Source organism: Nyctereutes procyonoides, unplaced genomic scaffold (assembly GCF_905146905.1).
Source record: "Nyctereutes procyonoides isolate TBG_1078 unplaced genomic scaffold, NYPRO_anot_genome, whole genome shotgun sequence".
NCBI lineage: Eukaryota > Metazoa > Chordata > Mammalia > Carnivora > Canidae > Nyctereutes > Nyctereutes procyonoides.
The window spans coordinates 71,656,633-71,778,655 of record NW_026575126.1 but is presented as its reverse complement, the minus strand read 5'-3'; the positions used below and the strand labels follow the sequence as shown (position 1 = coordinate 71,778,655).

At 50.8% G+C, this 122,023-nt stretch overlaps 6 protein-coding genes, 1 long non-coding RNA gene and 1 other non-coding gene across 10 annotated transcripts; 4 read left to right on the top strand and 4 right to left on the bottom strand.

The window, feature by feature from the left end:
• Window positions 1–27,211: 27,211 nt before the first annotated feature.
• On the top strand, window positions 27,212–28,513 carry CLDN3 (claudin 3). The gene has a single exon (XM_055340594.1). The coding sequence runs from the start codon at window positions 27,468–27,470 to the stop codon at window positions 28,122–28,124; it is 657 nt and encodes a 218-aa protein (XP_055196569.1). The 5' UTR covers window positions 27,212–27,467; the 3' UTR covers window positions 28,125–28,513.
• Window positions 28,514–44,261: 15,748 nt separating this feature from the next.
• ABHD11 (abhydrolase domain containing 11) lies at window positions 44,262–46,689 on the top strand. The gene is made up of 6 exons (XM_055341380.1): window positions 44,262–44,443; window positions 44,617–44,752; window positions 45,410–45,583; window positions 45,756–45,926; window positions 46,050–46,231; window positions 46,415–46,689. The coding sequence occupies exons 1-6, from the start codon at window positions 44,325–44,327 to the stop codon at window positions 46,545–46,547; spliced, it is 915 nt and encodes a 304-aa protein (XP_055197355.1). The 5' UTR covers window positions 44,262–44,324; the 3' UTR covers window positions 46,548–46,689.
• On the bottom strand, window positions 46,646–47,823 carry LOC129520283 (uncharacterized). Its single transcript, XR_008666547.1, has 4 exons — window positions 47,736–47,823; window positions 47,305–47,399; window positions 46,939–47,059; window positions 46,646–46,855 (listed from the first exon to the last, which is right to left on the bottom strand). It is a non-coding gene; the product is annotated as an uncharacterized LOC129520283 (long non-coding RNA).
• A 12,011-nt stretch (window positions 47,824–59,834) lies between these two features.
• Window positions 59,835–76,946, top strand: STX1A (syntaxin 1A). Of its 3 annotated transcripts, none has more exons than XR_008666513.1 (10): window positions 59,835–59,926; window positions 68,357–68,434; window positions 68,592–68,691; window positions 71,365–71,439; window positions 72,141–72,214; window positions 72,315–72,423; window positions 72,521–72,594; window positions 73,270–73,407; window positions 74,818–74,993; window positions 75,279–75,316. XR_008666513.1 is itself a non-coding variant. In XM_055341259.1 (10 exons), the coding sequence occupies exons 1-10, from the start codon at window positions 59,897–59,899 to the stop codon at window positions 75,354–75,356; spliced, it is 867 nt and encodes a 288-aa protein (XP_055197234.1). In that variant the 5' UTR covers window positions 59,835–59,896; the 3' UTR covers window positions 75,357–76,944. The 3 variants fall into 3 exon arrangements, 2 of the variants coding, with proteins under 2 accessions (XP_055197234.1, XP_055197235.1); XM_055341259.1 differs by having other exon boundaries at window positions 74,883–74,993; window positions 75,279–76,944; XM_055341260.1 differs by lacking the exons at window positions 59,835–59,926; window positions 68,357–68,434; window positions 68,592–68,691 and adding an exon at window positions 68,856–69,984 and having other exon boundaries at window positions 74,883–74,993; window positions 75,279–76,946.
• Window positions 76,947–77,396: 450 nt separating this feature from the next.
• BUD23 (BUD23 rRNA methyltransferase and ribosome maturation factor) lies at window positions 77,397–88,618 on the bottom strand. Its single transcript, XM_055340317.1, has 12 exons — window positions 88,513–88,618; window positions 88,376–88,413; window positions 86,925–87,020; window positions 86,751–86,833; window positions 86,563–86,659; window positions 84,112–84,208; window positions 83,006–83,056; window positions 82,194–82,279; window positions 81,934–81,979; window positions 81,704–81,771; window positions 77,728–77,817; window positions 77,397–77,639 (listed from the first exon to the last, which is right to left on the bottom strand). Exons 1-12 carry the CDS (start codon window positions 88,558–88,560, stop codon window positions 77,585–77,587), a joined length of 855 nt encoding a protein of 284 aa, XP_055196292.1. The 5' UTR covers window positions 88,561–88,618; the 3' UTR covers window positions 77,397–77,584.
• LOC129520357 (small Cajal body-specific RNA 20) lies at window positions 78,310–78,442 on the bottom strand. The gene has a single exon (XR_008666589.1). It is a non-coding gene; the product is annotated as a small Cajal body-specific RNA 20 (non-coding RNA).
• Window positions 88,619–88,756: 138 nt separating the features above from the next.
• DNAJC30 (DnaJ heat shock protein family (Hsp40) member C30) lies at window positions 88,757–91,436 on the top strand. Its single transcript, XM_055340316.1, has one exon. The coding sequence runs from the start codon at window positions 88,770–88,772 to the stop codon at window positions 89,448–89,450; it is 681 nt and encodes a 226-aa protein (XP_055196291.1). The 5' UTR covers window positions 88,757–88,769; the 3' UTR covers window positions 89,451–91,436.
• A 4,941-nt stretch (window positions 91,437–96,377) lies between these two features.
• Window positions 96,378–100,237, bottom strand: VPS37D (VPS37D subunit of ESCRT-I). The gene is made up of 4 exons (XM_055340315.1): window positions 100,053–100,237; window positions 98,566–98,737; window positions 98,017–98,099; window positions 96,378–97,450 (listed from the first exon to the last, which is right to left on the bottom strand). The coding sequence occupies exons 1-4, from the start codon at window positions 100,188–100,190 to the stop codon at window positions 97,088–97,090; spliced, it is 756 nt and encodes a 251-aa protein (XP_055196290.1). The 5' UTR covers window positions 100,191–100,237; the 3' UTR covers window positions 96,378–97,087.
• Window positions 100,238–122,023: the final 21,786 nt, after the last annotated feature.

The window sequence follows — 122,023 nt, the reverse complement described above, 5'->3', positions numbered from 1 at the left end:
TAGATTCCTTGGATGAGAAACACACACCCTCTCACACAAGCACAAACCCACACAGACACAGACACACACACCCCAAAGTAAACACTCACCACCCACAGATACTCACCTGGGTGCACATACAGGCGATCCCAGGTTCCCACCCAGAAGCCCACCATCACTAGCTCACAGCCCTCAGTGAGTGACTGGAAAGCCCGGCTCAGAGACACAATGAGACCTGGGAAGGGGGGGGGCACCCCGGCTGGCCCCAAAACCAGTTCTCAGCTGGCCAAAGAGGCTCCTTAGGGAAAGACAGGGAAGGAGATAAGGCAGCAGAGGCGGAGGGGATGCAAATCAGGGTGGTCACAGCTGAGGAAAGAAGACACACATTGGGTTTTAGACAAGCCAGGGCCAGGCATCTTTTGAACACGAGAAACTGAGGTGCCCTGCCTTCACTGCCTTCACTGACCACCCCCCAAAGTCTCCCTCCCTTGGGCTTAGGTCTCCTATCATAAATTCTTATATCCCAGCTCACATGTCCACAACAAAAGCCGGCTGCAAAATCACCCTCCAAGAATCCCTGGAATCGACGGCACCTGACCACACTGGCTATTTCTGTCAGCGCAGCCCAGTGTTGGCCTACAGGCCCAGGCCTCCCAGCTTGTGGTATCTGTTGATTTCTTTGGCAGCTTCTAGTGCCTATGATTCCTTCATATTTTCCCACTTCAAACAGGCTTCCCAGGGCTGGGCCTGTGTCCCCTCAGAAAATTCTCCCCAAATATAAAAAATAGTGAAAGGGAATAAAGGGGAAAGGAGAGAAAATGAGTGGGAAATATCAGAGAGGGAGACAGAACATGAGAGACTCCTAACTCTGGGAAACAAACAAGGGGTGGTGGAAAGGGAGGTGGGCGAGGATGGGGGTGACTGGGTGACAGGCACTGAGGGGGGCACTTGATGGGATGAATACTGGGTGTTATGCTATATGTTGGCAAATTGAACTCCAATAAAAAAATTAAAAATTAAAAAAAAATTCTTCCCAAAGACATAGCCACATCTCTCTAATTGGACCAGGGCCCCCACCCACACCCCCATGCTGAAGATAGCAGGTATGCTAGATATGATTATTTTGATTGACATGATTATTCTTTTTATTGAAAGCAACAAAAACTGACCATGTTTAACCTAAGTCAAACAAATAGTGAGGGATGCCTGGGTGGCTCGGTGATTGAGCATCTGCCTTCAGCTCAGGGAGTGATCCTAGGGTCCTGGGATCGAGTCCTGTATTGGGCTCCCCACAGGGAGCCTGCTTCTCCCTCAGCCTATGTCTCTGCCTCTCTCTGTGTGTCTCTCATGAATAAGTAAAATCTTAAAAAAAATAGTGAGAGAACTGGGGAAAATGGTGATAGCATGCATACTGAGGTTTCTCATGGGCAGTGAAATGCACACAAAATAATGAGATGCCACTTGACACAGGATGACTAAATAAATAAAAAATAAAATAAAAATTCTGACTCTATGAAGTATCGCAGGGATACTCTCCAATGTGCTGGAGGAAGCACCAATTAGCACAACCATTTTTTTTTTTTTAGCACAACCATTTTAGAGAATTATTTGGCAATATCTGGTAAGGTCGAAGGTGCATATACCCTGTGATCCAGCAATTCACTTCCAAAGAAACTCTCACGCATATGCACCAATAGGCATTTATAAAGACATGTGTCTTTGTGATAGCAAAACAGTTGGAAACCATCCAAATACTCATGGAGAGAAGAGATAAACTGTGGTATACTCACATGATGGAATGCAATACAGCAGTTATAATGAATAAACTAGAGCTTCTTCCATAAACGTGGATCAATTTTGAAAACATAAAGTCAATGAAAAAAAAACAAGTGGAGAATGATATGTATCATTTAAGACCAGAGACGTAAAATTTTTAAAAGCACAAAATAGAGATAGAGCTAAGCATTATAAGTGGATGTATAATTAAGTAGCAAAAATATAAAAACATAAAGAGGAAGATGACATGTCAACTTTAGGACAGTGTTCCCTGGAGGAAGAGAAGGGAAAGGGATAGTGAAGGAACACACAAAAGGGCTTTAGCAGAAGATTTGCAAGGGATGCCTGGGTGACTCAGTGGTTGAGCATCTGCCTTTGGCTCAGGCTGTGATCCCAGGGTCCCAGGCCTGAGTCCCACATTGGGCTCCCTGCAGGGAGCCTGCTTTTCCCTCTGCCTAAGTCTCTGCCTCTCTCTGTGTGTCTCTCATGAGTAAATAAATAAATTTAAAAAAAAAAAAAAGATTTACTAAGTCTGAGTGGTGGAGTCCCATGGGTGTTTCTTACATTATTCTTTGTACTTTCTGGTGTGTTTGAAATATCTCATAACTTCAAAAATATGTTTGAAGGTCAAGAGAGCAATTTTACAGCATAGTGGCAAGATAATGGGTGGGCTGAAAACTTGGTTTCTGCAGCAGATGCCAGGCTGGGCCTTCCCTCCTTCCCTCCACAGCTCCGCTTTGGAGGCTGAGCCAGCACTCTTCTCCCATGGAGATGGCTTGGCCTTCGTTCCTGGGCCTCCTAGCCTCTGGTGGTCTTGGAAGTGGGCTTCTTTGAACATTTATCAGTGCTGATGGCAAAATGTAGATGCTCAGGGGAGTCCCTGAGCTATTACTGCTCCAATGCCCCTCTGGTAACTGTGACTTGATATACGTTCCATGGTCAGAGTCAATTACCTAATCCATCATAAAGATTCCCTTTGGCCTGTTCTTATAGGGGCACAAGGAATCCCAAATGGCCAGGAGTCCCCCCTCCCTTCCAGTGTAGTGGGCCTGTGATCATGCAGTCCCCCAAGAGAGCATTCCTCCTTTGGCAGAGTTCAGAAAACAAAACTGTTAAGAGTGGACTATTGAGTGATGCTCCCTCGTGTTTGCCCCTCAGTTCCTGGGCCCACATACAACACCAAAATCCTGGACACCTAATTCAGGCCTGGTTTGATGTCCCATTCACAAAGTATGACCTAGAAGTATGTAGGAACTCCCTACCCCATCTCTGCCTTTTGAAACATGTCAAAAGTATGGAGATATGCGGTCTACTGCAACAGAAGAGAACCTCCTTTCCTCTCCTCTCTTCCTCCCTCACACCTCAAACTGATCCTAAGCAGATCAAGAAGCTTCCCACAGAACCTCTTTTCCACCCCCAGTCTAAAGAGCTCTGTCCCTGTCCTGCTCATCTCAACATTTTATTATGTATATCCACATAATCTTTCCCCCAGCAAGCAATTCTTCCTCCTTCCAATTGATGAGATGGAGGAGCAAATCCCATTTCAGTTATTGAATCCTCTTTAGCAGACCAGGAGGAAGGAAGTCGATGAACACACTTGTGTTCTACCTACAGGAGAGAAACAGCACAAGGTGTAAAAGCATCTACCAGGTGGCAGTCCAAGCTCCCAGGCTGTTGTGTCCTGGGTAGAGCCACTGCTGTCTTCTGAAGGCCATTTCATCATCCTGCAGGGCCAGATGCTTCTAGATGATGGTGTTTTGATAAAAGCAGGACTCTTAGGACATTACCCATGCTTCTTTTGCTTAAAGCAGCTTCTAGGGATCCCTGGGTGGCGCAGCGGTTTGGCGCCTGCCTTTGGCCCGGGGCGCGATCCTGGAGACCCGGGATCGAATCCCACGTCGGGCTCCTGGTGCATGGAGCCTGCTTCTCCCTCTGCCTGTGTCTCTGCCTCTCTCTCTGTGTGTGTGACTATCATAAATTAAAAAAAAAAAATTTAAAGCAGCTTCTAGATCAGAAGCCATATTGCAGGATGCACCAGAACAGTGTATGAGGCATTAATAAGTTCACAAATGGTGCTACTGGCAGAAGCATGACATACAAGTAAAGCAAATACAAATAAGCATCGACTGTGTTATGGACAAATTGCTGACATCGCCCCAACAGGAGTCTGGAGTGATGAGTTTGTGTTAGGCTAGCTGGTCCCTAAGGAAGGAGAGGGCCACACTGGATTCAGGATCGGTGCTATTTTGCTGCCAGTGGGCACTGGGGTAAGCCTTGGTGAGAGGAAGCCCCTCCCTCCCCGCCATAGTGGCCTTTGCAGGCACAAGCCCATCAAGCCAGCACTAGGCTGGCTGGGGGAGAAGGCTACCTTTGGCAGCAGGACTGTCCTTTGTGCTGGAGCTCAGAGTCAGGGCACCAGTGCCCCAGGACTATGCTGACTAGGGAGCGTGGCCTCTGTCAGTGATAAGGCAAGAAACACTAAGGGTTGAGTAACCTCTGATAGAGCCCTATCTTAAATCAACTTCTCCCTCCTTGGGCCTCAAAAGTTGCTTTGTTTAACTTTGTGCTACTTGGATAAAGATATGATAAGGTCCCCAAGGTTTATATAAACTTAGAAGGCAACAGAGTCTATTACCCTCCATCCCCGAAGAGGGAGGCTTCACGAGGTGAGGACACAAGATCCTGCAGAAGCTGAAGATAGAGAGCACGTCCCTCTCTCTACTGCAGCACCCTCAGCCTCAGCCTATCCCCACTGAGTTTCCCTTGGGTTTCTTTCTTTTCCTTTCCGTTTTTCTCATTGTGGTTGCCAGTAAGGGATCCAAGGCCAAAACACAGAACTATAAAAGCTACGTCAGGATCTCAAACTAAAGTGGTTACAGAGGATGGGTAGGTAAAGAAAATGCATAGTCAGAGCCAGGTGTAAGATGACAGGTGAGGGACTTCCACTTCTTAGGAGACGGAGAAAATGTATATTTCCCTATTCCTTCCGCCAAGTACAACTAAAACCCCTGGACTTTATAGGTAAAACAAACGTGAGAAGATTTAAAGGTAGAGAGAAGGCAAATCAGCTAGGGACCTATAGACCCATGGACATATTATGCCCTCATTGTCACCATCCTGCTAGCCACCTCCAGGCTCCTTGGGACACATGGTGAGTCTTCTGGGTTTTCTTTTTCTTTCCTGTATCCCAGACATGGAAATGAGGAAGCAGGCAACTGGGAGATGCCAATGGACATAGACAAAGAAAGCCCCAAAGAAAATTCTAGTCAAAGGACCATGAAAGGGACAGCCAAGACAGAGAAATTTTAGACAACAACCACCATACTCACATCATTTCTACCCTCAAAAGGCTGTTCCAAAACAAGCAACACCCCCACCAAGGTGGTGTCACAGCCCCCACTCCTTCAGTGTCAGTGGAGACCACATGGGGAATTTAGTCGTCTACACTCACCAAGGAGTAAAAAGACACCACATGTGTTCCCTCACCGGGTTGTATCAAAGGAGGTCATTCCCACCATGCCGTTGGTGGAAACTACTGGAAGACCCAGAACTTTCATCCCTGTCCAGAAATAAAGACAAGCCACCTTCCTCTCTGCTCCAAATGCCAATCAAAGTCAAATGGGGAACTTGAAACTTCTACTTCTATGAGAAAGCCCCTTGCCCTTCTCCTGTAGTGTCACAATAAAATACCTAAAACAGAAGGTTTAAATAAGACCCAGACTCTCAGAACATAGTACAAAAATGCCCAGGACTAAACTGAAAATCATTCATCATACAAAGAAACAGGAAGATTTCAAACTGAATGAAAAAGGCAATCAAAAGATGTCAACACCATGGTGACAGAGATGTCAACATTTCCTGACAAAAATCATCCTAAAGCAGCCATGGTAAAAAATAATTACGTGAGCAATTATGAATGCACTTAAATAAAAAAGAAATCTTCAGCAAAAAAATATAAGATATAAAGAAGAAACAAATGGAAACCTTAGAATGGAAAAATATGATAACTGAAATTTAAAAACTGAGTGTATGGGGATGCCTGGGTGGCTCAGCAGTTGAGCGTCTGCCTTTGGCTCAGGGCATGATCTCAGAGTCCAGGGATCGAGTTCCACATCAGGCTCTCTGCATGGAGCCTGCTTCTCCTCCCTCTTCCTGTGTTTCTCTCTCTCTCTGTGTGTCTCTCATGAATAAATAAATAAAATCTTTAAAAAATAAAAATAAAAAAATAAAAAAAACTCAGTGGATGGGGTCCAGGGCAGAAGGGAAAGGACAGAAGAAAGAATCCGTGAGCTGGAAGATAGAACAGAAATTACCCAATCTGAACAACAAGAAAAAACAGACTGGAATAAAAATGAACAGAGCCTGAGGTATCTGTGGTATTATAACAAAAGATCTAACATTTGTATCATCAGAGTCCTGGAAGGATAAGAAAAAGAAGGCAGAGCTGTAAAAGTAATTGAAGAAAATTTCCCAAATTGGGCAAGAGAGATACACTTACAGATTCAAGGAAAGCAAATCTCAAACAAGATAAACCATCCCAAAAATATACACAAAGAAATGTACTTCAAAAAACAAAAGACTGAGGGCAAAATTCTTTTTTTTTTTTTTAATTTTTATTTATTTATTTATGATAGTCACAGAGAGAGAGAGAGAGAGGCAGAGACACAGGCAGAGGGAGAAGCAGGCTCCATGCACTGGGAGCCTGATGTGGGATTCGATCCCGGGTCTCCAGGATCGCGCCCTGGGCCAAAGGCAGGCGCCAAACCGCTGCGCCACCCAGGGATCCCTGAGGGCAAAATTCTTAAAAGCAGCTGGAGAAAAACAAAACCTCATCTTTGAGGGAAAACAATTAGAATAACAGCAAAGTTGTCATCAGAAACCATGGGAGCCAAAAAAAAAGCGGCACAATAGTTTTCAAATATTGAAAGAAAAGAACCTAGAATCCTGTATTTGGTGAAAATACCATTCAGGGAAGAAGGAAAAATCAAGACATTCTCCTATGAAGGGAAAATTAGTGGTGGAGCATACAGATAAGTATACAGATAAGATCCCTACAGTCATTAAGTTTACATTCCATTGATTCCCATCTTTGAACAGAAATTACTAGAATAGGGTCTTGGGACTTATACAACCAGATGTCAATAATGGTATCTCTAAGTGGATGGGATTATAATTTTTCTAATGTTCTTTTCCACTTTGATTTCCCTGTATATAGAGGTATTGCTTTTATATTTAAATAAATAGCCAAATTCAGCTAATTAAAAATACACACATAAGAAATATAGATAATATTCACAATAGATTTACTTCTTTGCTTGAGTTTTCTAACTTATGTTTGGCAGTTGAAGCAAAAATTATAAGGCTATCTGATGTGATTTTAAATGTATAGAGAGGGATCCCTGTGTGGCTCAGTGGTTTAGCACCGCCTTGGGCCCAGGGCGTGATCCTGGGGTCCCAGGATTGAGTCCTGCATTAGGCTCCCTGCACGGAGCCTGCTTCTCCCTCTGCCTGTGTCTTTTCCTCTTTCTCTGTGTGTCTCTCATGAACGCATAAATAAAATCTTTTTTAAAATAAAATAATAAATGTATAGAGAAAATATTTAAGATAAGTGGGAGAGGGTGACAAGGCATAAAGGGAGTTATGGTTTCTTTCTTTACTTCACCCAAACTGGTAAAATGATAACACCAACAGACTGTGATAAGCTATATACACATAATGTAATATCCAGAACAACCACTAAAAATGCTATACAAAGTGATACACTCAAAAACCATATAGATAAACAAAAATGAAAAAAAAAGAAAAAAAAAGATAAACAAAAATGGAATTCTAAAAACCATTTAAGTAACTCACTAGAAGTCAGGAAAAAAAGAAAACAGGAAAACACAAAATAAAACAAGCAGAAACAAAAATAAATAAGACTAAGCCTTAACGTATCTATAATTTATACTTTATGTAAATAGTCTAAATATACCAATTAAAAGAAATTAGCAGAGTGGATTTAAAAACATAACCCATGGGCGTCTGGGTGCTCAGTCAGTTAAGCATCTGCCTTCAGCTCAGGTCATGATTCCAGAGTCCTGGGATCAAGTCCCACATTGGCCTCCCTGCTCAGTGAGGAGTCTGCTTCTCTCCTGCCCTCTGCCCTCTGCTTATGCTCTCTCTCTTTCCTCTCTCTCTCTCAACTAAATAAATAAAATCTTTAAAAAATAAATAAATAAAAATAAAAACACAACCCAATGATATGCTGTCTATGAGAAACTCACTTCAAATATAATGGCATAGGCAGATCAAATGGAAAAATATAACATAAAAACATTAATCAAAGGAAAGTGAGACTGGCTAAATTAATGAGATAAAGTCAGACACCACAGCAAAGAAAATTACCAGAGACAGAGAAGGACATTATATAATGATAATATAATCTACCAAGAAGACACGGCAAACCTAAATATGGCTGCATCACCAAACAACAGAGCTGCAAATATGTGAAGCAAAAATTGACATAACCAAAAAGACAAACAGACAAACACAATTATATTGGAGGCTTCAAAGTCCTTCTTTTCAACAACCGACAGAACATAGCAAAGGAATAGAATTCAATGTCACCATCAACCAACAGGATCTAATCACCATTTATAGAACACTCCGCTCAACAACAAAATATAGTTTCTTTTCAAGAGCCCGTAGAACATACACAAAGATAAACCATATTCTGGGCCAAAACCAAACCTCAAAAAATTTAAAATAATTGGAATTACACAGTGTGCTCTCTGAACATAATGGAATCAGACTAGAAATCAATAAAAGAATAATGGGAAAATCTCCAAACACTTGGAAACTAAACAAAACACTTCTAAATAATCCACAGCTTAAAAGGAAGCCATAAGTCAAGGGAAATTTTTTTAATACACTAAGTGAAAATGAAAATAAAACATATCAAAATTGTAGGACTCAAAAAGCAGTACTGAGACGGAAATTGATAGCATTAAAGGCATTTATTAGAAAGGAAGGAAAGTCCCAAATCAATAATCAAAGCTCCCATCAAGATTTTAGAAAAAGAAAAAAAAAGATTTTAGAAAAAGAGAAGCAAAATAAACCCAGTGTACATGAAGGACAAAGATAATAAAGCTTAAAACAAATCAATGATCTTGAAAACAGAAATCAATGAAATAAAGAGCTGGTTCTTCAAAAGAAAATGATAAAAATGACAAACCTTTAGTAAGGCTGACAAAGGAAAAAAAGAGAGAGAAAACACAATTTACCAATAGGAATACAACAGGAGTTATCATACAGACCCTATGGATATCAAAAGGATAATAAGCAAATATTATGAACAACTCTGCACATATAAATTCAACAATTTAGATGAAGTGGGCCAATTTCTCAAAAAAAAAGTACAAACTACAACTCACCCAAGATGAGATAGATAATTTGAATAGCCGTGTAAGTATTAAAGAAGTTAAATTTGTAATTTTAAAACTCCTGGGGTGCCTGGGTGGCTCAGGCAGTTAAGCATCTGACTCTTGATTTCAGCTCAGGTCTTGATCTCAAGATAATGCGGTCAAGTCTCACATCCGGTACTGTACTCAGCACCGAGTCTGCTTGGGATTCTCTCTCCCTCTACCCTTCCCCTGCTAATGCTCTCTCTAAATAAATAAATCAATAAAATCTTTTAAAAATAAAACTCCTAAAAAAGAATTTCCAGGCCCAGTTTTCACCAGAGAATTCCTACATTCATCAGGATTATCCAGAGAAAGGAGAGGGAGGGTAAGAAAAGAAAGAGAGAGAGAGGAAGATTATAGGAATGGCTCACCCAGTTATGGAGACCAAGAAGTCCCATAGTCAGCCATCTGCAAGCTGGATAACTGGAAAAGCAAGTGGTATAATCCAGTCCAATTCCAAAGGCCTGAGAACAAGGATCTCTGTTCTATGAAAAAGAGATATATGTAAAACAACCTCCGAAGGCCAAAGGAAATGTAAGATTGAAGAAAAAAGCCAACAAGTACAGCTTGACCAGAAAGGGTTTATTAAAAGGACTAACAGGAAAAAAAATAATAATAAAAAAAATAAAAAATAAAAAAAAAATGAAAGGACTAACAGAAGGATGTCTTGGACTCCTGAAAGATGAGTAGATCTCCACGCCACAACCACTCCACAATCCCAATCCCATTAAGACCTGCTTTTATAGCCCTAGAGGCTGGGACTACATGCTAGGGGACCAGCCAAGAAGAGAATGTTTAAGAAGCATTTGTGTCGGGGATCCCTGGGTGGCTCAGCAGTTTGATGCCTGCCTTCTGCCCAGGGCGCAATCCTGGAGTCCCGGGGTCGAGTCCCGCGTTGGGCTCCTGGCATGGAGCCTGCTTCTCCCTCTGCCTGTGTCTCTGCCTCTCTCTCTCTATGTCTATCATGAATAAATAAATAAAACCTTAAAAAAAGAAAATCTAAAAAAAAAAGCATGTGTGTCATAGTCATATCTCCAGTTCAGATCAAGCACATTATGGCCCAAGGGTGTACTTAAGGGTATGCTTAAACAAAAGGAAAGAATGGGCAGTGGGGGGTGTTGTACTCAAGAAGGTTTCAGGTCATAGAATGGTCATCATGGCAGATTTGTTAATTTTTTTTTTATTTTAAAGATTGTATTTATTTATTTAACAGAGAGATAGAGCCAGAGAGAACAAGCCAGGGGGAACAGCAGAGGGAGAAGGAGAAGCAGGCTCTCCGGTAAACAGGGAGCCTGTGGAGGGACTTAATCCCAGGACCCTGGGATCATGACATAAGCCAAAGACAGACACGTAACTGACTGAGCCACCCAGGCACCCCATCATGGAGTTTAAACTTTCGTTTCATATTACCCTGATACCAAAACCAGACAAGTTCAATGCAAAAAATCGAAAACTTCAGACCACTACTGCACATAAATACAGATTCAGAAACCTTCAACAAAGTATTAGTTAATAGAATTCAGGGTACATAAAAGGAATTATACACCATGACAAGTGGAGTTTATTCCAGACATGCAAGACTGGCTCATTATTCAAAAATCAATCAATGTAAACCACCACATGAACAAGCAAAAGAAAAAAACACACATAATAATTTCAACCCATGCAGAAAAAGCATTTGACAAAATTCAACACTCATTGATGATTTAAAAAAAAAAGAAAGAAAGAAAGAAAAAACTATCTTGGGATTGCCTGCAAGAGAGTTGTAGAACGTCTTGTGGTTGAACATCTGCATTTGGCTCAGGTTGTGATTCCGGGGTCCTGGGATTGAGTCCCACATCAGGCTCCCCAGAGGGAGCCTGCTTCTCCCCCTGCCTATGTCCCTACCTCTCTCTGTGTGTCTCTCATGAATACATAAATAGAATTTAAAAAAAACTCTCTGAAAAATAAGAATAGAGGGGAACTTCCTCAACTTGATTAAGAGCATCTTCAAAAAAACCTACAGCTAACATTCTACTCAATAGTGAAGGACTGGATGCTTCCACCCTAAATCAAGGACAAAGCAAGAATGACTGCTCTCACCACCCTCATTCAGCTACTGACCAGAGTTATAGCCAAAGCAGTAAGACAAAAAAGAAAATGCAAGGCGTACAGATCAGAAAGGAAAGAATAAATCTCTCCCTACTTGCAGACCACATGATTGCCTATGTAGAAAATCCCAAGAAATCTACAAAAACACTCCCAGAATAAGTGGAGTTTAACAAGGTCTCAGGATACAAGATAAATGTATAAAAATAAAGCTTTTGCTCTTTGGAAGACCCTGTAAAGAGGACAAAAGGACAAGCTAGAGTAGGAGCAACAACTGCGTTAAAATTAATAAAGAGCAACCTCACTAAAATGGAGCCAGGAGGCCACCAGCAGGGGGAGTTCTCTCATGTCTACCACACAGGGTCAATTGCAAATAGAGCAGGAAGAGACTTACTTGCAAACTAATTCTGCTTCACTAAACCTGCAGGAGCAGGAAAGGCTTTCCTCCTCCCCGGCAACAGTCCAGCCAATGAGAGACTGTTACTGCTCAGCCAATGAGAAGCACTACACTCTAAGCTCCCAATGTCCTCCGATGGACTTGTTTATTACATCATTCTCAAATTTTCCCTCTTCTATAAAAAAGCGTTCCTCTCCTTTGTTCCATGGACTCCCTTATGGTTTTTGCATAGCTTGTCATAGGTTGCAATTCTCCATTATTCTCGAATAAAGCCATTTTTGCTAGTAAAATAAATGGTCGTTTTGGGGCGCCTGGCTGGCTCAGTCAGGAGAGCCTGCAAATCTTCATCTCTGGGTGTTGAGTTAAAGCCTAACATCAGGCAAGGAGCCTAATTAAAACATAATTATAATTAACTGGTAGTTTTATTTTTTTAAGGTTAACTGTTGTAAAGCACACACTCAATAAAGGATTACTATGTAGGATATATAAAGAACTCTTAAAACTCCATAGTTAGGGACGCCTGAGTGGCTCAGCGGTTGAGCATCTGCCTTCGGCTCAGGCCCTGATTCCAGGATCCAGGATCTGCCTCCGAGGAGTCTGCTTCTCCCTCTGCCTATCTCTGCCTCTCCCCCCCCCACCCCCATCTCTCATAAATAAATAAATAAATAAATAAATAAATAAATAAATAAATAAATATTTTTTAAAAACCTCAAGAGCTAAAAAGCAAGCAAATTACAACATGAGCAAAACTATGAACAGAAATTTCAATAAAGAAGTCACACAGATGGCAAATAAGCACATGCAGAGATATCTAACATCATTAAGTCATTAATGTCATTAAGTCATTAAGGAAATGCAAATTAAAACCATAGCAAAAAATAAATAAGTAAATAAAACCATAGCAAAATACCATTACGCAACTAACAGAATGACTTCAGTAAAATACAGGGACAGTACCAAATGCTGCTGAGGATGCAGAGAAACTGGCTAGCTCACACATTGCTAATGAAAATTAAAAATGGTACAGCCACTTAGGAAAGCAGCTTGGCAATTTCTTAAAAGTTGAACATAGAAGTACCATATAACCCCAAAATTGCATCCATAGGCATTTTTCCCATAGAAATGAAGACATGTTTGCACAAAAACCTATACATAAGTGTTTTTCAGCAGCTTTATTCGTAATAGCCTCAAACTGGAAACAATCCAGACATCCTTCAAGCACTAGATGGTTATACAAAAGATTTATATCAATACCAGGTGATATCATTCAGGAAAAACAAGGGACAAACTATTGATACACCCAACAGAAGAATCACACTGGGTGACCAAAAGTCACAGAACATTCTATGTGATTCTATTTCTAGAACATTCCTTTTAAAAAGTTTTTCTAACTTACATAATCTCTACACCCAACTAAGGGCTCGAACTCATGACCTGAGATCAAGAGTCATGAGCTCCTCAGACTGAGCCAGTCAGGGGCCCCATTCTTGAAATGACAACAGGTGAGTGATTGCCAGGGGCAAGGAGAACGCGTGGCTATTAAAGAGCAGATGAGGGAGCCTTGGGGTTTGGAAATGCTCTGTATCCTACCAATATCAACACCCTGGTTACAATATTGTACTTTAATTTTGCAAAATGTCATCATTGGAGTAAACCCGATAGAGGGCATGGGGCCTCTGCATTGCTTTCTACAACTGTATGTGAAAATCTATGTATTGTTTTTTACAACTGCTTGTGAATCTACAATAGTCTCAAAATAAAAAGGTTAATGAAACAAAGATGATAGGTACTGGCAGCAACTGTAAGATGCCCCACTTAGAAGTATTCTAATTCAGGCTTCAGAAAAACTTTGTGCTGGTCAAACACAACTCTGCAGGCTGAATTCTGCCCCTGGGCTGTGCTTTGCAACCCTTGGCCATGCACTGGGCACATATATCAGCACTGTGACCGAGTGAAATTGATAATAAAGTTTAAAACACACATTTAGTGATAGGCATAATCATTACTGTTTATTTCTCATCCTCACACATCTGGACACATCACACACAAATACTGCACACCCACACCCCCACACACACCCTCCACCACACATTGACACCTAGATACTGCAGCCAGTTAAAGAGTGACACTTCCTGTAAGGACTCAGCAACCACAGTGACACAGACGGGCCCCCTGTGTACCCTTGCCCCTGGGCTCCACATGGTTTGCCCCCAACCAAGGGCATCTGGGCTCCCAAAGTCCTCAAGCCTTAGGCTCTCCCCTCCCCCACACACCTCTGCACACAGCTCTCACGGCATCCCAGGCTGGAGAATGCAAGAATGTGGCGCCAGTGGAGACTGAATACCGAGGAGGCGCCGGTGGGTAGAGGAAGGGCCAGAGCCTGCCACCGAGGCCGCCGTAGGGCGAACCTGGTCTGGGGCTTTGATGGGGGTTTGGACACTGGGCAGGAGATAAGGACAGGCTGATCTAGCTGCAGGCACTCTTCTCTACCTTCCTCTTTTCCTAGGGCTTTGCTCCTTGGAATCTCTCTCTCTCTCTCTCTCTCTCTCTCTCTCTCTCTCTCACACACACACACACACACACACACACACACACCATTCTACCCAATCTCACCTAGTGTTTTCAGCAGCCAAATCCTCCACCAACTCCTCCCCAACCTTCTATGGGATGCTTTCCTGGATCAACACAGCCTCAGGACTCCCCTCCTAACATCCATCACTCAGAACTACAGGGTTCCATCCCTGGAATATCAGTCCCACCTTGGGTCTTGCTGCCACTTGGGGACTGAGGCTCAGGAGTGGATGCATTGTGCCTGGAGCCTCAGCCTCCTCCCACCCCCCGCCCCCACCCCCACCACAGCCTTCTCCCTTCAAAGAGGGTGTCATCCCAAGTCCTTTTCCACCCTCTGGGGCACATACACCACAAAGACATGCTGCAGGCCCTGAGCACAACCGTGCCTTTTGTTCTAATAGCTTTATTGAGACACAACTTACATGCCCTACAGCTCACAATTTAAATTGTAGTATTCAGTGGTTATTAAGTATATGCACAGAGTCAGGCAACCATCACCACCACCACCTGTAGAACATTTTCATCACCCCCAAAAGAATCCCCGTACCCATTAGCAGTCACTCCTCATTTCCTCCCAATACCCTCACCCCAGCCCCTGACAACCACCAATCTTATTTATCTATATATAGATTTTATTACTCTGGATATTTTTTCAAAATGGAATTGTACAGGGCACCTGGGTGGCTCAGTGGTTGAGGATCTGCCTTCGGGTCAGGGCGTGATCCCGAGGTCCTGAGATCAAGTCCCACATCGGACTCCCCACAGGGAGCCTGTTTCTCCCTCTGCCTACATCTCCGACTCTCTCTCTCTCTGTGTCTCTCATGAATAAATAAATAAAATATTTTACAAAAAATGGAATCATATAACGTGTCATGCTTTGTGACCAGCATCTTTAACTTATCATAAAGTTCTCAAAGCATATCCATGTATCAGCGCATTATCCCTTTTTGTGGCCAAATAATATTCCATTAATAGATATACCACATTTGGCTAACCATTCACCAGCTGATACTTGGGATGTCCCACTTTTTGGCTATTATGAGTAATGCTGCTATGCACAGAACATTTGTGTTCAAGCTTTCACATGACTATATTGCTCATTTCCCTTAAGTAAATACCTAGCAGTGTAATCACTGGGGGCAAATAGTAACTCGACCTTTTGAAGAACTTCCAGACTGTTTTCAAAAGCAGCCATGATATTTTACATTCCCAACAGTGTATGGGGGTTCAGTTTCTTCAGCTCCTTGGCACCACCTTCCCAAGTCTGTCTATTTTTTTTTTTTTTTTAAGATTTTATATACTTACTCATGAGAGACACAGAGGGAGAGAGGCAGAGACACAGGCAGAGGGAGAAGCAGGCTCCATGCAAGGAGCCTGACACAGGACTTGATCCCGGGCCTCCAGGATCACGCCTTGGGCCGAAGGCAGCACTAAACCGTTGAGCCACCAGGACTGCCCCAAGTCTGTCTTTATGATTCCAGCCATCCTTGTTGCAATGAAGTGATATCTCTTTGTGACTATTGGGTTTTGTTTTGTTAGGATTTTATTTTTTATTTTATTTTTTAATATTTTATTTATTTATTCCTGAGAGGCGCAGAGAGAGAGAGAGAGAGAGAGGCAGAGACACAGGCAGAGGGAGAAGCAGGCTCCATGTACCGGGAGCCCGATGTGGGACTCGATCCCAGGACTCAGGACCACGCCCTGGGCCGAAGGCAGTCGCTAAACCACTGAGCCACTCAGGGATCCCAAGATTTTATTTTTAAATAACCTCTACACCCAACGTGGGGCTCGAACTTACAACCCTGAGATCAAAAGTCTCAAGCTCCATGCTCTGAGACAGCCAGGCGCCCCATGTCTTTGTGGTTTTGATTTGCATTTGTCTAATGGCTTTGAACATTTCTTGAAGTGCTTCTCAGCCATTTGTATGTCTCCTTTGTCTATTTTGAATGTCTATTCAGATCCTTTGGTCATTTTTAAATTGGGTTGTTTGTCTTTTTATTATTGACTTGTAAGAACCTGGTAGATATTAAGTACAAAGCTGATTGGAGCTATTTGCCCAGAGCCAAAGTCTTATTTGCAGAGTCCCTGAAGTTTGGCCCCTGGGCACGAAGCTTCCTGTCCTGCTGCCTCATAGGCTCACAGCCCTGCCCAGCATGCCCCCTGCCCTCAGTCAGGAGAGAGGCACCTCTCCTTGCTCACCCCTCTGAACCCAAGCAATTCAGAACAAGCCCCTCCTCACAGGTGAGGAACATGAGGCTCTGGAAGGTAAAGCCCTTGCTCAAGGTCACACGGTTGGGGAGGGGCAGCTGGGCTCACACTGAGGTCCATCCAACTACACCCCACACTTCCTCCACAAATTTACTGCACATTTACGTGTCCTGCCTGGGTCATTTCTCCTTTACACTCATGTTGCATCCATTCTCAACCCAGCCACTCGAGGTAGGTCATGCAGACAGTTTTCCTCATTATACAGAAGAAGCAGCTCAGGTAAGAGAGGTAAGGTGACTTTCCTGAGCCTCACAGCCAGCAAGAGACAGAGCACACAGCACCATACCCAGGCACCAGCAGCTGGGGACCAGTCTCTGACCAAAAGCATCTGACGTCAATCCCCCTAAACCCAGCCATGCTGCCTGGGGGCTCTGTTTCTCTTCTGGATCAGAGCCACCCCCACAAACCAGGAAATTGTAGCAGCCAGCAGTCCACTGAAATGGACCCAGGCTACCCAAGGTTCCTCCAGGGCAGCCCCCACCCAGCACCAGCTGGGTCCTCTGGCAGGGCACTCCCAGCCCTGCCCAGCCCAGCCCCATCAGACCCAGCCCCAGAACTTTGCCCCAGCAAGAAGCAGGACCCTAGTTTTCATGGGCCTCTGGCCCTGGTTACCTCATTCTTCTATCACCCCAGGACCTGGGCACTTGGGGAAGAGGACACAGGCTGCATGCATGTGGTTTGCAAGATGTGTACCAATCAGAAAACCCTTAGGTCCAGCTCCATGAAGTGTCTCATCCCACCTGAGGTTGCCCTTGGCTCCTACTAGATTACAAAGCTCCCGTTGGGCAATTAAAATTAGGACATTCTAGATGCCGCACTGGAGCTGACAGACTAGACAAGACAGAGAATGAAAAATAAGAAAAATCAAGTATGGGGTGCCTGGGTGGCTCAGTCTGTTATGCGTGTGACTCTTAATTTTAGCTTCAGGGCATGATCTCAGGGTCGTGAGATTGAGCCCTGTGTCAGGCTCTGTACTGGGCATGGAATCTGCTTGGGATTCCCTTCTCTCTCCCTCTCCCTCTGCCCCTCTCCTCCCCCTAAAAAAAAAAAAAAAAAAAAAAAAAAGAAAGAAAGAAAGAAGAAAAATTGAGTATGACAGTGTTAAAACCTGAGAGAAGTCTGTAAAGGAGACAGGACCTTGTGGGGTGAGTGGCCACAATTTTAAACAGTGTGGTCAGGGAAGGCCTGGCTGGGAGCAAACACTTAGAGAAGAAGATATGCAGTCAGGACAGCTACAATCAAACAGCACTAACATCGTGTTTTGCAGCTTAGACAGGACCGTAGTAGCATTCTGCTTTGCAGCCTTTGCAGAAATGACTTTGGCAAAATGTCCTAAAGTAAGATGGTTAACCGCAAAGCATTTGTCCATATCATAGGCAATGGGCAGTTAAGACCTAAGCCCCCAGTTGTCAGCAAAAGACCACCTGCACATTGACCTTAACCTAGTAGGTAGACAGAGACGTAACCAAAGCCCCAATCTCAGCACAACTTTTAGCACACTCTGGTTGCTTTAAGAGTTGCTTTGGTTGCTTTGGTTCTGCAAAGGGGATCCCTGGGAGGCTTAGTGGTTTAGTGCCTGCCTTCAGCCCAGGGCATGATCCTGGAGTCCCGGGATTGAGTCCTGGGATGGAGTCCTGGGATCAAGTCCCACATCGGGCTCCTTGCACGGAGCCTGCCTCTCCCTCTGCCTCTCTCTCTCTCTCTCTCTCTCATGAATAAATAAAATCTCTGCAAAAAAGCTCATAAAACCCCTAAATTTAGAGACTCCAAGGGAAATCCATGCGGGCCCCCCCTCCCTCTCTGGGAGCTTTATACTCTTACCCAATAAACCTTGCTTTGCTGCCCACCACTCTTCGTCATGTTCGAAGTGGCATGACCAAGAACAGCAGGCACTGAGAGGACAAAAATCCTGTAATACCACCAATGCCAATGCCAAAAGGCTCCAAGCAGGGTCAGGGAGAGCTCAAGAATGGGAGTGTTACAATTAATAAAGGGAACCCTCACTGAAGTAGACCAGGCATGTAGGAGGGGAGGCTGGTGAGGGAGCCTATCACTTCGTGTCAATTACAGGAAGAATCCTCAATTACAGACCTCAACAAGGAAAGATGTACATGACATATTTCATCTCCTGTAAGAAATCTACGACTCCTGGGACACCGGAGTGGCTCAATGGTTGAGTGTCTGCCTTTGACCCAGGTCATGATCCTGGGGAGCTGGGATGGAGTTCCACATAGGGTTCCCTGCAGGGAGCCTGTTCTCCCATTGTCTATGTCTCTGCCTCTCTCTTTATGTCTCTCATGAGTAAGTAAATGAAATCTTAAAAAAAAAAGAAAGAAAAAAAAAAGAAATCCACGACCCCTGAAACTCCACAGATGAGATACCATCATTGTCCTGAGCTCCTGCTTGTCTCCTATCTCCAATGAACTTTTGTTCAAAACAAGCTTTCCCAATTTCCTCCTTCTTCTCCACAAAATAATGTTCTCCTCCTTTGTTGGACCTGTCTATTGTTGGTTTTGCTGTAGGTAGCTTGTTTTGGATTACAATTCTCTATATTCCCAAAGAAATGCATTTTTGCTGGTAAACTATTTGGCAGTAAGGTCAGCACTACTTGGTGAGGAGAGGTAGGATCCAGAGAAGACCCCCAACAGCTCTGGGGCTGGTGAGCAGACAGGCACCCGTACCCATAGGGCCCAACTAGCAGCGTTCTCACTGACCATGGAGGTTGAGGGCACATTTTCTCCTGGATTTCAAGCTCTGTGCTTTGTGTTCAAAATCTCTAGGCTTGGGATCCCTGGGTGGCGCAGCGGTTTGGCGCCTGCCTTTGGCCCAGGGCGCAATCCTGGAGACCCGGGATCGAATCCCACGTTGGGCTCCTGGTGCATGGAGCCTGCTTCTCCCTCTGCCTATGTCTCTGCCTCTGTGTGTGTGTGTGTGTGTGTGTGACTATCATAAATAAATAAAAATTAAAAAAAAAAACAAAAAAAAAACAAAAAAAAATCTCTAGGCTTTACTGGGCTTTATGTTATTCTGTTTTAAGGCTTTAGTCTTTGTTGATTTTTTTTTTTTTTTAATCTCTGAGGGCATTCATTCATTGGCCCCCAGAGCTCCTGGAATGGAGTACCCATCGGGCTCCCTGCAAGGAGCCTGCTTCTCCCTCTGCCTGTGTCTCTCTGTGTCTCTCATGAATAAATAAATAAAAATCTTTTAAAAGTAAAAAATAAACATAAATAAATATTTAAATAAATAAATAAACCTCCAGTTTCCTGCATTCCCTGGACTAAGGCTGGATTACGAGCTTCAGGTAAAAGAGTTTCCTAAAGTGACTGAAGACCCTGGTAGCTTGCTGAAGAATCTAACATAGTTATTCAAATCTACCAACCTGGTTTCTCAAAGTTATATCAATCGGTCTACATGCCTGTAGGTGAGGACCAGGCCAATCACTGGATAAAACAAACTGGAAAGTAACATCCTGAAGGGGATTTCGAGACAGAAACCCCCAACTTTTGGCAAGATGCCAGAACATTCTGCTGGAAATCCCCACCAAGCAATTATAGTGGCCACCTGCAGACTGAAACAAGATTCAGGCTTGCACACAAAAATCTGTTCATAACTATTACAGTCAACTCCAAATTGTCCTTTAAGGATATTCTGGGGGGACCTGGGTGGCTGAGTCCATGAAGCATCTGACTTTTGATTTCAGCTCAAGTCTTGATCTCAGAGTAGTGAGTTCAAGCCCCACATTGGGCTTTAAAAAACAAAACAAAAAACGAGTATTCTGGTCTCCCTTTAGATGTTAAGTCCACCTGGGGAAATTTTAACTCTACGTTTATTAACAAGCTGAACCAGGATCTTTCTGTTTCAGTTAGAAGAAGGACCAAGGTGAAATGGAAAACTGACCATTCCAGATTTAGACTGGCTCACTCACATCCTAGATGTGAGTCACTAAAAGGAAGGTCACTAAAAATTCTCAATTTTCAACTCTGGCAAATGAAGTCCCTCAAACCTTCTAGTTCTTATTATTATTGCAAAGAACCAGGGCATTAAAAGACAATTTTTTAAACATTGTTACAAATATAAGCACTCCAGTAGACTTTAGCCCTCTGGTGGGTCTTTCCAGTGTCCTTCCAATTGCCAAGGGCAGGGGCTCTTCCCAATCCTCACTCTTAATCAGTTTGGAGAAGATACTCTCCAGACTGGGAATGAGTCTGTCTCTGTCTTTATTGACACCAAGTATATTCTCAGGATCCAACTTCTCTGCTATAAAGCAACCCCTGTCTCAAAGTACTAGAATAATAGGGGTTCAAATAATAGGGATTCCTAGTAAACCTCAACAGTTTCCTGCCTCTGAACCTACTCCCTCTTGTCCAGGCCCTTTGACAGATAAGCACCCTTTTCTCCTTACTTCCCCTGCTCCCTCCTTTCCCTGAGCCAATATTTCTTAGAAAAGTACCATGCCAGAATTTCTTTCTCTGATAAGGGAGGAATAATTCCAGAAGTTGACAGTGGTCACTAAAATAGCCAACCAGGAGAAATAAAGAATCCTTTGACATGTGGTTTCTGTACTTTGTCTCTGATGGTACTATAAGTCAATCTGGGGACACTAATCATTTATTCCTATCGGATCAGTAACCATCTTCTCTATGGGCAAAATCTTCAACTGCTACTGGGAGAATTCACAGTGCATCTGCCATCAAAACTCAAAGAGATCCCTCAAAACCTCTTCCCATAATTAATCAATGCCCTCTAAGAGGACCTTCAAGGCATCCAGCCCATAACAGATAAATGACAAGGCTCAGGGCTTCATTATGTCCTGCATGAGTCCCTGTAACACCCCCATTTTACCAGGGAGAAAACCCAACAGTCAAGCATGGAGATTTTCCCAGGACTTCAGGGCAAGAACTAACAGTTATCTCTCAGCATGCTGGTGTTCCTAACCCCGATGGGCTACTACCAACATCCATTCCCAGTGAAAGCAGATTTTTCACTGTAATTGATCTGTGCAGTCATTTTTCGTATTCCGCTCATAAGGATAGCCAATATCTTTTTTTAAAGATTTATTTATTTATTCATGAGAGACACAGAGAGAGGGGCAGAAACATAGGCAGAGAACCAGGTTCCCTGTGGAGAACCCAATAAGGACTCGACCCCAGGACCCCAGGATCACAACCTGAGCCAAAGGCAGATGCTCAACCACTGAGCCACCCAGGTTCCTCTAGTCACTATCTTTTTGCCTTCACTTGGAAGAATGGAAATATACCTGGACAGTAATATCCCAGGATTTCACAAAGTGCTTCTTATGTTAAAAGCTGATTTGGATAATAGAAAGTTTTCTGTAGGGGCACCTGGCTGGCTCAGTAAGCAGAGACTGAGGTCGTGAGTTTGAGCCCCATGTTGTCTTAGAGATTACTTAAGGAAATAAAAATACATTAAAAATTTTTAAAAGAAAAAAAAATTTTTAAAAGAAAGTTTTCTCCAGGATCTACTTTGTTGAAATACACAGATGGTTTTCTTCTCTGTTCCCCTCCTCAAACCTCTTCATGGGAATGAATACAGCACCCATTTCTTAAGACTTTTGGTCTTGGAGGGACATAAAGTCTCCAAAGAAAAACCATAGCTTGCCCAAGTTTAGGGTAGATACTTAGGGCATCTGATCTTGGAATAAGGTCTAAATACGGACCCAGATGAAACCCCTCATAATTGCTTACCATTGATAGACGAACTTTTTTTTTTTAAGATTTTATTTATTTATTCATTAGAGACAGAGAGAGGCAGAGACATAGGCAGAGGGAGAAACAGGCTCCCTGTGGGGAGCCCGATGCAGGACTCAATCCCAGGACCCCGGAATCACGACTGGAGCTGAAGGCAGGCGCCCAACCACTGAGCTACCCAGGCTCAAAAATAAATAAAAAAAATAATAAAATAAAATAAAATAAAATAAGATTATCACTCCCTGGGAACCCCTCTCAAACATTACAGTGATCAGGGAACCTATTTTACTGGTCAGACGCTTTAACAAGTCTGCTGTTTGGCCAGTTCTATGCTTTCAATCTTCAGGATTAGTGGCATGTAATAAAGGGCCTATTAAGACTTGATTGGTGGGGCAGCCCAGGTGGCTCAGTGGTTTAGCGCCGCCTTCAGCCCAGGGTGATCCTAGAGTCCCAGGATTGAGTCCCACATGGGGCTCCCTGCATGGAGCCTGCTTCTCCCTCTGCCTGTGTCTCTGTCTCTCTCTCTCTGTCTCTCATGAATAAATAAGTAAAATCTTAAAAAAAAAAAAATGTAGAAACCCTCCAAACACCTTGACCTAAAGCTGTTGATCTTCTAAATCTCAAATCCACCCCCTTGGGAACTCAGACTCTCACCCTTTAAGATAACATCCAAAATACTCAGCCTCTTCCTCCTTTGACCCACAGTTGATAAAAGGAGATATACTTTAATAATATAAAGGCCTAATTGCTTCTATTAAAAATGACCAGGCTTTGATAGGGCAATCTTTTCACAGTGCACTCTCAGGAGACGATCGATGCCCTTATGTATCACACCTTGCACCCTGGAGACTTCGTCCTTCCAGAAAGACCCATCATCTTTGCTGGAAAGGCCCATATCAGAAACTGCAAACCAACCCCGGGACTGCCAAATTCAAGGGAATAGGCTCTTGGATTCACATGATGCATCTAAATAAAGCATCAAAACCCTGGGGTGCCTGGGTGGCTCAGTTGGTTGAGGGTCTGACTTGATTTTGGCTCAGGTCATGTCCTCAAGTGTCATGGGATTGAGCCCTGTGTTAAGCTTCACACTTAGCATGGAGCCTGCTTGTTCCTCTCCTTCCCCCTGCTTTCTCTCTCTCTCTCTCTCCGTCTGTCTCAAATACATGGATAAAATCTTTTTAAAAAATGCCTAAATTAAAGGCACCAAACCCTGATGGGACCTGTACATTATCTGGTGACCTGGAAGCAAAGATTTCCCAGAATTGAAGCAGAGGGCATCTGACAAGACAATTTTTCCAGGATGTCCGGACCAGGCCTGTATGCCTTTTTCTCTTTTACATGGAATGGAAATGCTTTTCCCTGCATTTCTCAATCCTTTGGAAAGGGGAGAACCTCTTCTTTTGATTATGGGCCTTCAGGAAGAGCCTCAAGATCCCAGGACAAACTAATTTTTCACTTGCCTTTTCTGAAGGCTTAGAAGGTTCAGAATTCATAAAAATCCTTCTTTCAAACTATTAACTGCAAAAAATTTAAAAATTTAAAGGATTAACTATTTAAAATAATAATAATTTGGGCATCCCAGGTGGCTCAGCAGTTTAGTGCCACCTTCGGCCCAGGGTGTGATTCTGGAGACCTGGGATCAAGTCCCACGTCAGGCTCCCTGCATGGAGCTTGCTTCTCCCTCTGCCTGTGTCTCTGCCTCTCTCTCTCTCTCTCTCTCTCTCTCTCTCTCTCTCTGTGTGTGTCTCTCATGAATAAATAAAATCTTTTTAAAAATAATAAATAAAAATAAAATAAAATATTTTTTAAAAATAAAAACCAACTGTTAACTGATGATGGATTCTTATTCAAATCCATGGTTTCTGAATTTACAACTTTACAGACTATTATTTAATAACATTTGTTTTCAACCCAATTTTTTGAAATAATATTTTTATTTATTATTTTTTATTTCTCTCTTTTTTATTTTTTTTTTAATTTTTATTTATTTATGATAGTCACACAGAGAGAGAGAGAGGCAGAGACACAGGCAGAGGGAGAAGCAGGCTCCATGCACCGGGAGCCCGACGCGGGATTCGATCCCGGGTCTCCAGGATCGCGCCCCGGGCCAAAGGCAGGCGCCAAACCACTGCGCCACCCAGGGATCCCTCTTTTTTATTTTTTAAAGATTTATTTATTTATTTCAGAAGGGAGGGGCAGAGAGAGACAGGGAGAGACTCTCCAGCAGATTCCCCATGGAGCAGGGAGCCTCACATGGGCCTCGATCTCATGACCCCAAGATCACTGCCCAAGCCCAGGTCAAGAGTTGGAGGCTTAACCCACTGAGCCACCCAGGTGCCCCCCTTTTTTAATATTTTATTTTTAGGGGCACATGGGTAGTCAGTGGATTAGACATCTGTCTTCGACTCAGGTCATGATCCCAAGGGTCCTGGAACTGAGCCCTGCATCAGGCTCCCTGCTCAGTGGGGAGTCTACTTCTCCCTCTCCTGCTCCCCTTGCTTGTGCTCTCTCTCTAATAAATAAAATCTTTAAAAATATATTTTCTTTTTAATCACTGAACTCTACCTCTGTAACTAATAATACACTATGTGTTAGCTAATTGAATTTAAATAAAATTTTTTAAAGATTTGATTTTTAAGGAATCTCTACATGCAACATGGGGCTCAAATTCAAAACCCTGAGATTACAAATTGCATGCTTTTCTAACTGAGCTAGCCAGGGGTGCAGAGATAATAATAATAATAATAATATATAATATATAATATATATATATATATATATATATATATATATATACTTTTAAGTCCCTGATGTGTTGCTGCTCTGCAAAGACATTAGATATTGCTTCATGTTGATACCTGCACTGTATCTTCCCAATGCACTTGATTGGTTCTTTCCAATATAATGCTTTTATAGTATTTACTATTCTGCTTTCATGGCTGCTTTAAGCAGTGACTTCCCAGAGGCATCCATGGTCCAGGTTTGCCTTCATAGGGAGAAACTTTTCTTCCCTAAATTGGAATGAGTGCCAACAAACATGTTAAGTTGGCTGCCTTCAGATCTAGGGTCCCAATTTAGAACCAACATATAGTTTGAAATAGTCGTGTTACTTTTGATTTTGTACTTGTTGCCTATCAATCTTTCATAAAAACAATGTATCCGACAGGGTGATGCTGGCTCACCCCTTCAAGATGACCTCCAATGCTCATAACCTTGAGAAGATATAGACTTCAGATGGGAAGTACCTGAGAGCTCTCCCTCCTTACTCTCCTTGTTACTCATATGTGGCCCTAAGTGGTTTCCAACTGCTATGCATCTTCCTTCCAATGTGGAACATGACAACCAGAAAAGGTTCTTCCAGGCATGGAGGGACAAAACCACTTTGTACAAAACACCTGACTCTTGATCACTGATGCTTTCAAAGAAAGATCTTGATCTAAAAGAAGGAAATGTGAAAGTTAATGAAGAGAAACCGCACTGGATTGGACCTGGGATGCTGGAAAGGGAGGCTGGTAGGGGAGCCTACTGCTCCATATCAATTACAGGAAGAATTGTCAATTACAGACCCCAACAGAAGAATCCCAACAAGACGGAATCATCAGTTATAGGTCCCCAAAAGGTAAGATGTACATATTACATCTTCTATAAAAAAAATCGACCGCCCCTGTCACTCAGCCAATGAGAAATCATCATTACCCTGAACACTTGCTTCTCTTTAACGGACTTTTAAAATATATATTTTATTTATTTGAGAGAGAGAGAGAGAGAGAGCGCGTGCTCGAGAGAGCACGGGCGGGGGGGGGGGGCGGGGGGGGGAGAGGGAAAAGCAGGCTGAGCAGGGAGCTTGGGGGGGTATCTAAATCCCAGGACCCTGGAACCATGACCTGAGCCCAAGACAGACACTTAACCAACTGAACCACCCAAGCACCCCTTTAATGGACTTTTGTTCAAAACAAGCCCTCTCTACTTCCTCCTTCTCCATAAAATAATGTTCCTCTCCTTTGTTTGTTGGACTTGACTGCGGTTTTGCTGCAAGTTTGCTCATCTTGGGTTGCGATTCTCTTTTCTTGAATAAACTCATTTTTGCTGGTAAAATAACTGGCAGTTTTACTTTTAAAGTTAATAGGAGCAAGGGCACTGCAAGTAATATCTCGGATTTTCCACTTTTGTCTAGATCAAACCTTTCACCACCCCTTCATTAAGGTGGATCACAGCACTCACTCTGGCCCAGAGGGAGGGAGGACAAAGCTCTACAGGAGGGGAATCAGCGAGGAGGAGGGACTTCTGGGAGGGGAATGCAGCTCTGCTCAAGTTACCCAGGATCTTTGGAAGGAGTAAGACCTAAGGGAGCTGCAGGAGGGCTGGAAGTGAATTTGAGTTGAGCACTGCTTTGGGGCATCTTCTCGGTGCCTTTGTGGGGGAGAGGCGGGCCCCTGGCTTCTGGGCGCAGACCTCCAGGGCCTGCAGCAAGTCCGAACTGGGCGCCGGCTAGTGCTGCTGCCCTCGCCGCCCAGGCCGGAGGGACCGAGGAGCAGGTGCGCAGCCCCGGGGGCGGCCGCCCACTCCGGAAACAGCCCCGGCCACGCCCACACTGGGCCCTTCCAGGCCCCCAGGATCCCAGCCGGCTGGCAGAGACCCCCTTCCCGCACCGCCTGTGCCAAGGGCGCCGAACATGTCGGCAGGTCGGGGAGCGTCAAGCAGACTGTGACTTGCACCCAGCCCCTGAATCCCCGGGGAATTAGCTAGTGACCTGTCGGGGACGAGGAGCGAGGGGCGGGGTGGCAGGCCCCGGCCCCGCCCCCCTCGGCGGCACCCCCCCCCCCGCGCGCGCCGGGCGCCACTCCCCGCCCAGCCCTTGCTCCCTGGGCTCCCGGGCTCTCGGCAAAGGTGGGAAGAGGGGCCACGTCACTGTCCCCAGGCCGGGGAAACGCGGCTCCGCCCCTCCCGCCCCCGCCGGAGCGCTGGGCTCGGATCTAAGAAACTCCGGCCCCAGCCCAGGGCCAGCCCAGTCGCCGCCGCCCGCCCACAAGGCTCAGGCAGGTGCAGGCGCTGCCCAGGCGCCAGCGGGCAGAACGGAGCCGTTAGCGCGCGCCGTCGGTGCCTCCGTCCCTCCGTCCGTCCGTCGAGGCATCGGTCCGCCGGCGCGCGGCAGCTCCCGCCCAGGCCCAGCGGCCACGGCCCCTCGTCGCCCCGCACCCTGAGCCGCCGGGCGGAGCCGGCTTTGGCGCGGCAGCCATGTCCATGGGCCTGGAGATCGCGGGCACGTCGCTGGCCGTGCTGGGCTGGCTGAGCACCATCGTGTGCTGCGCGCTGCCCATGTGGCGCGTGACGGCCTTCATCGGCAGCAGCATCATCACGGCGCAGATCACCTGGGAGGGCCTGTGGATGAACTGCGTGGTGCAGAGCACCGGCCAGATGCAGTGCAAGGTGTACGACTCGCTGCTGGCGCTGCCGCAGGACCTGCAGGCGGCCCGCGCCCTCATCGTCGTGTCCATCCTGCTGGCCGCCTTCGGGCTCCTCGTGGCACTCGTGGGCGCCCAGTGCACCAACTGCGTGCAGGACGACACGGCCAAGGCCAAGATCACCATCGTGGCGGGAGTGCTCTTCCTGCTGGCCGCCTTGCTCACCCTGGTGCCGGTGTCCTGGTCGGCCAACACCATCATCCGGGACTTCTACAACCCGCTGGTGCCGGACGCGCAGAAGCGGGAGATGGGCACGGGCCTGTACGTGGGCTGGGCGGCCGCGGCTCTGCAGCTGCTGGGCGGCGCGCTGCTCTGCTGCTCCTGCCCGCCGCGCGACAAGAAGTACGCGCCCACCAAGATCGTCTACTCCGCGCCGCGCTCCGCCGGCCCCGGCACCAGCACAGCCTACGACCGCAAGGACTACGTGTGAGGGGCAGCCGCGGGGAGCCCCCAGCACCCGTCGAGCTACAGCGCCCCTGCCCGGCGTGCAGCCTCTCCTCGGAGACCAACCCACTCCAGACGCCCGGAGCTCTCCCACTGGACTGGGAGGGGCCAGCCCGGCGGCCCCTTCCCCAGCGGCAAGCAACCTCCCCCCCCCACCCCCGGCCCGGGGCCAGGAGTGGGACCAGGGCGCGGGGGGTGGGAGGACCAGCCCGCACGGACAGTGAAACCTTGCTCCTCTGGAGCGCGAGGCTGGGGTGGCCGCCGCTGCTCGCCAACCCCGTCGGTGGTCGCGGCCCCAAAGCCCGCGTTGGGCAGGGACCGGCAGTCTTGAAAAGGGCCAGTTGATATTTTTCAATAAAAGCCTTTCGTTTTGCATTTGCGGGCGCCTCCTTGTCCTGAGGGCCGACAGGGCCTCCAACCTCCCTGCAGAACACCCCCCACACACAACCCCCCCACCCCCACCCAGGGTTGGCCTTGGCTGGGTTCTGCTCTCCCGTTGCCCAGAATGAAGCTTAGAGAGGACAGAGGTCGGGTAACCGAGAAAGTGGGGTTGGAAAGGGCTCGGTGCGCCCTAGGTGGCCGTCTGGCCTTCTCACTGAGGATTCAGATGTTGAAGGCCCGATCTGGAGAGCTGGGCATGGCTAACAGCGTGCTCGTGCTCGGCGGACCAAGGCGTGGGGGAGGTGGGAATAGTGTGTCCGGGGCCCTTGTCTCTAGCCTGTGCCACCTGGGTTTGTCCTCGGAGTCCTCCCCGGTGCGGAGGAACAGCGAATCTTCCCTGTGCTTGTTAAAGAGCGCATTCAGTGCGATGATTTCATATTTGGAAGAGAACAAAACGTCCTATTGTGTTCGTAAAACACAGCATCGAGAGTAAAGCTGGGCAGGATCTTCTCACCTAGAGGTGAGAAAGGGCCCTCATTCCCTTCCCTGGACCAGGAGAGAGAGAGAGAGAGAGGAGAGAGGAGAGAGGAGAGAGGATTCGGGACCCTCTGGCGGCACTCTAGGGCTTGAGTTTAATGAGGCTTGGAAGCACTTGTGTCTGGGAGAGAGCAGGAGGTTTAAGCAGAAGGAAAGGGGGCCTGTACCCCAGTCCAGGGAAGAGTGATCTCGTGATCTCTTAAGGCTGGACAGACAGCAAGGTGTGAGAGAGGGTGGGATAAGGCCCAGGGGCCCAGAGGAAGCCAAGTCATGGAGTCTCATGTGCAGAATTACAAACTTTGGACTTTATTCCAGTGTTTTGGGAGTCATGGAAGGAGATACCTGGTCAGATTTATGCTCTAAAATATTGTCTCCAGCACCCTCCAGAGGAAGTGGGATTCAAGGAGGGAGATGAAGGTGGGGATACCATCTAAGAGGCTCCGCAGCCATCTCTATTGAGATGGTGCAGCCAGAAACACAGCAGGGGCAGTGGGGCCAGGCATGCAGTTTGACGGGGCCTGCGAGGAAGCAAGGGAGCAGGGCTTGAGAAGTATTTGGATATATGGGGTGAGGGAGAGGGAAAAAATTAGGGTAACTCCAATTTTCTGCCCTAGGTCACTGATTGAATGGTAGTGCCGTTTACCAAAACAGGAGACCAGGTTATTGGGGCAAGATGACGTGTTAGGTTTTGGGTTTTTTTGTTTTGTTTTGTTTTTTGTTTTTGTTTTTGTTTTTGTTTTTTTTTACGTGTTAGGTTTTGAATGCACAGAGTTTGGCATGCCTGGGGGACCTCCAGGCAGAGACTTCCAGGAAGTGGCAGGACATATAGAGAGAGCTGGGACTCAGGAGTCGTAAACATGACTGTTATTAGCACACAGGTGGCAACCGAAACCAGGAGAGTAGATGAGGTCAGTCTAGAAACAAAAGAGGAAAAAAAAGGGTTTCAAGAGATGGGCGTTGGTAAGGGTGTCCAAGGTTGTGGAAGTGGTCAGGCCGGACAAGGCCTAAGGAGTAGCCCTGGGATTCAAAGCAGCAAGGTGATCCCTGGTGGCCTGGGCAAGAGGTATGTGGCAAGCAGAAAAGTGAGTGGAGATCAAAAGTAATATCAGAGCATGTAGACACCATGTGTCCAAGAGCTTTGCTTAAAAAGGGAATTTAGGGATGCCTGGGTGGCTCAGAGGTTGAGCGTCTGCCTTTGGCTCAGGGCATGATCCTGGAGTCCAGGGATGGAGTCCCGCATCGGGCTCCCTGCATGGAGCCTGCTTCTCCCTGTGCTTGTGTCTCTGCCTTCTGTGTGTGTGTGTCTCTCATGAATAAGTAAATAAAAACTTTAAAAAGGGGGGTAGGGGAATCTAGGCCAAGTTAGCAAATTGACAGAGAGCGAGAAGGGACAGGTATTTGGGATTGGAGAGATTTGGGATTATTTCGAAATAGTTATTGTATCTCAAACTTCTTTGCCTGCAGCAAAGCTAAAGCAAAAGGTCCCAGGGGTTGCCAGACTTTTCAGTAGAATGCTCCTCCACTCAGCTCCCCTCCCCCAAATTCCTTAGTTAAGAAATACTGACACACAAAAAAAAAAAAAGAAAAGAAAAGAAATACTGATGCGTTTTCACCCTTTATGGCCCAAAGAAGAGAAAGGAAATTACTATGAATAGTAAGAATATCCCAGCTTTAGGTCATTCTCTGTAAGATTCCAGGAAAGGACGAGGGGTTGGGGTTGGGGTTTTGATTAGCTTTGGGGGAACCACTCTTCTAGCCTGGGGGCAGGGGGAGGAAAAGGGGAGAGTGACCTTGAATCTAAAGAGGAGGAAATGATGAAGCCGATCCTAGGGAGAGCTGGAGAAAGGGGATGCGGGCTCTGGAAAGGGGGAGGACTCAGAAGGGGTCTCAGTGAGGGGAGGGGGCCCAGTGAGAGGGAGGGGCTCAATGGGGGGCTCAATGGGAAAAGGGTCAGAGAGGGAGCAGATTTGGCAATAGGAAGTGAGAGAAGTTTCTCTGGGCTCATCTGGGATGGAACTGGGCAGGGGAGTACCGAAGAGCTAAAGGGGTTTCATCTGCCCTAAACCTCCACAGTCTCTGGCCAGGGGAATGCCAGGGGAGTGTCCGGTTGGGCCAAGTCAGAAGTGAGGGGCACTGAGTGACTTCTCTGTCCCAGAGAGCCCTGCAGGTAGGAGCAAGATTATTCATTTACCACCAGCTTCCAGAAGGCAGCCTGAGCATAATGTCTCCTGGCCACACTAGGGCAGAGCTGCAGCTGGGGCCTGCGGTCAGCCTGCCCACTGCAGCCCACCTCCAGGACCACCCCAGCCAGGGGATTTTAGAGGAAAAGGGAGACAGACCCTTGGGTGGGGAGCCCTCAGCCCCTCCCCTGGCTCTCTGGTGTCTCCCCAAATCTGGGCTCCCCTGGGGCCTCCTGGGTATACTGAGGTATCCTACCCCATCCAACGCTCCCCCAACCACATGTACACACACCGTTGCCTGGCTTCTGGGTCTGTCCTAACTCAACCTGTTTTTATACTTTTTGGAGTTTAGGATCCAAAGAGGGTGGTGGCACTTGAAGCAAACAGACCACCAGCTGAGGAGAGTCTCACAGGAGGGATCCAGGAAGACTTCAGCAGGGGCTGGAGGAGAGACAGGCATTTGGTGTGAAGGAACAGCCCGAACTGGGAGTCTGGTTTCTAGATCCGTCCCTTTTCCTATGAGCACTTGTCTTCCCCTTCCTGGTGTCAGTTTCTCCACCATTGCAATGGGGGGGGGGGGTTTGAACCAGATGATCCATCAGGGCCCCCTAACTTGTCTTCTCCATCCCCATGTTTATCCTTATCACCCCCTGCTGAAGAAAATTAGAACCAAACTGACTGGGTGAGCAGGGCAGTTCACTCCTCTGAGCCTCTGAGCCTCTGAGCCTGGGCTTCTTCATCTACAAAATGGGTGTGGTAATAGCATGAGGCCATGTTGAGGTTTAGCTGAGCCATCATCTGAGTTCCTGTGCAGCCTATTCCCACCCTATCACAGCACTATGTGGTTTTGTTTCTCGTCAGACTTCTCCACCAGGAGGTCATCCCTCAAGGTCAGGGGCACTGTCCTGAGCTTCTGTCTTGAGCTCCCGGCACAGGCCAGCACCCCTGTGTGGAAAGAAGGCAGGCCTGTGTGCTTTCGTGCCTGGCCCCATGCTAGGCACACAACAGGACCTGGCACACACTAGAACCTCAACTAATGTGAGGTGGTACTGTGAATGTTTTGGTTTCTTCAGCCAGGCAGGAGCCTGGGAACATGAGGGCAATGGCTGGCTGGGTTGTGAGAACATTCTGGGTTTCTTCGAAATCCACAGCCCGACACCCCTGCCAGGGCCTGGGGCTCTGTCCCACTCCCCCTCCTACTGTTGTGCCTCAGGCTGCCCTGCTCTTGCCACACCTGTTCTAGCTCTTCCTCCTGCTCAGACCAAAAGCCAAGTGCTTTATCAAACAAACACAGCATTTATTGTGGCTCCCTCAAGGTCTGTGGCAGGCCTGGAAGAACAGACAGTACGTTCCTTCTCCCTCCCTACCAGGGCTCCATTAAAGGTCATTTGTGCCAAGACCAGTATGCTCTGCAGAGCAGGTAAAAGAGAGCAAGAGTACTGCTCAGTGCTCACTGAGCGCCCTTGGGCAAGTCACCAGCCACATCGCACTCTCATCTGTTAAAAGAGGTGATACTGTCGCTGCTCTACTTGATCCCCAAGAGAACCCTGCAAGGTGGGCACTGCAAAATGAGACCACCAAGGCTCACAAGTTGATGGGAGTAGGCTGCAGGCCCTGCCATGTCCTGCCAATTACCAGCTCCTCATCTGTCAGCCTGGTCATTTTCAAGAAGTACCCACCTGTCTTCTTCCCCACTTGCTGCCATGACTCCAACCAGGCCACCATGGTTCAGGAACAGCCTCCAGAGGCTCTCCTGCCTCCAGGCTCCCTCTCCACACCCCAACCTGGCTATGTCCCTCTCCAAGCCACTCACCTCAGCATAGCCAAATGACTACTTGTGTGACAAAATCCTGAATCTGACAACATCGGAAAATCCTTCCAGTTCCCTACCCCCGTATGGCTCTTAGGATCCCATCCAGACCCCATGGCATGCCTCAAGAGCTCCTCCAGAGGTAGAGCCGTGGTCACCTCCATATTGTCTCCTCTCCTCCCCAGCCCAACTACCTAGGACCAACTCCTCCAGACACCCTTCAATTCTGGATGAACCCTGCCCTCTCTGGGACCTGGGCCTCACTACAAGCTCTGTCTCTGTTCTTGGCAATTTTCCCACCCTTACCTCACCCCTCTTGGCAAGCTTAGAGGTCATTTTGTGTCTTTGCTGAGGGAAGCTTCCCTGTCAGCCAGCCTGTTCCTACAGAGTGCTGTCCCTCCAGGACTCCATCATGGCATTTGTCTGGACCAGAATCACTTCCCCCTTTTAAACAATCCCACAGCATTTCTTGTCATCTGGTAATAACATAAGCATAATCAGAACAATATGACCAGGGGGGCCTGGGTGACTCCGTTGGTTAAGCATCCAACTCTTGATCTCAGCTCAGGTCTTGATCTCAGGATCGTGAGTTTAAGCCTGTGTGGCATGGATCATACTTCAAACAAACAAATAAACAAACCACCAATATGAATAAATGTTTCAGAACTACACTCCCAACAAAGTACACCTAAAAACAAAAACAAACAAAAAAAACCCTGCATTATCTTCTTGACAATTTCTCACTTCATTGACCATTTCAACTGAAAGACACTTTGGAGCAGAGTAATATGCTCTTCCTTTAGCATGATTCAACCCACTTGTTTTCTTGACTTTGTTTTAGAATGAATCTCTTCTGCATCAGCTAAAATGAGGTGCAGAGACTCATCAAAACCAATGATACAGCCCTCTACACACATGTTCACTTGCTCATAAAGCCACAGCTAAATCTGAAGGATCTAAAGATGAGTTACACCATCGCCTTCTGTATTTTGGCAGTGGCCACAACATACCATGGTGGAAGTTCACGAAGACCACACTAATCTGCATGCTGCCTCCCAGAATTACTTCTTCACTTTGTCTTTCCCCTGCCTCTAAAACATTAGCTCTGCTGGGAAGGCACCCTAAGCACATGTTCACCTTTGAATGCCCCAAGCTTAACCTAATGCCAGCATGGCACTGATGCTCAGTAAATGAGAGACAAGGTTCATATCCAGGGTGCCAAAAGAACAAAGTTGAAGGACCCACACATGTAGATTTGAAACCATATCACAAGGCTATAGTAATCGAAACAGTATGGTACTGGCATAAAGACAAACAGAACAATGAAACAGAATCAGAGAACCCAGAAATAAACGGTCACATATGTGGTCAAATGATTTCCACAAAGGTGCCAAGAACACTTAATAGAGAAAGAACACTCTTTTCCATAAATGGTGCTAAGAAAACTGGATATCTTCATGCAGAAGATGAAGGTAGACCTTTATATAATACTACACAGAAATTAACTCAAAATAGTTCAAAGGCCTGCACATAAGAACTAAGCCTACTTGGGGCTCCTGGGTGACTTAGTCAGTTAAGCACCTGCATTCAGCTCAGGTCATGATCCTAAGATCCTGGGATGCAGGCACACATCAGGCTCCCTGCTTAGTAGGGAGTCTCCTCCCTCTCCCTCTGCCTCTCCCCCCACCCTGCTTGCGTGCTCTCTCTCTCTCTCTCTCTCTCAAATAAATAAAATCTTTAAAAAACAAAAAACAAAAACACAAGACTCGGGATGCCTGGGTGGCTCAGCGGTTGAGCGTCTGCCTTTGGCTCAGGGCCTGATCCCTGATTCCCATGATCGAGTCCCTCATTGGGCTCCTTGCATGGAGCCTACTTCTCCTCCCTCAGCCTATGTCTCTGCCTCTCTTTCTGTGTCTCTCATGAATAAATAAATAAAATCTTAAAAAAAAAAAAAAGCTAAGCCTATAAAACTCTTGAAGAAAACGCACTGCAAAAGCTTTACAACATTGGACTTGGCACCAATATCTTGGCAGTAACACCAAAGGCACAGGAACAAAAGAAAAAAAAATAGCAAATTAGACCAGATGAAAATTTAAAACTTTGTGCATCAAAGGATACTATCAACAGAGTGAGAAAATAACACAGAGGATGGAAGAAAATATTTGCAAATCATATAGCTGCTAAGGGATAAATATCCAAAGTATATAGAGAACTCCTAAAACTCAACACCTACAAAAAGAATCAATTCAAAAACAGGCAAAAGATGTGGATAGACATTTCTCCAAAGAAGATCTATGAATGGCCAATAAGCATATATGAAAAGATGCTCAACAGTACTAATAATTAGGGAAATGAATATCAAAACCACAATGAGATACCATTCCACTCCCATTAAGATGGCTAATATAGGGGCACCTGGGTGGCACAGTAGGTTAAGCATCTGACTCTTGATCTCAGCTCAGATCTTGATCTCAGGGTCATGAATGAGTTCAAGCGCTGTTGGACTCCACACTGGGTATAGAGCTTACTTAAAAAAAAAAAAAAATGGCTACTATGGAAAGAAAGGAAGGAAGAAAAAAAATGTTGAAGATGTGGAGAAATTAGAACCCTTGTGCACTGTTGGAAAGGTAAATTGGTAGAGCTGCTGTGGAAAGCAATATTGTGGCTCCTCAAAAAAATAAAAGCTAAGGAAATAATAACATAAATTAAAATTTTAAATTAAAAATAGAACTACCATGTGATCAAACAATTCTACTTCTGGGTATTTACTGAAAAGAATTAAAAGCGGGGCCTCAAAGACATGTTTGCATACCCTTGTTCATAGCACTATTCACAATAGCCAAGGAGTAGAAGCAATGCAAATGTCCATGTAGGGGTAAATGGATAGCAAAACGTGGCCTATCCATGTGATGGAATGTGATTCAGTCTTAAAAAGGAAAGAAATTCTGACACCTACTGCAACATGGATGAACCTTGAGGACATTATGCTCAGTCAAATAAACCAGTCACAAAAAGGCAAGATGTAGCTTTTCCTATTGCTTAAGTCAATTTGACTTGGGGTTTCCAGCCAAAGATGTCCTAACCAGTACAACTGGGCTGCCATTTAAAAAAAAAAAAAAATCAAGTACAATGTCTCTTTTTTTTTTTAATTTTTTTTTTTACTTATTTATGATAGTCACAGAGAGAGAGAGAGAGGCAGAGACACAGGCAGAGGGAGAAGCAGGCTCCATGCACCAGGAGCCCGATGTGGGATTCGATCCCGGGTCTCCAGGATCGCGCCCTGGGCCAAAGGCAGGCGCCAAACCGCTGCGCCACCCAGGGATCCCAAGTACAATGTCTCTTGTGAAGTAATCTTGCAGAAAAATAAACAAATAAATAAAATATGAATCTCATCAACCTTCTATATCCACTATCAATTTACAGGGCTTGCTAAAGAGGAGCACAGTACCACAGAGGTCAGCAAAACAGCAACTGGGCTCTTCAATGACAAAAAAGGCTTTATTTCAAGGAAAAAATTGAGATGGAGGGGAATCTATATATCAAAAGTGACTTAAAGAAAAAGAAAAAAGAAAAAAAAAGTGACTTAAAGATATATCAGGCAATCACAATTGTGGCCCTTCATCGATTTCTGATTCAAACTCTTAAAGTTGATGGCATGTATGAGAAATTCAACATTGGAACACTGAGTAGATAATTGATAATCTTAAGGAATTATGACTTCTTAAAGTATGTAAATGATATGGTGGTTTATGTTTAAAAACAAATGAAAAAAGCCCTTAGCTTCCAGAGAAACATACTGAAATATTCACAGATTTAATGGTATGAGCGTGAGATTTAGTTCGAAATCATGTGCACGGGGACGCCTGGGTGGCTCAGCAGTTGAGCATCTGCCTTTGGCCCAGGGCGTGATCCGGGAATCCGAGATGGAGTGCCACATCGGGCTCCTTGCGAGTAGCCTGTTTCTCCCCTCAGCCTGTGTCTCTGCTTTTCTCTCCCTGTGTCTCTCATGAATAAATAAATAAAAGCTTTTAATAAAAAAGTAAAAAGAAAAAAAAAAGTAGATCTGCATTGACAAAGAAAAATATCCCTCAGAAATACCTTCTTTCTCTTGAAAAAAAAAAAAAAAACAAGTTTTCTTGACTTCACATCTCTAAACAAAGGCCACCTCATTTCTCTGCTAACTCCTGATTTTGCTTCCTCCCCTCCCACATGCCAATCAGCCTCTCCTGTCTGCTCCTGCCCCCACTCTGTCACCACTCCAAGCGGCTCCTGGCAAGGTCCCCAGTGGACTCCAGGTTGCCATGGCCAACGGTCACTTTTCTCTCTGGAGCTTACTCTCAGCAACTTTTGACATAGGTGATTGCTCCCTCCTCCTCAGAAAACCTCAGTCCCCTGCCCTTTGTGACACCTCCCTCCCCAAGCCTTTCTCCTCCCACTGCTCTTTCTTCCTGGGCCCCCTTCTCTTCTGTGATGCGCTTTCCACCCTTTGACAGTCTCACCCATTCCCAGGGCTTTACCACCCTCCCGCTGCCCGACCTGTCCTCCACGCTCCCCACCCCCACGCAGGCATCCTGCTGCCTTCTCAGTGGAGGTGGTCAGGCGCGGTGGTTTAACAACAGTGTGGCCCCCAGAGCCCACCACTTGGAATTGGATCCTGGCCCGATCCTGGCCTCGCAGCATCCAAGCTTTGTGATGCTGGGCAGTTAATTAGCCTCTCTGTGGCTCAATGCTCTTAGCTCTAAAGAGGATCAATAAATAATACAGCGCTTATGAGGATGAAATCAGTCAATAGACATAAAGCACTTAGTGTTTGGCACATGTTAAGCACTCAATAAACGTTGACTATTATGATATCTCATGGGCCTCTCGAATTTAACACACATCAGGTACAACTCTAGATTGTCCCTCCCTAGTAGTGCCTTTTGGGGAGGGGGGTGGATTTCCTCAACAGCCTTGCCCAGCTCAGTAAATTGCACAATTACCCATGTGGTGTGTCCAGAAACCTGGGACTTGCCTTCAACTCCTTCCTTTCTCTCACCATCTTCCTTTCTACCCATCATCCAATTCTTCATCAAATCCTGCTGATTGTAACTCCAAAACATATCTCATAACTACCTTTCTCTACCTGCAGACAGTCCTATAAAAATGTGTGTCTCTCCCTCCTTAAACCCTTCCCTAGCTCTCATTTTGCTTAGAATAAAGACCAAAACAAAACTGATCTTGAGTTGATCATTGTTGAAGTTGAGTGATAGGTACAGAGGGGTCCCATTTTATCCCCCTGCCTGGACTAACACCAGCCTACCTCTTGCCTTTCTCCCCTTGCTTCCTCTGTGCACCTCAGGGCCTTTGCATAAACTATTACCTCTGCCTAGAACACTTTCCCCCCGGGTGTTTATATGACTGCCCCCTTCTTATCCTTCAGATGTCACCTTACCTGAAGCCTTTCCTACCACCCTACTTAATATCTCCCAACCTAATGACTAGCAAACACAGCATTCTTCTCACAGAACTTACATATTTATTTGTTTATTTGTTTACAGACTGTCTCCCCCACTGGAGAATAGAAAAGCAGAGGACTTGGGGTTTGGGTTTTTTGTGTTGCTTGAGGAACAGGGCCACATAATTGCCCTATCCCTAGCTTTAAAGTTCATACTTGGCAAAAATAAAAATAAAATAAAATAAAATAAAATAAAATAAAATAAAATAAAATAAAATAAAATAAAATAAAATTCATACTTGGCATTAAAAACAAAATTCAGGGAGCCTGGATGGCTCAGTAGGTTAAGCATCTGACTCTTGATTTTGGCTCAGGTCATGATCTTGGGGTCGTGGGACCGAGCCCCACGTTGGGCTCTGTGCTCACACCTGCTCACATTCTCTCTCTCTCTAAATAAATAAGCAAAATCCTTTAAAAAAATCATACTTGGCATTAGCACATGCTCGGTAAATATTTGTTGAATGAATTATTGGACTATTGATTTATTTTTATTTTTTTTAATTTTTATTTATTTATGATAGTCAGAGAGAGAGAGAGAGAGAGAGAGAGAGAGAGAGGCAGAGACACAGGCAGAGGGAGAAGCAGGCTCCATGCACCGGGAGCCCGATGTGGGACTCGATCCCAGGTCTCCAGGATCGCGCCCTGGGCCAAAGGCAGGCGCTAAACCGCTGCGCCACCCAGGGATCCCCTGGACTATTGATTTAAGAAGAGTCGGTTGTGGACAGATGTGCAGGGCATTATCACAATTATGAAAGTCAGTCTATGAACTTAGACACACAATGCCATGATTTCTGTGATGCTCTGTTCTGCCCGGTCAGTTGGAGACAAGTTGAACTTCAGTCCTCCTGAGTTCAGGCCACAATTCTAGGATATTCAGCACAGCCAAATTTCCTGGGGATGGGGGGTGGTAGTGGCTGAAAGAGGGACAGGTTGGACAGTATCCAGCCCTCAGGCAACAGCGATCACTGCTAAGACACTGTCATCTTGGTTCAATAGCGCCTTCAGTCCTATGCCTCATACTGTGTCTGCTTTGAGCTTGGAACCAGGGGAAATGCTGCAAGCTGCCTGCCTCCCGTCCTGCCTGCCTTTAGATCCATGAGCTGTCTCTTCTCTGGAGAGCCTGCCCAGAAGCAGATGGCAGACTTCCCCCTCTCCCATTCCGGGCCAAGCTCCTGTCTCGGCAGAGGAATTCCCTTCCCCTAAGGGCTTCAGCTTTTGAAACACACAAACCAGCTTTTCTACTCTTGGGTCAGCCATTATGCATCCCCAGAGGCAATGAGCACAGAAAAGTAGGAAAATGTAGGAAGGAATCAACTAGATTAACATAGAAATACATTATATGCTTGGGAAAGATCAGGGTGACCACCATGTGGAGAGGTGACTAGAAAGGCCAAAATGGACAAGTCCACTGAAGAGTCGGCTACCCTGAAGAGGGATGGGGTTGTGAATTTGGATGGGAGAGGATGGATATCAGAGTTATTTGGAAGATAAAAATCCATAAGAACTAGGTGAGGGATTGGGTAGGGGAGAGGGAGGTAAGGAAGACACATCTAGAACAACTCCTAGGATTCTGCCTTGGGAGAGGGGATGGCTCTGCCATTGCGCGTGGTGTTCCCACTTCTGAAACACCTTTCCTCCTCTGCTGTAAGCCCTTTGCCGCCCCGCTCCTCCTCATCCTCTCAGCCTCCATTCAAGCATCACTTCTGTGCAGCTGCCCTATCCGATCCCAGGGCCAGCTGGATTCCTCCTTTTTATGTCCACCTTCCTTTGCATATTTACTGGGTGTGCGATTACACGTCCATTAGTATTCTCCCCACCAGACTGTCAGGTCTGTGAGCAGATCTGGGCTCATCCTTGCATCCCTATTGCCTAGCATATAGTAGGTACTCAATAAATAAAGGCTGCAAAATGCAGTCAGGGTAGGGAACTGGAATATGCCCTGCAGGCTGGTGTTTTTTTCAGGAGAATGGAGGTTGCTGGGTTTCAAAATACATAGACTCCCTCCGCAGCCTCGACCCCTCACCGGACTCTTCTAAGAATCTGTGCTTGTGAGGAGGCTTTAACCAGGGGTACAGTGTACATATGGTTCTGGAGGCAGGAAAAAAGTTGACACGGTTGCAGCTAGCAGGACCTGTGGGCCTTTCTGGAGCAGAGAGTGAGTGGAGGGAAGCAGGGCATGAAGGTGTGTGGCCAGGGAAGCTTAGAGGGGAGGGGTTATGAGGAAGCTGGAGGTGGCAGAGAGGGGCCCCACAGGTGCTCTGGACACCGGAGCTACAGGATGACCCCGTGCACTCCCTGCCTTCTATCCATGACCCCGGGAGCCTCCCCACATGCTCTGCAGAAAAAAGAAAAAAAAAATACTCCACACAGTCCACTACTGGAAGTGCTCGGTGAGTCTGGGGGAGACACGGGGATTACCATGCCCCCGTGGGAAAGGCTGCAGTAGGGATTAGACAAAGATAATGTACGTGGAATTCACCGCAGCTTCAAAGACGCAGGATCGAAATCTGAGAAGACAGAGCGGCCAGCGCAGGACGAGGCTGGGCAGGGAACCACCCAGGGGGCCCCCCTCGGGACACGAGTTGAGGTCTCCTGGGAGCCCCGCCCCCGCACGACTGACACCTCGGCCCCGCCCGGCCAGCAGGCAGGAATTTGCCCTGCTGACCTCCCCTGGCACACTCCTGTCACCATGGCGACCAACCTGGAAACAAGCGGCCCGATTGTCCCTGCTCAGCGGGGCAGGTGAAACCCTGGCCACGTGACCGATACTGGGCCAGGTGCGGTGACGGGACGCTCGCCGCCTCCCTGCCTTAACCCCTAACGCGCCGCCGCCCCCGGGGCACAGTGTCCCTGTCGCCGCAGGCCACACCCCTTCGGGTCCCGGGTTCCCAGCCAGATGGGCGGTGGCTACCGGGAGCACTGCGCTAGGAGTCACATTCCCGGGAAGGAATTCGGGTTGGGCCGCGCACGTGTTGAGTGATTGGAGCTGGGTTATTCCCCTCTCGCGTCTCCATTTTCTCAGCAGTAAAATGAGGATGACAACACCCTCCCACTTCACAGGGACTTGGGGACTGCTGGGAACAGGGATGCTGGGAACAGACTCCCTGCACCCCTTTTCTCCCCTCCACATGATCTCCGGATATCAGGGGCTCCAGAAGGCCTCCCCTACCACACCCCCCTCCAAGAGGGAGACCCCCACCAACCAACCAGTTAGGAGTTGGCCAGTTCCTAACAAGCTGGGAAAGGGTGGGCAGCCCGCAAGTTGACCCCTACCCAACAGCCATCACCAGAGTCCTTCCCAGGTGGCAATCACCCCTCTGGGGCCACACCAATTGCTTCGGAGTCTGCAAGGGGAAACCTCAAGCCAACTGGTTTTTCTGCTTGCTGCCAGGCCTTAGCCAGCCACATGACGGGGCTTGGGCCCAGGTCTCAGGAATGTCTCCAGACTGCTTCTGCCACAGACCCAGGGCTCTGAGCAATGATCCAGGGTCAGTGGGCCAGGCTCAGGTTCCCCAGCTAGACAGTAGGCCCAGGTGGTGGTGGGGGATGGTTTGAATCCACATTTGAAATGCTACCTTTCTGAATCACCAATGTTATGTCAACCCCGTGCCCCTTCATCAGCCAATTCTAGAAAAACACCCTGCTTAATGTTTCCTCTGAGGCCCCCTCCCATGCATCGGACCAGCCCCCATCCAGGGCTCAGATGTCCTCATCACTCCCCTAATGACTATGCTGGCAACAAATCATTACACCACCTGGTGTGCTTAGCTTCCCCAGCGACATCAAAGGCCTCCTTGCCTTAAAACAAAACAACTGCCAGTCCCCAGGCTGACTCAAGATGGGGGCCACTTTATTGGGCAAGGTATTTATTACACCTTGGAGCTCAGATACATCCTACTGATTGACTTCATCAAGCCTGCCCTAACTAAAGAGGGAGAGGCATGGCTGGTCTGGATGTCATCTCCTGGAAGGGGCACTGACCCAGGCATCAGATGAACCTTCACCTATGCCTCAGAGAGTGCCCTGAATCTCCTCATGATCATTCAGTAAAATGATTACTATTGCACTTTGCACCAGATAAACAAAACATGGCTCCCGTCCTCCAGGAGCTCCCAGAGTACGGTGGACCTGGAGAAGGCGATTTCTATGATACTGGACAGTAGATTCTCACAAATGTTTTGAGAACATAGGGTAGAAGAGATTGGTTTCAACTGGGGAAATCTAGGAAGGCTTTTGAGGTGGTGGCAGTTATCCTGGACCTTTACAGTTGTATAGGAGTTGGGCCACTGGCTATCTGGAGGGCAGCCACAGCATCCCAGCAGGAGTCCTGGGGGTAAAGACCAAAAACGAGGTGTGCAAGTACAGGCAAATGTAGTTCTCTGGTTGGGGAGTAAGGAAATAAGAAGCATGGGTGGAAAGCAGGCAGGATCAGACCAGGGTGGGTGCAGGATGCAAGTCTCAAGTTTAAGGAGGGGGAATCTCTTAAAATTTCTGAACAGGGATCCCTGGGTGGCGCAGCGGTTTAGCGCCTGCCTTTGGCCCAGGGCGCAATCCTGGAGACCCGGGATCGAATCCCACGTCGGGCTCCCGGTGCATGGAGCCTGCTTCTCCCTCTGCCTGTGTCTCTGCCTCTCTCTCTCTCTCTCTGTGTGTGACTATCATAAATAAATAAAAATTAAAAAAATTAAAAAAAAATTTCTGAACAGAATGCTGTAAAGGAGCAACTATTCTTTGTAGCTGCTGACGGGTGGACTGCAGTGGAAGCCAGAAGACACCTGAGACAAGACAATGCCACCACTGCCACCAATGCAGACTGGGGACAGAAGATGGCAGCCGCTCAGGCTTCCAAACGGTCGTTATTTCTCTGCAGGAGGCGCTGAGTTCCGAGGGTGGGAGGATCCTACTGGTAAAGAGGGGTGCTGGTAAAAAGGGTGAGCACACCTGACTCATTTCAGCTCAAAGCAGCAAATACCTTCCAGTACAAACACCTGGTCTCCCGCCAATCTCATCAAGAATGGCAGACGGGGGGCGGGGGGGCGATCAGACAGCGATGCTGGTTCTGCCTCCTGTACAAGCCATTTGCCTCAGTTTCCCCATCTGGAAAGGGCGGGCAGGGATGGCGGTTGGAGATGAGCTCTCTAGAGTCCCTCCGTCTCTTTCTAGAGTCGAAGACCTCAGGACGGGTGAGAGGTGCACCCCCCGGCCTGCCTGGGCCCCCGGCTGTGGAGCACGGCGCCTCCAGGCTGGCGCCCCTCCGCGCCGGCCCTCGGCACTCAAAGTAAGGCACCCACCCACGGCGGTGCTGAGCGGAGGCGCAGGCCAGGTGCAGCACGGGCGCTGGCCAAGGCAGGACCTCCTCGGCTTGCCAAGGACGTGCCCCGCGGCCGCCTAAAGCTCGCGCCCCAAACCCAGGGCGTTACGCGCGGCGAGGACCGGCCTCCCACGCCCTGGGGCCCGGACTCGCCAAGAGGATGCGGCGCCGGAAGGGGCTGGGCAGAGCTTCGCGAGGGGCGGGACCAGGACTGTCGGTGGCCCCGCCCAGGGCGCGGCCAGAGGCGGCTTCCCCGCCTGCCGGACTACGTAACGACGCAAGGGGCGGAGCTCGGAGAACAGACTGCACTCTGGGATTACGTAAGGAAACGAAAGCGAGAGCCGGGAATTCCGCGGCAGCGGGCGGGGCAGAGGGAGGAGCTGCAGTCGGAACTGGGCGGGGCTCCGAGAGAAGGCGGGAGGCGGGGCGACGGGCCTGGACTGGGTGCGCGCCGGTAGCTAGCGCCCGACATGCTCCGCTGGGCCCGCGCCGGGAGGCTCCCCTTCAGGGCGCTCGGCCCATGCAACCTCAGCTTCTCCGGGGTGCCCGTCGCACACAGCAGCAGTGGCCGAAGCGGCGCCGGGCCGAGGTCAGTCAAGGGCGCCATGTGGGACACCGTCCATCGCTCCTCCCCGTTCAGTCCGGCCGGGATGGCCCCGCCTCCTCCGCTTGCGCCCGCACCCGCGCCCGCCCAGGTCGCGCCCCTAAACCCGGTCCCCAGCCCGCTCGGACCCCCTCCTCCATCCTTGCTCCTCTCGCCAGGTCGGTGCTGCTTTCCTACAAGCTTCTGGACGGAGAGGCGGCTCGCCCGGCCCTCGTGTTTCTGCACGGGCTCTTCGGCTCCAAAACCAACTTCAACTCCATCGCCAAGGCCCTGGCCCAGCAGACGGGCCGGAGAGTGAGCTTCCGGGAGAGGCGGGGTCCCGCAGGAGGTGGGGCCTGGCTGGGCGGGACGAGGGGGAGGCCGAGGCGGGGCCCGCTTCTCTGCCCTTCCTGCAGGCCACCTCCCCAGGAGTACCGGCACACCGTGACTCTGGGTGGACTTCATTCATTCTCTCAGGCTTGCCTCTATCCTGTCCTTCATTCGTGTTATGGACCTCCACGTGTGTGCTCCACGCTGAGCTTAGATGCCCTCATCATAAGGCTCAGCCGTCCAATGCCTAAACGCCAATAGCTTTTCGGTTAAGGGGGCCAGCCCCCCCTGTGCGTTCACCCGGGATGACAGGGGGCTTACCACCTTTTACAGTAGTCCATCCTTCTGTGCTCCAACTGTTGGAAATTCTTGGCACCTGCTTACTCCGGGTGTTCACTCAACCAGGCCAAACCTTTAGAGACGGCCACACTCCTTGGGCCTTCTCCTGCTGAGTGACTCCATGTTCTTTATTTGGTCTCCTAGGTCTGAGAACTGGACCCCCTCACCATTGGGTCTCTTCTTCCACTTCAGGATCTTTCTCCAGGCTCTCTACTCCCCTCAGCCTGCGCGAATGTCATGCCTTAGGCTGTCTGTGCCCTGAATGTGGATGCTAGCTCTGCCCACCCTCACTGCACTCTGCAGGTGCTTACAGTGGATGCTCGGAACCATGGTGACAGCCCCCACAGCCCAGAAATGAGCTACGAGGCCATGAGCCAGGACCTGCAGGACCTCCTGCCCCAGCTGGGCCTAGTGCCCTGCGTCCTCATTGGCCACAGCATGGGAGGCAAGACAGCCATGCTGCTGGCACTCCAGAGGGTAAGCTGTCCCTATACGGGTTTTCCTCCCACCCAGCGTATACCCTGAGTGCCCAACAGGCAACCTGGGACTCGGTTGAGCCTCTGATGGCCAAATTCAAGATCTGGGAACTATGCATGAGACCCAGTGTGCCTGCCCTAAGGCCAGTCCTAAGTCTGGTTCTCCCACCCAGCCAGAGTTGGTGGAACGCCTGATTGCCGTGGACATCAGCCCAGTGGAGACCACATCCAGCTCGGACTTCCCATCCTACATGGCAGCCATGAGGGCCGTAGACATCCCAGATGAGGTGTCCCGCTCCTCTGCCCGAAAACTGGCTGATGAGCAGCTCAGCACTGTTATCCAAGTAACGCACCCAGGCCCTGGGTTCTGCCGTGGGCTGGGACCTGTCAGGGGAAGAGTGATGGCCCCAGACCTCATATAGAGACTCCCCTCCCCCAATGGCTGGACATCCCCCTCCCCCCAACAGGACATGGCTGAGCGTCAGTTCCTGCTCACCAACCTGGTGGAGGTGGATGGGCGCTTCGTGTGGAGGGTGAACTTGGAGGCACTGGCTCAACATGTGGACAAGATCTTGGCTTTCCCACCACGACAAGAATCTTACCTTGGACCAACCCTCTTCCTCCTGGGTGGAAACTCTCAATATGTGCAGTAAGCCAGTTTTACTGGTGGTGGCAGGAGGGGCTTGCATGCAGGCAGGCAGTGCCTGAGAGTTCAGAACACCACTGGGCATGTGGGCTTATGTAGCTCTCTTTTCCCTGCTCTCATCTACTTCTCTCTTTCCCCATCTTCCCACTTTGACCCCTTCTGGGTGGCCTTCTCTTCGATGGACAGCCCCAGCCACCACGCCGAGATTAGGCGGCTCTTCCCTCAAGCCCAGATGCAGACTGTGTCCAATGCTGGCCACTGGATCCATGCTGACTGCCCACAGGACTTTGTGGCTGCCATCCGAGGCTTCCTGGCATAAGAATTGCTGGCAAGAAGAGGAAACTCCAGGTTTCCGGGCCTTGCAGCCTGCTCCGTGTTTCTGCACAAAAGGACTCAGGGAGCGTGAGGATGCAGAGGTGTTTAGATCTCAAGCTTTTAATGAATAAAGACATTGCTCCCAAGCTCCTGGGCTGGGCTCTGTTACCGCCAGCGTCCCCACCGACCCAGGGGGAATCGGACCTGCAGGGCCCTGGCAGTTTGGGGGTTCACGGGGGCACCCAGAGTGCCCTGGGACTCTCTCTGCAGCTGACTCTCGACCCGCTGCCTCACCATTTGATGCATGTCCTCCTGGGGGCAGGAGAACAGGTTCAGGGCCAACCCTGTGCCCCTCTTCCCATGCCTCCCAGGCCCGGCTGGCATTCCCACACTACCTCCCAGGCTTCCACCTCCTGCCTCAGCCTCAGTTTCTCCTCCAGGACCTCCAGTAGCTGGGCCTCCACAGCTTGCAACTTGGCTCTGCATGAGTCCAGCTCAGCCTCCATTGCCTGCTTCCTGCAGGTGGTGGGAAGAGCAACCTGAGACTGGGACCCTGCACATCTGCTCTGGGCCCCAGGGGGTGGGGGGGGGAGTGTAGCCACAGCGCCTGCCTTGGGACAGGGTAAGTGCTTTCCTTGCAGGAATACCTGACTTCTCACCTCCTTTCCTGTAGTAGGACAGAGCCCTGAGGGTGAGTCACCCACTGCCCTCCCAACACCCCTCGCCTCCACCCCCCACCCTCCCAGGCATCTGTCTCTCACTTGGCAATGGCTTCATCCCGCTCCTGGAGGACCTGGTCCAGTGAGGGCTCTGTCTGGATGTCCCCCAGTGCTCCAGCAACTTGGAATTCTGGGTTCTGTTGTAGGGCGACAAGAGAAGGGAGCAGGGATCTAGAGCTTGTCTGGATGAGGTGTCCCGCTTCTGGGCCCTTCTGTCCTTGCCTTGGTTCTGATATTAATGTCAGGAGGGGAAGGTCTGGAAAGTTCCATCCCTGCCCTCCCAGTACCCATCTCATGGGCCTCTGAAGGTAGAGCAGGAAGACTAAAGACTGTGCCATGCTGAGGGGGTGGCAGGTGTGGCCTCTGCCTGGCACAAGGGTAAACAGAGAGGACCGGGTGTTTGGACCCTCAGGGAGGAAAGAATTCTCACCCAAGCCACAGGAAAGAGACAAGGTGGGTTTCGGGACACTTACCGAAAGAGACAAGCTAGGGCCCCAGACAGAGAGGGTGGCCTGGTGACTGGGACTCTTGTCAGTGGGGTGGGGCAGGCGGACAACATAGCCCTTTGCCCTCCCTTCCGGGCTAGGCACTCCCTTGTAGGCTCCGCCCTCAACTGGCTGGCCAGGCCCTTGCCTCCCCTCCTGGATCCTGGAACCCTCTGGAAGCTGAGGCTTCCTGAGGAAGCTCCAGACTGGCTTCCTCAGCCCCTTCCTGCACCGTCATACGTATCCTTCACCCCAAGGGGGCGCTCTGTGCACGTCAGGAGATGAGAAAGGGACCGAGCCAGGACTGCTTCAATGCTGAGGGGCATAGGTACCCCAGCCCCCCATCCTGAAAGGTTGGCATCTTGGAAGCTTGAATAGCATCATCCAAACATATCTTAGCAGAAAACAGAAGGAAAAACGTTTAGCCATTCCTGACAGACTCTTGAATGTCCATCATTCCTAACAATATTGCTCATTATTCCTCCAGTATCCTCAATATTCCCATCCTTGAGCCTGGTGGGTCTGCTGTGCTGGGGGTTGGGGAGGTGTGTAGGTAGCCGCTGCCTCCCCGAGTGCACTCGACAAGCATACCAGTGACATCAAAGATTTGAAAGAGAATTTTCCCCCTTGAGAAGCCTCTTCTGCAAGGTCAAATCGAGGGGATTAGATCCTCAATTCCGCCCTAAACAGTAAATATTTCTTTTTTTTCTTTTTTTTTTCTTTTTACAGTAAATATTTCTAACGGAAACTCCTGGCAGGCAATGATTCCTGGTTGTCATGGGTGCCACTGAGACATGTGTGCCTCCAATGGCCAGACTAACAATTTCTTTGCTTGAGCCCCAGGTAAAGAGGTAGGGTTGGACTGTACCCTCAAAGATACCCTTTTGTGGAGGAGATTGATTCAGTGTGTTTTGAGAGGCTGATCTGTGCCATGATCCAGACAGGACTCGGGGATCTGGTCTCAGGGACCCCCAAGGCCAGCAGGGATAGAGCATAGATAATCAGAGCAGCATATCAGGGGGCCCAGGAACAGTGGGAGCCCAAAGGAGGTCACAGGAGATCATACTGAGTCAGTCACAGGATGTTCCCTAGGATCTTATCCAAAATGAACCCTGCAGGCTGGCAGGAGTCAGCCAGGAGAAGCATTTCTTTTAACTTTTTGTTTCGAAACAATTTCAAAACTGCTCTTCGGTATCCAAAAAAATATCCTTTTAGGGCAAAAAAAAAAAAAAATCTAACATGGTATCAAACATTGTGCCCAGTTGTCACATCTCTCTGGTCACCCTCGGTCTAGAACAATTTGCAGCCTTTCTTTGAATTTCGTGGCCTTGACATTTTGAAGATTACAGGGAAGTTATTTTGTAGACTGTCCTTCAATTTGGGCTTGTCCACGCCTTCCTTATGATTAGACCACTGTTATCCATTTTGGGCAGAAATATCATCACAGAAAAGATGCTGTGTTCTCATATCCAATATCATTTGGAACCATGGCTGATGGGATCAGTGCTGATATCTTGACCACGATTAATAAGCACTGGGGAAGGGAGGTATTTTGAGACTATGACACATCCTTTCTTTCTTTCTTTTTTTTTTTTATGATAGTCACACAGAGAGAGAGAGAGAGAGAGGCAGAGACACAGGCAGAGGGAGAAGCAGGCTCCATGCACCGGGAGCCCGACGTGGGATTTGATCCCGGGTCTCCAGGATCGCGCCCTGGGCCAAAGACAGGCGCTAAACCGCTGCGCCACCCAGGGATCCCAACACATCCTTTCTTTTACACCACCTTTGCCTATAGTGTTTAGCAGCCACCAATGTTTCTTGCCTGGATTAATTATTACTGCAATGATTCACAAATGGGGGTCCCTGGATACTCAGTCGGTTAAGCATTTGACTCTTGATTTCTGCTCGGGTCATGATTTCGGGTCATGAGATAGAGCCCCACATCAGGTTTGGGCTGAATTGGAGCCTGTTTAAGATTCTTTCCGTCCCTCTGCTCCTCCCCACTCCCCTGGTTCTCGCTTATTCTCTTTCTCAAAAAATGAAATAAAATGAGAATCAAGACCTGTGAGATGTGTTCATTACAACTAGACTAACCTCTACTAGGCCCACTTCGTAGACACACATCTATATACACGCATAAACATACACATTTATATTATGTTTATTTCTTTATCCATGTAATAGTTAAATTTTTGTGTCTGTTGGGCCATGGGATGCTCAGCTGTCTGATTAAACATTATTTCTCAGTGTCTCTGAGGATGTTTCTGGAAGGGGTTAGCATTTGACTTGGTGGACAGGGTAAAGCAGATAGCGCTCCCCAATGTGGATGAACATCGTCCAGTCCATGGAGGGCTTAAATAAAACAAAAGAAGAATGTTTGAATTGTGCTCCTTGGTCTCAGGCCTACAGACTGGGACCACATCCCTTTCTGAACCTCCAGCTTCACGTTGAATTGACCCAAGTCAATTCCTCATAATAAACCTCTCTCTTGGGGGGCACCTGGGTGACTAAGCCAATTAAGCAACTGATTCTTGCTTTTGGCTCAAGTTGTGATCTCATGGATGGTGGGATCCAGCCCTGTGTGGGGCTCTGCACTGAGCAGAGAGTCTGCTTCTGCCCCCCTCCCCACTCATTCTCAAAATAAATCTTAAAAACAAAGACAAAAAACCTCTTTCCCAGTGTTCATCCTAATGGATCTGGTTCCCTGGAGAACCCTCACTAATAGAATTTACACATAGTAAGGAAAAGTTCACCATTAGACCTGAATCCCAGTCCACCAGCACAGGTTCATCCTAGCTTTTTCCCCATTCCATATTTCATCCTCTTTCTCAATTGTCTTCAGTGCATTTCTTTTTTTTTTTTTAAGATTTTATTTATTTACTTATGGAAGAGACACACACACACAGAGAGAGAGAGAGAGAGAGAGGCAGAGACACAGGCAGAGGGAGAAGCAAGCTCTGCACAGGGAGCCCGACATGGGACTCCATCCTGGACTGAAGGCGGTGCTAAACCGCTGATCCACCCGGGCTGCCCTTCAGTGCATTTCATAATCAGTTCGGTCTTCCCGTTGCAGCTAATTCCCTGAAACAACGGGCCTCCTCCTGACCTGGATGCTCATGTGGGCTTGGCTCCTATGGGGCTGCCTCCCCCCACCCTCAACTCCAATGTCATCCTCATGTGTGGCCCTGGCTGACACTGGGCTGTCAAAAATATCTCCACTTTACAGCCATTAAATGATTTGTTCGCACCACAGTTGTTTACTGAACACCTATTACATTCTAGGCATGTTTCCAGAGGGTGGACATGAAACAGGAAGACAAAATTCTCTGACCTCACCAAGCTCACACTCTAATGAAGGTAGATAGACCACAAACCAGGTGGTAAGAAATACCATGGAGAAAAGAAAGCCAGGAAAGATGATGAGGACCAGGAGACTGCTATTTTATATTCTGTGCTACCTTACAAAGATCACAAATAGTAACCTACCACTTAGATGAAAAATCACCTCTCTCTCACGACTTGGAATAATGTTTTCAGCGACAGCATCATTCATGCATTCAAAAAGTTCTGTGATTCCAAGCACAAGCAAAAGTGATATGTTTGAGAAAACCATGCTAAGAGAACTCAAAGGAGATGCCCAGAGTGTCACGAGACATGACAAAGAAAGGCAGAGATGCAAGTGAAAGGTTTGAATAAATGTTCACAAACCACAAGAGAAGAAAATAATTGTGGGGAGCCCGGGTGGCTCAGCGGTTTAGCAACGACTTTGGCCTGGGACGTGATCCTGGAAATCCAGGATAGAGTCCCATGTCGGGCTCCCTGCGTGGAGCCTGCTTCTCCCTCTGCCTGTGTCTCTGCCTCTCTCTGTGTCTCTCATGAATAAATAAATAAAATCTTTAAAAAAAGAAAAAAGAATTGTTTTGAAATAAACTTGTTCTTAAAAACAAGTGGCTGAAAATACCTGTTAAATATTTTAACTAAGTATAACCAGGAAGTCACCAATTCCATCTGCATCCCCAAATGTTTAAACTAGAATATTGGACCAAATTTCTTTTAAATTTTTTCATTGGGAAAAGGAGGGGAAAACTTTAGATTCAGGTTTACAGCCAATTCCATCACAAAGCCCTATCTCAAACACCACACACTGGCTCATTCCCCAGCTGCCCATCATCCAGTCTCCCTCCTCCCCTGCTTCCTCAGGATGTCTGAGCTCAGGCCTCAGGACTGAGCTGAAGGATGGACAAAGTTGATGGTGCGCTGGGATGGTGGAGGCTGGAAGTGGGAAAGAGAGCTGCCGGCTGGGAAGGGGGCTGTGTTCTGTGATCAAAACAGCTGGGATTTGCGGGGCAGGGGCAGGTCACTTACAAACTGTGTGACCTTGTTTGTGCTTACTTCCCTGAGCCTTACCGTCCTCATCTATGAAAAGGAACTAACGGGGGACCTCCCCAGTAAGGTCATAGTAAGGGTTAAGTAAGGTACCTCATATAATGACCAGTGCTTTGCATAGTAATGGACGAGGGCCAGACATCCCAAGAAAGGAGAGAAAGCCTGCCAGAAAACAACAGAAAAGAAAAACTGGAGAACATCACCACCACACATACACACTCACTCACTCTCCCTCTTTATGTCAGCTGCCCCTTCCTGTTCTGCTTCCCTCCATGGGCTCTGCCCAGGGACACTTCTGTTCTTAAATTCTACACGAGCTGCCTCTTCATCTTCCTCCAGACCCCTACAGCCCCATGTAATCCCCCATAATAGTCTTGTCACTGTCAAAGTGTCTCTCCCACCAGCCTAAGGGCTTCTAGAGGTCAGGTGGTGACTCATCATCCCAACCTGGACACTCAGGTGCTCAGCAACAATGGGGTCAGCAAAGCAGCACCGGCCAAGCCCAGCAGGTGGCAGCAGTTCCCAACCTCAAGGATCCGGTAGGCAAGGGGCCCTCCCCGCCTGTGGGATGGAAACCCCAAACTGTCCCCAGGGGCTTTGGGATCTTTCAAGTGCCCAGCTTTTCCCTCAGTGCTCCTTTATAGGAACACTGCTCACTCATATTGCACTTTCTGGGCCAGCTTTGGGAAATTCACAAGAATGAGACCTGGTTCCTTCCTTTTAGATGTCCCCACATAATTAGGGGACAGACACCTGACACAGACCATAGCCATACAGCACAATCAGTGCTACAATCAGGATAAATACTGGTCTTTGTGGGACCACACAGGAGCCCAGCTCTCATTCTTGGGCAGTCAGGGATGAATTCTTACAGGAGGTGATGTCTAGTAGGAAAGGCATGAAAGTCAAGGGCCAGGTGACTGCGGGAGGAAGAAGGAAACAGGGAGGAGAGTGTCCCAGGTCTGGAGAACTATGGCAAGTGCAAAGTCCTAAGAGGGATGTGCCAAGTGGGCATCAGGCATCGTGGCTGCATCAAGGGAAGGTGGCCTCCGAGAGGTGACACAGGGTTGGACCACAAAGGAAAGAAAAATCTCTATTGGGATATCAGGATTCTTCCCTTGGGGGCAACAGGGAAACCAGACTGCCATGTACAAGTAGAGTGCAGAATGCCACAGAGATGCCCCATTGACTAAAGTGGGGACAGGGTTTTATAGGTCATTGGTGTGGACCAAATATCCATCAACTACCCACATTAAAGAATGAGGTGGGGCATCTGGATAGCTCAGATTAAGGAGGTTAAGCATCTGACTCTTGATCTCAGCTCAGGTTTTTTTTTTTTTTAATTTTTATTTATTTATGATAGGCACACAGTGAGAGAGAGAGAGAGGCAGAGACACAGGCAGAGGGAGAAGCAGGCTCCATGCACTGAGAGCCCGACGTGGGATTCGATCCCGGGTCTCCAGGATCGCGCCCTGGGCCAAAGGCAGGCGCCAAACCGCTGCGCCACCCAGGGATCCCTCAGCTCAGGTTTTGATCTCAGGATTGTCATTTCAAGCCCTGCATTGGGCTCCACGCTGGGCTTGGAGCCTACTTTTTTTTTTTTTTTAAGAAGGTGAATGTGTATTATGGGGACTGCCTGGTTCCCACAGGGAATAGGCTCTATTCTCTCACTATGCCTGACCTTGTTCACACCCTTGGCCCAGAACACCTGGCCATCTCCTGCGCATCCCTTAAGACCCAGTTCAAGTACCCCCGCTCTGGGAAGCAGTCCCTGATCCAAGGGAGATGGCTGCTCTGGGGATGCATGGCATCTTGTACAGCGGTTTCTATTTTAGCCCTTGCAGTGTTTCTGGCTCCTCTGTCTCTGCCCATCCCTCACCTGTCAGAGAGTATTCCATTCCAACTTCATCCCTTGTTTCTTATTCCATAGACACGTGCATGCACACGGAGGCATGTACTCTGTGGACTGTGGCCCACAACTTTCTCTTCATTCCAAGCCAGACTACTCCTGCCTCCTGAGCTTCCAGCTGGTGTTGCACATGAACTCCTCATTGACCATCTGCATGTCTCCCCAGATATCTGGGCAAGCACCTTAAATGCTCACAGGTGTCTGGTCTGAACTCCTCCCCTGCCCCTGGATCTGCTCCTCCTCCAGGAGCCAGTTCTGCTTTTCTCTGTACATGCTCAGTCATCAGCACCTGTTGCTTCTAGTTCATAATATCTCTCATTGTCTTAACGTCTTTTTAATATTTTATTTTTTAAGTAATCTTGACATCTAACATGGGGCTCGAACTCACAACCCCAAGATCAAGATCAAGAGTCACATGCTTGGGGTATCTGGGTGGCTCATTCCGTTAGGCATCTGACTCTTGATTTCGGCTCAGGTCATGATTTTTGGGTCCTAGGATGGAGCCCCCCAAGGCTGGCTCTGCGATCAGTGGGATGCCTGCTTGAGGATTCTCTCTTTCCCTCTGCTCCTCCCCCAGCTCTCTCTCTCCTCTTGCTCTCGCTCTCGCTCTCTCTCTCTCTCAAATAAATAAATAAATCTTTTAAAAAAAGTCACATGCTGTACCGACTAAGCCAGCCAAGCTCCCCTAATTGTTTTACTGTTTTATAACAAACATTCTTTTCATAATTGAAATACAGTATAGTAATATTAAATAAGTCTCTGGAACACCTTTGACCCTCCTCCAGGCCAACAGGTCTTGCGATTGTTCAGCTGGTCAAGGTCTCTCTCTTAGACACTACTTCTAGCTGTCCTCCACACTGCTACAAGCTCTTCCCATGCTCCAAGAACTCCTTATGCCGGCTGCCTTCAGCCCGGACTGTTCCCATGAAATCCAGATCATGTGGGCAATGGCCAACTTGCCCCCCCAGTTTGGTGTAATGGGCAACTCAAAATTTATATATCCCAAACCCAAATCTTGATCTACTCTCACCCTCAACCTACCCCTCCTCCGGTTCTTCCCCAAACTTTGCAAGCAGTAACAGCATCTTTCCAGGGGTTGGGGTCAAAAACTTTGACTCCAATCATCCTGAATGATTCTCAGTTTCTTCTTTTTTTTTTTCTCAGTTGGCTTGACCTCCATTTATTTTTTTTTAAGATTTTATTTATTTATTCATGAGAGACACAGAGACAGAGGCAGAGACACCGGCAGAGGGAAAAGCAGGGTCCCTGCGGAGAGCCTGATGCAGGACTCATTACCAGGACCCTGGGATCACGACCTGAGGTAAAGGCAGATGCTCAACCACTGAGCCACCCAGGCGTCCCTTGGCTCTACCTTTAAAATGTATGCAGAATATGACCACTTATCACCATCACCGCTGTCACCTTTATCCCAGCCACCCACACGATTGCGGTCACTTCCATTTATGGCATCCCTCCATCCTCCCCAGAGCCTTTCACAGTCTACAGACGCAGACTTAGGGTGGTTCAATTTATGATGTTTTTGCCTTTACGACGGTGTGAAAGAGATATGAATTCAGTAGAAACCATACTTTGAATTCTGAATCTGGATCTCTTCCCAGGCTAGCGATATGAGGCGCGATCCTCTCTCGTGATGCTGGGTCGTGGCATCTGCAGCAATCACGAGGGTGAGGAACCTCTGCGCTGACAGCCCTCCCGTGCCCAGACAACCACTTTGCTTCTCACTTTCTGGACGACACTCAGTACATCACATGAGAGAGTTAACACTTTATTATAACATAGGCTCCGTGTTATCATAGATGATTTTGCCCAACTGCAGGCTAATGCAAATGTTCTGAGCACACTTAAGATCAGCTATGGTGGGGACGTCTGGGTGGCTCAGCAGTTGAGCATCTGCCTTTGACTCAGGGTGTGATCCCAGTTCAGGGATGGAGTCCCACATCGGGCTCCCCACAGGGAGCCTGCTTCTCCCTCTGCCTGTGTCTCTGCCTCTCTCTCTGTGTCTCTCATGAATAAATAAATAAAATCTTTCGAGAAAAAAAAAAAGGCCAGCTATGGTGTTCGGTAGGTTAGGTGTACGACATGCATTTCCCCCTTAGGATATTTTCAGTTTACAATGGGTTTATAGGGGTGTTACCCCACTATAACTCGAGGAAGATCTGTATTCTATACCCAGCAAACAGAGCAATTCTGTTAAAGCCCAAGATGGATCTCAGCTCTCCTCACGTCCCTTATCTGCTCCTGTGGCTGGCATCCCAGTCAGAGAAAAAGCCAAAGGAAGTGGTCACTTACAAGGCTCCTCCCCGACTTCTCTGACCTCACCTCTTCTAAGGTCTTCCTTACCCACTATGCTCCAGACATCCACGCCTCCTTGCTGTTTCTCCAACATGCAAGGCATGCTTCCAGCTCATGGTCTTGCACTTGATGCTCCTTCTTCCCAGAATGCTCTCCCTCCAGAGACCTACATGACTCACTCTCTCGTCTTCTTCAGATATTTGCTCAAATGCCACCTTCTCATGGAGCCTGACTGGCCTAGTCAGTGGGATGTGGGGCTTTTGATCTCCAGGTTGCAAGTTCAAGCCCCACTTTCGGTGTAGAGACTACTTAAAAAAGAAATCTTAAAAAAAAAAGTCACTTTCTTAGCAAGGCCCTCCTTGACCGTTGAAATTATTTTGGAAACTTAGGAGTGTCTGGGTGGCTCAGTCGGTTGAGTGCTGACTCTTGATTCCAGCTCAGATCATGATCTCAGGGTCCTGGGGGAGAGCCCCTCTTCAGACTTGCTTGAAGATTCTCTCCCCCTCTGCCCCTCCCCCTGCTCACTCACTTTCTCTCTCTAAAATAAATATTTAAAAATAAAATAGAACAAAATAGGAAACCAACCTCAAACCTAGCATCCCCTACTGCTACTTCCTACTTTGTTTTCTCCATAGCATATTATCACCACCTTAGAAGTTATTTATCTTCTCTTTCCTCTCCTAGACATGGACTCCGTGAGGGCAAGGACTTTTGTTTGTCTTGTTTTCCACCATGTCTCCAAGATCTAGAATAGTCAGTGCACGGTAGATGCTCAGTTAACGTTTTTTTTTTTTTCAATAGGCTCTACACCCAGCACAGAGCCCACTAGGCTTGAACTCATGACCCTGAGATCAAGACCTGAACTGAGATCAAGAGTCAAACACTTAAACCAACTGGGCCACCCAGGAGCCCCAGCTCAGTTAATTTTTGGTTAATGGAAGTCAGATCCTTGATACTCTCCTCCTTGTCTGCACAATAAAGTTCAACATTCAAGGAAGGCCTCCCTCACTGGCTTCATCTCTTACCCATGCACACCCTCACACCTGAGTGCCACAGAAGGTTCTGAGGTTCTCCAAATGCTCCCCGCCTCACCCCCAGTTTCTGGGCACACTCCTTCTGTCCCGAACACCTCCACCATTCCCTGCTGCAATCTCACTTCTCCAACACCCAGCTCAGATGTCATGGCCTCTGGGAAGCCACCCAAGATGCCTCACATACTGAAACCATGTCTGTCTCTCACTTTATGTTACATCTTAAGTGCAAAACAGTGGCTTGAGCATAGTTTCCTAGGTAATGTTTGATAAATGAATGAATGATTGACTGAGGGTAAGACCTCTAACAGAAAAGAAGAGTTTAAGGTGAAAGGCACACATCTATTCTTTATTCATTTTTCATACTACCATTTAATATGTACATTAATAAGTGATGCGTGGTATGACACTGGGGCCCTCTGAGGGCATGAGCTGTGTCTCCCCCTCCTGCCCTCTTTCCACAGGGCCAGACACTGGGCTCTGAGAGTGCACCCATGACCCACCCCACCGATTCACCCTGCACATGGGAAAGCACTCCGGACTAAGAGTCAGGTAGCACCTTCCCGGCCACTCATTCTCTGTAACCCTGGCAGATGAGTCCTGGTTGTGCATCTGCCAAATGGGGGGCACCACCAATGCTTGCTCTGTGGGATGCTCAAGGTTGAGGTCTGGACAACTGGAAAGGGTGTGGCTGCCTCTGATGCCAGGCCGCATCTAAGCTAGTCAGTCTCTGGCCAGATTTCCAGGGAAGGAGAGATGGCTGGAACAGTGTCCCTAGCCTGTCTGCCAGCCAGCTAACCTGTGCCCAGTCTGGGAGAAGTGCCAGGCCCAGACACACTGGGCAGCAGGGGGCTGGCCCAGCTCCAGAACACCTTGGCAGCCCTGGGGAAGGGAAGAGGAAGTGCTTGGCTTGAGGTGAGGAGGGTCTGGGCCAGGACACAGAGGGGACAGCTGGGGGCAGTATATGGTTGCTTATGTCAACAAGATGCTGGCAGGGATCAGAACAGAAGCATCTGCTACAGACTAGCCCCCACCTACCACCGCTCTACATGCTGCTAAGATCTTTCCATTAGTGCCACAGTGAACTGGGCCCCAGGCTTAACTGCCCCAGCTATAGAGAGAAATAGGATCTCAGGCCTGGGGCTGGGACTCAGGGTTGGGATTGTAGGGAAAGGGGCAGGAGAGCAGGCTTGAGCTTAGATCTCCCTTCCCCAGAGAGAGAAGGGTTCCTGCGTCCCGCTGGGTGTGGACACTAACGGAAACATGGTGGTCACCCAGCATCGGACCTATGAACTGAGAAACCCTGGGCAAAGAGGGGCCAGAGCCTGAGTCTGGATGAGGTGTTGGGGGAAAGTGGGAAGGGTAGGGCTCAGAGGGTAGAACTCTGGAGGAGGTTTTTGGCTGGAGGGGGTTTTTGGAGGGGAGTGCTAGAGGTTCCGAGGCCATAAAATCAATGGGTTTTCGACCTCCTGCAAATCCTCAGGGATGTGAGGAGCTCTGGGGGTGAAGATCCAGGTGAAGAACGAGGTCTGGGCTACTGGGAGGCTGAGTGCAGGGAGGGAGCAGGGGCTCTGCGGCCCCATCCCAAGCAGGGAGCGCGCGGCGTAGGGCACGCGACACGCGGAACCGGGTCCCAGGGCTGCGACCCTACGGCGCCGGCCCGGGGCCCGCGGCGGAGCTGGGGTCCCGGGGACCGGGGCGGGGGGCGGGGCCGGGCCGTGGTCCCGGGGGCGGGGAGGCGGGGCTGGGCCGCGGTCGGGGGGCCGGGGCGGAGCTGGGCCGGGTCCCCGGGGCCGAAGGCGGGGCGGGGGCCGGGGCGGAGCCGGGGTGAGGAGGCAGGGCTGGGCCGGGTCCCGGGGGCCGAAGGCGGGGCGGGGCGGGGAGGCGGGTTGGGCCGGGTTCCGGGGGCCGAGGGCGGGGCGGGGCGGGGGCCGGGCCGGGGCGGGGCCGGGGCGGGGAGGCAGGGCTGGGCCGGGTCCCGGGGGCCGAAGGCGGGGCGGGGCGGGGGCCGGGCCGGGGCGGGGCCGGGGCGGGGAGGCGGGGCTGGGCTGGGTTCTGGGGACCGAGGGTGGGGCGGGGGCCGGGGCGGGGCGGGGAGGGGCCGGGGCGGGGAGGCGGGGCTGGGTCGGGTCCCGGGGGCCGAAGGCGGGGCTGGGCTGGGGCCAAGGCAGGGCGGAGCCGGGGCGGGGAGGCGGGCGGGGCCGGGGTCCCGGGGCCGAGGGCGGGGCCTGGGCGGGGCCGGATCCCGGGGGGGCCGAGGGCGGGGCCTGGGCGGGGCCGGGTCCCGGGGGGGCGAGGGCGGGGCCTGGGCGGGGCCGGGTTCCGGGGGGGGCGGGGGCGGGGCCTGGGCGGGGCCGGGTCCCGGGGGGGGGGCCGGGGCGGGGAGGCGGGCTGGGCCGGGGTCCCGGGGGCCGGGGCGGGGCCGGGCGGGTGCTGCGCAGCCGCGGGGCGGCCGCCGCGCATGCGGGGCTCACACGGCTGCAGCCGGCGCCGCTGCCACTCCCGGGAGCATGAAGGACCGAACCCAGGAGCTCCGCACGGTGAGTCCGGCCCCCCGCGCCGCCGCTCGCCGCCCGCGTCCCGCGCTCCGGCCGCCCCCCGCTCGGCCTCGGCGGCCCCCGGGCGACGGCCCCTGCGTCCCCGGCCCGGCGGGAGGGAGCGGTGCGGAGCCGGGGGACCCCCCTCCGGTCCCGCCCCTCGGACCCACTCCGGGTCACGGGCTCGCGTGAGCTCGGCGCCGTGGGCCCGCGGGCTGGCGGCCGGGGCCCGGGGTCCTGGATAAACTTTCCGGCGCCCCCTTGTTTTGGGGGGTCGGAGGACGATTCTCGGATGCCGGTGGCGGGACGGGGGCTGACCTCTCCCGCGGCCCGCGGAGCCGGTCCCGTCTCCGCCACCCCACTGTGCCTCATCATTGGCCCTCCCGTCCCCCGCACGGGTGTGGACAGACGGCCGGAGCGCAGCGGGCAGCGGCCGGGGGCGGTCCCCGGCCCAGAGCCCCGCCGCGGGGCGCGCTGCGGAAGCCGGGCCGCCGGGAGGGGCCGCGCTCCTCGCGCTCGCGCTGTCCCGCGGGGCGCCCCGCCGCCTCCGTCACCTGTAGCTCGTCACCTGCGGCTCCCCACCCCCGTCGCGCTCCGGGTCTGCTGCCCACCTCGGCCCCAGAGGGGTCAGATTCTCACCCCCCCCCCCCCGCCCCGGTCTACCTTCCTGGCACCTGGGGAGCCCCGGTGGGCGCAGTTTTCACACCCTTCCGGGGTTCCTGGTCTGATTCCAACTTGAACCTATTTTTCCACCTGTGCCTCCGAGGCCCCTGGGGTGTGGCTCCTGGGGCGGGGTTTGGGGGGAGTTAGAGGCTGCGCAAAGGCTCTGACCAGAGCCCACCGTCTCCCAGCCCTGACAGAGACCTCTGCCGCTGCTCCTCATTCCCCCTCTCCCTCCTCTCCCCTGGCGTCTGGCGTTTACCAGACATTCTCACCTCTGCCCTTAGAGATGGCAAGCCTGGGGGCGTGTGGGGGCAATGAAGGAAATGAAGCCTGTATTTGGGGGAGGGGGGCCTCAGGGCTCTAGACCAGGCTGACTCTTGTCTGATCCGCTAGCTGACCACTCTCCTGTCTAGCAGGTGCCCTTCCGAAGGTCCTGATCTGGGGTTGGGGGGGGGCAGGTAGCTCAGTGGCTGCGCAGAGCCCTCCCCCTGATACCCCATTTGCAGCTAGAGACTGAGGTCCTCTTATATGGAAAGTTTCAAGTGTACTTTGGGCTTTTGATACCCCGGCTTGACCTTTCCATCCAGAGGTTCCTTACATTTGTGCCCTGTCTCCCCCATTATACTAGTCTTGTCTCCTGGGCAGTCTGGAGCTGGGATCTGTACTCTCCTGCCTCCATCTCCACCACCACCCCACTTGCTCTGGCTACCAGCCCCCACCCTCCCATCAGACCACTTATTCCTGGCCAAAAGCTCAGCCCCCAGGGTAAACCTCAGGAGGTTTCAAAGGAAGAAGATGGTCGCTCATGTCATATATGATGTCTAAACACTTCCCCTGCCAGCCCTTGCGGTTGCCCTCAAGCTTCCTGTGCTACGTTGAGTCAAAAAGAATGTTATCTTGGGAATGAATGGCCATGTGGTGCATTTGCTGATGTTTGGGTGCCTGGTGGGTCAGAGAAGAGTATATGTGGTAACCAAGTGTTTAGGGGAACACGGTCCTTTACATGTGACGGGGTCTCTGGCTCATCAGCTGTCATCCTCGCTGCTAAAGAGGAAACTGAGGCACAAGAGAGCAAGTGGGACTCATGGTAGCCCAAAAGGAATGGTAGAGAAGGGCTTTGCCTAGTCTCAAAGACAGATTTAAATCTGGCTGGGACTGGGGGACCACCAGGAGAGCTTGGCTTGTAGGGAGCTTGAACCCAGATCTTTTGCTTTGGTGTGTGTCTCTGTGACCCCTCACCCCTACCGCCCCCCACACCCCGACCGACATAACATAAACACTAGCCATGGTGGTCCTTTAGATGGTGAGGCCTGGCTTCTCTGTGAATTCACTGAGGCTTCCTCTAGACCCCACCCCTCAGGCATTAAGAACCTAGGGAGGCAACTGAACCCATTGCTGGGTGGCCCTGCCCATTGGGGGTTTCTTGCAGCCCAAACTGGGTGGGGTGGGACAGTTAGTCTGGTTGGGGGGCTGTCATTCCCACAAGCCTCCCTCTGGGCCTTGGGTTCACACCTATGAAAGTGGAGATAAGAAAACCTAAAGCCTAGTTTCTCAGGGTAAGGGGTGGTCACAGGTCTTCTGAATCTGTCTCTGTATTTAGGGGAGACCTTGAACCCCAGGCATCAGAATTCTCAGATCAGAATCCCCAGGAACCAGGAGGCCAGTACTGCCTGGGCTGGACAGAGGGGTGCTTGGGGCAGTGACTTGCACCACTGCCAGCCCTCCCTCCCTCCCCCTTTCTCTTTCCCCACCCAACGCCACCACATTTGGAAGGAAGGCAAGGGAGCTTATTTATAAAAGTCACACTTGGGGAAGGAGCTGGCGCATTTCCTCAGCGCTCTGCAGGCCAGGCCCAGCCCTCCAGCCTTCCCCAGCTCCCGCTTCCCATGCAGCTGATCTTTCAGTGGTACAGAGTGAAGGGATCATCGGGGGCCCTCGGAGATCAGAAAGGCAAGCCAGGGGCTTAAGAGGGGCAAAGACTTGCCCAGGGTCACACAAGCGGAGAGACTTGGGGCTACCAGGCATGCAGATGTTTCCTTCCCCTCATTCAGAGGCCTCCCTGGTTTCCTTTCTGAGAACTTCTTGGAGCTGACCACCCATCCCTGGGCCCAGAGGGTGTTTATCTCTGTGCTGAGCCATGTGCAGCACATGGGGCCTGCTGAGGACAGAGGACAGAGAGGAGGGAGTGTTGGGGCAGCCAGACCCTGAAAGAAGCCTTCCTAGAAGAAGGGAGCCTGGGGTGGTCCAGGAGTTGGGGATAAATGGGAGGAGGGAAGGTGGTCCGAAATAAGGGACCCATGAGAGTAAAGGCAGAGAGGTTGGAATGCCCAACAAGAGGGAATAGTGGGTGGTCTGATGCCCACTCACTGGAGTAGGCCTGGGTGGGTGGGGAAGCCTAGTGTGCCCCTTTGCCCACCTGTTCCCCCTTTTTTTGTCTCATGGCTGAGAAGAGACTGGGTGTCCTGGGCAACACCAGGGAGGTTCTTGCCTTAACCTCTCTGTGCCCATTTCATCACACAGTGGAGCCAGCCAGATCCGCCTTGCCGAGTGGAGAAATAGGAATATAAGAGTAGGTCTCCTTAGAGTTTCCCAGAAGAAACAATGGGTTAGACACATTTTCATCTGGGGTGCAGCCAGAATGACCTTCAGGGACTATCTAGTCCAACTTCCTCTTTCACAAATTAGAAAACTGAGGTCTGGAAAGGGCCAGGGTCACACAGTGTGTTGTGGGGTGTGGGGCAGAGGCCAGCTCCTCTCTACCAGATGAGGCTGCCTCCTGGAGCTGCCCTGGGGCCCTGCTCAGTGGCAGGGATCTGGTGGAGAAGGGCATACATAGGTTGGGGAGAGGGTGAGGGGATCAGACCAGGGCCGGGTGGGGACAGGGAGCCCCTCTTTCGTTCCTCGAGACCCAGCTTGACCTCACATACCCCTGACTCAGCTCTGGGTCTCTCAGCTCTAGTGGTATTGACTTTGATTCGTCATTTAAAAGAAGGAGGGGGGAAAAATAGCCCTCGAGGCAGACAACAGCAAGTTCTGCACAGGAGGAATGAATCAACCCTGTTGCCTGGCCTCCTGCCATCCATCCCCGGGGACCGGCCTGAAGGCTGCTTGGCCTTGGAGCCTCTTGGAGGAATCACACTTTTGTTTCCAGGAAGGTATCCTGGAATCCTGGAGCCTCTGCCAGGAGAGACCACCAGAGCTGTCTGGCATCCACTAGAAGTTCAGGGCTTCTGGCCAGTGCAGCTTCATTCCTGAGTGCCTGGACCAGAGGCCTCATGAGGCCAGAGTCTGTCAGAGAGGAGTAAGATCAGACCACTGATTCTCAACCCAGGGTGGAGTTGGCAGGGGGGGCTTTTTGAAAACTTAGCCTTACCAGCTCCACACCCCTAAATTCTGATTGGGTCTCTGTGGGGTAGAACCCTGGAAGCTGGCTTTGCGGGGTGGTAGGGGGGGGATTTCTTTAAACCCTCCAGGGGATTATGGTGCTGGAGCAGGATTGAAACCACTGACGGATGAACAGAAAACACCACAACAAGTCAAATGCTGGATGGATGTGAGAGCAAGAGGAAGAATGTAGATATACCCCAGTTTCTGATTTAGGGAGTCCTTGGGAATGGGAAGTTTCAGAGGAGGGGCGCAGGAGACGGAGGCAGAACCCAGTTTGGGCCAGGTGGCTGGTAGGGTGCTCATATGATGTCAGAGGGGTGGGGCTTAATCCTGAAGATGTTTACAGCTTGGGGCTTGTGACCACCACAGGCTCCAGCCGCCACCTCAGGTCCCCAGTCCAGCCCTCTGTGAGGGCTGGCAGATTTCCAAGGGAGCTGGGGGCCTAATGATTCAAAACCATACGGGTGCCCCTTTGTGCGTGTTGGCGTGGTCCACCCTGACCATCCCAGGACATTAGGAGATGGCATGCCAGCCTAGTTCCTCCTTCCTTTTGGGTCAGGAGTGCATCTGGACTTGGGGTTTGTCATTTCCTTAGTGTCCTGTGAAACCTGATTGGGGTCTTACTTAACCTGGAGGATGTCTCTAGAAAGGTGCCATAGGGCTCTGGCCTAGATGTGGATGAGGTTGCAGGGGGCAACAGAGTCATGAGCCATCAGAGTCTCACAAAGCCGAACAAGGATCAGAACAAATGAAGACATTAAACAGGAAAGAAGGTCCTTCGCTTGAGCCTAAAATCCAACCAAGTAGACATTGGTGGGGAAGGGCTTGGGGCTTTTCTGGACAGGAAGTACTACATGATCAGTTTTACTGATCTCTGGTTGCATTAACAGAGGTAAACCATGTAAAAAGAGGGAGGGGATGGCCAGCTTTTTGGTACCATTTAGAGCACAACCAACAGTAGATTCAGTTTGTATCATGTACCACAGAAGAAGATGGTTGGACCAAACGAGTCTGGGGTAGGGGCTGCAACTTAGGGCCCTGAGAGGGATCTGAGGGGAAGGGAATGGTCAACTTGAGAAGAAAAACCCAGGGAAAGTGTGGACATTGCCTTCAGATCCCAGGGAGAGGGTACCAACAGGTTCTTTATGGCGTGGGGCCATGCCACAGGAAAGGGACAATCGAGGCAGGCCAGGGTGGGCAGATCTGCCCAGGAAAGCAGTGAGCTCTCCATCACAGGGGGTGTGCAAGCTGAGGCTGGCAGCTGAGGCCAAGGTGACTTTTCAGGTCCCTTAGGGCCTGAGAGTCTGTGGCTGTAGTGTCAGTAGAGATGTGAATAGTGTGTGGGAAACCAGAGGAGCAAGAGACTGATCTGGGGCAGCTGGGGAAGGCTTCTGGGAGGAAGTGGCATCTAAGGATGAGGGGAATGTCAGCAGGTAGGTTGTAGCGGCAGGGAGATGGGTATAGGTGGGGTTTGCCAGGGTCTGGGTTCAGGCTGTGGCAGTGAGGGGATGTGGGGCAGGGGGGCAGTGGGTAAAAAGTCCTGAGGAGGAAGAAGTGCTAGGACTTGGTAAGGAAGGGGTCCCCACGGAGAATCCCCTCAGAGTTTTGCTTGGAGTCACCACTGGTGTGACCGAGGCTCTAAGTCAGGCCCTAAAGCCTCCAGTTGACTTTGGGGTCAATCTGAATGGTACCTTCAGGGTGGATCCTGACCTGGGAGCCCCAGTCAGGCCCTGGCCCAGGGGTCCCCTTCCTCGGCTCTGCCCTCATTGCTGGAGGTCCTGGAGGAGACCGTGGGCATCTTTCCTGCCATTCCCTGACTTCGCAGAAACTCCCTGACTCCAGCCTCAGTTTTCTGAGAAGTCTGTGCAGAGAGCAGGTTGGAGCTGCTGGTTGCTGGAGAACGTATGTCCTTGTTTTACAGACAGGCAAACCGAGGCCCAGGGAGAGACACCAGCCCAGATCCCAGGGGTCTCTGGCAACAGCTCTCGTCTCTGGAAACTCTGATGCCCTTGTCTTTGGCTCTAGCCAGTCATTACTCTTTCTGGGAGGAGAGCTGGAAAATTCTCCTTCTGTCCTTTCCTGTCCATCCCTATCTTTGTTTAGACCCCAAAAAGACAGAGAGGGCAACCTGCTGAAGGCTGGCAGGCCGCCCCAGAGGGGGCCCTGGGCTCCTCCAGACTGTACTCTGCCTCAGTTTCTCTAACAAGTCCTCCTCCAGTTTAGCTCCTGTGCCTGGCAACGTTCAAAAGTGTGGAAATGGCTTCTAGAGTCTCTTTGTCTATAGGTGGGCCTGGCTGGGGGGAGGGGGCCACCTGGTAGCAGCCACAGGCACTTGTGGGAGCGAGGATTTATTTTAGCTGCTGGGGGAGGAGGTGTGATCTCTTGATGAGAGGGGCCTGTCAGAGCCGCCTCCGTAAAGCTCCCAGCCAACCCCCTCTCCTGTCTGGTCCCACTCTGGTGGGACAGTGGGACCCTGAGAGCCCCAGGGGCACAGCCCTTTACAGACCATGCTGTGCCTTCCCACTCCGTCTTAGCCTTCTGCAGCCAGGAGTCACTGTCCCCACCGCTGTCAGCAGCAGACAGACCCAGGGGCAGGTCCCTCAGCCAGCCGCTGTCTGCGCGGGGCACAGAACCTGTCCCTCCCCAGCAGCCTGCCGGGTCCCTTGGCCTCTGTCGGGCCCTATTTTGGGCTCTGACCCTGACATAAGAGAGATCCAGGTGAAGGCTGCCCAGCCTGCTCAGGTGACCTCCCCCTGGGTGCTGAGACAGGAAGGGGTGTGACCAAGTCTCATCACCCCAGTCTGAGGGGGACAGTCCCACCCTTGGGACCCTGGCCCCTGCCCTTTCAGCATGGTGGGCTGCTCGCGGCCACAACTCCAAGCAGGTGAGGGTGAGGCTGATGGGGGATGAGCTTGGCCAGCACACTGGGAAGTTGGAGGTGTTGTGATTACTCTGCCCCCGGATGGGGGTGGCTTTTGTCTGGCTTCTCCCTGGGTGGTGGGTTGGGGCCTAGGGCAGGCTCTGAGCCAGGTGATGACTGGCCTCTCAGGCTGGTCAGGGCCCAGCTCTGGGCCTGAAGGGACAGAGAGAGAATTGAGGTCTGAGGTCAAGAATGACGGAGGAAGGGATCCCTGGGTGGTGTAGCGGTTTAGTGCCTGCCTTTGGCCCAGGGGGCAATCTTGGAGACCCGGGATCGAATCCCACGTCGGGCTCCCGGTGCATGGAGCCTGCTTCTCCCTCTGCCTGTGTCTCTGCCTCTCTCTCTCTCTCTCTCTCTCTCTCTGACTATCATAAAAAAATAAAATAAAAATTAAAAAAAAATGACGGAGGAAGGGATGCCTGGATGGCTCAGTGGTTGAGTGTCTGCCTTTGGCTCAGGGCATGATCCTGGAGTTGCGGGATGGAGTCCTGCATGGGGTTCCCTGTAGGGAGTCTGCTTCTCTCTCTACCTGTGTCTCTGCCTCTCTTTCTTTCTGTGTCTCTTGTGAATAAATAAATAAAATACTTAAAAAACAAAAATGACGGGGGGAGAGCTGAGTTTGCAGAGCTGCACACAGGCAGGCTGCATGCAGGCAGTATCTCTCAGGCCTGCTTGAGGTGCAATGGGATGGCCCTTGTGTCAGCATCCCACCTCTTTGGAGGCAGGTGTGGGTGGCACTCAGGCCTCTCACTCCCAACATACCCCCCCACCAAAGGGAGCTTGGGAACTTTGAGCCCCATCCCAATTAAAACCTTTGGGACCAGGGACACCTGGGTGGCTCAGTGGTTGAGCATTTGCTTTTGGCTTGGAGCATGATCCTGGGTTCCTGGGATCGAGTCCCATATAGGGCACCCTGCAGGGAGCCAGCTTCTCCCTCTCTCTGTGTCTCAGCCTCTGTCTCTGTGTCTCTCATGAATAAATAAAATTAAAAAAAAAAACAAACCTTCAGGACCAGAAAGTAGAAAGGGCTGGTGTTCAGGCAGCCTGTCTCAGGCAAGGTCTGTGAGTTGGGGCCCCTAGCCAGGGAACCAAGCCTTCCCAGCTGTCCCCTTGGGTGAGAGGCATGCTGGGAGGACCCCAGTCCTGTGGGGAGGGGGCAGGCAGCTGGGCCGGGGAAGGAGTCCCTGGCCTAGAGATAGAGACTTTCCCCATCACCAGTTCGGCAGGCAGGGCTTCTGTCTTTATGCTGGGTCCCCTGGGGTCCTTGAGGTCTCGCTGTGCCTGGGAGCTGAGGGCACAGCCAGACCTCATCCCTGATAAGAGGACACAGGGCAGCAGTGGGGGCCCTGGAGCTGAGCCTGCAAGCCTGCAGTATGTGGATGCTGGGTAGTTTGTGGCCCTAGGTCCAGCAGGACCCTGTGGGCCTACCAGAGTTTTGCTCACGTGTACACACCCCTGTGCAGGCCAAGGACAGCGATGATGATGACGATGTCACTGTCACTGTGGACCGGGATGGCTTCATGGATGAGTTCTTTGAACAGGTGGGAACCAGCACACCCCACGTCCTCGAATACTCTGGCAGACCTTGGTGGGGGGCCCATGTCTCACCCCCACCCCACCCGAAGCCTGGTCCAGCCTCTGCCCAGGGCCCACGGGCCTCCGGCTGGATCCTCCTGACCGGCTGGCCTTGGTGTGCAGGTGGAGGAGATCCGAGGCTTCATTGACAAGATCTCGGAGAACGTGGAGGAGGTGAAACGGAAGCACAGCGCCATCCTGGCCTCCCCCAACCCTGACGAGAGTGAGTGTGTAGGACTGAGGGGTGGCTTTCAGGCCTCCTAGAAGGCGCTGCTGTGGCGGGGGCGGGGGGCAGGGGAGGGTGGCTTCCTAGAACCCCAGCACCCACACTGTGTGTCGCCTGAGGGGTACCTGGGCCTGGCCCTGGTGGGGAGGGCCTCGTGGAAAGCTTCGGGGAACACAGCTGGCCGAGGCCCGGGGTGGGGGTTAGTGCCTGGGATCCCCTGTTGGACCTGGGTCTCACACAGGTTTGTGTGGAGTGGGGCGGCCGTCCTCGGGCCAGCCCTGCCCTCTCCAGGTAAGCCGGGTGGGTGGGTGCTGCCCAGCTCAAAAGGAAGCCTCTCCGCCCAGCCCCTCCCTTTCCTGAGCCTCCCCGGGGGAGCAGATGGCAGCGCTGAGCCTCAGCACCGTGGGAGGGCAGGCCGGCCAAGCAGGAGGAGCTTCCAGAAAGAGCTAGCAGCCCTGGCACCTGGCCCTGGTACCCCAGAGCTGGGCATTCTCAGGGCTCCAGGAAGTCACCTTTCTCCTTCCGCACAGGGAGCCTCTGTGTGTCTGCGTTCCACTCTGTCCCCACACAGGTCCCCCTGACCCTGCTGTCCCAATTCCTGGGGAGGTGTTGATGACTACACTGCCCTGTGCCAGGCTGACAGCATGCAGGCCTGAGATTCCTTCCTCCCAGCCCCGGGGAGTCAGTGACAGCGCTGGGGGCCCAGGCCCATAACCTGGGCAAGTGCACACTGCTTCTGCTTGCTCACCTCCTCTCGCCGCCGCTGCTCCAGCACCTCTGGAAGGCACCAGCCCACAGAGCCCCATCAATGCAAGGGGGAGGGTCCTAGCCGTAGGAGGGCCAGGGGAAGCACTCAGGGATGGGTTTCTCCAGCAGGGCCTTCCTATCTGTGGCCCTTCAGCCCCAGTCCACTGGCACCCTCAAGCCCCCACAAGAAATCTCTCCACAGCCCCTAAAGTGTGTTTGAACCTGAGGCCAGTGCCAAGCTAAGCAGGCGCAGTGCCAGGCCCCTGGAAAATAAAATGAGTCTGCAGGGAGCCGGGAGACTGTCCTTGGAATGCGTGGGAAGGAGAGAGGGGCCACCCAAGGCAGGGCACACATTCAGGGTGTCCATCACGCGTTGCCCCTGCCCCCAGACATTTGTTGGGGATGGCAGCATGTGACATCTTATGTCTTTATGTGCATGTGTGTCTGAGTTCGTGTGTGTCCCTCCTGATGAGAGTCAGAAGGGGCTACCTGTGGGAACAGAGTCCTATAAAGAGCGAGAGCATTCACCTGCTGGAAGACGGGGTGAGCACGGGGCAACAGATGCCTGTTCATTTATCTTAGCTGCCTCGTGCCACCTTCCTCACAAAGTCTCCTCGCGTCGTACGATCAGTAGCAGCCAGTTCAGATTTGCCACCGTGAGTCAGGACCAGCCAGTGGTCACTGATGTAGGGAGGGGGCTCCCCGGTACCGATTCTAGAGCAGAGGGAGCAGTTAACAAGGAGTCACCGGGAAAGGTGGCAGCAAGCAGGGGGCTCTCCCGGCCGAGGCCTGCTCTGCCTTCCCTGGGGGCCGCCATCCGGGTTGGGCTATTTTGGATCTGAGCAAAAGAGGCAGAGACGTCAGAGCAGCTGGTAAGTTTCCTTTGTTTGTACGAATGAAGCGCCTTCCTCCGCTCCTCGAAGCCCCCCACCTCCCAATCCATTTAGTAGGTGCCCACCCAAAGTAACTGCTGTAAATGCCCTTCCAACACCCTCTAGGAGAGGGCCAGCCCCAGAGGAAAGCAGATGGTGGGTAAGAAAGGCCGAGCAAGAGCTCAGTCCTGGTTTCTTCCGGGAAGCAGAGTCCTGGGGTTGCCCTGAGCTGGGGCAGGTTGCTGAGGGAGGCAGCCACTTGGCCAGCTAACCCCTCACTGGGGTGGAGCAAGCTGGGTACCCCCATGGCCTCCGCCAGCTTTAGAGAGACAGTTCAGCTGGAACAAAGGCCAGAAACACTAGGCTGTGGCCATCCCCCAGCTTTGCCGTCACAGGACCAGCCACCTGCTGCTCCAGGGCCACCTGTGTGCCAGGGGGCCCACATCCCTGAGGTTCTTTTCCATCAGCTCCCACACAGGCCAGGTGCCTCATGCCCCCATCCACCCACTGGGTACTCGGCAGTTGGTCTCCATTGAGCTCAGCACCTGGAAAGGGGGAGCAGTGACTCTGCATAGAATAGAGTCTACCCCACCCAAGGTGCTCAGTGGAGGGGGACCCACTTCAGCCTCCCTGGCCCCTGGCTCTGTCACCCTGGTGGCTGGATGCTCATCCCCCCAGAGCTACCAGGTAACTCTAGGTAAACCTGCACCCCCCCCATCCGACTCAGGCAAGCATCAAGTAAATGTTCCCCAGTGCCAATGCCAGCATTGCCAGCTGCTCCACAATTATTTCTGCCTTAAATTTAGACCCGTCTGTTATCCGCAGGGGGTGGGAGAGCCAGAGAAGGAGGAAGGGAGGCTCCTCGGAAGCAGCACAAGAGGGGGTGAGGCCGCAGCTGCTGTGGCCCCAGGCCCAGGGCTGGAGGGGCAGGCAGAGCCTTAGCCAGCGGAAAGGGGAAGGCCTGGGACCTGGGCCTGCCCGCGGGCTGAGCCTGAGCGTCAGGTCACAGGGGGAGCCCCGGGTTTACCCTGTCCCCCTTCTCCCTCCCCAGAGACAAAGGAGGAACTGGAGGAGCTCATGTCTGACATCAAGAAGACAGCAAACAAAGTTCGTTCCAAGTTAAAGAGTGAGTCTAAGCTCCAGGCCTTGTCTGGGCAGTAGAGGGGCACTCTGGGCCCGCTTCCCTGCGTGGCCCTGGGATCTTGCTGACTCTCGGGTACATTAGGTCTTGGTCTCCTTTATGTGGGTGCTGTCATGTGCCCACTCACAGCTGCTTCCTGGCAAGGCTTGTCTGGGCCAGGCTCAGGCCGTGCCTTGGGACAGATGCCTGAGGCTTCAGTGAGGGAGTGCCCCCCCCCCGGGCAATTGTCCCTCACTTCAGCAAGAGGGGGTTCAGGGGGCGGTCAGCACTGCCTGGTCCTGCCTGGAAGCCAAGGTGTGTTTGTGTGAGCACAGGTGCAGAGCTCCTGCAGATCGGGGCCACTAGACTGACCCTACCAGGTGTGGGCCCTCGTCGGGCACATGGGATTCCTGAGCAGAAGGCATGGTGGGCCTGAGCTGCCCGGCCTCACACACAGCAAGCACTCACACGCACAGCTTGCTGTGTGCCGAGGCCTTGCAGATGGCTGTACGTGTCGGCCCCCATCAGTGCCTGGCGCTCCTGCTTCCCCGTTGCCCACAGAGACCCCCTCACAGTGCACACTAGAGGGGGAGTGTCCCGAGCCTCTCCTGGGGGAGGTCCCGAGCCAGATCCTGGCTGCGGATGGGGATGGGGAGGGGACACTGGTGAGGGGACAGGTATGGCTCAGCAGCCCTCCATGCCTCCAGGCATCGAGCAGAGCATCGAGCAGGAAGAAGGCCTCAACCGCTCATCCGCAGACCTGAGGATCCGAAAGACACAGGTGCTGCGGGTGGGGCTCTGGGGCGGGCCAGAGGGCACCGGAGGCCCTGGTGCCCTGCGGGTCTGGGCCTGACACCTGTACCCCCACCTCACACCCCCAGCACTCCACGCTGTCCCGCAAGTTTGTGGAGGTCATGTCCGAGTACAACGCCACACAGTCGGACTACCGCGAGCGCTGCAAGGGCCGCATCCAAAGGCAGCTGGAGATCAGTGAGCTGAGGGGGTGGGGCTGGGGCCGAGGGGCGGGGGCGGGGCTGCGGCCGAAGGCTGCGGAGTGTGCAGGGCTCACTGAGACCCCTGCCCGCAGCTGGCCGGACCACAACCAGCGAGGAGCTGGAGGACATGCTGGAGAGTGGGAACCCCGCCATCTTTGCTTCCGGAGTGAGTGTGAACTCCCCTCACCCCCTACCCCTGCTGCGTGTCCAGAGTGCTGGGGCTGGGCAGTCTCTGGACACAGCCACCTTGTGAGGCAGGTTTCAGAGAAGGCTGAGCCCCAGAGGAAGAGGGACCAGACTGAGGCCACGCAAATGATGTGGCAAAGGTAGAATTAAGACCTGTCTCCTGGTTCTCCCAACTGGGTCTACTTTCTTGCTTCTCCTGTTTGCCACTGGCCAGGGGCTCCTACTACCATCCTCAGGGCCCTTTTCCTCTCTTGGGAGACATGGGTGCCCTTGGCCATCTCTACATTCAAGTGAAGCTTGAGCAAGCGGGGGACGGCATCCTGGAAGAGGTGGCACACAGGGATGAAGGCAGCTAGGGCCTGTGGCTTCCAGGAGAGGAGGGAGGGGCAGTTACCCTGTCTGGGAGGCTGACGGGAAGGAGTGGGGAGAAAGGTGGTTCAAGGCCTGGGTCCTTGGGGCAGTCAAGTTGGTCTCTGTACAAGGCTGGTGAGCAGTTACTGTGTGGCAGGCACAGGCGGGGAGTGTCACTAGCCCGTTAATACTGAGAAGTCCAGCTCAGATGCCTTTGCTCTTGGCCTGCTGCCCTGGCCCTGGCACCCGTCCCTACCCCCTGGAGCAGGCTCCTGGGTCCCAGCCCACTGCTCCCACCCTCTAGATCATCATGGACTCCAGCATCTCAAAGCAGGCTCTGAGCGAGATTGAGACACGGCACAGTGAGATCATCAAGCTGGAGAACAGCATCCGTGAGCTGCATGACATGTTCATGGACATGGCCATGCTTGTGGAGAGCCAGGTGAGAGCCTCGGGCCCCACTGCCCTCCACCCGCCCTGAGCCCACAGCAGCAACCCAGGGCTGCACTAACCCCTATCCTTTTTGCCTGACATGCTGCCCTGCTGGGGAGGGACCAAGGCTCCAGGTAACTAACCACCCCGTTGAAACCGCCTCCAGGGCTGTGCCCATCTGAAGGACCCCATCCTCTGCATGGCTCTGCTACTGGGCTCTGGGTGCTGCATGGCCCTGCATGGCCCTATACCCAGCCTTGTCCTGTCTTATCACCGATTTGTCACGTGAGCACTGCAGACAGCCACTTTTCTAGGAGCTGGACATCGAGCAGTGACCAGGACAGCTGAGGTCCTGTGCTAATGTGTGTTGGGCAAAAGGGCAGCATACGTAAATGACAAATGGAATGTTCTTGAGTTGTGCTGGGTGCTCAGGAGATGTTAGGAGGCAGTGTGATAAGGCAGTGGTCCTCCAACTGGATAGGGCCCAGGAATCACTTGGCAGGCTTGTAGGTTTCCTGGTCCCTATGCCCAGAGCTTGGTAGGTCAGAGTGGGGACCCGTGAATTTGCATTTCTAACAGGTTTGAGGGGGATGCTGATGCTGCTAGCCCTAGGGCCACACTTGGGGTAACACTGTAAGAGTCCCTGTGGTGGCCACTTTGGATGGAGGTGGTCAGGGAAGGCCTGAGGAGGTGGCATTTGAGCTCGGAAGACTTCCTATGGTGTGTGAAGAGTGGGACCAGCAGCAGCACAGTCCTGAGACTGGCAAGACCCCAGCTCACTGAGGAGGTCATACGGCTAGAGCTTAAGCTTAGGGGAAGGGGGTGTGAACAAGAGGGAGACGGTGGTTCTGGGCTTCTGGATTCTCTTCTAGACTGGAGGGTCTTGAGTATGGGCATGGTGTGAACCGAGTCAGGAAGCCGGGGGGCCCCGAGGAGGCTGCTGCTGCCATCAGCTAATAGACCATGGGGATACAGACCCCAGAGGAAGCAAGCAGTGGACTTGAAGGGAGTGGTCATTTTTCACATCGCTGCTGCTGGGGGATCTTGGGCAGCATCATGGTTGGAGTGGCATCTAGGGGCTGCTGGGACCAGATGGCTCAGAAGGGCTACAGGGGTAGGCAGGATGTCTTAAATGTTGAAGACGGAAGACAGAGCTGAGTGGAACCACCATGCCCATGAGGAGTGGCACCCTGTGCAGAGCACCAACTCCAGGCCCTGCCTCCTTCGGCCTCACTCCTGGCCCAGCTGAGCACCCTTTGCATGTCTCTACTCCCTTGGCTGAGATTGCATGGCCAGTTCCTCCCCAGGATGCCTGCTCCCCAGGGAGAGGAGGAAGCTGCCCAGGGGACCTGGCCTGAGGGGCACAGGTGAAAGCTGGCACCCCATCCTTATGCCTCCACTTTTCTTTCTCTGATCTCAGGGTGCTTCCCCAGAGTCCTGCTCTGAGGGGGACCCCCCTGGAGCTCACAGACACCGGCCCTGCAGGGGGAGATGATTGACAGGATCGAGTACAACGTGGAACATTCGGTAGACTATGTGGAGAGGGCTGTGTCTGACACCAAGAAGGCTGTCAAGTACCAGAGCAAGGCACGCCGGGTCAGTAGCTCCCCTCTGCCTGTTAGAGCCCCAAGGCCTCTCTCCACACTTGACTCCATCTGAGCCCTCACCCCAAGTCCCTCAGCTCCCCGCCATCACCGCCTCCTGGGTCCGTTCCGGGTGACACCTTCCCCAGGTCCAATTTTATTTCCACCCTCCAGACCCCCAGCTCTCAGTGCCACTCAGGGGCTCTTCTCCCTCGTGTGCCCCACTCCTCCAAGCTCTGACCCAGCCCTCAGCCTCAGCCTGTTTCTGAGGCCACTCCTTCCTGCCTCCCCCATGCAGAAGAAGATCATGATCATCATCTGCTGCGTGATCCTGGGCATTGTCATTGCCTCCACCTTTGGAGGCATCTTTGGATAAAAATCATCCCACCTGCCACTCTACTCCGGATGGTCTGCCCTCAGGAGGCCCCCTGGCTGCTGCTGCCTTCTGGCTCGGAGCCCCTTCTTTCCCATCCTATCCTGCTCCTTTCTCTGCCATCGGGCCCTCCATACCCACCCCACCCTGAGCCGTCGTGTGCATGATCTGTGACCGTGTGTGTCTGTACTGAGGAGCCGGTGGGGTGGGGCAGGTCAGCAAAGAACAGACTCAGGCCCTAGCCCAGGCCGCCTCACCCTTCCCAGGTAGCACTGCCCAGGGTAGCCATGCTCCCCCTCTCCCTGCCTTCTACTCCAGCCTGGGGTCTGCCCTCTCTTGGGACCAGGATTCTCTCTGGACCCCTACCTTGTCTCCTACCGCCTGGCCCATCTGCCCTGACCTCTCCAGCTGTCCCAAGTCGAGCCCCCTGAGGGGTGGGGACCAGCTGGCCACATGGTGCTGCTTTTCAGGTTAGGGGAAGGGTGGCCCTGAGAGACAGCCCAGCTCTAAGCCTCTAACAGCTCATCACTGCCAGGGAGGCTCAGGGTGCCGTGGCCAGGTGGCTTTTGGCTGTGTCAAGACCGGGCTCCCTCCCCTGCCTAGGGGCAGAGTCCAGCGGGTCTTGGCATTTCCCCTTCCCATGTTCTCACAGCCCCAGGAGCAACCCCTTTGGGCTCTCCCTGACCCCAGGTAACATACTTCCAGAGGCTGTCTGGTGCCTGGTTTCCAGCCACCCTTGGAGCTAGGGAAGCAGATTGAGCCCAGAGGGCCTCTGCCATAGCCAAAACCCACACACCCTGGGCCAGCCACTCTTCCCGGCAGGCCTTGGTCAGGTTCTCAAGCCATCGTGTGTTGCATGTTTGGGACAGTGGTCCCTGCTCCCTTGTGCTCTGGGAAATCAGACTTACTTCAGGCCTGCAATCACATCCTGCCCTTGCTGTCCTCCACTGACATGCCACGTGGGTGTCTGGTGTCTGGGATGCAGTATTCAGCAGCCAGCCAGGGAGGAGCACCTCCCTCCTCCCCGTCTTGGGGGCTTCTCAAGTCAGAAATGTGCCCCTGCCCGAGACCCCTCTTCCTCGTTGACAGGCTAGGAGTGTGCATGCGAGTGCATGCAGTAGGGGACAGGGCCCCGTCTGTGCCCTGCCTTCCCCTCAGCTCTGCTCCTACCCAGTGACTGTGACCACTGTCCGTTGTTGCCTTCTCTATCAGCCACTTCCCTCCCCGCCTTCACCCCCTTCACCAAAGGTCTTGGTACAACCAGCTGCCCATTTTGTGAAATTTTTATGTAGAATAAACATTTGTATCTGTACCATGCCTCTACTGTAGATTTTTTGCTGCCAGTATCCTAGCCTTAGAACTTCAGGATGAATGTGCACAGCACTAACAGGAAGGAGGGGCCCAGAGGGTCCCTCCTGCTCCCTCAGCCTCCAGATCCTCCGGCCCCTCCACCCCAGCTTAAAGGCTGATGCCTGGTCTGTCCCGTGGGCCATATCCATACCCTCCTCCTGCTTTTTCCCAGAAGTCACAAGCGATCCCCAGATGCCCCCAGTCTTAGCATGCTACAGCCCACTAGTAACCGGACAGAAGACAGGCCCTGAAGGCAACCAAGTGCTGGCCTGATGGACAGCTGGTGCAGCTCAAGGCCAAAAGTCAGCCCAGGCCACAGGCTGGAGGATGCCTTTAACTAGAGGGCAACCAGAGGCCAGGTGGTAGCTGCAGGTCAGTGGGTCCCACAGACACATTTCCGCTTGCCCATCCTTCCCGAATCTGCCTCGTGCTGGAATAAACAGCCCGAAATTAAATCTACCGGTATTCCTTGTAGATTAATAAAAGAATGCTTTTCATACACTTAAGTTCTTCAAGCCTCGTCTGGACCTGGGGAACCTGGTGATAGTCCCCACAGCCCCCACCTCTGCCCCCCAGTAGAAACTCAAGAAATGTGTTTAGAAAAAAAAAAGAAAGAAATGTGTTTAGGATCACAGAGCTGGGAAAAAAAAAAAAAAAAAAAGATCACAGAGCTGGAAAATGCCAGAACCGCAATTCCACAGGAAGTGGTTTATTGCTTTTAGAACAAAATAAGATGCTATTAAAACTTTTGTTAAGTGAAGAGAAACTGTTAGAACATGAAAACTTTTCTAAAACAATATTTTTGTCAGCTGACGGATGTAGGCACTTCAACAGAGAAAACTTCTCGCCTGTAATAACCGCGTGCAGCCTAAGCAAACCACCTAGAAGCGGGGCTTGCGCTTGCGGCCGGTGTACTGGGTGTCAGGTCTGACCTCCCTGTGGCAAGGAAACAACAAAGTCTCAGAATAAAGAACCCCCAGGACACCCTCCTCCCTCAGCAGCCCAGCCTGGCCACAACACTCACTTGCCCTGCCGCCTACGGCGTTCCTTCTTCTCCAGCACCCACTCACGGCTCTTCCTTACCACCCCGCGGCACGCGATCCTGTATGGGATCCTGTGGGGGGAGGGGGGTTAGACAGCTCTGAGCAGATGGATGGAGCGGCCTGGCTGGCACCCAGGCTAATACATGCGGGGCAAAACTGGTGATCTTCCCCGTGTCGGGTGGCCTCAATGCCCCTTCTGCAACAGAGGTCCCCACTCTCAAGAGACACTCTCCTCCCCAGTGACATCCCCTCAGGCCAGAGCTGCTGTTCGGGAGGAGAGGGGGAGGAGAAGAGGATGGGAGAGGCCCGTACTCCCTCCCAGGCATCTCTGTGTAGAGGACCACCTGGCTCAGGTGGGTTTGCTTGTTAGGTACTGCCTGTGAGACAGGCAGGGAGGGAACCACGGTACTTCTGAGGCAACAGGCCAGCATCAGCTCACGAAAGCCTGCCACCACCCAAGGAGAGCTGAGGTCCTGTGCCCAGTGCCACCACTTCAGACCCTCGTCTCGCCTGGCTACGGAGCTGGCAAGGCTGGCAGACGCCAAGCAGAGGCTCCTGGCAACAAATGTCTGAGGCAGGGTAACAAGGCTGCCAGCTCACGGCAGCCCTGACAATGACCCTCAAGGGCGGATCTTGGCCTCCAGCCCTGGCTGAGAAGAAAAGGGACCCCTCATAAAGCCCCACGAGAGAGAGGCCCTGAATAATGGGGCGAGCCTCTGCCCCCAAACCATACCCCCACCTGGCAGCTGGGATCAAACAGCTTCCAGCCTAATTCTTGCCACAGAGGGCTGCTTGTCATTTGAATTAACCATTTCCTGAGCACCTGAGTACACAACCCATGGATGTCCTACAGTGGGTATCAACCAGGCCTGCCCTTGAAGAGCCCATGCCTGGGCCTCGGCAGGCACCAGCGACACTAGGCAAAGCAAGTGCAGAGGCCCGGCAGCTGCTAAGGGAGTGACTCAGAAAGGAAGAGCAATCTGGGAGAAACGAGAGAGCTGCTGAGACAAGTGGCTATTCCTGCAGGCAGAGATAGGGGCAGTGCCGGGACCAGAGTGCCACATGGGGTGTGGCACCGAAAGGACAGAGCAGGTCAGGAGCAGAAGAGTCCCGTGTGTGGGATGAGAAGGGGAGGAGTCCTGGTGGGATACCAACGGCAAGAAGCACACGTTCCCTCCTTGGCTCAGGGTCAATGCAGGCCAGACTGCAACATGGACTACAACATGGACCCTGCTTGCTGCTATTTCTCCTCTGTTCTGACCTAATAACAAAAGTCAGAATTAAAAAAAAAATCTTGGGGGTGCCTGGGTGGCTCACTCAGTTGAGCACCTGACCCTTCACTTTGGCTCAGATCATAATCTTAGGGTCCTAACATTAAGCCCCACTTTGTGCTCTGCTCTTAATGTAGAGTCTGCTTGAGATTCTCTCTCCCTCTGCTCTTCTGCCCCCTACTCTAAAAAATAAAAATCTGAGAATCTCACTTGGCTAGGCTAGTTCATGAAGATATGAACACGGGTAAGGAGTGAACATGTTTTCTCCTCAGTAAGCAAGGAGCAGTCACTGCTGTATCTTGGCAAAGGACTGACAACAGGACCTATACCCTTCGGCATGGACATGCAGGGTACATGAAGCAAACAGAAGAGTGCCTACAACCAGAGAGCAGGGGTCTGAGAAATCAAGTGCAAAATAGGCAGCTGCCAACATCGGGGTTGAGAGCACAGGACACAGCAGCAGCAGCGTGTACAGAAGCAGAAGTGGGGGCCAACTGTGAGCCACAGAAGAAACAAACCACAGGGGAGAGTCATCACGGCAAATAATGGAGTGGGTAGAGGCCGTGAGTGCCCCAACCCAAAGGTGCCAAGAGGGAAGGTGGTCAGTAGCTGCAAATGCCACAGGTGGACTGAGTTCTCAGAGAGGCAGAGACAGAGAGAACAATTAAGATAGAAAGGACAACAGGAGAAGCCCCAATTATCCTGCCAATGGACAACAGCCTCCTGTCCCCCGTCCCCCAAGCTGAGGATCTACAGAACTGGGGAGACAAGTCTGTGCTGAGCCTGCACACACATGCCCTCTGCTTGACACACTCTCCGAGTGCTCGCTTTACTCCCTCAAGTAGATGAACAGTTGCTTACCTAACTTTACAGTTAGCGCATGTCATCTGGAGACACCAGTCTGAGGGCTAGAGGGACTACATACACAGTGGATGGAGGAGGTGCACTGAGGGCAGATCCTCTGGGAGGTGGGAGAAAGGGCACCACTCACTGGGAGCAAGTGGTGGGCACTTAGAACAAAAAGCATCTAAAACCACCCCACAATCCCGCTACTCCCCCAGAATGGACCCAGGAAGCTAAGGGAGATGACTGTGGTGGGAGGTGGGGATAAGGAGTCAGAAGGATTCAGTCTGTGGTGGACATGAACACACTCATGATCTTCACCACCCATGGCCTTCTAAATTCATTCTCTACCCATTTTTCTTCTTCAACGTCTTAAAAATTTTTAGGCTTTTCACTCCCATCAACCAGAAGGAAGAAATAACCTCCTTCACTGCCTTACCATCAATTATCCAGCCACTGAATGCTGGACACTGTTCACTGACAAAGATCTTGCTCTGACATCGGGGACATACCAGTGATATCCAAGTTCTCCTTCTGGCTGGGGAAACCCCCTGACCACCCAGGAAACAAATACATAGGATTCAGAGCATTGAAAGGTGGAGGGAAACAGATGGTAAAGAGAACTCAACCAAGGACATTGGAAGAGCAAAATGGCAAGATACATTTACCCGTTTTAAGAAATGAAAGGAAGAAGAAGAAAGGACTTGTCTTACAACCATGTAGGAGAAATTCAAATGGGCAAAGATCAAGAGCAGAGGGAGGCCAGCATAGCAATGTCCACGCCAGGCAAAGGTGGCGGGGGCCCAGGGAGAGGAGGGGGCTGCCCCCTGGACAGACTCGCGTCAAAGGTAGCAAGACGTGAAGGCCTGGCTGGAGAGGAGGTAAGGGAAACAGAAACAAATAGGGGAGAGAGCGGAGGGAGTCTTGGGGTGAAGAGCAAGAGCGTGGCTTTGTCCTGCACACCGGTGAAAGTATCCCTAAAGCAGATACTTAGGGGACGGTTCAGAAATTGGAGGTGGGGTAGAGGCCACAGACCTAAGTCCGGAGCAAGGAATCTAGAGTTGGTGGCTAAAGCAGGAGAGAGACAGGGGTGGTGGTGGGGTGGGGTGGGGTGGTGGTGGTGTGTGTGTCCAGGCTGGGCCCCAGGGTGTTCCAAGAAGGAACAGCCAGAGAGCCGAGGACCAAACTGAGATGGGGGTTGGGGGAAGGCTTAGGGGAAGCTGGACAGGGAAAGCAACAAGGGAGCGAGGTCTCAGTTGGTGCCTACAGAGCAGGTAGGTTAAGTTAAGGACAGCAGAGAAAGCAGACTGAAAAGTAGCCACAGCCTTGGCAGGACAGAAGCTAGTGTGGCCTTGAGGAGAGCTACCAGTGGGGCCAGTGGCAGAAGCAGAGAGCAGCAGTGAGAGAATGGTGCAGTGGGGCAAGACAGGTGCCAGATCTGACCCAGAAGGGAGGCCTATGCACAAGGCTGGCTACTGGAGAAGACAGGAGAGCTGGTACAGTGCATGTGGGAGTGGGCGGGAGAGCAGACAGGAGGATGCAGGGGAGCGGAGGGAGAGCCAGAGGGGAGGGGGGTCTGGGACGCAGTGGGGGCAGCAGCCTGAGGGAGAAGGGGGCCGCAGACACGCTGGAGGGCCCCCACTGCCCAGCGGGCGGCGGGAGCAGGCACAGGCCCACAGGTCTCCCATTCTGTCACCACTTTGGTGCCACAGCCACACCTGGTCCTGAGAGCCTCATGAAAGCAGAGCGCTGCCATCTTCCTTCCGCCCCGTCTGCCAGCCCTGGCAGCAGCAAGCCCCACCCCACACCCAAGGCCAGCCCCAGCGAGTGCGGACTGTTTTACCTCTCTCTTGTGAACACGGACTCCTGGACCTCCTCTTCCTCATTACTCTCGTTACTCTCATTCAGGGGCTGCAGAGACCAGAGGACTCTTAGATCATCCCCAGGGTCCCTCCACCCGTCTGCCCTGCCCTGGGAGGCCAGGCCACCCAGGCCTGAGCACTTTCAACAGGTACGAGGCCCCACAAGCAGGGAATCCAAAGGACACAAACCAACAGACTCTGGGTCCCTCACCTTTGGCATAAAGGTCGAAGGCCCAGAAAACAAGCAGAGGTAGAACCTGAAAGCAGAAAGGAGAGTGAGGGCTGGGCTCATAAAGCCGACAGGGGGAGGGGGGGTACGGACGACACACAAATCCTCAAGCACGTCCCCTCTCACACACAGGTACAGAATAGGAGGGCCCGGGGGACCCAGCCTAGCAACCCTCTGGCTGGCTCATCACCCCAACAACCCCTCTGCTCGACGCCAACAGCACACTAGCCCTCAGCACTTACTTCTTTGCCTTGGCGCTATTGGGGAAGTCCACAACCACGCCACCAGTGAAGCCAGCCTTGGTGGCCTGGATTGTAATCAGCTCCAACTGAGAAGAGAATGGTGTGAGTCAGGCATGGAGGCTGGGGGAGCACACAGCTTTTCCTCCACTCCCTTCCAGGAGCCAGTCTGCCCCCAGGATGGATCCTGCCTGGGAGAACTGAAGATCTTCATAAGACTGCTCTCCATTCTGAATCCCCGAAAGCCACACAAAGAAGTGTAGGCTGGAATCAGCAATTCCCTCAAGTCTCCATTTCTATCTAGCCCAGGGACCCATCTTTCTACCTACCCCCCTCCCATCTCAGGAATGGCCACCAGTCAGGAGGCAAACTCACTCATGTTTCATGTTAGGGGCTGGGGACAGCTCCCCACTTGTCTTTCAGGGTCTGTACCTATACTCATCCCCATGGCATGACGTTCTACAGGACAGTTTTGCTGTTCTCTCAAATCCTCTCTCAACTTCTATTTAACTGTGTGTACCAGAAATAACCTATTAACTGTTAACACCAGATGTCTGTCAGGAGAAAACAAATGCCCTACCCTACCCCCACAGGTACCACTACTCTTGCCTAGGACACCAGGTCATAAAACATGCCATCAGGGGCCACAGGGACCTCTCCTGGGGGCTCATTCCCTACTTTTCCCCCTAGTCAGCAACGAGTTCCTTGTCTTGTCACCTCCCAACAGCGCAAGGGCAGGTGAGTGAGGAGGACAGCTTACCTGTCTTGGGTTTACCACCCCCCTTCCCTGCAACTCTAGTAGCCAAGGGGCTCACCTGCTCGGAGTTCTCCGGGTATAGCTGCAGGACAGCCCGGGCTCCACGAACCTGCAAGCAACAGAGACCTCACTCTCCTACAATCATACCATGGGCTCAAGGCCCAATGCTTCTCTATTCCTTGCTCACTAGATATCTGAAACCCCATTAGGTATAGGACACTGTTCATAGGGCTTGGGACACAGCCGTGAACAGAGACAGCCCCCAAACTTTCAGAGTTCACATTTTAGCATGAAAGGCTGCTAATTTACAGCATTGATTTAATGCCAAGAAGAAAAATAAATTAGAACAAAGGAATGGTGAATGACAAGAGACTGTTGGGTTTACTTTTGGCTCAAGGAAGGCCTCTCTCTGAAGGGACACTTGAGCAGTGTCCTGAATGTAGTGGGGTCCTGGCTAATCACAGGAGGGAAAACCACTTCAGCAGAGAGAAAGGCAAACACAGAAGCCACCAGAACCTCAGGTTAACTCCAGGGCATGTGTATGAGGAAAAGCACATGATACATGAGACCAGCCAGCCAACTGCAGAAACAACCCATCTTAGGAAAACTAGGGATGAGGTGGGGAGATACCAAGAAATACCTGGATCCGTTCATTCCTAGGACTTAAAATCTCAAACTACTGTCTAATCCTACTAAACAACTAAAATCTAGACCGTTAGTCATGAAGACAGATAAAGCTAATAAAGGTTCTGTGATAAATAACCACCCTGCTCCCCACCTGAGCATCAGCAGTAGCGGGGAGAAAGGAGTAGGAGTCAGAGGATTTGTGGGCACTCTGTGAGCTCTACACACGATGTCTTTGTCCTCACTCTGTGGTGTCCATGCCCCTAAACCAACTTCCAATTAAAATTCAGTGCAGCTGGGACATAGGAATTATAATCGGTCTCAGATTTTGACACTGACATGTTCTGCATTTTATTTGAGGCATCAGACTGCTGAGATTTCTCTTTAGGGCTTAGACCTAGACAGAAATAACCACAACAAGGTCCTGTGACCCCGGGCGGGCCCACGTGAATGGCCTTCCCGTGGAATATTTCCTACTCCATCACTATCCACAGGAGGAATAAACAGCCAACCCAAACAGGTAGGAGATCTCATACTCACCAGCACAGAGTAAAGCGAAGAAAAAAAGCAGTACAGGCGCTTTGCAGGGATGTCAGACTTCTTGTTTGCATTACAGAGCCACTGTATAGCAGAAATGCTGAGAAAAGAAGGGACCCAGTCAGGAGAGGGACCAACATGTGGTACTCTTCCCAGGCTCTGTGAGACTCTATCACCATGCACACATCCTTGAGCTTCAGGTGAAACCCTCCTGCCCATAATTCTCCTTCTGGCCATGTGCAGATCCACTTCAGCTCACCGTTCTACAATATTGGACAGAAAAGGTTGGATGGAAGGTCAGCATTAACTTCTGTGCAGCCAGTCCAAACAAGTATTTTCTCAACCTTGTTTCGCACATGCATCTCAAATTTAAAATTACACAGTATGTCAAGCCTCTCTGCCACCTACCCCTTCTTTCCCTTCCCCTATCTGAGGGAAAACCGTTAGAATAAAACACCTTCATTCATTCATTCTCCTCTGCAATCAGTTCACTCAACTGTACCTGTTCATTGTCTTCACCATTCCCAGATTTAAAAACCTCAAACGGTTATCATACACTCCTCTCAGGTACATCCCCCACTCAGGCCTGTGAACATATATCCACGGAACTACAAACCCTACTGGTCTGTCCCACTGCCTCTCCCAGTTTTTATTTCTCTCTACCATTCTCCTGGGGCAACACTACCACCGCCTCCATTGCTTCCACAATCTCGCTTTTCTTCTTGTAAATAATCTACCCAAAATACAGTTCTGATCTGGTCACTCACTCCCTAGCTTCCCGACTACTCAATAAAGCCCAAACTTCTCAACATGGAGCTTAAAAATCTCTCATTCTACCCCCACGGGGATCTATCAGGTGCCACTCTCTGGCCACTTTCTGTGGCTCTGTTCTCACTGTTCTTCACTCAGACACCCTCCCCCCATGCCTAGCTCAATTCCTCAGTTTTCAAGGGCCAGCCCCGGCCCCTCCTCCTCCAGGTTTCCCTGTGCTCTCTGGCTTCTCTTCACCGCTCGGGTGGGTCCCAGGACTCTCCATCACACTCCACACTCAAATTCCTGTTTAGTCGTGTGGCTCGTGTCTTAGAGCACCTCATACACCATGCAGAGTCTTAAAAGCAGGGACTTTGTTGTACTTCCACAAGATCCACAGCACCTGATACCATGTCTTACAATATGAAATGCTAAAAAAAAAGAAAAATAATCAGCTTGCCATATCATCTCTTAAAAAAAAAAAAAAAAAAAAAAAAAAGGATGACTTATTCCGAAGATATACAGACCATATCACTGGCCTTTGGCTTTCTGCAGCTCACCCAATCATTACTAAAAAGCAATTGCTATCATTGAAAGGTGTTTTCTCCCCCCAATCTTGTTCCCAAATTTAAACTCCTCCTTTACCCTAGGAAAAAATCTTCAATTCCAAATTTTTACTGTTCACATCCAGATCCCCACTACTCAACCCATAGTCACAGGAGGAGGTATCCCCCTCCTGTGGATTAAAGGTATAAAGGTAAGGATCAAAGATACAACTTCCTCCTTCATCCCCTACCTCCACCCCATCATCAACACGTTACACCAAATATTTAACAGAACTTTACCACAGAAGACAAAGAACAACTTCATGTTTTGAACAGTCATTTCAATATTGTAAGGTCTGTTATCAAAGCACTACATGAGTCTTCAAAACTTGACCCTGACAACCCAGAAATGATTAAGCCACTGAAGAGACTGTTAAATTCTGGACCATTCTTCACTGAAGAGCCTTTTTTTTTTTTCCCCCTCACTGAAGAGCAATTAAAAAAGAAGGCAACAAGCTGGCTCCTGAGGCCAAGAAGATGGCTGCTGGGGCTAAGATGATAGCTCCTCAGGCCAAGAAGATGGCCACTGGGGCTAAAATGATGGCTGCTAGGGCCAACAAGATGGCCACTGGGGCTAAAATGATGGCTGCTGGGGCCAACAAGATGGCTGCTGGGGCTAAGATGATAGCTCCTCAGGCCAACAAAATGGCCCCTGGGGCTAAAATGATGGCTGCTGGGGCCAACAAGATGGCTGCTGAGGCCAACAAGATGGCCGCTGGGGCTAAAATGATGGCTGCTGAGGCCAACAAGATGGCCGCTGGGGCTAAAATGATGGCTGCTGAGGCCAACAAGATGGCCGCTGAGCTAAAATGATGGCTGCTGGCACCCACAAAATGGCTCCTAGAGGTTGAGAAGACCACCCTCCCCCACCCCCACCCCCACCCCCAGAGCAGAGAATCTACACCAGCTGTACCTGAACCTGGAAGTCCAAGACGATCAAAGGAGTAGTTTCAAAAATACAAAAAAAATAGACAACTGGGACCACTGCTCTAACCTGGGGGTGTCTATTTTTTAGTTTCCTGTGTAACTCTGCTACACAGCTAGTTTGGGAAGCACTAACCTGCAGGACTGAAAGCAGTAAGTGAAAAACTCTTCTCACCTGATACAACCATCAAAGGAGCCTGGTTTGAAGGGGATGCCTTGGCCCATGTCCCCCAGAAGCAGGTCTCCCTCAGTGTCTCGGTCCAAGGCTGCATCTGCATCGGAGAAGAGCACATCAGGGAGAGAGGATGCACAGCTGCTCCCTGCTCATGAAGAAAAGTCCACATTCAAGTAGGACATACTTACCCAGCATGGCAGGGCTAATGTCGATGCCCACCCAGTAGTGCCCTTCATCTGAGAGATAATCTCCACTCAGCCCAGAACCACAGCTGGAAAACATAATCAAACAGGAACTCAACAGTGTGAGCAGCAAAGACAGTCCATCACCTGGACTACTTGAACCGAGCCCCAGGATCTCACCCAATATCCAACAGGTAACAGGGCTGACCCTCGGGCAGACAAAGGAGCTCCAATGCTCGCCCAGCCATCTTGGTCTGGACATCAATCATTCGTGAGCTGGGAAGGCAGAAAACGACAATCAAGTAATAGAGAAATTCTGAGCTAAAATATCACTCAGTTTAAAAAAAAAAAAAAAGGCAAAGAGGAAAAGAAACAATCATCCTGAGGTACTCTCTCCCAGTCACCATACTCAACTCCAACTGTTTAAAACTGACCCCAAAAATCCACGTAATACAACAACAGTTATTTTGGGACACAAATTATAACTCTACCAGTTATGATGCTAATGTGAAGGGAACGAATTACTTAGCTAAGTGACTAATCACTGCAGATTTTCAACTCAGTAAGGCTCTGATATAGTTACTACTTAACATATTCTCTGGAAGAACTACCCCACCATAGTTACTCTCACATATAAAACTCAACAATGCACAACAAAAACCCATACCAGTATGGTTTGTGAGAAATATAATGCAAGCCATGTTGGGCTTTCTTAGTACCGTATTTAAAATGAAACCTGTAAAATTAATTGTAACAACACTGGATAACATACCTTACTTAACATCTTAGTTTAATACCCCCTAAATATTTCAACACATTACCAAAAAAAAAAAAAAAAAAAAACCAAACCAGTTCAACAAAACATTAACATTTTTCCATACTAATTAATTCAAACTAAGTATTATTTCAATAAATGACTACATCTAATAAGAACAGGTCTATTTTGGGGTAGTCCTATCTACCCCAAGATCAAGAGAAAAAATCACGCAGAGCTCTGCAGCTGGAAAAAAGTTTTTACGGAGAGGAGACATAATGACAATTGAGCCAGAGATTTCTGCTGGCTGGCTTGGTCTTGGACTCTAATTTGAATGGAAAGAAAGAGAACAGTTATATCTAGACTAGTGTATAAGAAAGGGAAGGCTTGGAAGTCCCTGTGCCAGCCATCATTTGTTAAATGACTTTACAGTGGCACAACTACCCTCTGAAATACAAATCCTACACCAACAGTTCTCACGCGAACTTAGTAACGTGCGGCATTCTGGGAGTACGCGCTCCTTCCCCGCAAAAGCACTGACCCCTTACACGCATCCACGGCCCCCCGCCGATTTTACCACAAGCTTAAACAAATTATTTTGAAATTTGTTTGACCACCACCTAGAGAAAATAGGTACGCTCCACCCCCATTTTAATTCCAAGTTTACTGAGGCCCAAAGCGTTCGAGGTTTGCTTGACGCTGACCTTCCCACTTTAGAACTGCAGTCAGTCAGTCCTCGTCCCTTCCTTACCCCCCCCCCAAATTCCGCGTGCTTTCCAAGCAATGCCCGCTGTTAAGTCAACTTGTCGGTTCCCGAATCCCTTACCGCCGCCCCCACCCCACCCCCGACACCCGGCAACATGCAGGCTCCCCTTACTTGCGCACGTATTTCCGGGCTTCATTCTTGTCGTAAAACTGCGGGGAAAAAAAAGACAACAGCGGTAGAGGAGGAATCAAGACGCGGCAGCACACACCACAGGCGGGGAGAGAGGTGAGCCAGAGCCAAAGCCTCACCAGCTCCGGGGGCCCGCCGTGCTCCGGCCTCCTGCCGCGGAACGCCATCTCCACGCCACCGCCTGGAGACTGAGGCGACAGAGCCAGGAGCCCGGCTTTTATGCCATCGGTCCCACGCCCGCCTCTTAGCACGCATGCTCCGCCCCTCTCCCCGCCTCCTGCCTTACTCGATTGGCTACAGGGCCAACGCGCTGCGACCAACACGCGCCTCCCATTGGCCAGTTCGTCTTGCACCGCCCGCATGGCGTCCTTTCAAGATGGCAGCCAAGCGCGGTCTGAGGTGGTCGCGGCAGTTACTGTGGAGGTTGTGGCTGCTGCCGAGCGCTCCACAGAACCCGGGATCCGGCCTGGGCATAGATGTGAGGACTTATTCCCAGGGCGACAGACCATACTCGCGCACGGCGCTCTATGAGCTGCTCGGCGTCCCCTCCACGGCCACGCAAGCGCAAATCAAGGCGGCCTACTACCGGCAGAGCTTCCTGTACCACCCGGATCGCAACTCGGGGAGCGCCGAAGCTGCCGAGCGCTTCACGCGCATCTCTCAGGCCTACGTGGTGCTGGGCAGTGCCACTCTGCGTCGCAAGTATGACCGCGGCTTGCTCAGCGACGAGGACCTGCGCGGACCTGGTGTCCGGCCCTCCAGGGCGCCCGCCGGCGACGCCGGCTCGCCGCGCGCCCCGCCACCTGCCTCTCGAGCCCACGGCCCCGGTCAGGCCGCGACCGGCGCCAGCCGCACCATGTTCGACTTCGACGCCTTTTACCAAGCGCACTACGGGGAGCAGCTGGAGCGCGAGCGGCGCCAGAGGGCCCGGCGAGAGGCCCTGCGCAGGCAGCAGGAGGAGCGGGCCAAGAAGGGCTTCCGCTGGGACGAGACCCGAGACACGACTTTTGTGTTCCTTCTCCTCACGGCCTTCATCATCCTGGGCTTTCGTTTCTAATCAGAGATGGGAGGAAGGGGAGCAGCCCCCAGCTGGCCCCAAGAAAATGGCCTTTCCTGTCTTCTTGAACCCCTTGCCTTCCATAGTCTACCTCTGCTGGGGTCCGAAGGAACTGATGCTCTTCCTTCCTCGTCCCCGCCCGCCAGGCTTAGCCATCCACCTGCGCGTCCCTCCCCTACGGCCCGGAAAAGAAGGCGTTTCAGTGGCAGAGAAACAGGCCCCAAGAAGAAGAGTCCCGAAATCCCGAGAGTGGAGGGTTTTCTGGAGTCCCTTGGTTGCCTGCTTCCAGAGGTTGCCTTCCTGAAGTTGTCAACTTCTGGAACACTTGCTCTGGCTCTATTGTAAAGCTCTGAGCAAGAATGGTCTGCTCCCGCCCCACGTTTGTACCGTGGGGCTCCTGTGTAACCTTGAACCGTGCAATGTGACCAATTGTTGGCTGCCAAAAGAAAAATTCTGGGGTTGTACGAACCTTGTCTTTCTGTGAGTTCCCCAGCCACAGGTGAGACCTGGTGTAGGGTAAGAATATGATCTTTGGAAACCTGGCCATTCTTGTGTGATCAGCCCCAGACCCCACTCCCCCTTCTGCTGGTGGCATGTGGGAGTGGGAAAGCAAGGTCACCCCACGTAAGGAAGGGGCTGTTCCTGTGCTTGTACTTATCTAATGCATGACCTCAGAGAAACTACTACTGTGGGCATGGCAGCAAAGGAACAAATCATTTGCTCCCTTGAGGTCTGTCACACTTTACTATCCATAATCCTAATGGGCTCAGTGATTAAAACATGATGTTAGCAAAGCAGGTTTATCTTTGAGGCAGTAGAGTAGGCCTGTCTCCTAGTCACTGCTCTGCTAGCCAGGCCCATCACTAACTGTGCAGCCCATCCCCTCCCAGAAGCAGCAAAAAACTGGGAGTTTGAGGTCAACAAACTGGGAATGTGGCCTGTCCTTTTGTTTAGCCCCACATGGCAAGTCCTCGAAACCTGGCTGCTTGAGTTTGGAGTAAATGGTACTTCTAAGGGACTGGAGGAATGTGCTGGAAGCCTGGTTCTTTATTCAGAGCCCTGGCTGAAGCTTTTTTCTCTCTCAGTTTCTAAGTCAAGCTAAGCAGTTGGTCGTCACTTGGCTGGAGCAGTAGTAGTCAGGCTCTCCACTCTGTGTCCTTGCACATGGTGTACATGTTGGCTGTGAGATTTAGCTGCTCAGGCATTTATGCCCTACGGCTAAGTGTAAAGCTGTACAAATAGGAAAACCTTTGCAAGAGATCTACCACAAGAGTGAGGACAGAAGTGTAGGTTCTAAACAAACCCAGAGGTGCTTTGGTATATTAATAAGAATTCCGGCTCTTGTGAAATCCTTGTAATTAGGATAACGCCACAGCTAGTTCAGCCTCGTGTCTTGGAAACAATTTGATTCTAGCCTAGTAGGTCCGGGGCAAACTCTTAGTACTTTCAGTGACCATACAATTCAGTGGTAAAGATTTGAGCCCACTTTGGATTCGGACTTGGTGGCTCAGCTAGCCTTGACTTGGGGGGAGGGGCATATGTACTTTTAAAAAGAACATTTAATGTTACTATGTTTCATATTTGGAAAGCAAGTTCTTTTTGAAATACAAACAACAGGAAGTGTTCAGCCCTGTAAAAGGTACAGAAACCTGAATCTCAACCAAGCAGCTGGGTGCACAGCAGTGTCCTTGGGGCAGGATTCTATGAGAATTTCTATCAAAAACGATTGGGGTTCTTAGCGGGGTTTGGTTGTAAAAGCACTATTGGTATATAATAGTGGTATTCTAATGGGCTCCTTGATGTAGCTGCCTCAAGTTTGTTTTCTTGCAGTGAATATCAAAGGCAAGAACATTCCCTGGGGCCCCAGAACATAGAGGTAGATAGAAAGTTCCAGAAGGTTGTGGGAGTGGGAAGACTCTGTGAAGCTTCTGGAACATTCCATGCTACTTTAATCTGGGTAGTCAATAAAGTTTATTAATCATCCAATTGTAAGCCTCTTTTTAGGCCTAGAACCAAGCTATTCTTATAGTGCCATCCTGCCTGCCTCAGGTTGTTTGTTTGTTTGTTTGTTTGTTTTCCAGTCCAGAGCTGAACTCTTTAAGTTCCCACTCACTACTCTCCTTGAAACAGAACCTGGGCTCTTTTTGGAAGAGGAGATGTTGAAGGACCTCTAAACTGGTTCCCATGGTATTCTCCCTTCCCAACTATCCCCCACCCCCCAAGATTGCCTCAGGTTGTTCCTCTCTGTTTCTCACTTGCCCTGGGAAGGAGAGGCTGAACCAGGCCATAGACATTATCCCCTGACTTCTAAGGGCTGCTGCCCAATTCCTGATAGTGGAGGAAGGCTCGGACATGTTCAACTTTAGTCCTTTTTCTCCTTTTGATCACAGACTAAACCAAAACTTCCTTGAAAGTTGGACCTCAGACCAAGAAGGATAAGAGCCTGCCTTGGGCTGTATTGTGGTGAGAATGGGGTTGCAAGTACAGTATGAGGCTGAGTGAGCAGCACACACAAGTCCTAATGGGGAGAGATGGACAATAAGACAGCAGTCAAATGTGTGCTTGTATAGGCAATTGTGATATACTGTCTTTGGACTTGATCAGGACTTTATTCCTCCTGAGCCAACTTTGCCCTTTGTTGCCCTTTGTTTATTCCTGGGTGAAATGATCCTTTACAGATCTCAGCACTGAGTAGGATTTCGTGCTTCCCTTCTAAGGTTCTGGCATTTTATTCAGTCAGTGCACCTTGCCTTCCTTAATGCTAGCATGAGCCAAGATCAGTTAAGAATAGCCTACCTTTGGGCAGCCCAGGTGGCTCAGCTCGGGCTCAGTTTAGCGCAGCCTTCAGCCCAGGGCCTGATCCTAGAGACTCGGGATTGAGTCCCATATTGGGCTCCCTGCATGGAGCCTGCTTCTCCCTCTGCCTGTCTCTCTCTCTCTCATGAATAAATAAAATATTTAAGAAAAAAAAAAAAAGAGTAGCGTACCTTAGACTAATGAGTTGTCCATCTATTTGGGCACTATATATGAGTGTGTGTGTGTGTATAATTTATAACATATACATACATATATTCATTAGGGTCCCTTATATATATGTATATTCTTTATGGTCACAAGCTGAGGCACAAGGATGGAGCCCAAGTGAGTGGCCACCACACTTCCTTTTGGGGAAATGGCAGGAGGGTGGGGGTAGTATATCTTAGGCCTTCCTGGAAGGTCACCAGATCCCAGGAAGAGAGGCTGAGAGACAGGACAGCTAATAAGTGGTGGTGGTTCTTCAATCCACTGCCTTGAATTTGAATAGTGCACTAGAATGGGCTCTATCCTGGTCTTTGCCTCCTCTCAATTCCTCAGTCTTGTGACAAGGGCACACACTGCCACCTGCCTATGATCAGGATCATAGGAGAAGGCCTGCCTTGCCTACCTTCAGTACTTTTGGTTCTTAGGCCCAGCTTGGGCAGAGCAGTTACTTTGTGAGGATGACAGACCTGAGTCTTGTCCTCAGGGGAACTTGCATATACTGAGAACACCCAGTGCCATCATCCCTAAGAAGCAGGTCCTCTTTACAGTTTGCTGTGAGATCATAGCATCACTCTCAATCTCACCACTATCTCTCTCTCTCTCTTTTTTTTTTTTTTTTTGTCTTTTTTTTAAGCTTATGTTTATTTTTTTCATGAGCGACAGGGAGACAGAGACATAGGCAGAGGGAGAAGCAGGCTCCTTGCAGGGAGCCCAATGCAGGACTCAATTCCAGACTTCCAGGATCCTGCCCTGAGTTAAAGGCAGAGGCTCAACTGCTGAGCCACCCAGGCATCCCCTCAATACTATCTCTTAAAGTTGTCTGAACCTGGGGTCCTCTAACTAGACTTGAGGTGCGCTCGCCCTCCCATCCTGCTTTTGCCCCTTCAGCATTCACACTCTCAGTTCTGGGAGTGGACAAGAGAAGACCTGTTTCAGGAGGACCAAGAATGGGCTGAGATTCATGGTCCCAGGGGCCACACAGCCAACCTGCACACAGTGTTTGGCCATGGCTGGCACAGTGTCTTCAAAAACTTCAGCCAACTTTCAAAATTTGGGAGACTGTATAAAAGTCTAGATTTCTGACTTCTCTCAAAAAATGAGAAAACATGCCAGCGTATTCACTCACACACTCGTACTACCACCTGGGAGAAGCTGTTAACATCTGCCTTTTAAAGAGGACATGGCTCCTAGTTCACCATGCTCCCACCAACAGAGGGGAGGTGGTCTACACAATTGGCCATTTTTCTCATAATAGAGAAATCTCTCTCTATGCCCTGTGTCTGTCAAGAACAGAAAAAAAGGGACCATGCATTTTCAAAAAAAAAATGAGAAAGGAAATATTTATTTGTAGAAATGGACTGCTTTGCATGTCTGTGACCTTCCTAGCCCCTGCAGACATTTGAGTTTGCAGATCCTCTAGGCTACATCATATATTATGAGAGCTCACACTTTTAACCAGGGAAGGAGAGTGTAAAGCTTATTTCATTGTGGGACAAGAAAGATCTTTTGAGAAGTCTACAGCAATGGCAAGGTCCTGGACAAAGCCAGAAGTCCTTTGGTACATATAGTAACATCAGTTCTTACACCATCAATTCCTGCATCAATTCTTTTGTGTAAAATCCTTGTATAAATTGGGAGAAACCAACACCTACTCTAACTTGATCTCAAACCGTTTGATTCTAACCTTGGAGGTGAGGTCAGGGGTAAGTTGTTAGCCCTGGCTTTGCAGTGACCACATCACAATTCAGTGGTAAAGATTTGAGCCCACTCTGGTTCAGGCTTGCTTGGGTCGGTAGGTCTTGATTGCCGCCCCCACCCCCACAAATTATGTTTTATATTTGAGAAACAAGGGGGGAAACAGGAAAACACTCAAGCTAGTGATTCCTGAACAAGATGTGGACATAACAAACTTTCTTGAAGGGCAGGAACTCCTTATTTTTATCAAAAAGGGTTAGAAGTTTTGTTACTTGGACAACTTTTTGGTTTGGGTTTGTAAAAACACTGGTGGTTGGTAATAGGTGGGACCTTTCTCAGGGGCTCCTTGATGTACAAGTTTGTTCTCTCAGAGCATTGCAGCCAGGGATGTTTCCTGGGGTCCTGCAACTTGGAAACAGAAAGTTCCAGAATTTGTTAGGCACCAGAGAGAGCCCAGACTGTCTGGAACCTTCCAGAACATTCCATGTACCTTAAAGCATGCGGGTTAATGAAGTTTATTAACCATCCAACTCAACAACTTGCCCATAGCCCAGAACAGCCCACTCCACTCTGTCAGTATCTGTACCCACCTACCTCAAGTCTTTTTTATGCTGGAGCTGAATACTACAGGGCCTTGTTCCTTACCCTTTCTAAAACAGTTTCAGCTATTTGAGGAGGGTGAGTGGTGTGTAAGACCTTCTGAAGGATATCCTCTGGTTCCCTTGGAAACAGTTTTTTCCCCTTCCTAGTCCCTCCCTTGGGGTCATTCCTTTTTCTTCTTACCTGCCCTGGAGAGGGGAGGCTGAACTACTAGGCTGTGGACATTAGCCTCTCCCTTCCAGAGGCTGCTCCCCAATTCACGATGATGGAGGAAGGTTTAGACACCCCCAATCTCAACTTTTTCTCCTTTTGGTTATACACCACAACCCTGGAAGCAGGGACTGGGAGTGGAAAGCCAGGACAAGAGGGGCCCAACCTACCCTCATCTGTGCTGAGAATGTGGGAGATCTAACAAAGCTGTTCAGTCTTCTCTCATCTCAGGCAAGTACCCTGTGGTTCTGGTGTCCCTCAACCTCCAGCAGCTCAAGTGCTAGCAGTGAGGACAGTAGGAGAACCAGAGTGGGGTAGAGCTGCTCAGGTGGGCACTATCCGTGCATGCTCTGATTGCATCCCTAGCAGGGGTACATCTGACTGTCTGGACTTGAGAGAGCTCTGGAAAGTTCAAATGGGCCAGTCCCTCCAAGCATTGCTTCAATCTCTACAGCTGCCATCAAGCAGTCACTCAGGCACTGCTTATACATCTTTGTGGACAGATCCCATCCTTCCTATGGTTTTCACCCTTTGGTCTTGACTCTGACCTCTGACTCTACATTTCTAGCCCTTGTGGGTTTGGAGGCCAACCATCACACGGATCTCAGACAGATCCCCCAACTATTCATCCCCCAACTATTTGGGATTTAGTCCCAAACTCCTTTTCCACCGTGCATATTAGGGACATGCTAAGGAGACCAAAGGTGGTAGTTTGGGGAGGGTTCCTCTTACAGTGTAAAATTTCAGTGAAAAGTAGAGCCAAGCCAATACTATCCTCTTTCTGGATGGTTCTGTCTCTATTAACATGAACCAAGATCACATTAGCTTCTACAGCACTCCGCCCCCCTTCTGTTTGTAGGACTATCCGTGCTTCCCTACCAAGCTCCATCTCATTAGACTTGACCTAAGCTGATCCAGGGCCTGTTCCTGCTCTCCCCACTTCTTGTCCCAGCCTCATCAGCCAAGGTAGCTACCTAGTATTCACCCTAGCTGAAAACAACCTTCAGCCTCATAGAAGCCCCTCCAGCCCTCAGTGGAGTGGTCATTTGGCAGGCCAGAGCAGGAGCAAGTACCATCCCAATTGGGCTTACAGGCAACCCAGAAAGAGAAGGTGCATATAGATGGGCAGTTGGAGAACAGTATGGAGCAGAGTATGCTTCTGGCCACAAGTGCTGGGAAGTTAAGAGTAGGAAAGATTCCCACGGAGTTGGTAATCAGAGAAGGCTTCATGGAAGAGGTAGCTGCAGTGCAGGACCTGAAGGACAGCCAGGCTTTGGCTGGGCAGAGAGGAAGGGAGGGCATCTCAAGAGGAGGAAGTGCAGGAGGTCAAGTGTGGAGGCTGCAACAGTAGAGTGGCTGGTTGAAGGAGCAGAGACAAGTCGGGCAGCATCGTCATCCTCATCATCACATTTATTGACGGCCCCTGGGAGGTGGGGCTGGGGACAGAACATACAAAGACAAGGACCTGCCCTCAAAAAGGTTCCATTCTAAGGAGACGGGGACAGAAAAATACAGAATGGTCTTTCCTGGGGATGCCCCACTCTCATCTGTGCAGGTCAGGAGCCCCTGGCCTACCTTGCCCCAGGGTCCGGAGCATGAGTGGGGCACAGAGTAGCCCCAGGACCATGGTGTCCCTGGCCCTGCAGCTGGGCCTGACCACCTGGCTCATAGGCGGTGGGCCCCAGAACTGGGGAAAGGTAGGAGCAGGACGTGATGGAAAGCGCTCCTGTCAGCCTTGGCATTGTGCTAGCCCAGTGGAGTGGTAGGGTGCGTCAGGCCCCCTGGGGGAAGCAGGCACCTTCCCAGGCCCCAGGAGGAAAGTTCTTTCACTGGGGCTGGCCTGTTACCTGGGAGGCCCCAGCCGGGGAGAGAAAAAAAAAAAAAGGCAGAGCTTCCTCAGCGCCAGAGGCACCCTGCCCACCCCACCTCCGGCCCTCTCTCTGGGCATCTTCCAGGTGACCCTCCTCCCCAGCTCAGCCTCCAGGGCCAGGGCCTGCCTGAGGCCAGGGGGAGGGGCCTGCCCCTCCCCCTACCCAGGCAGCAGGGGGGAGGAGGAGGAGCCACAGATCAAGTTTGTCTGGGCCCCCCACTGGGGGGCCATACCCTGGGTCCTACCGGTGGGGGGGCTCTGGTTGGGAGGGCCGAGGGCTCAGCAGAGGGGCAGGGCCAAGGGGGCACCCGGGGGAGCCCTTCAGAGGGGGCATTGGGCGGGAGTCCAAGGGAGGCAGGCTCCGGGGCACTGCTGGTAGCCCCCGGGTGGCCCCTGTGGGCTGGACAGCTGCAGCGGGGAAGGGTTTGGGGGGGTCTGCAGCAGCAGGGGGAGCCGGCTGGGCAGACCGCTCCCGGCGCCGCAGCAGCTCCTGCAGCTTCTCCGCCTGGGTCCGCCTCAGGTGGGCCAGGGCGCGGCCGCGCTGGAAGGCAGGCAGGAAGGCCTCCAGGCTCTGCTCACCCAGCAGCAGCTGCTCCATCTGCTCCTGGGAGGGGAGGGCAGAGACAGTTGGAGAAGAGCCCCACTGGGGACGTCTCCCCTGCCCCACTGTCTTCCAGGGACGACCCCCCCCATAGCTGGGGGATGGGACCCCCGGGGTTCTAGCCTGGGCCCTCCTGGGACTTGCCAAGTGACCGTGGACACACATCCTCTGCTGGGTGGAAGATGAGGCAGAATCAGAGATGGGGACACGCTTGGAGTAAAATTAGGTGTCTCTCATCAAGGCCCCAACTCCCCTACCTCCTTGGACTCACTGAGCATTGTGCTCCCGACCCAGCACTGAGAAGTTAGTCCCGGCTCCTCTGCCGACCCAGTCCACACTGTCCTATGCGGAGATACTCACGGGTGGGGACAATGAGCCTTGTGGTCCAATGAGGACAGCTCGACAGCAGCACAGCAGGCTCTACAGGGGCCAGGCACTCAGGGTGGGCTTCCTGGAGGAGGAGCTCTCAACCCCACAGTGTAAGAATGAAGGGGGGGGCAACAATAACGATGACAGTAGGTTGGGTCTCCCTCCTTGCTGTCCCCAAGCCCCGCCACCCCTCCTCTCACCTCAGCCTCCTGCTCAGCCTCTTCCAGCTCAGCTTGCAGCCAGCCCAGTGCACAGTGGGGGCTCCAGCGATGCATGCTCTCCTCTGAAGGCCACAGAGGGACAGAGTAAATACCTCCTGCCTTAGGGCCCTTCGCCCAGGACCGACAGGCCAGAGCCCCAGGGCCCATCCTGACTCTCACCTACCCTGTGTGTGGCTCTGTGCCTCTCTCTGGAGCCTCAGGGTCCTCATCTGCACACTGCCCATGGGATCAGTTTGTGAACCGTGCCCCCCCCCCCTCCGCCCTGGGGTTCTGCCCCCATTGTAGCCCAAAAGAGGAAGCAGGGGCTTTGCCCCCTAAAGCCCCCCAGGCCACTTTTTTTCCCTTACTCAGGGCCCCCTTCTGGCCTTTCCAACCCAGTTCTGCTCATCGACTGCTCACTTCCCCAACTCTGTTTCCTAGGAGTAGCACCCCTAAGACTTGCCCAGGGAAGAGGTCTGCCCAAGTCCTGCTGGCAGAGCCTAGCACTTCCCCAGGGCTTGCTGCGCCCACCACAGGGACATCCCTCACCCAGTCGCTGCAGCTTGTCCGCACAGCTCTCGGCCACCTCTCGAAGCTCCTGGTATTTGATGGCCAGGGCGGCCCGGCCCATCTCCAGGCGGGGCCGCAGTGCCAGGTTCTCCTTGGCTAGGGCGTAGTTGGAGGCCAGGCATGCCTCGCGCTCCAGCTGCAGGCCCTGGAACTGCCAACACAGAAGAGCCAAGAGGGCCGCTCAGGGGATCTGCCTCTGTTCACCTACCGCCACCTGGGCATAGCAGCCCTGCCTTCCGTCAGTCGGAGGGCTATCAGGTGGAGGGACCGCAAGAGTCCTGGTTAGGGCTCTGCCTCGAGCTCCCCCTCTGGGCCTCAGTTTCCTCTTCTACAAAGTGAGCTAAAAACATCCACCTTGTGGGGTAGTTGTGAGACCAAGTGAGGAAAACGATGACCGCCTCCACAAATGTTAGTTAATTTTTAATTTTTCAATTAATATGTCTGCTCAGGTCCCTCAGGAGTCCCCCGCCCTCCTCTGTCCCATTTTCCATGCATGGGCAGCTTGCCTCCCGTTCCAGGCCTTTGTCTGCTTCCTCCTCAGGTGTTTGTGGCAAAAACACTCCCCCCTGCTCTTACTCCTCAGAGTGATGTCTTCCCCCTGTCCTCGCACAGCACCCCCCTCAAGCCACCCTCTCTTCCTCCTCACCCTTCCTCCTGCTGTCCACTGGAATCCCCACACCCCGGGAGAATACACACCCCCTTCCCCTTGATCCCCAGCACCTGCTCCCAGCTTTTCCTTCTCTTGCAAAAAGCAGACCCCCTTTCTCTCCTGGCTCTGGAGAATGCTTCTTCCTTCTGTCTGTCGGAGGCCAAGCCCCCCTCCCTGCCCCTGGAGAACGCACTACCCTCCATCTGTCCCCTATAGGATGCACATGCCCCTCCTGTCCGCCTCCCTCCCACAAACACTTTCCCTTTCTGCCCCCCACAGACAGGCAGCCCGGGCCTATCTCCTGTGAAATATACAACTTTCTCTTATGGTGGCCTACGGAATACACGCCTCAGCTTCCAGCACCCCTCCCCAGCGGAAGCCACAAAGCCCCCTCTGGCACCCCTAGAATGCAGACACCCCCCCAGAGGTGCCCCCAGGTGTCACCCAGGCCCCTAATTCTCCCCAATGGAAGGCGTCTCCCCTTTCTGGCCCTACAGAACGTGGTTGTGCGAGGCAGGGCCCCCCACAACACAGCCAACCCCTGTCCCCGGAACACACCTCCCCGGAGCATCCGCTGGAGGACACGCCTCGCGGCCATCCCGGGGGTGCACGGGCGCCTCCCTGGGTCTCCTGCGCCCCACCCGCCCCAGGTCGACTCCGGGCGCCCCCTCCCCCGGCGGCGTCTCCGCGGGGCCCACTCGGACGTGCCCGGTTCCCGCGGCCCCACGGCCCGGCCCGCGCGGCCCTCCGGTCGGTCGGCAGGTCCGGCAGGCCGCGGCCCGTCCCCCGCGCCCCCCGCCCGCGCCCCCCGCGCTACCTTCCTGCTGAGCCGCACGATCCGGTCCAGCTTGGGCTCATCCTGAAGCAGGTCCCGGAGCTGCCCGGTGCTGAGGATCCCAAAGCGCCCCGGGCTGCCGGGCTCCGGCCCCGCCCGCGCCGCCCGGGCCCGGTACATGCCGCCCGCCCGCGCCCCCAGCTCGGCTGCTGGCTCGGCCCGCTCGGCCCGCTCCGCCCCGGCTCCGCTCCGCTCCGCTCCGGCTCCGGGATCCGGCTCTGGCTCCGGCCGCGCGCCGCGCTCTGCCGCCAGAGGGCGCCCCGCCCGCCCTTAAAGGGGCCGCGTCGCTGGGGGTGGGGGTGGGGGTGGGGCGGGAGGGGGCGGGCCGCACCCCGGGCGCCCCGGCAGAGCCGCGCCTCCGGCACCCCAGAGCTCCCGGCACCGGGCGGGTGCCTAGAGGCCGTCTCTCTCCCCGCACCCCTGCTCCCGCCGTCATTCACCACGCCCCCCCACTCCCACCCCGGGCGCGCTCTCTCCCACCCCAGGCGTTTACAAGTTTGCAGGGCTATTTCACGTTCCTCTCTTGGATTCACACAACAATTTCCCCGGTTTGGCTGGGCGCCAGGAGCTTCTGCCCTGTTGCTAACTCGGACAAGTCCTTTACCTCCCCGAGACTCAGTGTTCACTTCTGTAAAATGGGGCAATAACATACCGTGAGGATTCGAGCTCGTGGATGCTGAATGGCTCACCTGCAGCAAGTGAATACCTAATGTGATTGTTATATTGGAGATGAGGGAACAGATGCACATAGATGATGTCATCTCCCCAAAGTCACATTACAGGTACATGATAGTCTCGATTCTTGCTGCCTGTGCAGCGTGCACGGAGCACGTAGTTCCTCTCTGTGCCTGGCACTGGGCTAGGCTCGGTGAGGGCATGGTCTCTGCCCTCAGAGAGCTCATGGATTAAAGCAAAGTCATGTTCTCAGCTTCCTTTAGTACAAGACAGAATGGCAGGTGTCACCCATAATGTCTTCCTTTGTGATTCCCATGGGATGCCAGAGGATGTCCTGTACCTTATCTTCAAGAATAGGCTTGTCAGGGACTCCTGGGTGGCTCAGTGGCTTAACGCCTGCCTTCCGCCCAGGGCATAATCCTGGAGATCCGGGATCAAGTCCCACGCTGGGCTCCCTGCATGGAGCCTGCTTCTCCCTCTGCCTCTCTCTCTCTCTCTCTCTCTCTCTCTGTGTGTGTGTGTGTGTGTGTGTGTGTGTCATGAATAAACAAAAAATAAAATCTAGAAAGAAAGAAGGAAAGAATAGGCTTGGCCAGTGCCATTGTCAGGAAACAGACACTCAGAGATTAAGTCAGTTTGTCTAAAATCAAGCAGCAGTGAGTGAGCTTCTTCCAACTCACTGCACTAAGAAAGCACAGAGGTGGGATCAGGACAATCAGAAAACCTCAGAGGGGGATCCCTGGGTGGCGCAGCGGTTTAGCGCCTGCCTTTGGCCCAGGGCGCGATCCTGGAGACCCGGGATCGAATCCCATGTCTGGCTCCCGGTGCATGGAGCCTGCTTCTCCCTCTGCCTATGTCTCTGCCTCTCTCTCTCTGTGTGTGGCTATCATAAAAAAAAAAAAAGAAAGAAAAAGAAAACCTCAGAGGATGGGGGTGGAGTTGGGGGGAGACACCACAAGAGGTGATATTTGAGCTGGGTTTTGAGGGGATGAACAGGAGTTCTGAAGCTGAAGGGAAAAATAATGAACCTAAAGAGAAGTTCATAAGCCAAGGACTTTCCCAATCCATCCAGAGCACACTGGACATGGTAGAGCTATCAGAGAAGGAGAGACAAAACTGATGGATTCAGGCAGGACACGCTTGTTGACAGACTATGACAATTTTCCCTCCACATTTTTATAACTGAAATTTGGTTTTCCCCTTCAAGATTCAGCTGGAACACCACCACCTCCAGGAAGCCCTCTCTACCTCCTCTGGCTGGGTTGTGTGCCCCTCTCTTGTGGGTTCCTTCTGGGTTGTGTGTTCCTCTCTTCTGTCCCTCTACCCTGACCCTGCACCTCTGCACTTCCCAATTTCCTGGCTATGATCTCCCAGATTCTGCTCGGACTCCTCAGGCCTCACCATTTCCACTAAGCTTCCAGGGTTCTCCTAGACACTCCCCCTGCCTGGCCCTCCTTTGGCCCCTTCCTACCCTGGGCTTCAAAACTTCTTCACTCTGGGAGGCGCTAGTAAGATCAGATCGGATGGGAGACACCTGCCTCAGCTCCTCCCCTCTTTCCTGCCACTCCCCTGTTGTTCAGTGGATCATCTGTTGAATGCTCCACAGCAATGCATCCCATAAACTTTCCCCATACTCCTCAGACCCTCACACCCACTCCTGCCCCTCTCAGGAGATAACTCTGTTGCCCATCACATGGAGAAACTTCTGCCAACTTTCTGCCTTGCCTCTTTGGGTTTTTTCTGCATCTGCCCTGGCTCCCTTCCAAGATTTAGATTTCTCCCCTGAGTCCAGGAAGAGCAGCTCCCCTCATTCCAAAACCAACCCAGGTACCTTTGCTATTCACCTTTACCTGCCTCCCCCCAGATGCCTTGACCCAATATAGTAGTTATGTCTCTCTTCCTCTCTCTGGCTCTTTCACCTTTAATCTCTGCCATTAGACTAGCACCTTCCTTTTACCAATCCCCCCCCCTAATATTTTGAAGTAATGTGTGATGGACTGAATACTTGTGTCCCCCGCCCCCTGCCAAATTCATATGTCAAAACCCAAATCCCCAGTGTGATGGTATTTGGAGGTGGGCTTTTGGGAGGTGACTGGGTTTAGATGAAGTCATGAGATTGGGGCCCCATAGTGGGATTAGTGTCTTTTTAAGAAGGGGAGGAGACACTGGAGTTCTTTATGCATCATGTGAGGACACAATGAGAAGGTGCCTATCTGCAAGCCAGGAAGGGGGCTCTCACGAGAAGCCCCACTTGCTGGTACTTTGATATTGGACTCCCCAGCCCCCAGAATTGTAAGAAGTAAACATCTCTTGTTGAAGCCACATGGTCTGTGTATTTCATTTCAGCAGCCCAAGCAGATCAAGACATCCCTGTACCCTGCAGTCCCTGTGCCCATTTCCTCACCCTCCCTGTTCCTTGACTCAGTCTTATTTCACTCCCCTCTCACCACTTTGAGGGCACTGCTCAAAGCCAAGGTCATTGGCCACTTTCCTACTGCCAGGGCTATTCTTTTTCATATTCCTCATCATTGACCACCATCTCTTTCTTGACTGTACTGTGATCAAACCCCAGACGTTTCATAGCCGTCAGGTTGGTGAAATTTTAAAAAGTCAGATAACATCAAGTATTGGTGAGGACGGGAAGCAGTGGGAACACTTACACCCTGCGGGATGGAGAGATGATCGATTTTTCGCTCCAGAGAGCAGTCTGACACACTCGCAATTCAAAGACCCTCATGTTACGCCACCCAGCTCGTCCCCTCTGTCCACAGCCTAAACCCTGGAAAACTGAATATATGTTACTTTACAAGGGCAAATGAGACTTTGCAGACTGATTAAATTAAGGCTCTTGAGATTGGGGGTGGGGGGATTGTCCTGGATCATCCAGGTAGGCCAATATAATCACAAAGGTCCTTATAAAAGGGAGGCAGAGGGTCAGAATCAGAAGAGATGTGGCAGTGGAAGCAGAGGGCTGAAGTCAGAGGGAAATTTGAAGACACAGTTGCTGGTTTTGAAGATGAAGGAAGAAGCCTCAAGATGGAGAATGAAGGTAGCCTCTAGAAGCCAGAAAAGGAAAGGAAATGCATCCTCCCCTCGAGACTCTGAAGGGAGCGTGATCCTGCTGACACCTTGACTTCAGCCCAGTGAAAAACCTATTTTGAATTTCAGACATCCAGACCTGTAAGATAACACATTTGTGTGCTTTTAAGACACAAATTTGGAGGGATCCCTGGGTGGCGCAGCGGTTTGGCGCCTGCCTTTGGCCCAGGGCGCGATCCTGGAGACTCGGGATCAAATCCCATATCGGGCTCCCGGTGCATGGAGCCTGCTTCTCCCTCTGCCTGTGTCTCTGCCTCTCTCTCTCTCTCTGTGACTATCATAAATAAATAAATTTAAAAAAAAATTTAAAAAAAAGACACAAATTTGGTAATTTGTCATAGCAGCCATCGGAACTAATACAAAGGAATTTTTGGTGACTTGGACCAGGAGACAAGAACGGGAATGTTCACCCTGAGCTGAAGGAAGATGCTCAACTGCTGAGCCACCAGGTGCCCCTGTGTAATGTTCTTTATACAAAGTTTAGAAACATGCAAAACTATACTTTTCTATTGCTTGGAGATATGTACAAAGTAAAAGTGTGGGAAAGAGAAACACCAAATTCAAAAGCGTGGTTATCTGGCAGAAGGAGGATGGAATCAGGGAGGAGACCAAGGGATGTTCAATGGCATTGACAAATAGTCCGATTTAAGCTTGGGGGGAAAATAAAAAAAAAATAAGCTTGTGGGGATACACAGTATGCACGGTATTTTTCTTTATAATTTTAGGAAATCCAAAACCTTTCATATAAAGTTAATAATTTTTAGGGTCACTTTTGGACTTGGAGCCAGATACCCTGGATCCCTTTCTGAATTCTGCCACTTGTTTGTTTGTTTTTTTAAGTTTTTATTTATTTATTAATGAGTGACAGAGAGAGAGAGAAAGAGAGGCAGAGACACAGGCAGAGGGAGAAGCAGGCTCCATGCAGGGAGCTCGACGTGGGACTAAATCCCAGCATCCCAGGATCACCACCTGAGCCAAAGGCAGATGCCCAACCGCTGAGCCACCCAGGTGCCCCTGCTCCCTTGGTTTTAATTTTTGGAGTACCTACTCTCTGTTAGGGACTTCCAGGGGCTGACCATACAAAGGGGACCCTTCATCTTCATGGTTCCACTCCCTGGTTCAGGTTTTAAATTCATTATTCTCCAAAAGCCCAATTGCTGCCCTCTTTTAAAAAGTAAACAAACATGGGGCACCTGGTGGCTTGCCAGTTAAGTGTCTGCCTTCAGCTCAGGGCATGAACTAGGGTCCCGGGATTGGGATCGAGTTCCACATTGGGCTCCCACATCGGGAGCCTGCTTCTCCCTCTGCCTGTGTCTCTGCCTCTCTCTCTGTGTCTCTCGTGAATAAATAAATTTTTAAAAAGACAAACAAAAAACCCCTAGCTCTATTGAGATATAACTCACATGCCATACAATTTAACAATTTAAATTGTACAATTCAGTGGTTTAGGGTACATCAGCACAATTGTAGAATATTCCAATCACCCCAGAAAGAAACTCTACCCATTAGCGGTCACTCCCTATTCCTGTGCCAATCCTGCCCTCACCACCAGCCCCAGCTCTAGGCAACCACTAATCTACTCCTATAGATTAGTCAACTCTGGACATTTCATACTAACGGAATCCTATAAGATGTGGTCTTTTGTGGCTCGCTTCTTGCTTTCTTTCTTTCCTTTTTTAATAAGAAGGTTTGGGGTTTTTTAAAGATTTTTAAAATATACTTTAGAGAGAGAGCACGGGGAGGAGCAGAGAGAAAGGGACAGGCAATCACTGCCCCAAGCACGGAGCCTGACACCGAGCTCAATCCCACGACCCTGAGATTGGGACACCAAGATCACCTCTGGAGCCGAAATCAAGAGTCAGGCACTCAACCAAATGAGCCACCCAGGTGCCCCAGCTTCTTTCTTTTAACATAATGTTTTCAAGATACATTCACACTGTAACATTTATTACTATATGAGTCCTGGTTTTGTTTGTGGTAAAATATACATAGCATAACATTTATCATTTTAATCATTTTTAAGTGTACATCTTGTGACCCTAAGCATATTCACATTGCTCAGCGACCATCACAACCATCCCTTCCCAGAACTTGTTGCTTTTCCCAAACTGAAACTGTGCATTAAATACCAACTCCCCATTTCCCTCTCATCCCAGCCCCTGATACCCACCATTCTGTTCTCCGTCTCCATGAATCTGCTCTGGGGACCTCATATAAGTGGAATCATACAGTATTTGGCCTTTTGTGACTAGTTTATTTCTTTTGTGTGTGTGTGATTAGTCTATTTCACTGAGTGTAACATATTTGAGATTCATCCATGTTGTAGCATGTGACAGGATTTTCATCCTCAAGGTTGAAAAATATTCCCTTGTATGTGTATACCACAATTTATCTGCTCGTCATTTTTAAAAAATATTTTATTTATTTACTCATGAGACACACAGAGAGAGAGGCAGAGACATAGGCAGAAGGAGAAGCAGGCTCCCCATGGGGGGTCTGATTCTGATGTGGGACTAGACCCCAGGACTCCAGGATCATGACCTGAGTGAAAGGCTAACACTCAACCACTGAGCCACCTAAGGCCCCTATCTGTTCATCGCTGATGAACTTTGGAGCTGTTTTCACCTTTTGGCCATTATGAATAATGTTGCTATAAACATTCATGCACAAATTTTTATGTGACATGTATTTTTTCTCTTGGTTATATACCGATGATTAGATATATGATAACTTCTGAGGAAAGGCCAGACTGTTTTCCAAAGCAGCTGTGCCATCCTACCCTTGCACCAGCAATGGATGAGGGTTCCAATTTCTTTGCCAACGCTGTATTGTCTAGGGGATGTGAAGTGGGATCCATGATTTTGATTTGCATTTCTCTGACAACTAAGGATGTTGAACATCTTTTCAGGTACTATTGGTCATTTTTTAAAAGCTTACTTATTTATTTATTTAAGTAATCTCTACACCCGTCATGGGGGTCAATCATACAACCCCAAGATCAACAGTCACACATTCCATTGACTAAGCCAGCCAGTCACCCTGCTATTGGTCATTTTAATATCTTTTTTGGGGGTCTATTCAAACCCTTTGCTCATTTTTTTTTTTCTTTGCTCATTTTGTAACTGGGTATTTGGCTTTTTACTGTTGAATTGCAAGAGTTTTTTACATATTCTGGAAACTAGTCTTTTATCAGATATATAGTTTGTATATCTGTAGGTTGTCTTTTCCCACTTTCGACAGTGTCCTTTGAAGCACAAAAGTTTTTATTTTGATGACATCCAGTGTGTCTATTTTTTCCTTTGTTGCCTGTGTTTTGGCATCATATTTTAAAAATCATTTCCTATTTTAAGATCATGGCTCCATGCAGGGAGCCCGACATGGGACTCATCCCAGGCCAGGATCACGCCCTGGGCTGAAGGCGGCGCTAAACCGCTGAGCCACCCGGGCTGCCCTTTTAAAAATTTTTAAAGATTTTGTTTATTATTTGAGAGAGAGAGAGAGCATGAGCTGGGAGAGGGACAGAAGAAGAGGTGCAGGAGGGCAGAGAGAAGCAGACTCCCCACAGGGTATGGAGCCCGACATGAGGCTCGATCCCAGGACCCAAATATAATGACCAAAGCTGAAGACAGATGCTTAACCCAGGCATCTACCATTTTTTTTTTTAAAAAAAAGATGCTATTTAGGGGATCCCTGGGTGGTGCAGCGGTTTAGCGCCTGCCTTTGGTCCAGGGCACGATCCTGGAGACCCGGGATCGAATCCCACATCGGGCTCCCGGTGCATGGAGCCTGCTTCTCCCTCTGCCTGTGTCTCTGTCTCTCTCTCTCTACCTGTGTGACTATCATAAATAAATAAAAGCTTAAAAAAATTCTCTAAAAAAAAAATAAATAAATAAAAAAATAAAAAAGATGCTATTTATTTGAAAGAGAGAACCTGAGCCGGGGGGGGGGGGGGGGCAGAGGGAGAAGCAGACTCCCTACTGAGCAGGAAGCTGGAAGTAAGGTGTAATCCCAGGACCCTGAGATCTTGACCTGAGCAGAAGGCAGATGCTTAACCAACTGAGCCACCAGGCACCCCATGAAGATTTACCCTTATGTTTTCTTCTAAGAGTTTTACAATTTTAGACCTTCTATTTAGGTAATGATCCATTTTGAGTTAATTTTTGTACATGATGTGAGGTGGGGATCCAACTCTTTGCTTTTTGTATGTGGATATCCAGTTGTCCTGCACACACAAACATCCTGCTTTTAAAATATGGACCTCAGGGACACCTGGGTGTCTCTCATGAATAAATAAATAAAATCTTAAAAAAAAAAGAAATCACAAAAGAGCATAAATGAACTTTTGGGAGTGTTGGATATGTTTCATTGATTCTGATGATGGTTTCACAAACACAAACTCATCAAATTGTACACTTCATAATTTTTTTTTTAAGTTTATTTATTTATTTGAGAGAGAGAACGTGACTGGGAGGGGCAGAGGGAGAAGGAAAGGGAGAGAGAATCCTAAACAGGCTCTCCCCTAGCACGGAGCCTGTGTTCACAGGGCTCGATCTCATGAACCTGAGATCATAATCTGAGCCAAAACCAAGAATCAGGGAGTCTCTGGGTGGTTCAGCGGTTTAGCACCTGCCTTCGCCCTGGGGTGTGATCCTGGAGTCCCCGGATTGAGTCCTGTGTTGGGCTCCCTGCATGGAGCCTGTTTCTCCCTCTGCCTGCGTATCTGCCTGTGTGTCTGCCTTTCTCTCTGTCTCTCATGAATAAATAAAATCTTAAAAAAAAAAAACCAAGAGTCAGATGCTTGACTGTGTCACCCAGATGCCCCCAAATTGTACACTTTAAAATGTGCAGCTTATTGTACAGATGTTACACGTCAATAAAAAAATTTTTTTTAAAAGTAAGGAAGTGAGAAATCCCAAATTCCGGAGTGAGATTTCTTTGGGTGTGGTCAGGCAGGGTAGGAGCACCCAGATGTAAAATATTGGTGAGATCCTAGTTCTGGGGTTGGGTTGTAGATTCACTGGTACTTATTATACATTAATAAATCCACAAATAAATGAAATAAAAGCAGGACGCATATGAGTGTGTGTGTGTGTGTGTGTGTGTGTCTGAAGATTTAGGGTTAGTCTATTTCTGGGTCCCTGAGGTCCAGGCTTTTTAAAAAGATTTTATTTATTTATTCATGAGAGACAGAGAGAGAGAGAGGCAGAGATACAGGCAGAGGGAGAAGCAGGTTCCCTGTGGGGAGTCTGATGTGGGACTCGATCCCAGTACCCCGGGATCATGCCCTGAGATGAAGGTAGACGCTCAACCTCTGAGCCACCCAGGTGTCCCCTCTTTTGTGACTTCTCCCTTCAACCTCTCCCCCCCCCTCAGCCCCAAACCCAGATAATCCCTGATCTACTCTCTGACACAACAGATTTGTCTGTATTTTCCAGAATTTCATATAAATGGAATCATACAGTGTACATACTATTTTTTGTGTGGCTTCTTTCACTCATACTAATTATTTTGATATTCATCCATTCTGTTGCACTTACAGTTTGTTTCTTTTTATTGCAGTTTGCTGTTTCACTGTGTGGATGTACCACAATTTGTTTATCCATTTTTCTGTTGATGGACATTTGGGTTGTTTCCAGTTTAAGCCTTTTACAAGTAAGACTTTGTGAACATTTGTGTACAAGTCTGTGTATGGATATATTCCCTTATTTTTCTTGGCCAAACACCTAGGAGTGAAATGATGGGGCCAGATGGCAGGTGTTTAACATTTTAAGAAAATTCCTGTTTTCCAAACTATTTTAACACCCCCACCCCACCTGCCAGGAGGATATGAGTTCCAGTCACTCCACATCCTTACCAATGCTTTATATGGTCAGTCTTTTTCATTTTAGTCATTCTAACAAGTGTGTGGTTCCTTTGTTTTGGCAAAAAGGATACTTTTAGTTTGGACACATGCACATCTAAACAATACATGATTTGTTTTTGTTTCTGTTTTTTTTTTAAGATTTTATTTATTTATTTATTCATGAGAGACACACAAAGAGAGAGAAGTAGAGACAGAGGCAGAGAGAGAAACAGGCTCCCTGTGGGGAGCCCAATGTTGTACTTGATCCCAGGACCCCAGGATCACCACCTGAGCCAAAGACAGACGCTCAACTACTGAGTCACCCAGGTACCCCTAGTACATGATTTGTAGGTGTTTTGAAAGTGAAGGCTTTGACTTCAACCATCTTGTCTTTCTGCTGAGAGGGACACTCTCTAGCATTATGATCGTGTTCCCACTTGCATGGTGTGAGGCACCCAGGAGCCAGCAAGCAGGCTGAAGAGTGAGGCTCCCCATTGGCCTCATCCTGGGAGCCACAGACATTACCTGCCATCCAGAAGACCACAGCCTGCTGGTCGCCACCCCCTGGAGTATCTCCAACTCTGCAAGTCAGTCTCTAGGGTACCCCCTTATTTGGGTTGGGGGGGGTCAGTATCCTATCAGGCAGTTAGGCTCAATCCAGGAAAGACTTTCTCAGCCCTGAATCTTCCATCTACCCCCAAACCTTCTTCGTGAAATTCTGCAGGCTCCATTCAGGGAGCCCAACGTGGGATTTGATCCCGGGACTCCAGGATCACTCCCAGGCTGAAGGTAGTGCTAAACTACTAAACCGCCTGGGCTGCCCTCAGGTGGTCTTCATTTCTTTGTCGGACATCTGTGCTTCTCCATGATTCTCTCCCTCTTTCTCATACTCGACCCAGAGACTCTTTCCCAGTCAAGCCAGACATCTGACTGTTCCCCAAGATGTCCCTCCACCTCAAATACCCTTCCTCGCAATGCCTCGTCCCAAAGCTATTGACGAACTGACCTATCCTTCTGGGCCTAGCACATACCTCCTCCTCCAAAGACAGGATCCGTCCTTCCTTCCCAGCACTCCTTGTCACAGCCCTGAGGCCAACCTGACCTATACCGGAGTCATTAAAGACTCATCCATTCCCCCTCCTGTTAAACTAAAGGTCCCCCGAGAACAGGAACAGCATTAATGTCATCTTTCCAGTCCCTAGCTCCCAGCAAAGGGTCTATCATACAGCAGGTGCAGAGCCGGGACACCTGCTCTCAAACTCCAGCTCTGCCATCTACCACCTGTATGAACCTCCCCATGCCTCCGGTTCCTCATCTGTAAAATGGGGATAAAATACCCAGCACCCCCTCTGGTCACTGATGGGATTCAATGAATTAGCCCACATAAAGGGCTTAAGAGGTGTAGGCAGAATACTTGGCAAACATTAGCTAGAAGTGGTAATGATTTATTGAGTTGAAATGAGACCCTGCCCTCGCTCTAGAGAATCTTCATGTGAAGGGGGAGATAGGTTCTGTTGATCTTCAGGAGATTTCTTAATTGAAGAGACACCCATGCCTCCCCCAGCTTCCATTAAGGGAGGGGAGCTATTCACCAGAAGCCATCAAAGTCATCTCCTTTCTTTGTTAGCATCAAAGGAACCATGAACATCTTCCTCCTCCAGGAAGCCTTCCCAGATTGGATTCCTTGGAGGAATTTCTTTCTTTTGCCTTTCTGTGAGGTGAAGGTGCAAGACCACCGCCATCCCCTCCACCCTGCTTCCCATCTTATTCTTGACGAAACAGGCACTAGGAGGAGACTTAGGAGAGAAAGGAGGTCAGGAGGGAATGGCAACTCTGGAAGGGCAGAGGGTCTTGGAGCAGGAGGGCTCAGCAAGGGTGGAGGAGGGTGTGTGCTTGAGAAAGTGGCCGGCTGCTGCTCAGGGAGGGGATAAGAGCCCAGGGAAGGGAGAGGGTGCTCGGTGAGGGCCTTGCGAAATCCAGGAGAGGGAGAGGGCTCAGGGATGGAGCTGGCACGGGGATGGGGGGTGGGGGGTGGGAATGAATGGGGTTGGGTGAGTTGGATGGGAGCTCAATGGAGAGAGGGAACTCGGGAACCAGGATGAGGTCCCCAGAGGGGCTGGGGCTCAGGGAGCTGACTGCAGCGGCTCAGCCTCTGCTCTGCCCACCTGGGCCATGGCCCCATACCTGTGGCTCCTCCCTTCTCAAACCCAGCCTGAAGTTTGGGAGCCGGGCACCAAGCCCCCGGGGAGAGGGGGGTTAAAGGTGAGTGGGGCACGAGCAGGTCCCAGACGGGGATTGGCAGACGCCTGGGCCCGTAGCCCGGGCCATGGCTGTCCCACAGGCCGCCAGACGGGTGAGCGGCTGCCACCCACGTGCTAAGGAGAGAAGGAGGCACCGGATCAAGGGGCAAAGGACATCTGGAGCAGGCGGGGGCCGGGCAGTGCCCGGTCCACACCCGCCACTAAAAGCCAGGCCCAGGGTGCAGTGCATAGAGCCCTCTGCCGCCAGCGCAGAGAAGACGCGGCCGCTTTCGGCCTCGGCCCGGGAGCATCCTGCGTGTGCCCCGTGGCCCAGGCCCCAGACACCGCTGGAGGGGACCCTGGGGCGCTGCCTGGGACCTGCTACACCCTCAGATAGTGCGGAATCCAGGTGAGGGGCGTGGAGGGCATCAGGTGGGTGCAGGTGCCTAGGCCAGGGGGAGCTGATCCTCCCCAAGACTGGACCTCTGTCTCTGTGCTTGTCAAATGGGGAGGGACACTTCTGCGGCTCTATTTGTCCAGAGGGGGTTAATACTCTTGTGTACCTGTCCTGGCTCTGCTGCCAGGAGGAGGCTAGCTCATACCTCAGAGAGAGCTCCGAATTAAGAATCTAAGAGTTCATCCTGCCCACTCCTCCAGGAGCAGAGTGAGGTGTGCACAGGTTCCTACTACTTCCTGGGGTCGCATGCACTGGGCAAGGGTTGAATGATCTCAACTCTCCAGAGAGCTGAGAGTGGGCTGAGGGAGGAAGGAAGGAGGGCCTTCCTCCCGGCTGCACTCTCTGCCCTGGACAGGTGTGAGTGCCAGCAGAGAAACTGGCTCCAGGTGGGCCCTAGGATCAAGAGCAAGGACTCAGAGCTCCCCCTGGCTGGGCAGGAAGAAGCCAGATACCAACCGGCAGGGAAGCCATATGGATTCATGGCCACCAGACTTCTAGCCAACAGGTAGGGGCTACAGAAGAGGCAAAGGGTACTCCTGCTGATCTGGCCCAGGAAGCCCAGGGCTTCCTTCTGCCTCCCAGCCACCCTGCCCCCACCTCGGTGCCTCCTGAGGTCACCCCGGTGAGCAAAGAAGCTGTGGTCTAGCCTGGACTGGGTTAAGGAGCTTTGAGTTCTTGTCTGCGTCTCGCTGTGTGACCTTGGGCAAATTACTTCCTTTCTCTGGGCCTGGCTCTCCCTCTGTGACAACAGGAGTCTTGTTCCTGGGCCACTTGCAGTGATGATAGGAACAGGATAAAATGGGACACCAGGATGCTCTGGAGGACAGGGCAGCCCACTCCAAGCAAGGTCCCCATGGTCCTTTGTCGCAAAGGGTATGGTATCCCAGGGTCAGCTGAATCCGGTTTTGGGTGGGGCTGGGGATCCGGCCCAGGTCTCCATCTTGTCCAGGTGTGTCTCTTGTTCTCTGCATCTGGCCTGCCCATCCCCTGCCCAGACCCCCAGGCCCAGAGGAAGGAGAACTGGGACCTGGGGATCTTAGGCCTTAGGAACCTGAGCAGTAGGCTCATGCTCACCCCAGGGAGGCTCAGCTCCTCAGCCTCAGGACAGGGGCAGATCCTGGAGGAGCTTCCCACTGAGGAGCTCTGTGTTGTGGCAACCTCTTTTGAGAGGGGGGGACCCTTCTGGCGCAACACCTATCCCCACTAAGGACATGATCTACCCCAAGACAGGATTGTGGAATCACGCACAGGGCTCAGGCTGGAATCAAGACTCGACCTGGGCCTAGGTGACAGGTGCCAGAGTCAGGGACCCACCTGGGGTGTAGGAATGCTGTAAATGAAGTCCTCTGGCCTGTGTGTGTGTGTGTGTGTGTGTGTGTGTGTGTGTGTGTGTGTGGCACTGGTGGAGGTGACACTTGCAAACTGAGGTGGAGGGCATAGTGAGTTTTGACAAACCGCTGAGTGGAATGGGAGTGGGAGCCTCCGTGCTTTTGAGGCTCCCACTGGCCACACCTGCCCCAAAGCTCACTTCTTCCCTTTGGGCAGAAGCCCTACCTGGACCCCTCCCCTCTGAAGCCATGCCCCTACTGCTGGCTCTGTGGGGGGCACAGGCAGCCGTCTGGGCTGGGAGAAGCCCTCATCAGCCCAATTCTCATTCCCTGGTCAGTGCTGACGAATGAAGGGGTTTGGGCTCAGATGTGAGGCAGGGGAGGCAGGAAGGAAAGGCTCCCTCAGGCCCCAGGTAGGCTGGTGGGGGAAGGAGGGACTAAAATTTAAATACATACTAAATTTTAGTGTCTGTGTGCCAGACACTGTGTAGGGATTTTCTGCCACTGTTTCCTTCTTCCTGATAACCTGAGAGAGAAAGGATATTGTCTCCACTTAATAGATGAGGAAATGGAGACCCAGAGAAGTCAAGGCATTGACTTGAGGCCACACAGCCTGGAAATGACAGGGCTGGAATTCAAAACAAGGCACCCTGACTCCAAAGCTCCGATTTCTGCTCCCACTGCTGCCTCTGACTCGTCCCCCTGTTGCTTCCTGGGCCTCAGTCTGCTCATCCATCACTTGGGGCCGAGTGTGCTTACCAGGACTGTGGGCAGCAGGTGTGGGCAAGCATGTGCTCTGCGTCCAGGGAGCAGCACACAAGAGGGGGTATACTCATGGATGTTCATGGATGTCCACATGGCCTGCCCCCACCTCCCCTTGTATCCACCTCCCCATCAGAGCTTCGGAGCAAGGCCGCCCACATTTGCCTTTCCTCTTTGAGGTAGGCTAAGCTGACCTTGTATAGGGAGCCCCCAACAGGGCAGGGCCTGGCACTGATAGATACAGAGGTGACGCATCCCTCTGACTGGTCCTGAGATATGGGGCCAGCTGGCCAGCATGCGTGTGGGTCTGTGTCAATCAGCTAGGTGCTGTCCAGAATCTCTAGGCCTCCCTAATGCTAGAAGTCATACCAGCTTTTGTGCCACACAGCCCCCTCAGCCATGTGACTTCAGATGAGAAAGATATCTCCTTGGGCCCCCTTTCTGTGTCCTTTCAGGGACCTGAAGCCCTGATGGGGCTGGGGTGACTGTCATGGTACTTAGCGTGGGGAGGCCAGGGGATCCAGAGCAGGGCAGAGCTGACTGTACCTCCCTCAGCTGGTTTGAGAAGCTTTTCTCCATCCCCCAGTCTACTGTGGAGGTGGTCCCCACGCTGCCTGTGCCACAGCACCTGATTCTTTCTCTGACCCTGTACTCAGACATGTTGGCTAGGAAGGAAGAGGTGGCAGAGGAAGGAGGGAAGGAGAAAGGAAATCCACACTCAGGTGCCTACCACTGGCTCTCACACATTTCATTTGATTCTGCCAATGAGCCTGTAAATTTAACATCATATCCCCACACTCATTTTAAAGGTGAGAAACCAGTGCTCAGAACCCATGATACTGTTCCTTCCTTGTACTGGAGTCATGCTGAGAGGAACCCAAGGTCACACGCAGGAACATTTTTGAGCACCAGAGTCCCCACCCTGTCCCCATGCCTGGGTGCCAGGGAGCCCCGGATGGCAGGGGTGTCGTCTGACCCAGATGCTCCCCAAGCAGGCAGAGATCCAGGGAGGACCAAGGGGGTTCCACACCCTTCGAGGCACTCCCCATTCTATTCTCCCAGGACTAACTCTGAACAACCAGGCACAGACCCACCCTGGCACATTGAGGTGGCCAGAAATGCCATCCAGGTATGAAGAAGTATGGTTGTACTGCAAGACACACCTGCTTTCTGGCCGTCTATTTTGTCACCTGTAGAATGGGTAGACTAATACAGTGGTACCTATTCTACTTCTGGGTGTCTCTTGTGAGACTCCAATAGTGCAGCGTGGAGGAGCCAGAGCTGGGAGGCAGGAGACCTGGCTTGGTCACCAGTGTGACACACCAGGTGGCCCGATGCAAGCTGCGGCTCCAAACTGAGTCCCTTGGAGTAACATGAGCCTGTTGCCCTTGCTGCCTCCCACTGCTTATCCCATCCTGACCTGCCAAATTTCCAAGTAGCAGATGTGAGTCCTGAGCAGTATCTGTTTGGTCCTTGCTTTAGTTTCTGGCACCCAGCTCTGAAAGCCCTTGGGCACTCCAGAGCCATGAGTGTTCTTTGTGTGCTAAGATGACTGGTGGCTGGCAGCCCCTCATAGTTTCTGGGTGGAAGTTAGTCACCAAGGAGATCAAGGTGGATTTAGGAGGTTGGAACTTTCATCCCCACCTTCCATCTCTCTGGAGGGGAGTGGGGCTGGAGATTGAGTTCAATCACCAATAACCAGTGACTTAATCATGCCTACCTAATGAAACCTCCTTAAAAACTCCTAAATGAAGGAGTCCGGACAGCTCTGGATTGGTGAACACGTCGAGGTGCTGGGAGGGTAGTACACCTGGAGGGGGCACGGATGCCCCATGCATTCCCCCACCTTTCATACCTTGCCTTGTGCCTCTCTTCCATTTGGCTTTCCTGGGTTGTATCCTTTACGATGAAATGGTAAATGCAAGCAAAGTGTCTTCTTGAGTTCTGTGAGCCTTTCCAACAAACTGGAGTGCCTAAAGGAGGGGTAAAGGAGGGGTGCTGGGATCGCCTGATTTATAGTGGTCGGTGATACAAGTGATAACCCAGACTTGGGTTGGTGTCTGCAATTGAGACAGACTTGTGGGACTGAGCCTTTACCTTGTAGGACTGGATACTAACTCCTAGTAGATAGTGTCAGAATGTAACTAAATCATAGGACACTCAGCCTGTGTTGGAGAAAAGTGATGTTGGCAGAGACATTTGGTGTCAGAAGTTTCGGGAGTAAAAATTGTCCATTGGTAAATGGTGGCCAAGTGACATTTTTGTAGACTGACAGACTCTTGGCATGATGGTTCTTCTTGGCAAAAACTCATCTCCTATCTGACCCCCATTCTGCACTGCTCAGTTACCACGTTCTCCTCCCTGGCTGTTCACAACATACCTAGAGGTTAGTCTGCTTCTGCCTGTGTTACAGGGAGGGCAGGTGAAGCCCAGAGAGGGTGAATGGTTTGCCTGAGATGACCCATGGGGACCTGATAAGCCAGTCTCCTGAGCCTTTTGCCCTAAAGAGAAAATGTCCCCCATGGCGTCCTTGGGCTCCCTAGATTGAGAAATAGTATTCAAGAGGAGCTGGGGTGGGAGGCTGCACCTTCCCCTTCCCTTTCCCCCATGTCTGGTTAGCCTATCAGGGACCCTTTTTCCTTTGTTTGGACAGCTTTGATCTGTGGACTTTTGGGTCCTCAAGAAGAAAGGAAGGGGTTCCCATGCCATCATCTACTATCCTCACTCCTCTTCTTTACTTTCTTGGAGAATTTTCTTTTTCTTGTTTCAAAAGTCATGCACAGGGGATCCCTGGGTGGCGCAGCAGTTTAGCACCTGCCTTTGGCCCAGGGCGCAATCCTGGAGACCCGGGATCAAATCCCACGTCGGGCTCCCGGTGCATGGAGCCTGCTTCTCCCTCCGCCTGTGTCTCTGCCTCTCTCTCTCTGTGTGTGACTATCATAAATAAATAAAAAAAATTAAAAAAAAAGTCATGCACAGTCTTATACAACTTTGACATTAATGGAAATTTACAAGCGAATGTCTGTTTCCCACCTCCCATAAAGACCACCAGTGTCAGTTTGGTGCCTATATGTCCAGACTTTCTTTCTCTTTCCATATGTGAATGTTCACTACTATTAGTTTCTACTCAAATGAGATCACACTTCACACATTATTTTGTAACTTCCTTCTTAAGTCAGGATTGCTTTTTATCTATCTTTTACTATTTCTACACTTTCATGATAATGATGATAACTAGCATTTACCATCTGAGAACTTTAGAGGTATTGATTCACTTAATCCTCATAAAAATTGTGAGAGGAAGATACTTTTTCATCCCCATTTTACAGACAAGGTTGCTAACAGATATCTAGTTTTCTGCCATAGGGATTTGCAACATTTATTCAACCATTTTCCTGTTCCTTAGAATTATAAACAATGCTGTAAGGAACATCCCCATATATCTTTGCACATTAGGGAAACATTTTTATTTTAAAATATTTTATTTATTTTATTTTTTTAAAGATTTGCTTATCTTAGAGAAAGAGAGAGCACGAGCAGGAGGAGCAGTGGGGGCTCCATCTCATGAAACTGAGATCATGCCTGGAGCCAAAACCAAGATTGGACACCCAACCAACTGTGCCACGTGGGAGCCCCTTAAAGATTTTACTTTTAAGTAATCTCTATCCCCAATGTGGGTCCCAAATTCACAACCCCAAGGTCAAAAGTCAGACGCTGTACCGACTTAGCCAGGCAGGTGCTCCAGGAAATATTTTTACAGATTAGAAACATTTTATAGAGGACGCCTGGGTAGCTCAGTGGTTGAGCATCTGCCTTTGGCTCAGGGCGTGATCCCTGGGGTCCCGCATTGGGCTCCCTGCATGGAGCCTGCTTGTCCCTCTGCCTATGTCTCTGCCTCTTTCTCTGTGTGTTTCTCATGAATAAATACATAAAATATTTTTTAAAAAGAAAAAGAAACATTTTATAGGATAGATTCCTGCAATTGAACCTAAGGAGTCAAGGAGTAGAAATGTTTTTTGGAATAACAGATTTTGCCAAATAGTCATCCAAAAATAAAATTTGCATGTTGCTTGTTCACCAACAGACTAGGGAAAAGACATGTTGCCCCACTCACATCATTTCTGCCTTTTTCTAGCCTGGGATGGAGTTTTAAGGCTGCCTGGAGGCAGCCAGAGTGTTGGAGAAGGTGAAGTTTCCAGACAGATAACCCCTCTGGTCACACCACTGATTTCTTCCTTCCCAGCTATCCCTGCACATTAGCCCCCCACCCCCACCATGGGCTGTACTCTGGAAATGGCTCCCCTTTCCTCTCCACTAGTCAACTAGTCAAAAAGTACAGGGTCAAAGTGGCTCAGTGGGTTAAGCGTCTGCCCAAAGGCTCAAGTCACAATCCCTGAGTCCTTGGATCGAGCCACATATCAGATCCCCACTTAGCAGGGAATCTGCTTCTTCCTCTGCCCCTTACCCTGCTCATGCTCTCTTTCTCTCTCTCTCTCTCTCTCAAATAAATAAATAAATAAATAAATAAATAAATAAAATCTTTTTTAAAAAAGCTACAGGGTCAGGAATTAGAGCCTTAAATTACTTGCTCTGTAACCTTAAGCAAATAACTTCTCTCAGCCTGTTCCCTCATATAAACCAAGTAATCATAATCCCTGTTCATCTAGTCTCCTTGAGGGACAAGAGAAGCAAAGCATATAAACGTGCTGTGGTTCCTGCCGAGGACCAGGCAGAGACTGGTGGTTTTGTTGGCTCAACTTTGGGCAGGCTGTGGAAGCACACATGGATGGGAAGCTGCATGATGCAGGGCTGGTGTGTGGGGGGGTGGTGGTGGTGGTGGTGGTGGTGGTGGTGGTGGTTGTCTCAGAAGGAAAAGAGGGAAGAAGACAGAGAAGAGACTGAAGCGGGCTGGGCCTGAAACTAACCTCACTCCACATTCCCCCAGATACCAGGGACCTGGCCTGGTTCTTCTAGAATCGTCTGGGGAAGCCCAGACTGACCTGTCCAATCTCCTCCTCTTCCTGTCCTCCTTCAGTCACAGATACTCTGGGACAGGCTCTGCATCCAGGTTCCCAGCCTGTCTGCTGGTCTTTCTCTAGTTGTTTCTCTCTTCCTCCCCTGGGCCCTCCCACCTGGGGCAGAAGCTCACCAGGGGCTGCCTGCTGTGATGTCAGCCATGGGTTCAAATCTCTACCCTGCCTCCTGGCCATCTGTGAGCACCTCAGCCAGTCATGCTGTAAAATGGAGATGAAAGTTCTCACCCAGCCCCACTCTCAGAGAAATGAGATAATGACCAAGAAGCCACTTTGGCAAAGAATATGTATTGTCTACCAGTGTTTCTCAAACTACCTGCAGCCCAAATGAAATGGGCAAAGGGCCCATTTTTGTTTTTAATCTGCCATGGATGTGTAAGTATGCAAAATACAATAAAAAATGAATTACTAGAAAAACTCAGTTGAAGAGGGGCACCTGGGAGGCTCAGTCGGCTGCCTTCAGCTCAGGTCATGATCCTGGGAACCTGAGATCCACAGTGTTAGGCTCCCTGCTCAAGAGGGAGTCTGCTTCTCCCTCTCCCTCTGCCCCTCCTCCGTACTCATGCACTTGCTCTCTCTCTTTCTCAAATAAATAAAATCTTTAAAAACAAAAAAGGAAAGAAAAATTCAACTGAAGAAATAAACTATAAGCCTAGTGTTTTTTGTTTTTAAAGATTTTATTTATTTATTCATGACAGACACTGAGAGGCAGAGACACAGACAAAGGGAGAGGCAAGCTCCCGAAGGGAGCCAATGTGGGACTTGATCCTAGGTGTCCAGGACCACACTCTGAGCTGAAGGCAGACACTCAACCACTAAACCACCCAGGCATCTTTGGCCTAGTGTTTTATTATTATATTCAACAGGTATCAGATTGCTCTATTAAATTGATATGGTTCTAGGGACACCTGGGTGGCTCAGCGTCTGCCTTTGGCACAGGGCATGATCCCAAAGTCCCGAGATCAAGTCCCACATCGGGCTCCCTGCATGAAGCCTGCTTCTTCCTCTGCCTGTGTCTCTGCCTCTCTCTCTGTGTCTCTCATGAATAAATAAATCTTTAAAAAAATTAATATGGTTCCTAAACATTTGCTCTCAACTTATGTATTCATCTTGTCATGAACTGGTAAGGGAATCCATGGCCTGGCAGTAGTCCATGAGTCATACTTTGAGTGGCACTAGTGCAGAAGCCTCAGTGCCCATTGGACCTGGGCTTTGGGGGTAGGGTCAGGGGAGGGGAGTACAGCAGCTTTGTAGGCAGCTAGCACCCTGCTCTCACCCCAGCCACTTGAATGATTTGCCACTCTGTGATTCCACAGACCTTCCATTACCCCTGCTGTTCCCTCCTAGAACACCTTCTCCCCTCTCTGCATGTGTGATACCCACTTTGTCTTTCAAGGCCCATCTCAAGCATACCTTCTAGAAAGCCTTCTCTGACCACTGCCCCATGTGCTGCAAGTCAGCCCTCCCTCCACTGAACTTTCACAGTCCTGGGCACTATTTCTGCTCCCATTCTGAATCTCTGATGGGCATGCCTCAGTCTCCCATGCTGAGTTGCCTAGGGGCAGGAATCATGTGATAAGTGTCTCAGCATCACCTTACTTCAACATCCCTGGCTTAACCTAGGGCATGATACCAGCAGGCAGGTAATATGTGTGGTGGATGGGCAGCTCAGGGGGTACTTGGGTGGGAAACAGATGAAGAGATGGAAGGTTAGGTAGATGTGTAGATGGAAGGAAGGATGGACAGATGGAAAGACTGGTAGACGGGCGGATAAATAGGTGGATGGAAGAGATAGATGGATGGGTTGGCAGATGATGAATGGATATACAGGTGACGAATGGACAGATAGGTGGGCAGATTGACTACTGGAGGATGGGTGGATGGATGGATGGGTGGATGGGCAGGTAAATGGCTAGGTACACTGATAGATTCACCAGTGAATAGACGAGTGGAAGTAGCTGATGCTCACTTTATCTCTACTCTGTGGTACCTCCTCCTTTGCATCTCCTCCTCCTCTCTCACAGAGCACAAAAATCAGTGCTTCTTAATGGGCCCAGGGGTTGTTGACATAGGATTTATTTTTACTTGATATTTTCATAATTCAAAAAAATGTATGAACAATACATTTACAGGGGCACCTGGGCAGCTCAATTGGTGAAGTGTCTGTCTTCAGCTCAGGTCATAATCTCACAGTCCTGGGAACTAGCCCTGTGTTGGGCTCCCTGCTCAGTGGGGAGTCTGCTTCTTCCTCTCCTTCTCTCCTGCCCCCTGCTGTGTTCTTTCTCTTTCACCCTCACTTCTCTTCCTCAAATAAATACATAAAATCTTTTTTTTTAAAAAAGAGTATATACATCATAAGTATCCAGCTTGATGAATATTCACAGCCAATGTATCCATGTAACCTGAACCCAGATACAGAAACAAAATGTGAGCAGCACCCCAGGAAGCCTCTTCTTGATCCCTCCGGTCACCTCAAAGCTAAACACTACCTTGACTCCTAAATCACAGATCAGATTG

Coding starts and splice junctions, on each gene's coding strand:
- CLDN3 (XM_055340594.1), top strand. CDS start 27,468: ATGTCCATGGGCCTGGAGATCGCGGGCACGTCGCTGGCCGTGCTGGGC.
- STX1A (XM_055341259.1), top strand. CDS start 59,897: ATGAAGGACCGAACCCAGGAGCTCCGCACG. Junction 68,435..68,591: donor TGGATGAGTTCTTTGAACAG/GTGGGAACCAGC, acceptor CTTGGTGTGCAG/GTGGAGGAGATCCGAGGCTT. Junction 74,994..75,278: donor ACCAGAGCAAGGCACGCCGG/GTCAGTAGCTCC, acceptor TCCCCCATGCAG/AAGAAGATCATGATCATCAT.
- BUD23 (XM_055340317.1), bottom strand. CDS start 88,560: ATGGCGTTCCGCGGCAGGAGGCCGGAGCACGGCGGGCCCCCGGAGCTG. Junction 88,414..88,512: donor ACGGCGGGCCCCCGGAGCTG/GTGAGGCTTTGG, acceptor TTTTCCCCGCAG/TTTTACGACAAGAATGAAGC. Junction 86,660..86,750: donor CATTAGCCCTGCCATGCTGG/GTAAGTATGTCC, acceptor TCTCCGATGCAG/ATGCAGCCTTGGACCGAGAC.
- DNAJC30 (XM_055340316.1), top strand. CDS start 88,770: ATGGCAGCCAAGCGCGGTCTGAGGTGGTCGCGGCAGTTACTGTGGAGG.
- ABHD11 (XM_055341380.1), top strand. CDS start 44,325: ATGCTCCGCTGGGCCCGCGCCGGGAGGCTCCCCTTCAGGGCGCTCGGC. Junction 45,584..45,755: donor TGCTGCTGGCACTCCAGAGG/GTAAGCTGTCCC, acceptor TCTCCCACCCAG/CCAGAGTTGGTGGAACGCCT. Junction 46,232..46,414: donor GGAAACTCTCAATATGTGCA/GTAAGCCAGTTT, acceptor TTCGATGGACAG/CCCCAGCCACCACGCCGAGA.
- VPS37D (XM_055340315.1), bottom strand. CDS start 100,190: ATGTACCGGGCCCGGGCGGCGCGGGCGGGGCCGGAGCCCGGCAGCCCG. Junction 98,738..100,052: donor TCGTGCGGCTCAGCAGGAAG/GTAGCGCGGGGG, acceptor CTGTGTTGGCAG/TTCCAGGGCCTGCAGCTGGA. Junction 98,100..98,565: donor GGACAAGCTGCAGCGACTGG/GTGAGGGATGTC, acceptor TGTGGCCTTCAG/AGGAGAGCATGCATCGCTGG.